Raw genomic sequence first — 143,507 nt, 5'->3', positions numbered from 1 at the left:
TCTGTGTGTGCATTTCACCTGCCTCCCCAGAGGAAGTCGGGAGCCACGTGAAGGGAGGAAAGGGCATCCTCTAGACCTGGGTGCCCGGCTGAGCACAAGGAGATGCGCACCTGGGTCCAGAGACGGGGCTTAGACCTCACTCTGCTCATGACTCACGCATGACACCGGCGGGTCATTACCCACTGTTGTGGTTGAAAGGCTGTGAGAGCACACGGCCCCTCCCTGCCCCGTAACTGTGACTCGGAGGATTAATGAGGGAACCGGTGCCAAGCTCGGTGAATGCAGTTTTGTTCCCCAGCTGGTTCCTCTGATGAGTCCACAGAGCTGATGGGAAATAGCAAAGGTCAAAGCTCTCTACGTGCAGATGAGGTCCTCCAGGGTGTGGTTCTGGGCTCCGTGTCTCTGTCACCCTCACCTGGGAGGTGAGGCCCTGAGGTCAGACTTAGAGAAGGGTGTGGGGGGACATTTTCCAGGCTCTGGTCACATGCCTGGGGTGTTTCACATGGCAAGTGAGCCAGAGGAATGGGTCTTGCTGGGCCTTTTGGAAACTTCCAGTGGCAGGAAGCACAGACTGAAGAGCACCTGTTAAAGTTGGAGCAAGCAGGGTGGAAGCTGTCTCTCCATGGTGCTGGCTTGGGGGGCTGGTCCCCCCCGTGTGTCACTTGTGTGTTTCGGTTCTGTGATCTCTCCTGGTGGAAGGACACTGGTGGCTGAAGCCAGAGCCCTGGAAGGACAGGAGGGAGAGAGGCAGGTGGTACCTGGCTGTGGCAGAGGGGGTGCAGTGCTGTAGTTCCTCTCGCTCAGGATCCGGAGCGTCCTCGGTGAAAGGCCTAGACGGGATTGAGTCAATTCCGCCACCAACCGAAGCAGGTGGCTTGCCATCCAGCTGTATGGGGATTGAGTCACCCGCCCCTGCCGTCACTGACCCTCAATACACCCTGAGAGGAATTCAGGGTAGAGATCAGGAATGAGGCGCTCTGGGCTCTGGGAAAACTGGCAGAACAAGCCTTCAGTTAGTTACAGATGTTTTCAGGAGAAAATTTTATGAACCCAAGTTCTCATGTCCTCCCATACTTGGAAAAGCACCAAGTTCGCTAACTAAGATGTCTGTTTCTCGTGAGGCGCAGTCGCCTTCTACTGAGATGTGTGTTTCATTGCTGGTATCCTTCTCCAAAATCACATATGTGCTGTCCCTGCTGCTCACTCCCCCAGAAGAATTTCTCAGAGCAACCTGAGAGGCTGTGTCCTGGGCTACAGTCCTCGTCAAGTCCCCGAATACAACTGACACTCACAGCTCTTATGTTGCGTGTTTTTATTTCTGTCCACAGTTCCCCCAAATAATGCAACCTGGGGTAGAGAAGATTCTTTCCAGCTTAATTTTCTCGGACAGGTAATAATCCACATGGGTTCAAAATAACATGGATACAATGGGGACTCTTGCTCCACACCATCCCGGTTCCCTGATTCCTCCCACTACACTCGCTGCTTTTAGTAGCTTCTCACGTACCTCTCCAGGATTCTGTAAATCCAAATGCGTATTTCCACTCTGCTTTCTCCCTTAACCGTACAGAAGTGAATGTATGGTACTTCCTGGTGTCGGTCAGGGGCTCCATAGGAAGCAAGTGGCAAAGTCAAGCTGGAGAGCTGAGGAAGGGTTGGTGACAAAGATGAGAAAGCTGTAGTCTTCTGGGGGTGGGGCAGCAATAGGAGCATGCCATTCGCCAGGGCTGGGGACCCCAGGGGACCCTGGGCCTGCGGGCGTCAAGCCCGAGACCGGAGATCTTTCTGTGCTATTCACTGAGATGGCATCTGGCACAGCTCGGTCCCACCTCCTCACCCTCCCAGTCAGCACTGCTAACAAACTTTTCCGCTGCCGGCTGCCCAGCACCCTGGAGGGTATTGCAAACACCCCATGTCACGTGGCTAGCTAGTGAGGTTGGCCAGCCGGCTGCGGTGGTCCTTCCCTTCAAAACCAAATGAGAATCTTCAGCTGTGAACCTCCCTGCCAGCAGTCCAGTGCTCCTAGGCGGTGGCCCCCAACCCTTCCCCAATTGTCAAGGAAGACAAGTTTTCCATGGACCGGGGAGGGGGTGGTGTGGGGATGATTCAAGTGTATTATATTTCCAGTGCAATTTATTTCTAATAAATAATTGAATGCAGCCACTGATCTGACAGGAGGTACCAGTCCACAGCCCAGAGGTTGGGGACCCCTGCTCCTGGGGATCCTTCCAAGGATTTCTGGGTACCTGTCACGTCGTCCTGGCCCTTGCCTGACCCCTCGGCTGGCACCCTCGCTCCTCACCTTCCCTCCTCACCTCGGGCTTTCAGGCCATTGCTTGCACACTTCATTGTCCTCACCCAGCACTGCTGCCCGAGTAGGGACAAGGCATCCCCCACCCACAGTCTGTCCTTGGGGTGCGGGGACAGCAGAGGGGTATGACAGACAGCACAGATCAAGAATCCATTTAATAACCAACAAGGACCTACTGCATAGCACAGCGAACTCTGCTCAACACTCTGTAATGAGCTAGATGGGACAAGAATTTGAGAAAAAGAAATGTGTACATGTATAACTGAATCACGTTGCTGTACAGCCGAAATTAACACAAGGTTGTTAATCAACTATACTCCAATATAAAATAAAGATTCTTTTTAATTTTTTTTTCTAATTTTATTTTATTTTTAAACTTTACATAATTGTATTAGTTTTGCCAAATATCAAAATGAATCCGCCACAGGTATACATGTGTTCCCCATCCCGAACCCTCCTCCCTCCTCCCTCCCCATACCATCCCTCTGGGCCATAAAAAATACCCATTTAAAATTTATCGACCTCACTTTACTGCTGGCAAAACTTACTGCCGACCCTGCCCCAGGGGCTCGGGTTGTTCCTGCTTGGCCATCTGTCTCCCTGGTCTCCGGCTCCTGCCTGTTCCTGGGCCTCCCTCCCATCCTCTCTCCATTCCCTCTGTCCCCTGAGACCCAGCTCCAGGTTACATTTGCCTGTCCTCATCCTAATGTGTTACTTTCCCTTCTCCTTTCTAACACGAAGCAGATTTTCCTTCCTATATGGAAAGGAAATCCAGAAAAGAGCTCCCGTTTGCTTCAAAGTCTCCTCCAGATCTGGGTCCTTGTTCTCTCAAACCAAAGGGCTGTTTTCTCTCTACTGACTCAGCGCCATCCAGTAGAAATAGAATATGAGCCCTAGATAAAATGTTACATTTTCTGGTAGCTACATTTAAGAAAAAAAAATGAAAAGAAACAAGTGAGATTAATTTCAATATCCTCTATTTAACCCAACATATCCAAAATATTATCAGTTCAGTGTTTATTTAATATAAAGTTATGAATGAGCTATTTTAATCCAGGTAAATAAAAAGGCATTTTAAACATTATTTATTTATAAGTTTTTGGCTGTGCTGGGGCTTGGCTGCTGCGCAGACTTTTCTCTAGCTGTGGCGCGCAGCGGCTTCTCTCCAGTTGTGTGCGTGGCTGCTCACTGCGGTGGCCTCTCTCGTTGCAGAGCATGGCCTCAGCAGTTGTGCACACAGGCTTAGTTGCTCCACGGCATGTGGGGTTCTCCTGGACCAGGGATGGAACACGCATCTCCTGCACTGGCAGGGGGACTCCTCACCAGTGAGCCACCAGGGAACCCCAGCAAGACATTTTTAACCCTGTGTGTGTGTGATACTTACAGTGCTTGTCAATGCAGACTAACCACTTTGCACACACTCAGTAACGCACGTGTGGCTGATGGTGACCACGCTGGGGAGACTAGTCCTCAAACACAGAAAGACCTATGATAACCTTTTAAAAAAAACAACCATATTTCAAATAACCAGAAAAGTCAGGGGCTTCGCTGGTGGCTCGGTGGTAAAGGATCCGCCTGCCATTGCAGGAGACACAGGTTCAATCCTTGATCTGGGAAGATTCCACATGCTGTGGAGCAACTAAACCCGTGTGCCATAAGTACTGAGCCTGTGCTCTAGAGCCTGGGAACTGCAACTACTGAACCCATGTGCCACAACCACTGAAGCCAGAGCGCCCTAGAGCCCGTGCCCCATAACAGAGAAGCCACCACGACGTCCACTGCAGTGAAGAGCAGCCCCTGCCGTCTGCAACTGGAGAAAAGACCACGTGGCAAGGAAGACCCAGCACAGTCATAAATAAATAAATACAATTATTTTTAAAATTTCATTATTAAAAGAAAAAGAAAAGCCAGAGTCTGAGAGAGGCACAAAAATAGAACAGACTCCAAGAAAAGAGAATACCCCAAACAGACGAAAACTCTAAGGAATTAAAATGAATAACCCAGAGAGAAGAAAATATCACACCCACTTAAAAATAAAACCTCTAGATGAAACTTTGGGCAAAGCAGAAATACAGATACAGCCATAGAGAACAAATATATGGATACCAAAGGGGGAGCGGGTGGGGGTGGGATGAATTGGGAGATTGGTATTGACATTTATACATTATTGATGCTATGTATAAAGTAGATAACTGAGGAGAACCTACTGAGAATAGCACAGGGAACTCTACTCAATCCTCTGTGATGACCTATATGGGAAGGAAATCCAGAAAAGAGGGGATATATGCATACATATGGGCTTCCCTGGTGGCTCAGCTGGTAAAGAATCCACCTGCAATGCAGGAGACCTGGGTTTGATCCCTGGGTCAGGAAGATCCCCTGGAGGAGGACATGGCAACCCACTCCAGTATACTTGCCTGGAGAATCCCCATGGACAGAGAAGCCTGGCGGGCTACAGTCCACGGGATCGCAAAGAGCCGAACACGACTGAGGGACTAAGCACACAGGCATGTGTGTAGCTGATTCACTTCATTGTACAGCAGAAACTAACATAACATTGTAAAGCAACTACATTCCAATAAAAAAATAAAACCTCTCTGAAAAAGATCCAATAAGAGTTCTTGAGAATTAAAACAATGACTGACAAAGTTTTAAAAACTCAAAAAATATGCTAAATAGATAACTAAGAACTAAACTAGTAAGCTAGAAGACCGAGCTAAAGGATTCTGCACAAACGTGTTAAAGAAAAAGAAACAGATGCCATTGCTTATTGCCCTGGCTTCTTTCTCCAGGAGGACCTCCACGCCTCTATGCAGCAATCTCAGGCTCTGGCTTTTCTGAAAAATCTGGAAATTCTTACATAGCTGTTAATAAAGTAGATGGGCTTCTGGGCTGAATGCTGTCGGTGGCTGGAGGAGCACGTGCTTAGCCCTGTGAGAATCCCATTCCTCTGGCAGAGAAGCAGTGGCTGATACAGGGGCTGGCCTCGGGTGACTGTGTGCAGGGAGCAGAAAGCGGACAGTGGAAAGGAACCACTCGCCGCTCTCCAGTCCACCTCTAGCTCATGCTTTCATGGTCATATTGCCTCTGTTCTAGAATTCTGCTGGGAGCATTCACTCTGCAAACAATTATTCATTTAACCATTACAGCTTTGTTTTCATTTCTTCACCAATCTGTTCTTATATTTCTCTTATGTTCCCTGGAAATTCCTTAATCTTCTGGACATTGATTCCCCCTCCTCCTGACTGCCCACAACCTCAAGCAATCTTTATTTCTGAATCTCTTCCGCCATTTCAGTGGGATTTAGGGAAGAAGTGGGGTACACACCAGTGTGTGCTTAGCCACATTGAATCTTAAGACACTTATTTTGCACTCAGAATTATTTCATGAGAATGGTTGTCAGAAGTGGGTTAGCTGGATCAAAGAGTAGGAACATTTTTTGAGGTTGTTGATATGTAGTTAAAACTGCTTGCTAGACTGAGAAGTAAAACAGAGAGAAAGGCACCACCTTTAGCAGAGAGAGAGCTAGGTTACAATCACAGTTCTTTCACTTGCCAGATATGTAACCTGAGTGAGACATGGAACTTCTCTGAACCTGTTTCCTCATCTGTAAAATGGGCATGATCATGGTACTGGCATTTAAGAATACTGTGAGGATGAATTACAAAAAACATCTTCACCAGAGTCCAGCCTATAAAAGGTGCTTGATAAATGCTGTTAGTCACCATTGTTTCAAATAAGTAGTCTGTTAAAAAACAAAAACAAAAACAAATAAGTAGTCTGTCAGCATCAAAGAACTGTGGGTTCAACTGGATGCTTAAAAACGCATTTCCTTGTTGGTCACTGGCATTTCACGCTCTCAGATAAATCACCTCCCAGCTTGGTACCTCCATCTCCAAAGAGAGAAGCCTCCTTCCTACCTGGCTCCCTGTGAAGGGGTCTGTGAAGATTCACTGCTGTTTATAAAGCCCCTACAGACGCTCCAGTGAAAATCCCAGTGCATCTGTGGGGTTGCTTTCATTGTCAGGATGGGTCCCAAGTCCTTGCCTCTAGCTCCAGACTGAAATCTCTATGAGACAATTCCTCCTCTGAGCGTGGTCAAGTGTAAGCTCCTGCAAAAGAAAATATCTGGTCCTTATTCTGGGCCAACTTCCAGAAATGTAATTTCTTCCTCAGCTGGGACGCTGGGTCCTATGACTCCTTTTCTATTTGACAACTTATTAATCAGAAATCCCCAGCAAACTTGCTCCAGGGAGGCAGGCTGAGCCCCGACCTTGGCCACACGCCAGTGCAGGTCAGGATTCCAGGAACCAAGTGTTTGCGCCCAGTCCAGATGGAGGGCTGGAGGCGGCTCTTGCGAGAAACCTCTGGAGTCACTGGCCCAGGGGGGCAATGGCCCGGGTCGGGGTTGTGGGGTGTCAGGAAGAAACCAGTTCAGTGGCAAAGAAAGAAGTGTGAACCTGTAGAACCAGGGCAGCCCCAGGGCAGAGGTCAGCCAGGGTCAGCACCCTGAGAGGTCATGGAGGCAGGAGTCTGGCAGATTGGAATTGAGGCCAATGGAGGGGCAGGGCAGGGGAGAGTTCATGTGAAGAAATAACAGGAAAGTTGTAGGGCAACCATGAAGCCTGCTGGGCTTTTTTTTTTTTTTTTTTGACTCAGTAAGCCGCAAACTAACAAGGCACAGGGTATGACTGTCCCAGACTTGACTGGGAGCTGATCTCTACACTAAGAGTCATCACTGTAAGAATCTCTTCCTTTCTCCCTCTTTCCTGGCCCCACGCACAGAAGGGCTGGTGGCCACCAAGCTGGAAAGGGCCTGGGTGGAGGCAGGTAGAGCCAGCAGGAAGGTCAAATAAATAGAGGGCAAGAAGGACCTAGGGTATGGGAGAGTCCCTCAAGGAGAAGGGTTCACTCACCAAAGGGGCCCTTCCTGCCCCATCCCCTGCTCCCACACAACTGGCCCTTCCCTCTGCTCCCCAAAGGGCGGTGTGCAGCCAACACAGGCTGCCCTGCCTCAGTACTAGGATGCCAATGATGATGGCTACATGTGGCCCTTGACTTCCTGCTGGTGAGACAGCAAAGCAGGGAAGGCACAGAAGGGCTGGAGTAGCGTGTTCAAGGTCAGACAGCAAGGTCAGGGGCAGCAGTGGGCTGGGGAGTGAAAAGCAAAACCAAGCGGCTTCCAGAACTTCTGCAGAGTGTAGGTTAGATGCCCCGAGAGGCTCCAGAAGGACTAAACAGGGAGGTTCCCAGAAGGCTCCCAGGGCACCCAGCGCTGCGGCCAGGGCAGCAAGTCCTCTTTAGTCCCTGCTGGACTGGAGAGCAGGAAAGATTATGAGTGAGTATGAAGTCGGGAGCAGCCCTTGGGAAATGAATTTGGGCTCCACCTCCCCAGTAAATCTCAAATTCTCCTCATATCTGGGGAGACTGTTGCTCAGTCGTTCAGTCATGTCCAACTTTCTGCAGCCCCATGGACTACAGCCCGCCGGGCTCCTCTGTCCATGGGATTTCCCAGGCAAGAATACTGGAGTGGGTTGCTTTGCCCTCCTCCAGGGGATCTTCCCCACCCAGGGACCAAACCCACATTTCTTATGTCTCCTGCATGGGCACACAGATTCTTTCCCACACGCGGTACCTGAGAAGTCTGGGTTGGAGAGATTAAGAGGGAAAAAAGGATGAGGTATTTTATTCTTAAATGCTGCCTGGACTGCCTTCTAGGTTAGAGCATCTCTCCCAGGTCCCTGCCCGATGATGCAGGGCGCGCCCCTCTTTCTCACTGACCTGCTGTCACGTCCAGGGTTTCCGGGGCTCCTCATGCAGCCTGTCCACCCTCCTGGGGGCTCACTCTTCTTAGATCTGAATCCTCACCGCAGGTACTTCTTTTGGAGAAATAGCTTGATCTCTTTCTGATTACAAGTGAAATATCTGCTAAATGCAAAAATAAATGAGGAAGAGCATGAACAAAAAAGTCTTTCAAATGATACATCTAGAGAATGAAGAGCTGTTTAGCCATTAAAAAAAGATGGGGGATTTTTGTTACATCTCAGTATGGACAAGATTCATAGTTACACGAGAAAATTAAGGTGCTGGACACAATGAGAGCACCCTCCATGCGTGTCAAATTCTCCCAAGGGATGCTCAGCCAACACGAGTTGCTCTCTAGGAGGGGAACTGGGTGGCTTGGAGGAGATTTTTCACTAGTCCTTAAGAGCTTTTGATTTTTATGTCATGTGATTGTATCACTTTTTCAAAGATTAAATGCAAATTTGAGAAAGAATAGCTTATTATGCAGTACTCAGTGAAAATTACTCTCTCAAAATATATCTTTCCAAATTTTATTTTCTGTACACACACACACACACACACATACTTCATTTATTTCTATAATACTGAGATTATGCTTGTTCTTTGGAAGAAAAGCTATGACCAATCTAGACAGCATATTAAAAAGCAGAGACATTATTTTGCCGACAAAGGTTCATCTAGTCACAGCTATGGTTTTTCCAGTAATCACATATGGATGTGAGAGTTGGACCATAAAGAAAGCAGAGTGCCAAAGAACTGATGCTTTTGAACTGTGGTGTTGGAGAAGACTCTTAAAGAGTCCCTTGGATTGCAAGGAGATCAAACCAGTCAATCTTGAAATCAGTCCTGAATATTCATTGGAAGGACTGATGCTGAAGCTGAAGCTCCAGTACTTTGGCCACCTGATGCGAACAGCTGACTTATTGGAAAAGACCCTGATGCTGGGAAAGATTGAAGGCGGGAGGAGAAGGGGATGACAGAGGACGAGATGGTTGGATGGCATCACCGACTCAATGGACATGAGTTTGAGCAAGCTCCGGGAGTTGGTGATGGACAGGGAGGCCTGGCATGCTGTATGCAGTCCATGGGGTCACAGAGTCGTACACAACTGAGTAACTGAACTGAACTGATAATGAATTATAATCTGCTTTACCCCTCACTTACTATAGTGTGGATAACCTTCTGTACTGGAGTATATAAAGCACACTGTTAATTTAAGTAGCTGTAGAGTTATTCTTTATATACTTTTACCATGTTTTTAACTAGTTCCCTGTAATTTTTAACAGTTTTATTGACTTTCACATACTCTAAAATTCGTCCACTTTAACTGTATCATTCAGTGGGTTTTAGTATATAGCCACAGAATTGGGCAAGCATCACTACAATCTAATATCAGAACATTTTCATAACCCCCAAAAGAAAGCCCATGTCCATCCTTCCTCTTCTCTGAACTCTAGGCAACCATTCATCTACTAGCTCCCTACATGGATTTGCCTGTTCTAGACATTTCTCATAAATGGGACCATATCAATGCAACAGATGGCCTTTTGTGTCTGGCTTCTTTTACTTACTAAACTGTTTTTCAAGTCACATCCCTGTTGCAATATCAATCAGTATTTTAGTTTTTTGTTGATGAATAATACTCCATTGTATGGATATTTCACATTTTGTTTGTCCATTCATCAGTTGATGGATATTTGTTTTTTTCCCCCCTCTTTTCAGGTCTTACGAGTAATATGGCTATGAGCACTCATGTGCAAGTTTTCATGTGAAATCGTTTTCAGTTCTCCTAGAAGGGGAATGACTGGCCAAAAAAGACAGCACATTTCACTTTCTGAAGAATTGCCAAGCTGCTGTCCAAAGGGAACCTTCCACTTTGCATTCTCACCTGCAAGATATGTGCATTTCAATTTCTCCATGTCTTCACCAACTCTTGCTATTTTCTGTGGCTTTGGTTATAGCCATTCCTAGTGGATGTGAAGTGCTATGCTATTATGATTGATTTTTCTCTAATGACTCATGACCACTAAGATGCTAAGCATCTTTTCATGTGCTTGATGGTCATTTGTATATCTTCTCTGGAGAAACGTCTACTCAGATCCTTTACTCAGTTTAAAATTAGATTGTCCTCTGATGACTGTGTTGTAAGAGTTCTTATATATTCGGGATTGTTGTTGTTGTTCATCATCAAATCATGTCCGACTCTTCATGACCCCATGGACTGCAGCACACCAGACTTCCCTGTCCCTCACTCTCTCCTGGAGTTTGCCCAAGTTCATGCCCATTGAATCGGTGATGCCATCCAATCATCTCATCCTCTGTCGAGCTCTACTCCTCCTGCCCTCAATTTTTCCCAGCATCAGGGTCTTTTTCAATGAGTTGGCTCTTTGCATCACGTGGCCAAAGTATTGGAGCTTCAGCTTCAGCACCAGTCCTTCCAACGAGTATTCAGGGTTGATTTCCTTTAAGATTGACAGGTTTGAGCTCCTTGCTTTCCAAGAGACTCAAAAGTCTTATCCAACAACACAATTCAAAAGCATCAATTTTTCAGCACTCAGCCTTCTTTATGGTCCAACTCTCATATCCATACATGACTACTAGAAAGACCATATCTTTGATTATATTCAGGATACAAGTCCCTTATCAGATATATGATCAGAAACTATTTTTTCCCATTCTGTGGATTGTCCTCCATTTTAGTAGTATCACTTGAAGCAAAAAAAAAAGTTTTTATATTAACAAAGTCTAACTGATCTACCTTCACTTTTATGAACTATGCTTTTTGAGTCATGTCTAAGAAACCATGTCTAAAAACTCACGTCTAAAATGCTTGGTTAAGAGATTGGTATAATTTACCAGTGAATCCATATGGGCCTGAATTTTTCTTCGAGCGAAGTTTTAAAATCACTAATTCAATCCCTCTACTTGTAAGTCTGTTCATAACGTCCATTTCTTCCTGAGTACGTCTTTATGGTTTGTGTCTAAGAATTTACTCACTTCATCTTTGCCATCTAACTTGATGGCATAGGATTATTCACATCAGTCCCTTAAAAACCCTTCTGTTTTGTGAGGTCGATAGTGAAGTCACACTCTGATTCCTGACTTGCTCTTCCTTTGTTCCTACTATAGTCCCTGGCCATTCCTCTCTCCCCACCCCTGCTGTAGGCCTCGACTGCTCAGAAGGTCCATCGATTGCCTTATAAACCAGTATAGCTAAGTGCCAGTGGAAAACTATCTTAGACCAGCTCAGAAATGCAAAACCAAAACGTCTTGGTGCAACCAAGATGCTGCACCTTCAGCTGGCTCTGCCCCTGGAGGAAGAGAGGACGCCCTGCTGCAGCCATCTCGCCTGTTGCAGAATCTGCCTGGTCAACAGGATGATGAGGGGAGAGCCTGTTGGCCTGAAGTCCTGTCCCAGACATTTCTGACTAGGCTACCAGAGAGCGCTCTGAGCCTGGGGCAACTCACCTTCCCCAGGCAAGCGTTCCCTGGTTTGGTCTTGAGAGTCAAGCTGCCTGGGCTGAAATCCCATCTTCATCTCCTTCTTCTCCTTCCATGTAACCTTGGGCAAACTACTCAGTCTCTCTGTTCCTGGTTTCCTCATTTGTAGAACAGAGATGATACTAGTACATAGCTCAGGCAGCTGCTGGAGTGGCTGTAGATGAGATGAAACATATAACACACAGCCAGCCCTTCCAACTGTCCCTGGAAGAGAGTAAGCCCTCAAACAATGTCTGCACTAAGAACAAGTCTGGGGCTTCCCTGATGGTACAGTGGTTGAGAATCCACCTGCCGATGCAGGAGACACAGGCTTGATCCCTGTTCTGAGACGATCCCACATGCCGCAGAGCAACTGAGCCCATGAGCAGCAACTACTAAAGCCCATGTGCCTGGAGCCCATGCTTCACAAGAGAAGTCACCTCAGTGAGAAGCTCGTGCACCGCAACTAGCAGGTAGCCCCCGTTTATCACAACTGGAGGAAGCCCACGTGCAGCAATGAAGACCCAGCACACTCATAAATAAATACACCTTAAAAAAACAAGTCCACCCCTTTTGAGTTCAGCCAGCGCTCCCAAGCCTGCCCTCTGCAGCTGTCATCTCTCCCAGCAGCAGGACTCTGCTGGGCTGCCATCCATGCCTCGCTCTGTGCCAGGCTGCCCACCACCCAGGGCAGAACGAGGAGATGGGCCAGTAGAATCTGAAAGTGCTGCCCCTGAACCGTGTTGAGGGAGAGATCTGACTGGCGTAAGGAAGATCTGGCTCCGAGGCCTCACTCTGCCACCTGCTCTACATGACACCTCCATGAAAACGAGTTTCTCAACCTCTGAATGTCGATCTGTTCATCTTTTAAATGGGAATAACAGTACCTTCCCCTGTGTCAGGGGAAGATTCAGCTGCCAATCCCTGAGACCTGATAAACAGACTGGCACATGTACTGAGGATTCATTTCAGATCATAAAAAGTTGTCCTCCTGCTGGTACCTTTTCTCCTCTACTGCAAAAGCTTTCTCTCCACCACATCAGCCTGTTTCAAATAAAGGGCACACCACAGTGTCATTAAATCTGGTCCTGATCATTGGTGGGAATGTAGACTGATACAACCACTATGGAGAAGAATATGGAGCTTCCTTTAAAAACTAGGACTAAAACTATCATGTGACCCAGAAATCCCACTACTGGGCATATACCCTGAGAAAAGTGTAATTGAAAAAGACACATACCCCAGTGTTCACTGCAGCACTATTTACAATACCTAGGACATGGGAGAAACCTAGCTGTCCATCGGGAGATGAATGGATAAGGAAGCTGTGGTACATATACACGATGGAATATTACTCAGCTATAAAAAGGAATGCATTTGAGTCAGTTTTAATCAGGTGGATGAACCTAGAGCCTATCATACAGAGTGAAGTAAGTCAGAAAGAGAAAGAGTATATTAATGCATATATATGGAATCTACAAAGATAGTACCGACGGGCCTATGTGTACAGCAGCAAAGGAGATACAGACATAAAGAACGGACTTTTAGACTCAGTGGGAGGAGAGGGTGGGATGATTTGAGAGGACAGCATTGAAACATATACATTACCATATGTAAAATACATAGCCAGTGGGAGTTTGATGTATGATGCAGGGCACTCAAAGCCGGTGCTGTGTGACAACCTAGAGGGATGGGTGGGGAGAGAGGTGGAAAGGGGGTTCCGGAGGGAAGGGACACACGTATGCCTATGGCCAACTCATACCAATGTATGCTAAAAGCAATCACAGTATTGTAAAGTAATCATCCTCCAATCAAGATATATATTTTTAAAAAGACGCACACACACACAAAAACAAACCTGATACTGTTTGAAGCCAAACAAGCAGAGGTGACTTGGATGTGATGTGACCAAGGTTCAGACTGCATCTTGTTTCACCCAGAGTGCCTCCTCTTTGGCTGACATTTGTGATCTTCATTCCCCTCGCATCCCTGGAGCTCAAGCTGCGAGCTACAATCAGAACAAGTCTAAGGTTTCCAGTAAACTCAGTCTGTGATTCTCCCACTTACGATGCCATTAGGGGCCGAGAGACCGAGCATGCTGTGAGGTGGTGCTGACGCCCCTCTTTCCCATCAATGGCCCTGGGACCAGGGAAGTGGAACAGGGGGGCAAGAGGACCAGTGGTCAAAGGAGAGCCACCTACGGCCCCATAGACAGGGCCCCACAAGGACCACCACTTTGCCTCCACAAAAAAACAGGCGTCTTCCTCAGTGTAGCCGTCTCCAGGAGGCAAAGCGGAATCTGGAGAGGGCCAGGGGCTGTGGCCCCACCACTCCTCTAAGCTGGGGCCGAACAGACTTGGCAGGAGATGCAGTGGGCATGGCTGGCAGCCCCAAGGGGCAAAGGGGCATTCTGTGCCATTTTCACGGAGTCACATTTCCAACTTGATTGAAAGTGAAATCTTTAATAATGTATAGATTTTCAGTGACTGAAGCCTGGCTCTTGCCAAATCCTAGCATAAAGCATGTTTTTACAGCTGGGATGATAAATCCCTGAAAGACGGCACTTACCATGGAAACGCTGACACAGCCTTTCATTCCCTTCACAGTGATTAAAATCCTCATTTCAATTTGTTTTTCTTTATTTTGAGCTGGCGTCATTTGCAAGCTCCAGGAATACACCTCTCTGTGGTAGAAAACGAAATGCTGCCCTCTGTCAGAAACGAGATGGAACTGTTCTTCGCTCACTATAGTGCAGCAAGTCTTGGCTTGGAGAATTAATGGAAATTCAGAGGAGCAGGACTTCGCACTAGTCATCTTAACCAGCAAAGAAATTTCTGCAGGACTTAACGTTGTTTCCTAGGTAGAGTGAGGCAGGGGAGGGAAGGCAGCTAATACAGCGTTTGTTATCAAACCAGAGGCCACTGTGAGCAACTGGAGAGTCAGCCTACTGGGGGCTTCTGGGAGCCAACGTAGACTGCGCACCTCAGTTATCCCCCTGGAGACGCAGGCGAGCTCCTCATGGGCTGCGGGCTGCTGTCCATCAATTCTTAAGTACTTCTGGCCTCTGCAGGGAGAGATGCAGTTCCTGGCAGCTGGAGGGCAGCCGCAGCTATGGTGAGGCCCCAGTGGATACGGGCAGCCTCCGATCTGACTGCTGCGCCCGCTCCCCTCTGCTCCTTTGATTGTCCTTTGGACTGCCCCATTTGCAGGGATATTTTATGCCCTTGGAATTCGCGAGATCTCGCGAGAACGTGGCCTAGAGGGAATGGGGCGTCTCCCCATGCTGCAGGCAGCCAGTGCTTTGGAAACGCGTTTTCCAGAATGCGTCCCACAGACAGTCAGTGGGCAGGGATACTCCTCACGAGAGGGGTTCAGAGATCCAACACTGTTGGTTACACTGCTGGGAACAGCCCTCTCTTCAGGATCAAACTACCCACCAGCGTCTTAAAGACTCTGAGAAGTATTACAGGCAAGAAATCCAATTAGCTTTGTTTAACTCGACGTTTTCCAAGTTACTTCATCACTAGACCTCTTCTTGGTGGAATGTCTATTGCCATTCTCTGGCACTTTAGGTTGTGCTACACATAAAATGCCTTTATGCGTCTTTTTTTCCTTTATCTTACTGAATTTTTTCAATGTTTTTGTTATACAAGCAGTACATGTTCATTGTAAAAAAAAAAAAAACTTGAAATATGCAAATGAGCAAAAAGGAGAAGGGAGGCACTGAGGCATAATCACTGTGGACTTCAGGGTTCTCCTCCGGTGGTGTTCCTTTGTGGAAAAGGGGTTTTGTTGTAGCAAGAGTCAGTCTGCATTTCCTGGACTACATTCAGTTCCATGACTCCTGATTCTAAGTAGCAGGTTTCATTAAAAAAAAAAAAAAAAAAAAGGCACATATTTCAGCCAAAACAACGGCCACAGAATCATTCTGAACGAGTTCCAAAACCTCCAGTGGAGGAAAATTCCTTTACCATATGTTGCACCTTTCATAGGGAATGGCAGGCTAAGAAAATCAACAAATTGGGAGGAAAAGGGAAAAAATGCTATACAGTGATTTCTCAGCTATGTAAAAATATTTATGATAATAAAGACCTTCATAAAATACACCCCAGAATTAGAAAGTTTATTTCTGGAATACGGACTCCAAGGTGACTTTTACTTTCTTTGCTGTTGTAAAAGCATAAGTTAAAGTATTTTTAAAAATACCCTCCCAGGCTTGCCTGGTGGCCAGTGGTAAAGAATCTGCCTGTCAATGCAGGAGACACAGGTTCCATCCCTGGTCCAGGAAGATCCCACATGCCGCAGAGCAACTGAGTCCCTGTGCCACAACTATTGAGCCTGTGCTCTAGAGCCCGGGAACCACAACTACAGAGCCCCTGTGCTCTAGAGCCTGTGCTCCGCAACAAGAGAAGCCACGGAAGTGAGAAGCCCGCACACTTCAAAGAAGAGGAGCCCTGGCTCACTGCAAGTAGAGAAAAATCTACACAGCAAAGAAGACCCAGCAAAGCCAAAAATAAATAAATACATAAATATTTTTTTTAAAAAAGTATCCTCCTTGCACACACAAGCCACTTTCAGTGAGGATTAAAGCAGAGTGGAGATGCTAAGTCTGGCACCTAGGAGGGGCAATTTCTTGGGGTGGGGGGCCCCGTGCGTCTCTCTCACCTGAGAAGTGGCAGGCTTGCTCCAGGTGGCATCGGGTCCTTTTCCTTCAGATGCAATGAGTCATGTTTATGAGTGATGCAGGATGAAGCAGAGACCTAGCTGGTTGCACTGACCTGCAGAGCAGCCCTGGGAGAGAAGTGCCTTTATTACCCCTTTTCACAAATGCTCCCTGAACATGTGAGCTCATTTCTACCCTAGAGCTTTGCACTGGCTGTTCCCTCAGCCTGGGATACTCATCCTTCAGATCTGAGCTCAGAGAGGGTCTGTGAGGAACCCAAGAGCACACAGCACAGGGCTTGAGCCAATGTCTGCCTGACTGCCAATCTCACAAGCCTAAACTGAGCTCCCAACATGTTTTCAGATGGTTACCATTGGGAAGAAAAAAATCCCTGCTCTAAGTTTGACACAGAAGGCTAGGTGCTATCTGATGCCATGGGGAGACACCTAGTGTCTAACTCCAGATCTCCTTTTTATTTCTTTTTCTTTTTTTTATTTCTAGGCAGCGCCCTGCAACATGCATGATCTTAGTTCCTGGACCAGGGATCGAACCCTCACTCCCTGCAATGAGTGTGCAGTCTTAACCACTGGACCACCAGGGAAGTTTCAGATCTCCTTTTTAAAAGAATGGTTTGTCTGGAAGGCTGAGGACAATTCTGACTCTTATCTTTCAGTGGCTGGAAGGCTGTTCTGGGGGTACAAGTTCCGTGTGCACACTCAGAAGCCACAGCCCCCCAGCTTACTGCCTGCCTCCTTTGCACTCTCAAAGCAAGAGCCAGCCAGTCCTCTAGGCTCTGCAGCCACACTGCACAGGCTGCTGGCCCGGAGGGAGTGCGCCAGGCACCGTCCCCCAGCGACAGCCATCCACCACCCAATGCTCACTGAGTGCCAACCAGGTGCCATGCTGGGTCTACAGCTGAGCCTGAAGCATAGCATTCTTCTGTCCCAGGAGACGGGACTAGAGAACATGTGCTCAGGGGAGGAAATGCCTTCATCTGCTGCATGCTCTTATGTCACCTCTCCATGGGTCCTCCCTAACCCCTGTCACTCTCAAACCCCTGTTTCTTTTTCTTCCTGGTGTGTACCACTCCCTGGGGTTATACTCTCCTCCTCTTTTCTTCAAGAGAGGTGGACATGTGAATCGTCTTGCTCCTCTTGATTCCCTGGCACCCCGAATACCACCTGGCAGAGATCAATGCTCTGTAAAGCCTGTTGATCGAATGTTTACCTGCTATCTCAACTGGATGCATGTGTATGTGAGCATCAGGAGGCCAGGTAGGGCCAGGCTGCACTCAGGCTCTGCGGGCATCACTAACCTCCCCCTTCACATCACCCACGTTCTGTTTGTGGACCTGTTCCTGGATCCCTGCTTTGTCTCGGCCTGGGAGACACACCTAACTACAGCCAATCTCTTATGGAGTCAACAATGTATAGTCACCGTTTTAAAGCTTCTTGTGTGAGTGCTCACTACCCATCTTGGGTGGATGATACCCAAGACCCCCACATTAGCATTTAAACACAGAAAGCTCTTCTTTTTTCCCTTTTACTCCCGCCAAATCCTGCCACCTTGGGGCTGCTGTTGCCCACAATTTAGAACTGCCACTTCAGAAGGAAGTATAGCCTTAACTGGCCTGATGCAGCTCTAACTCTTTGGTGTCAGAGGGAAGGTGGCCAGAGATTGCATTTCACCCTCAGCATTCCATAGACTATGAAGATTTCATTTTACCTCCAAGACAAGCCAGGCACAGCCTGAGGGTCAGAGACTTGCCCGTGAGGCCAGATTTCAAAGGAGAAAGGCAGGGTTGATGACTGAGAGTGGAGGAGACCTGTGGCCACTCAGAGAAGGAGAAGGACCTTGCAATCTCACCCTTTAGGATGTCAGCTTGGTTTCCTAAAAGATGTGGAGCTGAGCAGTGACATACCCTTCAGGAGCTTCTGTCCCATTCATTCTCCCTGTATCTCTTGACTCTAGAAGCATCTGAGGCTAGACTCTCGTCCTGAGAGGTAAGAAACCAGGTCTCTAGTTGTGCTCCCAGTCTTCTTCTGGGGCCTAGATTCCTTAGAATCCAGCGAATTGGGGATGGTAAACAGCTACAATAGTGATAGCCAAAATCACATGGCTGACTGTGGACAAGTCTCTGTAGTTAGACCCTAAGTGTGCCTTCTCAGGAGCAGCCCGTTTCCCAGATGTGCAAGTGAGGATGGGCCATGGAGATCATCTGTGACTGTAGACGAGGAAGCTCAAGTCCACTAACATGGCCTAAGTCTTACCCCATCCCCGTGGGCCTCAGTTTCTTTATCTGAACAAAATTAGCCCTTCAGGCTCTGATACTCTCCCACTAGAAGCCTGTCCCAGACAACTCATCCTCTGAAGAATAAGTCCTTTTGTTGTTCATTTGCTCAGTTGTGTCTGACTCTTTGTGACCCCATGGACAGTAGCACTCCAGGCTTCCCTGTCCTCTGGGAGGGACATCTCCCAGAGATGGAGACATCTCCCAGAGTTTGCTCAAACTCATGTCCACTGAGTCAGTGATGCCATCCAACCATCTCATCCTCTGTCATCTCCTCTTCCTGCCTTCAATCTTTCCCAGCATCATGGTCTTTTCCAGTGAGTCAGCTCTTCGCATCAGGTGGCCAAAGTATAGGAGCTTCAGCTTCAGCTTCAGCATCAGTCCTTCCAAGGAATATTCAGGGTTGATTGACTTTAGGATTGACTGGTTTGACCTCCTTGCAGTCCAAAGAATAAGCCTCGAGTTGCAGTGGTTGTAGTTCCGCGGGATGCCAGGAGAGGGCAGCAGGCAGTAAATGACGGTGCTGCCGGAATTCAGGTGAAGAAGAACCGTGACACAGACAAAGATTTCCAGAGGAAAAAGGGGTAGGGCTGTGGCCACCACAGCTCTGACTGCTTCATGCCACTATGTGAGCTGGCGCGCCTCCCAAACTGCTGTATTCTGACACCAGATGGTGCCCTATCCCTATGGGGTCCGAGGTCCTTGCCGTCTGTATGGTCACCTGGATTCCAGGGCTCTTCTTGCCTGTGTCAGTCTCGGAAGGCAGTGGGCCCCCTAGCTTCAAGGAGGGCGCCTCGGGGCTTGTCCTCAGCCGCCGACTCTGTGTCTCGTTTCTGGAAGCTGGAAGGGACTTCACAGATAAACCCTCAGAGCTCTGTGCTCCTCCCACACCTTGTGCTCTGAGGTTTCGACAAACAGACCCTGGGGTCAGTGTTATAAATATTAAAATCTTTGCCCGTATCCCTTGCCTGCACTTCCTAACAGGGCCAGGGTCCCGCTTATCTACAATCCGCTGCACATGCTGCCCTTTCTGCTCCGGGCTCCCTGCCTTCTGTTCCCTGTAACACACTGGGTCTTGGCTCTCTCCTCCACTGGACTGTGAGTGTCCTAAGAGCAGGGAGGCTGTCCTGCCCATCTTTTCAGCATCAGTGCCTCTGCCTGTGCCTGGCATGTGGTTTGAGGATGAATGGGTGAGCGGGCAGGCACTGCCTTGAGAACATGTGGTCCACAGAATCCCACTACATCCCTGTCACTTTCCAAGGCTGAGAGGCCCCTTCTCAGACTCAGCACAGCTCCTGGAATTCTCCTGTATACCTGGGCCCAGTGGCATATCCTGCTTTTTCAGTCTTTGCTACCAGCCATCACTCTGTCCCTTGGGGATTTGTGGAGTCTCCTTCTGTATCAATGATCAGTTCAGCCTCCTCTCATCACTTCTATAGGCAAGTTGGCATGAGAAGTAAGACAACAGGCTTAGGCAGGCATGGTTACTGGACCATTCATCTTTTATCTTGTTTCTTAGGCTTACCGTAAAAATGTGCCTCAAACTGGGTGGCTTAAAACAACAGAAATTCAAAGTTCTGGAAGCTAGAATTCCAAATTCAAAGTATCAGTAGGGTTAATCCCTTCTGAAGGCTCTGAGAGTGAGTCTGTGCCTCCCTCCCAGCTTCTGGCGGTTGCTGGCAATCCTTGGCTTGTGGACGCATCACTTCAGTCTCTGCCTCTATCTTCACTTAGACTTCTCCCCTCCAAGTCTGTGTATCTAAATCTCTCTCTCTCTGTTCTCTTATAATAACACTAGACTTTGGCCTACTTTTGTGGGCTGTGGGTCCAATGACCATTTAATATTCAGACCCCTCTGTGGTACAGTTTGGCCAGCTCCGTATATCTGGTGACATTGGCAGGGGCGGGCAGGGGGCGGGGGGTGCCCACTGATGCTGTCTGAGGGACTAGAGGAGCTATCTCGGGCTCAGCCACCTGCTGCCTCTGGTCAGGGAAGGGTTTCTCCAGCCTGCAGGGACAAAGATTGCTTTCTGGCTCATATGTCTGGTTGTTCCATTTTTAGTAACACTAAAATCAGTGGATTCAGGTGTTAGCAACACAATCTGTATCTTAGAAAGTTCCTTGCCAACGTTTCACCCAATGGTTTCAGCATCTGTTAATGATTGGTACCTAAGTACATCACTTTAACTAAGCGCATCCTTCCACCTGCATCCATTAGCTGGAATTCTCTAAAAAGAACTTTCATCAGCACTATTTAGTTACCCTGAGGAACAGTCCATGCAGGTGAGACAGGACAAATGCTTTGATTCTTCCCCTTTCTTTGTTGGGATCCAACATTTGAATGTTAGCAACATTCAAAGACTGACCAGTGAAGTTTTTTTCTTTTATGTATCATTATAAATTGATGGATTTTAATCCAGTCCACTGTAACTTCAGCCTATTGCATTGATTTCTTATTTAAGAGTGTTCCATTTTTAGCCAGTGGGAGACCTTCGAGTTGACCCCTGGATGCCTTTGATGTAATTCCATTGGTACCTGATGGCTTCTTCCTTTTCCAGCATAACCACATGCCCCAGGACATCTGGGACAGTTTCTGCCTCAGGTGTGGAATCAACCATTTCTCAAGGAGCCCGGAATCCTTAAAGTGAGAAATAGTATCTGGAAACAACAGTTCAGGCATGAAGGCCCATGGACAAGAGGAGCCTGGTGGGATACAGCCCATGGGGTCGCAAAGAGTCAGACAGGACTAAGCACACACATCAACCTTAACAGGAAACAAAGCTAGGGAAACACATGCCTTTTCTTCAAAAGAAACAAAAGAAATAATGAGCTCCTGATATTTTCTATTTAAATTTAAGATCACAATGCTTCTCCATTATTTCTTTGGGTGCATCTCTTTCCTGTTCCCCACACTCTGCTTTTTAGGTCTCCCTGATTTGGGTTGAACCAACTTAACACCCCATCTCAAGTGGGTTCAGATCGATCCCTTACTTCCCTCATCTTATGTTCCCATCCAGGCACCTTCTAGCTCTGAAATGTAACGACAAGTCTGATATTTCCCCCACTAAAGCTAACATGCAGAAATATGATGGACTTGAGGGGATGTGGTGAAAATCTCCCTACCCAGGACCAGCTTAAGGTCATCGAGCCACTGGACTCCATAATGCCAACCATTCCCTGCAAATACTCCCAGCCTGCCCAGGAAATCACTCCTGGCAGAAACACTTCCCCAGGGACATGAAAAGCAAAAGTAATTAAATGAGAAGGGTAGTTAAGGAATCACCAGAGATCCCATTTCTGATAGTCCCCTGAGACAAAGCTGAGTGTTTTTCCATTCTTTTTTTAAAATCTGATCCAGGTTAAATTATGTTCCATGGCAACTTGCATCAATGGCGTTGTCATGGTTACAGGTGAACCTGAAAGTGAGCTGTGACAGTGAGCCCGGGCTCTGGGCACTTGGAGCCCCGTGTCTTAAAGAGACATCCATTTGCCTTCTGGTCCAGGCTAGAAAAGTAATGAGAACGTGTGCCATTTCTCGGCAAGGCCTAGCCTGCAGACTGATGTGGGCCAGGGAAAGGTGGAACCACAGGTTCTGCAAATAAACATTCTCCTCCAGCAGCCTGAGTGGGGTCCCAGGACACCTCACACCAATTCCCCACACCTTCATCTGCTCACGCACCGGGAACAGGAGAATCATTGCGTGAGCAGCTCTCTGATGGAGAAGTCATGAGCCACTCCCGGGAATTTCCCTTAGATGAAAGGTAAGGAGCATCTCTCCCTTCATCTTTGGCAGTGCTATCTAACAGAAAGATAACACGAGCCACTAGTGTGGTCCACACACATCAGTTCACATTTTCTCGGAGTCACGTTTTTAAAATGTTACAAGAAACAGGTAAACTTAATTTCAATAATTTAAACTTAACCCACTGTATCCAAAAATACCATTTCAACATGTAACTAATATAGAAATTAATGCGATATTTTATACTGTTTTTTCATACTAAACCCTTGAATTCTGGTGTGTATTTCTCAATTCAGATGCTAAATTCTGATTGAAAATACTTGATCTACACTGAGATTTCATAAAATTTACAGTTGAAATGGTCAAGTCACATACTTGTTAACCCAAGCATACTTAAATTTTTCAATAAAAAATTGAGTATGTTTTACTACAGTGAGGTACCACCTCACATCAGTCATTAAAAAATCTGCAAAACAAATGCTAGAGAAGGCACGGAGAAAAGGGAGCCCTCCTATACTGTTCCTGGGGATGTAAACTGGTAACATCACTATGGAGAACAGTGCGGAGGTCCCTCAAAAAACTAAGAATAGAAATGCCATATGATCCAGCAATCCCACTCCTGGGCATATACCTAGACAAAACTATAATTCAAAGACACATACAACTCAGTGTTCATAGCAGCACTGTTCACAATAGCCAAGAAATGGAAGCGATGTAAACGTCCAGGTGAATGGATAAAGATGACGTGGTACGTATATACAACAGATTACTACTCAGTCATAAAAAAAGAAGGAAATATGCCATTTGCAGCAACCATGGATGGACCTAGAGATTATCAGACTAAGTGAAGTCAGTCAGAAAGACAGAGACAAATGCCACGTGATGTCACTTACACGTGGAACCTAAAATATGACACAAACGACCTTACCTACGAAACAGTTAACAGGCTCACAAACACAGACAACAGACTTGTGGCTGCTGAGGGGGAAGGGGGTAGGGGGAGGATGGATTGAGAATCTGGGATTTTCAGATGCAAACTGGTATATCAGGTTGGCCCAAAGTTCATTTGAGACTTTCCATAAGATGATACGGAAAACCCTGCAAACCAACATTTTGGCCAACACAGTATCTTGACTGGACAAGCAACAAGGTCCTGCTGAGGAGAACAGGCGACTATATTCAGAATCCTGTGATAAACCATGATGGAAAAGAATATGAAAAAGAATGTACCTACATGTACAAGTGAAGCGCTTTGCTGTACAGCAGAAACTAACACAGCATAGTAAACCAACTACACTCCAATACAATAATTTTTTAAAAGACAAATTATATTTTAAATCTTAAGCTTTTTTTTTTTCTTCAGTTCTACCAGTTTATTGCTACCAACCCATTTCCCTCCACCCTCCTCATGCATGCGTGCTCAGTCATGTAACACTGTGGACAGCAGCCTTCCAGGCTCCTCGGTCCATGGACTTTTCCAGGCAAGAATACTGGAGTGAGTCGCTCTTTCCTTCTCCATAAATCTTAAGTTTAAATGAACTAAAATGAAAGAAAATCTGAAGTCTTGCCACCTTGAAAGTGCTCAGCAGCCACACGTGGCTGGCGCTACCACATGGGACAGCAGGGATTCAAGATGGTGACTCAGCGTGGTCCTGAGGCCAGCAGCATCAGTGTCTCCAGGGAGGTTATTAGAAATGTGTCTGGGATCTGCCGCAGAGGCAGTGATGCAGAACCTGCACTCTCGCACAACCCCCAGATCAGTCTCAAAGCACATTAGTTTGGGAAGCTCTGTTAAAGGGATAAATTCAAAACTCTTGATTTGGTTTTCAAGACCCCTGCCTCCCTTTCTACTCTTATCTCCTCATCCCTCAAGCTCTACCCCCCAGCAAGCCCTACCCCACCAAGCCTTACCACCCATCAAGTCTTCAGAGGAAACAGTAGACACTGGTCCAACACCTTGATTACAGTCTTGTAAGACACCCTGAGTCAGAAGCAGCCAGCTAAGCTGTATCCAGATTCCTGACCCAATGAAACAGTGAGACAATGAATGGTTGTTGTTTGGAGCTGTTAAATTCAGGGTACCTTGATATGCAGATAATGAATACAGCAGGCAATATGAGGGCCCCTGTCTACTTCTCCAGCCCCATTACCCCCAACTTTTATCCTGTGCTCCAGCCTTAACAAGCTTTCCCATTTCCTAACAACCTCTTTGCTCTGACTCATTGGCAGGTTTCTACATTCTCTGTTCCTTCTGCCCGATACACCACCACCCCACCCCCAGCTGCCTTCATCAGTCCAATTCCTACTCATTCGTCAACACTCAGCTTAAATATCACTTCCTAAAAGAGTCGGCTGAGCCCGTCCCTGAGCTCCAGGGCTGGGTGAGGGCCATCGTGGTGCCCACCACACCCTGTGTTGTATTTGCTTATTCAAGTGTCTGTAAATAGACCCCAGTAGACAGTGACCTCCACCACAGCAGGGACCATGTCTGTCCAGCTCACCACTGCACCGAACGCTCTGAAGCAGGGACAGGGCCTGGCAAATAGAAAACAGTCAATAAATATTGGTTGAGTATTATTGAAAACTAGGAAAAAGAGACTAAGAAACTAAGAAGGACTGGATGACAGAGGGCGGGCTGGAGTCACTGGCCCCCAGGACAGTAATGAAAGTACAAGCAAGGAGACACAAGTTCAAAATGTCTCTGGGGTGGGGCTTAGGAGATAGGAGTTCACGGGTGTAGTTGTTAGAAAGGCAGTTGAAACTGTCCTCTGCGGTTCAGAGAGAAAAGGGAGTCTCTTTCCATGGGTCCCCAGAAGTGAGAGAGGATATAGCCTAGGCCTGGTGTGGAAGCAAGAAGCACTAGGAAGAAAAGGGGGAGATGCAAGGTCTGGGTGCTTAGTGTGATCAGATTGAGGGGAAGAAGGTTGTGGAGCTGAAGCTGTGCGCTGCTGTCCTTTGTTCTGAATACCTGCTTCCTGGGGTCCCATTCCTTTTCCTAACCCTGCAACACTGGAACCTCCTCCTGAATCTCTCCAGAGATTCTGAGCCACATGGAATGAAGACAGGGAGAGTGAAAGATATCTGGGGAGATCAAAAACTAGAGAAAACGAGAGAGATCCGTACAGATGCTGCTGAAGACGCAGATCCACTGAGATTGCTGGTGGGTGGGCGGGGGGATGGACTTCTATTTTCACAGAACTTTCAAATAATTAAGAAACACAGACTGCAAGCAGTCACTACTGAAAGTTGAAATGCTGAAGGAGAGCAAGATATTTGTGTACCCTGATCCGTAAATGCTGTGTGCACATCGATAAGCACAAACAATCCTGTACAGGCAGCAAAGCACCAGCTGGCGGGAGACGGGTGACTCATCGTTCTTGACGCTGAGCCATAGCAAAAGACGTCCAGATTTTCTTCAGCGCAGATTTTCTACCTTGATTGGATCTCGTGTGATTTTTATGTTGCTGCAGATCAAATCACATGGTAACTTAGCAGTCATAATTTGCATAATCGATTTCATATCGATTTTACCCCACCTTCCTGCAATCAGAGTTGTTTTTGTCTTCTAGGAAGTTGCCCCACTCTGCACAGCTCCTTCCCTCTCCCAGTCTTGCACAAAGTCCCAAACACTTAAGTCAGAGGAAAATCAATCTGCCTGGAAGGAAGTGAGAGATAGGGAGTCAGGAGGAAATTGATGAAAACACAGGAGGACAATAAGCCACCTTGTAACTGCTGCACTATTTTCTTGGTTATTAAAAAAAAAAATCATCATCTCCTTTAACAGGCCTGTGCTGCTCTGCAGAGAGCAGGCTAAAGGAAAGAAGGCATAGGAAAGGCCATGGACCTCAGGAAAAAGCCTCTGGACAAGCCATTTCTTTGTTCATCAACCATCTGTCACTGGTGATACCAGCTGAAAGAAACCCCAGAGAAACCAGAGTGGAAACCCGGCAGGGGCCCATCCATCTCTGTTTCATTTACCCAGATAACGAGCGTCTCATCCCTGGCAGCACACTGGAAACATCTGGAAACCTTGGGAGAGGGAAATGGTATCAGTGATCCCAGCCCAGAGCGGTCAAATCAGAATGTTTGAGGATAGGATCCAGGTACAGGTATTTTAAAATGTTGGACCAGTGGTTCTCAAACTTAAATGTGCATCAGAATCACCCAACAGATTTGTTTAAAAAAAAAAAAAAAAGATGAATGTTTAGCAGAGCCTCTGATTCAGTAGCTCTGGAATGGGGCCCAAGTTCCCAGCACTGCTAATGCTGCTGCTTGAGGACAACTCATTGAGAACCACACTCAGAAAGACACTTCCACTGTCCGGGACCTTTCCCCTCTGGCCTCGCCTTGCCCCTCACCTCCCCCTCTGTTTTTGTGGTTACACGCTCCTGATTCCTGGCTTCTCCCTGCATCTGATTGTAATATGACTTCCCCAGTTTAATCCATCCTGGACATGGTTTTATACTCACTCTTCTTTCTCTTCCGTTATCCCTGACCTCACTGGACCCCAGCCCAACTCAGGGATACTATTCTGTTATCAGCCCACATGACTGGAGTTGCTACTGTGGTTGCACAGATCCCACAATGGGAAGGAGGTTTCAGATGGGAATGGCCTTTAATTGGCTGGTCACATCCTATCTTGTCACGGTGTTATGACATTCCCATACCTTTCTGGTTACACTATTCTCGGGAGACAAAAGCACTTAGAAAACATGCAATCCATTTCTGGGGTCTTAATATGTCATTTACCAAAGCTTTATGACCCAAGTCCAGTTCTGTCTATCATGGACCTCAGTTTTATGACCCATAAAATAAAGGGACTGAACTAAAAGCATTGCTAAAGTCTCTTTAACATCCTTAATACAATTTCCCTATGATCTGAAAGAATGAGCAATTAGCTCACATTAATGGTATAATTAGACTAACCCTGATGGAATAAAATATATTAATCTTTAACAAAGTAAAAACATGCACCCATGGCAACAAAGAAAACCATGGGCTTATTAAAAATAGAAAATTACCATTTAAAAGTGTCAGCGTTCATCTCGAAGGCACTTAAAGGAAAGTGGCTTTGGCCAAGGCAGATGAATCAGCAATCTCACTTCAACCTACTTGTGATTCTCTCGAGAACTGCTGTCATTTCCCGAAAACACTTCTTATTACCAGGACAGTCGTGACCTTTAGCAAGTGACAAAAAACCAAGTTCCAAAACAAGGTGCACAGTATGACCTCACTCTGCATGCTGATGTACCCACACAGGGAAAACAGTCTGGAAGATGATACGGCAAAAGACTAACTGTGGTGCTCTTCAGATGGTGAAACTAAGGGTAATTTTAAATTGTTTTAGCTTATACTGGCTTTTACTTTTGCCCACAATGAAGACATCATTACTGCTTCAATAAAGGAAATTCAAAAGGTTTTCCAAAAAGCCTTTTATATCCAAACTGGTACTTCCTGAGTAGTATAAGCTTTGTGGAAAGAAGACTGTGCCCCAGGGGTCGTCATCAAGAGAACTCCAAGTGTCCTCAACAGAAGCAAGTTGCATTCCCAGGGGGCATTTGTCCAAGTCATTATTGCCTGCCCACTCCCCCATCCTCAGTGTCTGTCTTCAATGATTCCCCCCACACCCCCCCCCCAGAAAAACAATGGATGATTTCTGCATGTTTTCAAGCTTCAGCACATGTAGAAACTTTGATTAGATGAGAGAGCTTTTCCAGTCTTTAATTATTATGGAATCCATAAATCTTTTTAAAACACTTCTTTCCATAACTAAAGCAAGATGCACTATAAGGTAAATGTAAGACCTTGGAGAATATTAAAAAAAAAGTGGTATAACTTTTTGCAATGGTATATCTTTTTCCCTCTTTTTACTTTCTTCTGAGCAGCATATAATGAAACTTTATTTTCCTTAATCCAGTCTGATCATCTTTGTCTTTTAAAGGGGAATATAGTACATTCATATATACATATATGTCGACGGAAAAAAGATGCACCATGCGAGAGGTGGGATTAAGCTTTATGGGGGCAGCCTGAGGACTGCAGCCTGGGAGACAGCGCCTCAGACAGCTTTGAGAAACTGCTCCAAAGAGGTAGTAGGGGAAGGCCAATATATATGATTTCGGTGAAGGGGGAATTCAGTGCAATCAAGCACGTATTTTACAAAAGGTTTTCTGCTAGTCATGAGAAGCTGTCATCCTGAAGGGATTTAGTGCTTTTCTAGACATGAGGAGATGCAAGGATTGGGATCATGAAATCAGTTCCTGAAAAAATACCTAACTATCTAAGGACCTGTTCCACTGGTTTCCCTGGAGCACAAAGTGCCTCACTCTCCACCCTGAACTCCCCTCAGGGTGTGCTGAAGGTCAACAGCTGCAGAAACTGCAGAGGCAGAGGCAAATGCCCCTGGCAAGCGCCAATTTGTAGTTAACGTTTATATATCCTGCCCAGGGATCAAAGCCAGGTCTCCTGCATTGCAGGCAGATTCTTTACCATCAGAGGCACCAGGGAAGGCCATATCGGAGAAGGCAATGGCACCCCACTCCAGTACTCTTGTCTGGAAAATCCCATGGACAGAGGAGCCTGGTGGGCTGCAGTCCATGGGGTCGCTAAGAGTCCTACATGACTGAGCGACTTCACTTTCACTTTTCACTTTCCTGCATTGGAGAAGGAAATGGCAACTCACTGCAGTGTTCTTGCCTGGAGAATCCCAGGGACGGGGTAGCCTGGTGGGCTGCCGTCTATGGGGTCGCACAGAGTCGACACGACCGAAGAGACTTAGCAGCATATATATATATATATATATATGTAATTTTAAATTAACATTTAACTCAAATTTTTTTATTTCATTTAAAAATTTTTTATTTTTAAATGTTTAAAGATATCTTTTTTACTTCCATTAATTATTTTGAGAAGTCAACTATCATTCTTAATATTACTTCATTAAAGGGAATGTGTTTTTTTCCCCTTTGTCAGCTTTCAAGATCTTCTCATTATTTCTGCTTTACAGCAGTTTTACTATGATTTACCTATGCACGGTTTTATTTCAGGTTGCCTTACTTGGGCTTCATAGAGCTTCTTGATGCTTTTTATCTGAGTTGATACCTTTAATCAGTTTTGGAAAATACTTGGATGCTTTCTCTCCAAATATTGCTTCTGTGCTATTATGTCTTTTCTTCCAAATTTCCAATTTTATATATATATATATTGAACCTTTTGCTAAATCCCATATGTCTCTTAAATTCTTTCCGTATTTTTCTTCTATTTCCTTTCATCATATTTCTTCTGGGTCTTCTCTACTAACTTACTATTATTACTTCTCTCTTCAGATGTCTCTAATATGCTATTAAACTTACCCATTGAGCTCTTATTTTCCTTTATTATGTTTTTTTAGTACTAGAATCTCCACTGGACTCTTTTAAAAATACATTTAATTGATAAAATTCATTTTCTCATCTATTTTCTTAAACACAGTATTCACAGGAATTTTAAAGACCATGTTTGATAACAACATCTGAATCACCTCTGGATCTATTTTATCATTAATTTTATTGAAGAAGAGTTGATCTGCAATGTTATATTAATTTCTGCTGTACAACAAAGTGATTCAGTTATACATACGTATATATTCTTTTTTGTATAATTTTCCATTATGGTTTATCACAGGAGATTGAATACAGTTCCCTGTGCTATACAGTGGGACCTTGTTCTTGATCAATTCTCTATATAATAGTTTGCGTCTGCTAGTCCCAAACTCCCACTCCATTCCTGCCCAACCCCTCCACCACTGTGGCAACTACAAGTCTGTCCTCTGTGTCTGTCTGTAAGCCTGTTTTTGTTTCATAAATAAGTTCATTGTATGTTAGATTCTACTTGCAAGTGATATCATATAGTATTTATCTTTCTCTTTTTTAACTTGCTTCACTTAGCATGATAATCTCTGGGTCCATCCATGTTGCTACAAAGGGCATTATTTCATTCTTTTTCATGGCTGAGTAGTATTCCATTACACATGTACAACATCTTCGTTACCCATTCATCTGTTGATGGACATTTAGGTTTCCATGTCTTGGCTATCGTGAGTAGTGATGCTATGAACATAGGGGTCCATGTATCTTTTTGAATTATAGTTTTGTCTGGATATATGCCCAAGAATGGGACTGCTGGATAGTAGGCTTCAGTTACTCAGTCGTATCTGACTCTTTGCGACCTCATGGACTGCAGCACACCAGCTTTACCTGTCCTTCACCATCTCCCAGAGCTTGCCCAAACTCATGTCCATTGAGTCGGTGATGCCATCCAACAATCCTGTCCTCTGTCATCCCCTTCTGCTCCTGCCTTCAATCTTTCCCAGCATCAGGATCTTTTTTAATGAGTCAGCTCTTCACATCAGATGGCCAAAGTGCTGGAGCTTCAGCTTCAGCATCAGCCCTTCCAATGAATATTCAGGACTGATTTCCTTTAGGATGGACTGGTTGGATCTCCTTGCAGTCCAAGGAACTCTCAAGAGTCTTCTCCAACACCACACTTCAGAAGCATCAATTCTTCAGCACTCAGCCTTCTTTATGGTCCAGCTCTCACATTCATACATGAACACTGGAAAAACTATAGCTTTGACTAGATGGACCTTTGTCAGCAAAGTAATATCTCTGCTTTTTAATATAGTATAGGTTACACAGAAGAACAGTACAAAAAAAGATCTTCACAATCCAGTTAATCACAATGGTGTGATCACTCACCTAGAGCCAGACATCCTGGAATGTGAAGTCAAGTGGGCCTTAGGAAGCATCACTACAGACAAAGCTAGTGAAGGTGATGGAATTCTAACTGAGCTATTTCAAATCCTGAAAGATGATGCTGTGAAAGTGCTGCACTCAATATGTCAGCAAATTTGGAAAACTCAGCAGTGGCCACAAGACTGGAAAAGGTCAGTTTTCATCCCAATCCCAAAGAAAGGCAAGGCCAAAGAATGCTCAAACTACCGCACAATTGCACTCATCTCACATGCTAGTAAAGTAATGCTTAAAATTCTCCAAGCCAGGCTTCAGCAATATGTGAACTGTGAACTTCCTGATGTTCAAGCTGATTTTAGAAAAGGCAGAGGAACCAGAGATCAAATTGCCAACATCCACTGGATCATCGAAAAAGCAAGAGAGTTCCAGAAAAACATCTATTTCTGCTTTATTGACTATGCCAAAGCCTTTGACTGTGTGGATCACAATAAACTGTAGAAAATTCTGAAAGAGATGGGAATGCCAGACAAACTGACCTGCCTCTTGAAAAACCTGTATGCAGGTCAGGAAGCAACAGTTAGAAGTGGACATGGAATAACAGGCTGGTTCCAAATAGGAAAAGGAATATGTCAAGGCTGTATATTGTCACCCTGCTTATTTAACTTATATGCAGAGTACATCATGAGAAACGCTGGGCTGGAGGAAACACAAGCTGGAATCAAGATTGCCGGGAGAAATATCAATAACCTCAGATATGCAGATGACACCACCCTTATGGCAGAAAGTAAAGAGGAACTAAAGATCCTCTTGATGAAAGTGAAAGAGGAGAGTGAAAAAGTTGGCTTAAAGCTCAACATTCAGAAAACTAAGATCATGACATCTGGTCCCATCACTTCATGGCAAATAGATGGGGAAACAGTGGAAATAGTGAGAGAATTTATTTTTCTGGGCTCCAAAATCACTGCAGATGGTGATTGCAGCAATGAAATTAAAAGTTGCTTATTCCTTGGAAGGAAAGTTATGACCAACCTGACAGCATATTAAAAAGCAGAGACATTACTTTGTCAACAAAGGTCCGTCTAGTCAAGGCTATGGTTTTTCCAGTGGTCATGTACGGATGTGAAAGTTGGACTATGAAGAAAGCTGAGCGCCGAAGAGTTGATGCTTTTGAACTGTGGTGTTGGGGAAGACTCTTGAGAGTCCCTTGGACTGCAAGGAGATCCAACCAGTCCATCCTAAAGGAGATCAGTCCTGGGTGTTCATTGGAAGGTCTGATGTTGAAGCTGAAACTCCAATACTTTGGCCACCTGATGTGAAGAGCTGACTCATTGGAAAAGACTCTGATTCTGGGAAAGATTGAGGGCAGGAGGAGAAGGGAATGACAGAGAATGAGATTCGTGGATGGCATCACTGACTCAATGGACATGAGTTTGGGTGGGCTCTGGGAGTTGGTGTTGGACAGGGAGGCCTGGTGTGCTGCAGCTCATGGGGTCGCAAAGAGTTGAACACCACTGAGCAACTGAACTGAACTGATAGGTTGGTCATAGCTTTTCTTCCTAGGAGCAAGAAACTTTTAATTTCATGGCTGCAGTCACCGTCTGCAGTGATTTTGGAGCCCAAGAAAATAAAGTCTGTCACCATTTCCATGGTTTCCCCATCTATTTGCCATGAAGTGAAGGGACCAGATGCCATGATCTTCGTTTTCTGAATGTTGAGTTTTAAGCCATCTTTTTCACTCTTCTCTTTCACCTTCATCAAGAGGTTCCTCTTCACTTTCTGCCATGAGGATGGTGTCATCTGCGTATCTGAGGTCATTGATATTTCTCCCGGCAATCTTGATTCCAGCTTGTGCTTCATCTAGGCTGGCATTTAGCATGATGTATTCTGCATATAAGTTGAATAAGCAGGGTGACAATATCCAGCCGTGATGTACTCCTTTCCCAATTTGGAACCAGTCTGTTGTTCCATGTCTGGTTCAAATTGTTGCTTCTTTACCTGCATACAGGTTTTGCAGGAGGCAGACAAGGTGCTGGATCATATGACAATCTATTTCTAGCTTTTTGAGGCATCTCCATGGCATTTTCCATAGTGGCTGCATAACAGTCCCCCACTCATATTCCCACCAACAGTGTAGGAAGGTTTAGGGAAGCCTATTTTTTAAAACTGCATTTCACTTAGTCACTAATGAAGTTATCGTTCCAATTATTTTACTATTCATTTCTATTTTACTTTCTGTGAGTGGTCTTTTTCTCTTGAGATATCTGTTCTTCCCTTGTTAATTTGTTAAGGATCTTTGAATCTAATTAGTGTAATCAATCTTCTGTTGTTAGTTCTGTTGTAAATATTTTCTTCCAGCCTGTCATTTGTCTCTTGACTTTGTTTATGGAATTTCTTGCCAAGTGGTGAATTTTAATTTCCATGTAGTCAAATCTGTTCCTCTTTCCCTTTAAATCTTCTGAGTTGTATGCCTTCTTAAAACGGCCATCACTATTTCAAGATTATTAAAATAATCTATGTTTTCTTCTAGTATTTATACAGCATTTCATTTACATTTACTCTAAATCCATATAAAGTTTATATTTAAGAATGGGGTGAGGTGAGGGATCTAACTTAAGTTTCATTCTCCCCCCTCAAGTTTTATTCTCCCCTATTCTTTCTCACCTGATCTGAAAGCATACTCTTACTATATATTAATTTCCACATGTACAGAGGTTTATTTGCAAACTCTCTTCTCTTCCACTGATTTTATTTTGCTATTTGGTAGAGTAAAATACCTTCATCTTTTTATTCTACTTTAATTCCCTTCTTCGCTATTTTTGTGCGTTCCTTTAACATAATAGTGTCAATCTATAAAGCATGACTCCCGCCCCCCTGCAACAGTCCCCAAGAGTCCACTGGTGTTTTGACTGGGACTGTAATGAGTTTATAGACTACTTATGGTTTTGATTCATTTGCAGTATTATGTGCTCTCTTTCAGGGATATGGTTTATCAATACACTTGTTTTATAACTTCCAGTAACATTTGAAAGTTTTCCTCAACAAACAAGCTCATTTTAAAGATAATTTGTCTTCTTTTTGGTGATGGGCACTGATAGGGAGGGGAGACAGCAAGTCCACCCTGGATAGTGTTGCAAGGCATACACCATAGGTTCTAGAATTCTCATGTTCTAACCTAGAGACATAGGTGCTATAAACAGGGAATTAAGCAAAATGCTGGATGCTACAGATCTTTTAATTGTCTTAATTTTTTCTATTATTAAACTACAAGCTGTAGATTTCTTAGTTCTCACAGAACTCATTTTAAACCTACTTATATAAAAAAATAATTTTAGAATGTTTTGTACTGTTGCCAGACCCTCTTCTGTGATGGGTAATGCATTTGGTTGTTTGAGGTTTTGTTTTTCAAAATGTAGCACTTGACTTTTTGCCAAGTAAAAATAAATAAATATTCCAGTGCAAAAAAAAAATAAATAAAGATAATTTGTCATTTTTACTGCTACTGAGAATGAGTTCTTTTAACCGTTTTCTAGATAGATTTCTAGATGCATATATTGGAGTTTTTAAGTAGAAAATAACATCTTCAAATAATACCAATTTTATTCTTTTATTCCTCAAATGTGTATATGTTATATTATCTTCAATTATTTTTGTCATTTTACCATTTTGCTCAGGATCTCTAGAGAAGAGCTGAATAAGAGAAACAACAGCAAGCATCTCCATCTTTTTCCTAGCTTTAATGAGAGTATCTCTGGAGTTTCACCACTGACTATTGTCAGGGTTAAAGAAATGGTTTCTGAAATATGTCTTTCGTTAAGTTAGTTTCTTTTTTATTTTTAGCCTACTGAATTTTTCAAAAATCAGGAAAGGGGATTGAATTTTATTAAATGCCTTTTTAAGGTCTATAGAACATAGTTTTTCTCATCTATTTTCTAATGCTGAATCAGCTTTACATTTGAGAATAAATCTATGTGGCTGAAGTATATTAGGAAATGACAGGATTTAATTTGCTAATATTTTGTTTAGAATCTTTGCATATATATTTGTATATGATCTAAGGTTTCTTTTTTGTGTGAGTTTCATGGTTGTCTTGTTATTAAAGTTAAGCAGGCATCATGAAATAATTTTTTTTTCATCTTTTTGGGCTTCCCTGGTGGCTCAGTGGTAAACAGTCCACCTGCCAATGCAGGAGACATGAGTTCCACCCCTGATCCAGGAAGGTCTCACATGTTGAGGAGCAACTAAGCCCGTGCACCACAGCAATCACGCCTGTGCTCTAGAGCCTGGGAGCCGCAACTACTGAAGCCCGTGCGGCCTAGAGCCTGTGCTCCACAACAAGAGAAGTCCCCGCAACGAGAAGTCCTCGCACTCGACTAGAGAAAGTCCACACAGCAGTGAAGCTCCAACATAGCCAAAAATGAGTAATTAAATAAATTTTGTCCCCATCTTTTAATGTTCTGGAACAATCTACACAGGAATCATGTACTTCTCAAAGGTCTGAGAGCACTCTCCCATAAAACCATCTGGGACTTTGCCTTTCTCTAAATCTTTTATGACCTTTTTAAGGTGCTTCTAACCTACTGTGGTGGAGAAGGCAATGGCAACCCACTCCAGTACTCTTGACTAGAAAGTCCCATGGATGGAGGAGCCTGGTGGGCTGCAGTCCATGGGGTCGCTAAGAGTCAGACGTGACTGAGGGACTTCACTTTCACTTTTCACTTTCATGCACTGGAGAAGGAAATGGCAACCCACTCCAGTGTTCTTGCCTGGAAAATCCCAGGGACGGAGGAGCCTGGTGGGCTGCCGTCTATGGGGTCGCACAGAGTCAGACATGACTGAAGCGACTTAGCAGCAGCCTACTGTGGGAGAGGGGCAGTTGGGGGGCCCATAATCAACTTTCATGCCTGGCATGTTCAGCAGGCATGAGAATACAGAAGGATCCTGGGCAAGATTTAGGCCATTACAAGAGGAAGTGTGGCTTCAGATGGTTCAAATATTTTTCTTAAGATCACTAATCTCTTTGTCTTCCTTTGACTTCTTGAATTTCCTCCTTTTTCTCTGTTCTTTCCAAAGTTCAGTTCAGTTCAGTCGCTCAGTCATGTCTGACTCTTTGCGACCCCATGAACTGTAGCACGCCAGGTCTCCCTGTCCATCACCAACTCCTGGAGTCCACCCAAACCCATGTCCAACGAGTCGATGATGCCATCCAACCATCTCACCCTCTGCTGTCCCCTTCTCCTCCTTTCCCCAATCCCTCCCAGCATCAGGGTCTTTTCCAATGAGTCAGCTCTTCGCATCAGGTGGCCAAAGTTTTGGAGTTTCAGCCTCAACATCAGTCCTTCCAATGAACACCCAGGACTGATCTCCTCTAGGATGGACTGGTTGGATCTCCTTGCAGTCCAAGGGACTCTCAAAAGTCTTCTCCAACACCACAGTTCAAAAGCACCAATTCTTCGGCACTCAGCTTTCTTTATAGTCCAACTCTCACATCCATACATGACCACTGGAAAAACCATAGCCTTGAGTAGACAGACCTTCGTTGGCAAAGTAATGTCTCTGCTTTTTAATATGCTGTCTAGGTTGGTCATAATTTTCCTTCCAAGGAGTAAGTGTCTTTTAATTTCATGGCTGCAGTCACCATCTGCAGTGATTTTGGAGCCTAGAAAAATAAAGTCAGCCACTGTTTCCACTGTTTCCCCATCTATCTGCCATGAAGTGATGGGACCGGATGCCACGATCTTAGTTTTCTTAATGTTGAGCTTTAAGCCAACTTTTTCATTCTCCTCTTTCACTGTCATCAAGAGGCTCTTTAGATACCCTATCAAATGATGGTGTCCTTCCTGGACTCAAACATTTTCCACTTTAACAGCCCCTGTTCGGCCTTCTGCCTGAAGTGTCCCTTCACTCCCTCCTACCTGATGGACCTACACTCAGTCAGAGATCAGCCTGAGACAACTGTCAATCTAGAAAATGTTATGGACAGAGGAATATGGAGAACAGTTCATTGCCATGGCAGACTAAGGGCTCCCATGTTGGGTTAAGACTTATTCTGCCTTTGTGACTCAACCTGCCCTTTTCAAGAAAGAGAGTTAAGGGGACTTCCTGGTGGCCCAGGGGGTAAGACTCTACGCTCCCAATGCAGGGTGTCTGAGTTCAGTTCCTGGTCAGGGAACGAGGTCCCACATGCTGCAACCAAGTTCACAAGCTGCATCTAGAAGATCCTGCATGCCTCAAACAAGACACAGTGCAGCCAAATAAGGAAAGACGGAAGGAGAGAAAAGAACTAATACTGTCTCACTGCTGAGAGACAATGTATTAATACAGACAGACAGTGGCCAGACATCTATGACAACAGAACTCTAACCCACAACCTCAGCTGCCATCAGCTCAGGAACTCAGATGACAACACCTGTGGCAATCAGCCCAGAACAGTCAGGACTTGACTATAACTGCCAGCTTCACCATTTTTTGTCCCCATTTTCAACCGGTTCAACTAGAGAAAATCAAACACGCTCCCCTAATCAATTACATGGGATGCCCCTTTTCTAGTTAGCCCACCTCCAATTCCCCCAGCCCACAGCCTCCAATAGGGCATCCCTTAAGCCTCCCCTTGTTCCCACTAGAAAGCTTTCTCAGTCTGCCTTGGAGTGTCTGCTGAATGCAAATAATACTACTGAGTTCCTTGTTAGAGCAGGCTCTCTGAATAAACAGCCTCTATTTGGGTGATCTCATTTGGGTGGTCTTATTTTCACACTGCTTGCCTATGAGGCCTCAACAAAGTTTGAGGGTGATCTAGGTGAAGGGAGCTGGCCAGTGCTCTGCGAGAGGTAACTAACCTAGGCCCCAGAGCAGCTTTCCCTTATATTAAAACAGGTCTGGGTGGCTGCCTCAGAAAAGAGGGGAAATCTGCTCAGCGGGTGGGTGCATGGGCTGGCTGGTGTGTGTGTATGAAGAGCTTCTATGGACACCAAGCCAGAATCTTTCTCTCCATGAGCAGGGCCCCAAGTTTCCAGCAAGCACTTTTCAGTCCTTACGTGGACAGGTCCATTCAGCACAGATAGGGGGACACATGGCAGGTACCGTGTGGCCCCTCCCAGCCTGCCCAGTGCACCTCCACCATGGGACAGGGTCCAGCTCTCCCTCCTAGCCCACCCAGCGGAGACACTGCCTCAGGCCTCCCTTCAACGCTGGCCTCTTTTTCCCTGGGGTGTGGGTGTGTGTGGTGTTGGGGGGTGGTGGTAAGGGGGGTGTGGGTGTGTATGTGGCTCCAAGCCCAGCTCTGCCCAAGTCCACGGAACTCAGTGGAGCCCCAGCCCCACCTTGGCTGCCCTCAGCTGAGAACAGCTTCAATTTGGGGTACAGTCCTCTCTATGTGCTGGACCTTATGCCTCTGAAAATCTTTTTTTCTTACATATCCTTAAATTTTTTCAATTTTTTTTTTTTTTCCCAGAGGACTGAACTTGAAAGCAGCAGTTTGGGGTTCAGTCTGGGCTTGACCACATAATGGTTAGCACCTGACAAATGGTTCTAAGTACCAGCTACAATAACCAGGGCTTCCCTGGTGGCTCAGATGATAAAAATCTGCCTGCAATGCAGGAGGACCGGGTTCCATCCCTAAGTTGGGAAGATCTCCTGGAGAAGGGAATGGCAACCCACTCCAGTATTCTCACATGGAAAATCCCATGGAAAGAGCAGTCTGACAAGCTATAGTCTATAGGGTTGCAAAGTGGTGGACATGAGCAACTAATACAGATACACATAATAACCATGGGCATTTACCGAGAGAGGACTACGTGCTAGGTATTGTGAACACGTTTACATGGATCAAAGCATTTGACTTCACCACCATCAATGGTAAGTGTGATGACTCTCCATTCCACACACGAGGCACAGAGGGGTTAGGTGACTTGCCCAAGGTCACCCAGCTGGTAAGTGGAAGGGCCAGAACTGAAGCCCAGGTGGGAACTGTGTTATCAAGTCTTAAATCCAGGACTATCACTCAAAGGCACTCCCACTGCCCTCCCTGCCACTCTGACAGCTCCTCTTCTTCTGGTCCCTTTGGGTTCAGAGCTGATGACGAGGCAGGGCCAGTTCCTGGAGTGTGAGCAGCAAACTGACTCTGGCCAAGCACAGTCACATGCGTTTGGCTCCCTGCCTGCTGCTCTTTGCTTGTTAAAGTGCTCAGTGTGTGAACTGTGTCTTTTCTGCAAAACCTGAAACTTCATCTACGTTTTATCCTTTTCAGAAAACACTCTCAGCCTCAGTGCTTGCTGGGGCTCCTTGCCCCAGGCTTCCGCAGCCTTCACCTCTGGTATGAGAACGACATCCCAAGGGAAGCAACCAGCAGGGGATGGTGAATCAGGATGTTCCCATCAGCCTTGGAGAGGCTGCCAGGCCAGGAGCTGAGATGGGTCTGGAATATGGGGATTGCAGGGGTCTGCTTAGCTGCGGGTGAATCAGCCTTAAGGAAGAAGCTGGCTGAGGGGGCTCTGTAGAGACCATCACTGGCGGAACCGCAGACCTGATTCCATTCCTCAGCACGCCACTCCTTCAAGGCTAGTCCAAGGAAAATGATGGTGTTTCCAAGCAGGAGAGGAGGATGATTCACAACCTTCCAGAGAGAATCCCAACAATCCCCAAGCTCTGAAAACCAAAAGCCTTTTCAGTTTTGGTGCCAAAACCCACGTCCCACTCCGCGTGAATATACATCCATTCCAGTGCAGACATGCCAGTGTGTCTGGTTACTGGAATAGAATTTGGAGGGACTTCCCTGGTAGTCCAGTGGCACAGCCTGCACACTCCCAGTGCAGGGACCCAGGCTCTGTCCCTGTCGGGAACTAGATTCCACACACCGCGACTACGAGTTTGCATGCCACATGCCACAACTAAAGATCCCATATGCCACAGCTAAGACCCAGCACAGCCAAATAAATATTTTTTTAAAATTCAGATTTGGAATCACATCTGCTCTTCAGGGTTTGGGAATGGGACTCTGGACCTGTAATAATATATCAGACATCCAGTGTGATGCTAAAGGTTTACATAGATAATTTCCTGAATGCCTTACAACCACCCCAGTGTATGATCCTCACCCTACAGACTAAGAACTCTTCAGCCAGTGACTGGCATACTCACCTAACCCACAGCGTTGCCTCAGCGACTCCTGGTCAGCCTGCACAACTCTTGAAACCAAGCTACAGCCCGAGGCCCCACCTCCCCAGGCCCCTTTTCCTTCTTTCCCCCACAGGAGTCAGGTCTGCACCGCTGTCTCCCTGTGAAGAAAAAGCTAAAACTCCTTCTCCTTTCCTAAGGACAAATTTGACCTGGAGTTAATTTTCCAGCTCTCTTTCCCTGAAAGCTAGATAAAGGCTCAATGTCAGCGGTGACACTCAGCAAAACTGTGGATGGGTAAAAACCTCTGATCTGGACTGGAAGAACCCTGGATGAACTAACAAACTGTTCGGACACCACAGCGAGGCCTCCCTGAGTGCGATGGCTCCTATGACCAGGCATGTTCCTTGAGGGAAGCTGGGAACTTGCCTATTTGCTGTTTAGAAGATAATGGGCACGTCCCTGGTGGCTCAGTGGCTAAGACTCCACCTCCCAAAGCAGGGGGCCTGGGTTCCATCTCTGGTCAGGGAACTAGATCTCACATGCCACAACTAAGACCCAGAGCAGCCAAATAAAAAAATATGAGAAATACATCCCTCCAGAAAATATACATATATAAAAAAAGATAACGGTTCCTATGGGGTTCCTAAGCCAAAGCAGCCCCCACAACTACCGATGGGGGTGTCACCTCCTCGCCCCTGAGCAGTAACTTGGGGAAGAGAACGGCCCCTGAGCCGATGTGCGGACTCCTCCTATGGAAGAAGTCATGTGGTGCGGCCGTGCCAGCCTGCTGAGCATCCTAAGTGACTCCCACACCTGGGAGGGTGCATGGTCTGCTGTGTCTGAATGTCTAGTGAAACCTAACCAGACCCTGACAGACGCTGCTTTTCCTCCTCACAGCCCTCTCCTCACCTACTTCCAGGCTCTCACCCGCAACAGACGGAAGTGGGGCACCCATTCCGCATCAGGATGGAATGCAGCCAGACGGCCTGGCTTCCCGGGCCTCGATGCCGCCCCTCTGCCATGGCTCCTCAGCTGACAATCAGGATGAGAGGGCATCTGGGTACTGGCTGCTGGACCTTCTTCCCAACCACCAGTAAAACACTTGACCAAGATATTTATAATCATTTAATGAGTGTTCCAAACATACCCTTCCTGGGGCTACAGGTGAGTTTCATGACAGTGGAAGCTGATGTACATCCACACCCACCCAAGCAGCCACAGAATTGGCAGCAGTTTCCACAAACCCGATACCAACCAGAAAGACGTTGTGGGGAACAGGATGATCACTCAGCCAAAGAGGTTCTTTGGGATCCTTACTCTCCTCTTTCTCCTCCCCCCTCTGGCCTTCTCCAGGGTATGGATGTTCAGCATGGGAGAAGAGGGTGGCGAGGCCCCAGTGCACTTGTGCAAAGAGGCGCTCTGAGAACCCCACACCTCAGATGCAGTGAGATGACCCAGAGACAGGTCTGGTCAATAAATAAATAATTCCCAGAAGCCACCCTGGGGGGCTGGTGGGCCCAGAGTCTCCGAGGCAGAGGAGTCCCCACCCCAGGAGGCCTGGCCAGGCCGCTCGCTACGTGCTGCACACCAGCACGTCTGCAAAGGGTCCCAGCAGCGTCTTGTTGAAAATGCAGCGGATCCACACCAGATAGGTAGTGAAGGGTTTGATATTCTCCGTGAAGGTGTGGTTCTGCAGGGCCAGCATGTAAGGCACGTAGGTGTTCTCCCCCTGCTCCTGGAGCCACACCTCGTACTTCACCTCCCTCACCTTCAGGTACTTGAGGTTCCATGGGATCTGCCAGGAGACGGAGAGGCGGGCCTCGGAGGCGCCCTGCACCGACGCCTGGCACCGCGCCTCCCGCACCTTGCCAGGATACAGGCTGACCGTCCACTTCTGCTTCCTCGGCCCCAGATGGCCCTTCACCACACGCCGTATAGTTTGGATGAGCGATGGGATGTCCACCTTGGTGTCCTGGTAGATTCGGAAGAGCCACTCCGGGTTCCGGCAACAGAGGTGCCGGGGGACCTCCCGGCTTTGCAGGATCCGGGCCTGCTCGGCCCGGTCTAGGTGGGCGATGCCCCCCTGGTCCCAGGGCCGTTCGGGATGTGTGACCGTGTTCTCTGGCATCGTGTTCTGCCAGGCTATGTACTGGAGGTCCATGCCAGGCAGCGTGGCCAGAGTCTTATAAGGGGTGTAGTGGTCAGGGTTGACAGCATAGGGGAAGAGCTCCACCACGGCCGCCCCGCGGGGCAGGAACAGGGCCGTGACCAGCTGGGCCCCATGCATGCTGACCAGCATGGAGGCGTTGCTGACCAGCCGCACCACATCTGCAAAGGCGTGGTCTTCCAGGGACACCGTCACGGTCTTCATCTGGAACTCCTGGGCCAGGGCCAGCAGCAGCTCTGCCTCATTCAGGATGAGTCTGTTCTGGGTGCGGCTGAACACCAGGATGTACTCCTCGCCCAGGGGGCCCCCGGCCTGGCTCACGTTCAGCTTTTCCATCAGGAAATGCGCGAACTGTCGGATCTCATTGCCGGAGACCAGGATGTTGGCCTTTGGGCCCTGGGGCTGGACGAAGCCGTACTGGTACCAGGTGGTGACCTTGGAGAGGCCCACGAAAGCATGGGAGAAGCAGAGCAGCCGGCCCAGGGCCTTCAGCTGCGCCCTCAGGAGGGGCTGCTTGGGGCTGAGCAGCTTGTAGAGGTCGAAGTGGGCACCCTCTCCCCAGCCCTCCATGAAGAAGAGCCGGGCCTCGCGGGCCAGGCCGGGGAACTGCCGAAGAGTGTAGAAGAGAGGCAGCAGGTCGTCGTGGAAGACATGCATGAGGTTGTCGGGGTTGAAGCGGTTGGCGATGAGGGCCACGTCGGGCACAAACACGGGCTTGGGCATGAAGCGCAGGGCAGCGGCCGGCAGCTCCACGAAGTTGAAGTACTGGGTGTTGTGGTCCTCCACGGTGGACAGGTCGAGCAGGGCCGGCTGGAAGCGCCTCGAGCCCAGGCTGGGCAGCATCACGGAGGCGTTGCCATGGAAGAAGATGAACTCCTCCGCCTCGCTGGAGTAGCAGAGCCACTTGAAGCGGCAGAGGCGGTCGGTGTGCGTGCGTCCGGTGCACACCATGTGCGTGCCGCCCTCGGTCAGGATCTGCAGCGCCTTCGGGTAGTCGATCCGCAGGGCGGGGGCGGGGTCGGCGGCCCGGCGGCCGACGGCCAGCTCCTCCTCCAGGGAGGCCGCATGCTCACGCAGCCGCACGTGTTTCCAGAGCACGGCTGCCAGCACGGACACCAGCAGGGCGTTGAGCACGGCGGACAGGTGCATCCTAGCGCCGCCTGGGGCCCTAGAGAGACGACGGCCCCGGGGAAGCAGCTTGAGCCTGGCCGGCTTTACCCATCCCTGCGGGCTCCCGGAGGACCGGCAGAGGCCTGCGGAAGGAGAGAAGGAAAAGGAAAAGGTGTCTACATGGTGTGTCTCCAGTCACCCCAAGCACGCGCCCAGTGCCAGGCGCTGTGTGGCCTCCGCTGAGGCACTGGATGCTTGCACCCTTTTGCACACTTGAAGATCTGGTAGGCCAAATGTGCTTAGTCACTCAGTCATGTCTGACTCTTCGTGACCCCATCAACTACAGCCTGCTAGGCTCCTTTGTCCATGGGGATTCTGCAGGCAAGAATACTGGAGTGGGTTGCCATGCTCCTCCAGGGAATCTTCCCACCCCAGGGATGGAACCCAGGTCTCCCACATTGCAGGTGGATTCATTACCATCTGAGCCACCAGGGCAGCCCAAGAATATTGGGAGTGGGTAGCCTATCCCTTCTCCAGGGAATCTTCCAAACTCAGGAATTGAACTAGGGTCTCCTGCATTGCAGGCGGATACAGGAATCTGCCTGGTAGGCTAGACCCTTCTAAAATGTTCAACCACTTCCCTCCCCTGCTGCCTCCATGGGGGAGTACAGATCCCCGTGCCTGGCCTTTGGGCTTGGCCACATAACTTGCTTTGGCCAATGAGGTGTCAACAGACACCATATTCAGGGGCTTGAAAGGTGCTTGTGTGACTGTCTTTGCCTTCTGTATACCTAGGATGTTACTGTGAGAAGAATGTGATCAGCCGAACTTGCTGGTCCTGGAAGAGAGAGCTATGTGGGGAGCACAGCTGTCGCAGCCATGCCGGGTGTGGCTTGGCTGACCCCCAGATGTGAAAGTGAGCGAAGACTGTCAGAACCACCGGGCAAACCCACCCAAGCCCAGGCAACAGAGACATCTGAGCTGAACAGATGCTTCTTATCATATGTCACTGAAATTCTGGAGCTGTTTGTAATGAAACACTGCTGCAAAGAAAGCTAACTGCTGTGTTGTGAGAAGCCTCAAGGAAAATCCCCATTAGGGGCCCAACCTCCCTGGTACTGCCAGGGAAGGACTTCACCTCACCATGGGCACAAATGGGATGGGAGGTCTGTGACTGCGGGTCCCAGGCTGCACACCAGGACCCCCGTTATGCCCCATCTGGGACACATGCACAGGGATTTCCTATTTGGAAATCACGCCTGCTGATTTTTATGAAAAGATGGGTAGAAACTTGTCCCCTCACTGGTCCAGTAAGAGAACTGTGTCGGAGTCTCACCACTGACAAGGGTTCTGTATGCGGAGGCAACATCTCCAAAGGGTTAAACTTCCTGTCCCACATACTCTTGCCTACAGGGAGGCCTGGCTGGGCCATGGGCATTTGCTCCCATTTTCCCCCGCTACTGGGAAGGGTATCATACCTGCTCTGAGGCCCAGGACTGTTCAGACAGCCAAAGAATGGGACTGTTCAGTCCTCATGGAAACAGGATGGGTGACACGTGACACCAGCCATGGGTGAGAACAGGGCACCTGCTTAGCTGGCTTCCGACCGCGTCTTCAGTCAGCCCTGTTTATCGCCAGGGCAGGGCCTCTAAGAGCCCAGAAACCCTGCAGCTGAGAAATCTGCTTCAGCATCAGTGTTTCTCAGGCTTTTCAAAGCCATGTACCCACTAATAATAAAGAAAACCTCTTTCATGCCTCAAATGGATCCGTAAAGTGCAGCAAGCCCTTCCACCAAGAATCTCTCACACACAAGACTCTTCTATAATATCTGCTCCCCAAGACAACAGGTTTCATCAACTTCTACCTTAATTTTTTTTTTTTTTTTTTACTTTTTGGCCATGTCATGCAGCATGCAGCTCTATCTAACCTGTGCCTTCTGCAGTAGAAGTGTGGAATCGTTACCTTCTGGATTGCCAGGGAAGTTCAACTTCTTTTTCTGAAATTAGTATTTTATATCTGTATCTGGATATGTAAAATAATAATGTTGCATATACTTTTCCAAATATATGTGTCCCCATCTAGAAATCCCCCACCCAGCCTCACCAGCTAAGGACTACTTTGCTATTAGGTTGAACTATGTTAAGTTGCTGATTCTTGACAATTTCTGACCAGTGTCCCATGGCCCTGCCACTATCCTTACCACCACTGTGGTAAGGATATATATATATAGAGCGAGAGAGAGAGAGAGAGGGAGAAACAGAGAGAGAGAGGGAGAGATTTTACTACCAAGGCTTCTCGAGAGAGAAAACCTATGTATCCAGTGTAACATGACTGCAGCTGGAGTTCTGACATCTCTCTAGGAGGTAAGAGGAGAAACCAGGAGTCAGAAAGAAGCTAAGAGGACAGACAGACAACTCATCCTTGGGATGGGGAGAGGAAAAGGACTGAGGAAGTAAAGGCAAGGACAAGAAGAGTTTAAGAAGATAATGCAAAGGCAGGGAAGGCAAGGTATCTCACTGGGGGTTGGTGAGACCCCCCTGAGAACCTCAGCTCAGACCTGGGCCAGAGAACTGAAAAGAGAGTCATGACTGACTGACAGGTGGCAACTCCAGCAGGAAGGACAGCTGGGACGCACGCACCTTTCCATACACATGGGACTCCTGGCTCTGGCCAGGGGGGAGGGCGGCTGAGCGCAATGACACCGCAGCAGCAATGAGCACACTCAGCACTCGGATTTTGATTTCTAAACAGCATCCTTCACTACAAGGAACCAGGGCTCCTGGAGAAATAACTGCTTCCAGGGCCGGGAAAGGAAAATTACAAGATGAGCTTAGAATATCTTATAGTTCCAGAATGTAAGGAAGTTCTCAAAAAAATGATGGGAACATATCCAAAAGACACAGGATCCAAACTGAAGGAGCTCCCAATGTCTGAATCTGGGACAATTTGAGTAACAAAGTTAAAAAGCAATAGTAATGGATTATATAACCCATAGAATAAGATAAATACCCATGAGTCAACACTGATATGAATAGATAATTGAATAAATAGGGGAGAAGACCCAAATCTTACAGTAGAATGCCAATTAATAAATGTAGAAACAATAATGGAAACAGAACATCACCAGCTGGCAAACATCATAGCGATAACTGTTTCAGGCAAGATTCACTGATGGCTGCTAAAATTAGTGGGTGAAAGTATGGTGAGAAACAGGAAATCTGCACAGTCTCTAAGTATCTCCCTATGAGATACATATTAATTACAAAAGTAAAAATAGAAATTTTACAGCAGAGAAGCTTGGCAGACATCGTTTGAACCAATAATCACCATTAATGTCACCAATAATAACAATACTGACACCATGTACCCCTTAATATAATGTGCTGAGGAGGGTACCTCATTTCTGGAGCCTTCCTGCCCAAAATAACATAACTTCGACTTATATTTCTAAATGGGAAAAACTTGGCTCTAGTTCCAGTTCTGGCTCTGAAGATGGTCTGTTAATTTTAATCAATATTAAGTTAATTTTAGTTAACTTTTAATTTTAGTTAATATTAAGATTAGTTAATATTAGTTAACTGTTAAGATTAGTTAACAAAGAAAACATAAAACCCAAATTGAAAGATATTCTACAAAATACTTGATCAGGACCTCTGCAAGAGTTAAAAATCACAAAAGAGAGGGGAAGACTGAGGAGGTCCCAGATCGGACGAGAGTAAGGAGACACAACAGCTAAATGCCATGTGGGATCCTGGGCCAGAAAAAGGACATTAATAGGACAACTGGCAGAATTTGAGTAAGGTTCATGGGTTAGTATCAGAGCTGTGTTCATTTCCTAGTTTTGATAATTACACAGTGGCTGTGTAAGATGTTAACATCAGGGGAAGCTGAGTGAGGTGTTCTTTTGTAACTTTTCTGTAAGTCTCAAACTATTTCTTTTTTTTTTTTTTTCAAACTATTTCAAAATAAAAAGCTATTAAAAATTAGATAAGAAACAAGAGAAGTGAGCTGAAAGTCACTCAGTTGTGTCCAACTCTTTGTGACCCTGTGGACTATACAGTCCATGGGATTCTCCAGGCCAGAATACTGGAGTGGGTAGCCTTTCCCTTCTTCTGGGGGGTCTTCCCAACCCAGGGACTGAACCAAGTCTCCCGCATTGCAGGCTGATTCTTTATCAGTTGAGCCACAAGGGAAGCCCAAGAATACTAGAGGGGTTAGCCTATCCCTTCTCCAGCAGATCTTCCCAATCCAGGAATCAAACTGGGGTCTCCTGCGTTGCAGGTGGATTCTTTACCAATGGAGCTATCAGCATAGCCCACAAATAAGAGAGCATAAATATTTATATGTAAAACAACAAGTATGTGGTTTGTTCTAAAATACTCCAGCAAAAAAGGCATGGAGACAGGTGAGACACAGATACTGATAGTTAAAGATGATGATGGGGTCTCTTTTTGATTCTCTTTTGAGTTTGTCTGACATTTTGCATAGAAAAAGTTTAAAACGAAACCATAAAGAATAAAATAAAATCACTATTACAAAATGACAGAATACTGGAAAGTGGATGAGTAATAAATTAATACTCAAAAAATAAAGCTGTCTGGTGAGACGGGAGGCAGATGGGTGTAGCAGAAGCTGATGCGTGTTTTGCTCTGATCGCAGACAAGGACGGCTTCCAGCAGCACCTAAGCCAAAACAGACACGCCCAGGGAATATCAGAGAGCAAGACTCCCAGGAAATGAGGAAAGTAAGAGCACCTCCAAGCTGAGCAGGCAGCTTGGCCCCCAAGTACTCACAGCGTCTCTTGTGAGCATTCTGCTACCTGGCCCTCCCCTGTGGTGAAAGGCAGGCTTGGCAGCAGGTGGGGATGTGGGGAAGGGGCCACGGGCAGGAAGGAGGACCAGGGGGCTATGTGTGCCGCAGCCAATCCCAGTCAAGTCATTGAGGCTGGGGGCCTTGGGACAAAGCTTCTGGGAACCAGCAAACATGGGGCCTTGTGGGGCTAAAAGGCAGCCAGGCAGAGACCACCCTGGAGCTTGGGGAGTGGGAAGGACTGTTTCTCATCAGATGCTACGTCCTCCACCCACCCTCAGGCCCTGCCCACAATGGTACTGACCGAAGGCAGGACACATACAGACTGGCCTATGTGGACCTCTCGTGGACACGTCAGGCTCTCCGTGGGAGACCCTTTCAAGAGGGAAAACAGGAGGGAAGGTTTGCTGGGAATGGACAGGACATTTTCTGATAAGTAGTGCGGTGGATAAAGCATGGAGCCCTGAGGGTCAGACTGCCTAAGTTTTACCATTTTTCCAATCACAGGCCAGGGGGCTTGCACCAACACCTGATGGGGCCAGTCGCGTAAAGCCCCCAGTCCCGTCCTGCCCAGATGAGACGGCCCTGAGCCATACTCTCCACAGGCTCCCGGAGTTCCCTAACAGATGAAGTGGATTACAGAGTTGCCCGCAGTGGGAACTGGCCTTCTTCCCTGCCCTGTCTCTCTTCTCCCCTTCCCTGTTCATGTATGCTGCGATCAAGTGCAAATGATCTACTTGCACTTGAATCCATGTCTCAGGATCTGCTTCTGGGGAATGTTAATTAACAAAGAATACTATTGCATTTTGCCCCCGTGGAGACAGATGGAGGGCCGCCCTTGCATTTTTCCCTGCTGTGAAATAGCCGAAGCGTGGTAGTGAGAATGCCAACAAGAACTAGGGCAGTCACTGCTCATTATAAAGTCCTCCCAGTCTGTTCCCCAGGCTCCCCTGTGTCTGTCCACTCTCAGCTGCACAGCAGCAGCCTGCAAATGCCAGAACAGAAGGATCAGGCAAAACCCTCAGAAATGTTTTCAAAAGATAACAGATGGAGGCAAAGGGGACATTAACCAGATCCCTGATTCTAAAGAAGCCACGGTTCTCCCCAGTCCTGTCTTCTGGCTGAGGAGATACAGCTTTTCCAGATTATACAGGCTGCTGGAAGAGGAGGGCGGGGTCCCTGTGGCCTCCCCCATGGAGTCCTGTTACAGAGGCAAATAAAAGAGGCCTGAGTTGGCCTCCGAGACACCTTCTCTGACTGTGGGGGAGAGGGCTGACTACAGAGCTGAGTTGTTTGGAAATAAACTTGCATGGAAGAGACAGTCTTTCTTGGACTTTTAAGGTGTGCTGAAGAAGACTCTTGAGAGTCCCCTGGACTGCAAGGAGATCAAACCAGTCAATCCTAATGGAAATCAACCCTGAATACTCACTGGCATTTGAAGGGCTCAAGCTGCAGCTGCAATACTTTGGCCACCTGATGTGAACAGCCTACTTACTGGAAAAGACCTCATGCCGGGAAAAACTGAAGGCAAAAGGAGAAGAGAGTGGCAGAGCATGAGATAGCTGCATAGCATCACTGAGTCAATGGACATGAACTTGGGCAAACTCCAGAAGACAGTGAGGAACAGGGAGGCTTGAAGTGCTGCAGTCCATGGGGTTGCAAAGAGTTGCATGACTTAGCGACTGAACAACACAACAAATCCACAGCTTGGATGGTGATGTCTTCAGCATACCTGTCTAGGCTGGGGGTCCAGGAGGGAAAGAGCCTGTCACTTATGAGCAGACCACTCTTGTCTCAAGTTACCTGTCAAGTCACTCTGTCCCACAAAAAGCCTGGAGCACCGGACCCTCTCTGAGAAGAGGTGAGGGGCAAGGGGAGAAGGCAGGGGAGGACAGCGAAGACAGAACAAGGCCTCAAGGCTTACAGGGCCCTTGCCCAGAGCACTCATCTTCCAGCAAGGACGCAAGTGCTGAGAAGATCCCCAGAGGAAACCCCTCCTGAGGCCTGGAGGCAGGGCCGTGGTGGAAAGCTGTGCCCTTGAATCATTCATCACATAGGTCCTTAGACTCCTTCCTTCATTCACCTGATGACAGGCTCAGTTAGATGTGGGGACGTAACTACCTGTATGGCACAGTCCGAGCAGGCTGGACATTGGCCGCTGCGCTCCTCTCCGCAGGCAGCGCTGGTGGGGGGCCTCCTCTCCCTTGGGAATGCATTTAGGACCCAGCAGGTATGCGGCACAAAGAGCTTAGTGGCTCAGCCAGGACGAAGACTGATATGGAGTAAGAATGTTTTCAATGGTATATTTTTAGTGTTAGAATATTTTCACCAAAAATATATCAGGTTTGGTAGATGTAAGATGTTTATCTAATTTTTTTAATTTTGCTGACTAGTCAATCAATGCTGCTGCTAAGTCGCTTCAGTCGTGTCCGACTCTGTGCGACCCCATAGACGGCAGCCCACCAGGCTCTGCCGTCCCTGGGATTCTCCAGGCAAGAACACTGGAGTGGGTTGCCATTGCCTTCTCCATTGTGTGAAAGTGAAAAGTGAAAGTGAAGTCGCTCAGTTGCGTCCGACTCGTAGTGACCACATGGACTGCAGCCTACCAGGCTCCTCCATCCATGGGATTTTCTAGGCAAGAGTACTGGAGTGGCTTGCCATTGAAGAATGGATTCAAACTAAAAAAAAAGAAAAAAATACTTTTCAAAAGCAAGGGAGTAAAAAAGAAATGAGATTTAAAACATGCTTAAAATAGCCCTCTAGAAACTGAAGCAGACAGAAGAAACCACCAATTCACCCCCCAACCCCCAAACTGCTTCCCTCAGCTCCTGGACCAGAAATGGATTATCAGATTCTTACAGACAGTGGGATCCCACCTATTCCAGGAAGCACCGGAGGAAGGTGCTGATGCTGCCACCACACCTGCAAACACAGTAAGACCTGGGGGGTCCTGACTACGGGGGCACCCAGCCGAGGCTGCCCACCCAGCTCTGAGAGCCGACTCCACTCCCGGGGGCCCTGCCAGGCTCCAGACACAGGCACAGAAAAGCCGTTCACAAGGGCCCTAGCATCTGATAAGGAGTAAGAGCCCCAGGAATTCCAGGCCTCGAGCAGAGGGTGCAAATTCACATGCTTACTGAGGCCAAGAACCAATGGTCTCTGGGCAGTGTGCCCCAGAGACCAAACACCCAAAAGAAAGTTCAAGTTGACGAGGGCCTGGCAGTACAGTGCCCTGGCGGCACCTATTGGTATTAGTCTGCTCTGGCTGCCATAACCAAGTACTGCAGACATTTCTTTTCACACAGTTCTGGAGGCTGGAAGTCCCAGAACAAGGTGTCCACATGTCTGGTTTCTCCTAAGGCCTCTCTCTGGGGCTTGTAGATGGCTACCTTCTCACTGTGTCCTCAGGTGACCTCCTTGTGTGCACCGAGGGGAGAGAGGTCTCTGGTCTCTCTCCTTGTTACTGGGACACCAGTCCTATTAGATTAGAGCCCCAGCCTTATGACCAGGCTCCTCTGCCCACGGAATCCTTCAGGCAAGAACACTGGAATGGGTTCCCATTTCCTTCTCCAGGGGATCTTCCCGACCCAAGGATCAAACCTGGGTCACACACGTTGCAGGCGGATTCTTTACCATCTAACCTACCAGGGAAGCCCTTATGACCTTCAGTTCAGCTCAGTTCAGTCACTCAGTCGTGTCCGACTCTTTGAGACCCCATGAATCGCAGCATGCCAGGCCTCCCTGTCCATCACCAACTCCTGGAGTTCATTCAAACTCACGTCCATCGAGTCAGTGATGCCATCCAGCCATCTCATCCTCTGTCGTCCCCTTCTCCTCCTGCCCCCAATCCCTCCCAGCATCAGAATCTTTTCCAATGAGTCAACTCTTCGCATGAGGTGGCCAAAGTACTGGGGTTTCAGCTTTAGCATCATTCCCTCCAAAGAACACCCAGGGCTGATCTCCTTTAGAATGGACTGGTTGGATCTCCTTGCAGTCCAAGGGACTCTCAAGAGTCTTCTCCAACACCACAGTTCAAAAGCATCAATTCTTCGGTGCTCAGCTTTCTTCACAGTCCAACTCTCACATCTGTACATGACCACTGGAAAAACCATAGCCTTGACTAGACAGACCTTTGTTGGCAAAGTAATGTCTCTGCTTTTCAATATGCTAAGTGGTCATAACTTTCCTTCCAAGGAGTAAGCGTCTTTTAATTTCATGGCTGCAGTCACCATCTGCAGTGATTTTGGAGCCCAAAAAAATAAAGTCTAACACTGTTCCCCATCTATTTCCCATGAAGTTAACCTTAATTACCTCCTTAAAGGTCCTATCTCTAAATACAGTCATACTGGGGGCCAGGGCTTTGATTATGAATTTCCAAGGACACAATTCAGTCTGTAATACTACTTTTCTGGTTTTCCAGAGAAGCCAGAAATCCATTTAAAATGGGAAATGTCTTAGTCTGTAACTTCTGGCCACTATTCCACTTGAGTGAAGATGACAGGCAGGCCCAAGGACTGCGGCTGCTGGCCTTGTTGCTGGTGTAATGGCCCAAGGATGTGAGCTCTGGTCTTAAATGAAGCCCTCTGCTGCCGACCTGGCCAGCTCTACCGGGTTCCCAACTGCCAGGACCAGCTGGTCACTGGTCATGCCCCCAGTAGCAGGGCTGGGAGGCTAGGACTGCCAGCACCCACCAGACCCAGGCTCAGAAGACTGGCAGGGCCAGGCCAAGACAAGGGCTGGCGATAGTGTCTAAAGAAGGTTTTCTATTAATAGTACAACAATTTTACTTGAACAGGTTGTTCATACCCCCAACTGAAAAATCAGAGTTCTTGTTAATTATTGAAAAATATGCTTTTACCCTAAACGCAGCCTGAATCACTGGTGCTGAATGATGGAAGCTTCCTGTCCTGCACCAATGCGTCTCACGCGTCGCCAGTTAGCGGACAGCACACAAGCTCCAATAACTCAAACGCCCTCAGAATGATCTCTCCCTGCTCCTTCCCCCTCCTGGTTATGGTTACCAGAAGCAGAACATGGAACTGCTACTCCTCACGTCATGTTTACGTGGGGCCCAAACTTAGATCTCCATCAGTGCTCCTGACAAGCCTGAACAAACACTGATGGCCTCAGGGTTTCCCCCAGAAGCGTTTCCATTTTGGCCAAATGTTGGCAGCCTCTGAGTACTCCTTGTAAAACCTAATATTTAAGTGATCAGGCATCTTTAACATTTAGTTACAAGTTCACATGCTTAGACCAAAAACTTAACATGGATAATAACTCCTCAGTTTAGTACAAAGAGCAAAGAAAGGCGAAGATGCAGACGTTCGTCCTCTATCAACAGGTAAACACAGTGACCCTTCTTTCTTTTTAACAAAACCGGATGGGACTCCCAGGATGGACCGGTGGGGCTGTGGGTGGAGCAAGAGAATTCCAGTCTGTGTTACTCTGGCACGATGGGCAAAGGCAAGCTTTGCTGAGGACAGCCAAGACTCCAAGGCACTCAGCATAGGCGGGACAGCTGAACAGGTGGAGCTGAGTCCCGCCTACCACCAACACAGAAACCCTTGCTCGCACAACTTGCTGTGACACCATCTGGCTTTTGCTTCACACCCATGGGTCACTTGCAAGTTAGAGCCCCCTGTGTTGGCCCTTTCTGGCGTAACAGAAAAGCACTCCTAGGCACCAGTGTGGTCACAAACAGGGATGAAACAGGAAGAGAGAATCGAGTGAGTGGCTGCTGTGATGCTCAGAACACGCCTGCACGACTGATTGCATCAAGAGGGTCAGAAGGCCACTCACGACAAGAAGCATAAAACACTCGCCCAGAAGAAGGGAGAAGTGTGCGTGACAGGAAATGGTCCCAGTTCCACCCGAGGCTATCCACGGAAGCGACCTGTAAGTGTGGTGGTGTGGCGGGGGGATGGTTTGAGCAAGGTTTTGGAGGTGTTTTTGTGGTCATGGGGGTTAAGATGACTGCCCGTTAGGTGTCCACACGTCCCTGCTGGCAATGACTATGGCAAACCTCCGTCCACAGCAGACACCGCTGTGCCCAGGTCTCACATCTGCCCACCAAGCAAGCCATGAGGTCACCCAGCTATGGGCTCCTCTCCCATCCCAGGGCTGTGACATGCAGGCCCAAAGCCACATGCAGCTGAAAGGGCAGTGCATTACAGACAGGCACAGAGTGGGCAGCGTCAGGAGACGTGCGTTTCACCAGTGGAGCCCCCTGGGCTCAAGTGATCACCTGTGAGGCCCCTGCAGTGGGGGAGCCAGGCAGTGCCAAGGTCATAGCAGTCCCTGCCAAACGCTCGGGGAGCCTAGAGCCCAGCATGAGTGAGTGACAAGGAGGCGAGAGGCCTCAGCGAGGGTTTTCCTTTGGCCTCATCACCAAGATGTCACCCTCATCTCCTTCCTCCCATCATTACCACCACCACCACCACCATCATATCAGAGCCGACATCTACTGGCCAATCATGAGGTGCTGGGTTCTCCACTTCACGTGATGATCTTCATTTTACAGATGGTAGGACCGAAGCCCACTGAGACCTGCCCAAGGTCACGCAGGAAACAGCAATGAGACTAATGAAGGTGGGCTGGCTACAATGTCATCTCTGTTACCTGTTTTCCTTCTTTTTATCTGGAAATAATCCCAGACTTAGGAAAAAACAAAACAAAACTGTGTGTATAGTACAAAGAACTCTCCTACATCCTTAGCCTTACGACCAACTGCTAATCTGACACATTCATTGTACCATTTTCTCTTTTTCCGAACCTTTTAAAAATAAGCCAGAGACATCTTGCCCCTTTAGTCCCTACCACTTCATCATCTGTCTCCTAAGAATGAAAACATTCTCTCGTATCACACAAAATTGGGAATTAATATTGATATAATACCATTAGTAATTTGTGGTCTCCACTCTGTGGCCCAGAATCCAAGCCAAGGTGAAGCCTGGCGGCCAGGCAGCATGTCTCACTCGTCTCCCCTAATCTGGGCAGCCTCTCAGACTTTCAAGGCCTCAGCAGTTTTTAACAGAGTCAGATATTTTCTGGTGTATTCCTCAATTTGGGCTTGTTTGGTGTTTCTTCATGATTAGACTCTAAATATGCACCTCTAGCAGGAATCAGAGTCTATGTGCCTAATTGTTCATATGAAACTGCTCTATACAAGTACTTCTGGGAATCTCCCAGTGGGGCAGCCAAGATCAGGAAAGATCCAGAAACCCCACTCTGTGTAGGATGCAAGGAGTAGGGCCCTCTTCCTCGGGGAAAGGAAGCCCCTGGACCTTGGGCATTCTTCAAACACTGAGGGGCAGAGCAGCAAGAGTGAGGCTGCTCCGGGGGGGCTGCACCCCTCTCTAACAGAGTGGGCACACGCACGCTGCTGACACATGCAGCCCAGGCCCCGGGCTGAAGAATGGACACGGAGTTCCCGGCTGCCACTCTGCCCCTAGCATGGCTGCGAGGGCCAGCAGGGCCCTGAAGCAAGGCCTGCAGAAGGAAGTCATGGGGGGATTTCAGTGTGGGAGACAGGAAGAGGACTTCTCTAAGGCTTAGAGCTGTTCTAACACGGAGGAATCAGCGACTGTAGTGAGCCCCTGCCCTGCCAGGAAGTGGCCTGGAAAATCAAGGTCAACCTGTGAGGTGGACACAGGGTCCCCCACAGCAGTTTTAGCAGCACCTGGGATGTGAGAAATGCAGAATCTGGGGCCCCTCCAGACCTGCTAAACCAGCATCCCTGAGGGAACCCAGGAACCCGTGTTTTTAATAAAGCTTTCAGGTGACTCTAGTGTGAACTCAATTTCAGGAAGTCCTCTAAGATCTCCGTAACACTCCACAATTCTGCAGTTCCCCGCTTCTAAATACCCAGCAGGGCATTTCTGTCCAGCCCAGGGTAAACCACCAAGGACAGCCCTCCCCGTCACAAAGGCTAGTAAATCCTCTCCCCAGCCTCTGCGAAAATGATGTTCCTGGGGCAGCCTATGTTCCTGGGGCAGCCTGAAAGGCTGCCATATTCTAAGCAGCCGTATTCCACTTTGAGAAAAGTTTCCCCAGCTCACACCTTCCCACACAAGCCACATCCCTTATAATGCTGAGTGGCAAAACAAAACAAAACCAGCCCAGTTCTCTAGGCCACAGCTAAATGGATGAGAGAGTGGAGACTGGGCCTAAGGCAGCCACCGGTGGAGATGCCCGAGAAGTCAGATCAGCGGGTGGTGCTGGTATCAGATGCCCACACCTGCAGGCCTGCAGGGAGGTCGGTCGGTCTCCTGAGAAATGGACTCCTGAAGGGAGCAAGGCCGGACTGCTTCTCTGGCTCCTAACAGTGGCCACTGTCCCTCCTCTTGGAAGCTCTGCGACCCAGCCTAACCCTGATAACTCCTGAAGGCCCCCAGGATGTGCCTTGATCCTGCCACAAACCCCCACTACTGAAGGTGCCCAGGGTGTTCCTTGTCACTGGGTGTGTCTAAAACAACCGCACCCAAAGGTCTGTACTGGGAACAACAGTGATGGTGGCAGTACAGCAGACCTGGTCCCCAACCCCTCCCTGAAGCCTAGCCCAGGGCTGAGTACCCACTGCCCAGCCAGGAAAGGGCCCTCTGTTCTGCTTTTCAAAGTGGAGAAAAGAGACAACTCTTAGCATTAAGACTGTACTGATGAGACTTCCCATCTGCCTGCCAATGCAAGGGTCAGGGGTTTGATCCCTGGTCCAGGAAGATCCCACATGCCACGGAGCAACTACGCCCATGCACCTCAACAACTGAGGCTGTGCTCTAGGGCCTTTGAACTGCAAGTACTGAGCCCACGTGCCGCAGCTACTGAAGCCTCATGACAAGAGAAGACATCACGATTAGAAGCCACAACGAAGAGTAGCCCCTGCTCGCCACAATCAGAGGAAGCCTGCACAGAGCAATGAAGTCCTAGTGCAGACAAAAATAAAATTAATTAATTTTTTAAAAATTAAAAAAAAAAAAAGACTACTGATGGTAGTCACCAATGGCAGAGTGAAAGGTGTGGCTTCCTGACAGACCCTGGGTCCTGAGTATGCAGGTAAGGACCTGGGAAGCCAAACAACATGGAAAGACTGGGACTTCCCTGCTGGTCCAGTGGCTAAGGCTCTGCACTCCCAATGCAGAGGGCCCAAGTTCAATCCCTGGTCAGGGAACTAGATCCCACAAGCCTAACTCCTAAAACTAAGGAGTTTGCACACTGCAAAGAAGACCTGCTACAGCCAAATAAATAAATAAAACATGGAAGGACTGACAGCTGTTCGACATGTCAGGAAGAGGATACTGGCCTCTGGACAGGGGGGAGAGGTTAATGCTGCCACCATCTTACCTCATTGCACCTACTATGTGCCAGTCACTGTCCTAAGCCCGTTCTCTGCCCACTTCCACTTAAGCCTCAATGCACAAGCCCTCTAATGCAAGTACTCGTGTTATCTCTGTTTTCTTTTAATATGAAAAACTAGAGCTTAGTGGGGTTAAGTACTTTCCTCTAGGTCCTGCAGCTCAAGCAGAAGCACCAGAATTCAAGCCTGTGCCTGACTCCGGGGTTCGCAGTAATTCAGACTCACAGGCACAGTCGGTGATGGAAAAGCAGGAAAGACCTCAGAGCTGTGAGTTCTCCTCATGCAAGGAAGGGCAGAGCAGCTGTGGACAGCTCTGGAAACAAAGACCCATAGGCCCTCAACTGTAACTTAGCAACCCAAGGCTTCTTGTGTGTAACCATTCCCCACCCTTCCAGGCAAGCAGCTCAGGGAGCTGTGCTCATTCTCTCACCCAGAGGGAGGTGTGGGGCGCACAGTGGGGTGACAATTACCCCACCCACACTGGTGCTGTGCTGACAGGGTTAACCCACATGTTTAGAATGACAAAACCAACATTTTTTAGAGCTATAAGAGGCCTTAGAAATTATTTGCTCCAACTCTTTATATTATAAAAGGTCTTGGGGGCAGTGGGAGCTCTCACAGGCGGCTGAGAGAAAGGAGGGGGCTGGCATGCCTCAAACCCACAGCTCGCAGGCGAACCCCCTCCCCAGAGCAGAGGTCAGGCCCAGAAGAAGCACATGCCTCCAGGACTCTTCGCAGCTTCCAGACAAGATCACTTCTTCTCCAAACCAGGCCTCCAGGGCTCATCCAGATTACGCCCTTCCCTGGCCCTGTGGCCCATGATGAGAGCCTCTAGGGCCCACAGGGCCTTCGGCTGCCTCTTGCTAACGCTTCACCCTCCAGCCTTGGTCAACCTCAGACACGGAGAGGAAGCACCCTCAGCCAGGCTGCAGGCTCCTGCCTCTTCTCCAAGCAGCCGAGGCTACCTGCTGTAACACTGGAGGCTGCCCCAGGTCACAGGCAGGCTTCCAGAAGCGTGAAGACCCCAACCAGCAGGGGAGGGGAAGTAAAGGGCTCCAGTTCTGGAGTGAGATGCCAGGATGTGAGCTCTGCTCCTGACACTCAGCAGCTGCATCATCGTACACCAATTCTTCTTTTAAATTTTTTCACCACATGAAAAGGTGTACATAATTAACATACACAACACGCTAAGGGTGGTGATAAGTAGATACCCAGGAAATCATCACCATAATTTATGCCATAACCTATGCATCACCTCCGAAAGTTTCCTCTGTCCCTTTATTTACTCATTTTTGTGATAAGAACACTTAACGTAAGCTCTGCCCTCAAAGCAAAATCTGAAACATATAGTAGAGTATTGTGAACTGTAGGCTTACAGCTGTATGCTGGGCAGCAGGGCTCTCAGAACTCGGCCATCTTGTCTATCTGAAACTTTACACCCTTTCACTGATACCATCTCATTTTCCCTCCCTACAATCCCTGGCAACCACCATTCCACACTCTGCTTCTATGCGTCTGACTATTCTACATTCATCCTTTAAGTGGTATCATGTAGCTATTTGTCCTTCTGTGTCTGCCTGGGCCAATTCTTAAACCCTGCAAGCCTCCACTTTCTAACAAACAATTATACTGAATTCACAGGGTGGTTTTGTGAATCCAAAGAGAACTCAGGCAAAGCACAGTGCCTAACAATTATTTTTATATAATTATTATTAACCATAATAATGCCATAACTTCCATTCACTGGCACTGACTCCAGGCCAGGAACACCGCTAAGTGCCTGACAAGAATTATCTCATTTGTTCCCTATTACAAATCTGTAACAGGTGTTAACCAATCTCATTCCACATTTGAGGATGTATGCTCAGAATTATTCAGGGAACTGTCCAGTGTCCCACAGCTATCAAGTGGTGAGACTGGGATTCAAACCCAAGTTTGGTTTCAAAGCCTAAGATGACATTTTTGGGCTCTGCCTTTCATGTTCGTGATTTTATCCAATTAAAAAATCTACTAGGTGATAGATGGGCCTGGGGAAGCATATCCACTGACAACCCATTGAGAATAACAAGGATATTCGGGGACTGGAACATTTGATAATTTAATTTTCTGGTTAGCTCAGTATTCACTAGAAGCCTATGTTATTGCTAAGTATTTTCTAAAGCAAGGCTCAGAGCAAGAACTTGCCAACCAGAAGGTCAGTTTGAAAAATGCTCTGACACCTGCCACATGGAGGCCACCAGGACACACACACAGCTGCAGTGCGGGGGAACTGCACTTGCAGTCGCCAGCACCCCAACCTCCTTTGCTGAGGATCCCCATTCTGCTTCTCCTCACCCTCCCAGGGCCCAAGACTCAGGATCTGATGCTCTGCCCATCTCTGGGGAAGAGAGGACTCCCCTGTGCTCCTTCCTGGCTCCGCTGGCAAGTGGGACTCAGATTTCTCATTGTAATGTGCAAGGATGAGTTGGAGAAAAGATCTCCAAGACCCATGAGAGTCAGAGTGGGCAGCTAATTCCAGTGATACAGACCTCGGTTCCAATCTCACCTCTTACATTTTCTGTTTGTTAGCGACCACAAATGCTAATATTTGCTGCACGGTCACTGGGCACCAGACACTGGGCTTCCAACTTGTACAGCATTATTTTATTTAATCCTCACAGCAACCCCGTCTTGCACAGAAATAAGAGGTTCAGAGAGGATAAGTGACTTGCTCAAGGGCTCACACTTAGTCAGTGAGAGCCAAGACTTGAATGCCCTGTACATGTAGCAGAACATATTTGGTAAAGGAACCCTATTCTATCTGTGCTCTGAGCCACCAAATCCTATGAGATAGTTCACCCGATAACCATTCCCATGCCATTCTCGATTCCCCCAGAAGTAGGTTCTGAGACTTGGTTGGCATAAAGAAAGCCAACCCTAGCTGCCCACCACCTGGCAGGACTCTGGCCTGAGGGTCCTTGACCTTAGCAGAGGATATTCATCAGGAGACAGGCTCCTACACACATGTTGGGGACAGAAGCCCACTGTGTCCCTACTTCTGAGGCTATCCCAGCATTGTCAAGCAGGCGATGCCAGGCTGTCATCACCAGACACACAGTGGGCACCGTACTGAGCCCCCAAGGAGCCCAGGGGTCACTTACGGGCTGTTCCGGTACTGCCTTCACAGGGAGCTTGGGAGGGCCAGGCCCCCTCCGTGCTTCTCGCCTGGCTCCCCGCCAGCCGTGCCTCATGCGCACCATCTCCCAAGCAGAAGGGCGTGGGAACCGGCTGCTGGTGCCAGCCTGGAGCTAAGGTCTGTAGCTGACACGCCGGGGCCCGCGGTACCTGGACTTCGAGGGTCCACCTCCCCTCACCCTCGCCATCTCCCGCGCCTCCTTCGGCCCCAACACACATCACTCCTCCCAGCTGCAAATCCCCCTCCGCTCCTCTCCAGCGGGGAGGTCGCAGGACCGCTCCTTCAATTCCAAACCCAGCCGTGTCGCGGAACTCTTGCCCTCCGCGAGCGCGCGCACTTCACCTGCACCCTACAGCCCGCGCTCCACGGGGCTGAAGCTTCCAGGCCGGCCCTCCGCGGAGATGGCTTTGGCCGAACCCGTGCCGCCGCTGCCCCAGCCGCCTGCTCGGAGCTGTGGAGGCCCAGGAAGGGAGCGCAGGCTCCTCCGCGCAGTCTGGTCCGTCACAGCCGCTCGCCTCGCAGGTGCCCTACGTGCGCCTGCCCAGCTGGCGAGCCCCTCGCGTCAGCTGTGCACGTGCGCAGGCTCGCCGGTTCCACCGCCTCAGCCGGTGGCCAGACCTCTTCCTAAGCTCGCGGAATTCTGGGAATTGCAGTTTGCGTCCGATGGTTGCCGGCTCCTTCGACCCGGGGGATCCTGGGAGTTGTAGTTTGCCCCTGAAGAAGTGACGTTGCGCTTCGTGTTTTTCGGTGGTAAGTCGTGCCCGACTGTTTGTGACCCCATGGACCGTCCATGCTCCTCTGTCCATGAGGTTCTCCAGGCAAGAATACCAGAGTGGGCTGCCATTTCCTTCTCCAGGTCGCTTGGTGTTAAGTTTATACAATTATGGGAGGCCCGATAATAAACTTAAATGCAAGTTTAAACCTACAAGCAATTGTCATTTATCAAATCAAAATACTACTTTCACATGCCTTTAAAAAATATATAATACTGGGGGTGGGGGTGGGGCGCGGTTCTCAGGTGTTCAGTTCAGTTCAGTCGCACAGTCGTGTCCGACTCTTTGTGACCCCACGGACTTCCCTGTCCATCACCAACTCCCGGAGCCTGCTCAAACTCATGTCCATCCAGTCGGTGATGCCAGCCAACCATCTCATCCTCTGTTCTCCCCTTCTCCTCCTGTCTTCAGTCTTTCCCAGCATTAGTTAAAGAACCCGCCTGCCAATTCAGGAGACATAAGAGACGTAGATTCGATCCCTGGGTCAGGAAAATCCCCTGGAGAAGGGCATGGCAACCCATTTCAGTGTTCTTGCCTGGAGAATCCCATGGACAGAGGAGCCTGGCGGCCTATAGTCCATGGAGTCGCAAAGATTTGGACACAGCATGCACACACACTGCAGGGGTCTTAAAAAAGCACCATTCCTCTGCTCCAATCCCCCACCCCTACTCTCTCCCATCCCACAGACCTGCTCCTTAAGGACAACCATTCCCCACTTTGATGGCTGCTGCATATGACGTTTACCGATGACTGGCTGAGGTAGTGATTAAACAAACCTTCACATGTGATAAAATGACATAAACTATACACAACTTTATACCAATGTCAAAACCTGGTTTGGATAGTGTACTATAATTATGTAAAATGTAGCCATTGGGGGGATGAATCTGTAAATATTTCAAAATTGAACAGTGCAAGGGTTAATAGTCAGCCACCTGTTGCTCTGGCTAAGCCATGAGAAAATCACCATGGGAAAAGAATAAAAGCAAAATATAGCAATACAGCATAACCCAAATAAAAGTACATCGGGTTGATCAGTTGGGGTTGTCATGCCCTGCTAAGCTAAGGAAAAATATAGTGTGTATCTTGGAACACCGGGTCAGCGCAAGTTCAGAACACTGCTTGTGCACACACTAAGATGTTTTCCCAAGGCACATGCGGGTCTATGACCTTCAGCTAGGTGATAGCCCTTGTACAAGAAAATAACAAAGATAGTTTACAGTAACCAATAAAATGGGAGACACGACTGGGGACACAGGAGGCCGACTTCATCATAACACAATAGACACTTTCTGCTTGCCAAGACACTAAATAAAAGTGATGTGGCTCTGAGGAACAGGGCTCTTGACCCAAGAGGTCTTGAGTTCCCCGGTCCCATCTTTAAAACTTTAATTCTGTCTCTAGTTTCTTTTTCTCAAACTGCATCAACCAGTTTCAATCCCTACCTGAAGTGCTGGCTGCAGCAAAAAAAGTTTTTTAAAAAGAAACAAAAAACAAACCACGGACATTACTTAGGTCCTCAGCTGTGCAGGACAGATTAAAAAACATCATGGACCATTTAAGAAATCATTAAAAGACAGTTTCAAAATAATATTCACTTAATGCTTGGAAGATATTTCATATTCAGTTCAGTCCCTCAGTCGTGTCCGACTCTTTGCAACCCCATGAACTGCAGCACGCCAGGCCTCCCTGTCCATCACCAACTCCCAAAGCCTACCCAAACTCATGTCCATTGAGTCAGTAATGCCATCCAACCATCTCATCCTCTGTCGTCCCCTTCTCCTCCCACCCTCAATCTTTCCCAGCATCAGGGTCTTTTCAAATGAGTCAGCTCATCACATCAGGGGGCCAAAGTATTGGAGTTTCAGCTTCAACATCAGTCCTTCCAATGAACACACAGGACTGATCACCTTTAGGATGGACTGGTTGGACCTCCTTGCAGTCCAAGGGACTCTCGTCTTCCCCAACACCACAGTTCAAAAGCATCAATTCTTCAGCGCTCAGCTTTCTTTATAGTCCAGCTCTTACATCCATACATGACTACTGGAAAAACCATAGCCTTGACTAGACGGACCTTTGTTGACAAAGTAATGTCTCTGCCTTTTAATATGCTGTCTAGGTTGGTCATAACTTTCCTTCCAAGAAGTAAGCATCTTTTAATTTCATGGCTGCAGTCACCATCTGCAGTGATTTTGGAGCTCCCCAAAATAAAGTCTCTCACTGTTTCCACTGTTTCCCCATCTGTTTGCCATGAAGTGATGGGACCGGATGCCATGATCTTAGTTTTCTGAACGTTGAGCTTTAAGCCAACTTTTTTTTTTTCCTCTTTCACTTTCATCAAGAGACCTTGATGAAGTTCTTCTTCACTTTCTGCCATAAGGGTGGTGTCATCTGCATATCTGAGGTTATTGATATTTCTCCCAGCAGTCTTGATTCCAGCTTGTGGGTCCTCCAGCCCAGCATTTCTCATGATGTACTCTGGATACAAGTTAAATAAGCAGGGTGACAACATACAGCCTTGATGTACTCCTTTTCCTATTTGGAACCAGTCTGTTGTTCCATGTCTAGTTCTAACTGTTGCTTCTTGACCTGCATACAGGTTTCTCAAGAGGCAGGTCAGGTGGTCTGGTATTCCCATCTCTTTCAGAATATTCCACAGTTTATTGTGATCCACACAGTCAAAGGCTTTGGCATAGTCAATAAAGCAGAAATAGATGTTTTTCTGGAACTCTCTTGCTTTTTCCATGATCCAGCGGATGTTGGCAATTTGATCTCTGGTTCCTCTGCCTATTCTAAAACCAGCTTGAACATCTGGAAGTTCACGGTTCACGTATTGCTGAAGCCTGGCTTGGAGAATTTTGAGCATTACTTTGCTAGCGTGTGAGATGAGTACAATTGTGCCGTAGTTTGAGCATTCTTTGGCAATGCCTTTCTTAGGGATCGGAATGAAAACTATTATATTGTATTTAATTTTTAAAAGTACCAAAACAGTCAAAGTGACCTCTTTTTAAAAAGAGTATATTGTGCAAAACAGTCCAGAAGGATATCAGCCCATGACCTGTGTGGTGAGACTAAAGGTAATTTTTATTTTCATCTTGTTCATTATATATATATATACACACACACACACACACACACACACACTCCTGGAATGAACATGTAGTTTAAAGTTTACATTGTTTTTAGTTTTTAAAAAGCTCATAGGTTGAATTTATGGTTCTCAACAAGAAAGCCAGGGATGGTCTGCTGATGGAAGGAGGCACCAAGCAGCCCGGGCAAGCAGCCCATTACTGAAGATGGAGAGGGACTGGGTTCTGTCCAAGGCAGAGTTTTCTGGATAAGATCACAAAGGACATGGCCTGTGGGTCTCCTAGGACCAAGTTTGCAGACAAGGATGATGTTTCATTTTACGAGCCAGCCATGTTTTTAAAACTAGTCTGGTGTGGAGCACCAAAAAAAAAGTGCTTTGTTTACTGGTTGTTTGTTGTTGTTTAGTCATTAAGTCATGTCCGACTCTTTGTGACACCATGGACTGTAGCCTGCCAGGCTTCCCTGTTCATGAGATTTTCCAGCAAGAATACTGGAGTGGGTTGCTATTTCCTTCTCCAGGGGATCTTCCCAACCCAGGGATTGAACGCACATCTCCTGTATTGGCAGGCGGATTCTTAACCACTGAGTCAATATCCTCCTATTTTAGTTGTCTAATACTGCATAAAAAATCTCCCCAAAATGCACTGGCTTAAAGCAACAATAATCATTTATTGTATCTCATAGTTTTTTGAGTCTAGAATCTAGAAGTGACTTTGCTGATTGGTTCTGCCTCAGGGTCTCTCATAAAGTTGCAATCGGATGTTGGCTGAGACTGCAGTCAGCTGAAAGCTGTGTGAGACTGGAGGATCTGCTTCCAAAAGGGCTGGTTCATATGGCTGGAAAGTTTTTCTTCTGCACGAGCCTCTTGAGTGACCCTGTGGCGAGGCGGTTCTCCAGAGCAACTAGTATAAGAGACTGAGGCAGAGGCTGAGAAGAGACCGAGACAGAGAACGCCTCTCATGACCTGGTCTCAGAGCCCTCAACGTGCTGTCCCATCTGCGTGTATTGGTCACGTAGGTTGATGCTGATTCAACGTGGAAAGAGACCAGGGAGGGTTGTGGATACTGAGCAACAAGGTTGCTTTAAGACCTTCCTGGAGACTGGCTACTATATAACAAGAGGTACCATCTGTTCAGTACCTAGTCTGTGCTTGGCTTTAGATGGAAATGATCTCATTTAATCCTCACCACAACCCTATGCAGTAGATTATGTATGTCCCCAATTTATAGATGGGAAAGGCTGAGAGTCATTAAACACTTTGCCTAGGGCCATGCTCCACCCAGGGCCAGCTGGAGACAGGGGATGAAGCCAGTTAGTATGACTCCATTCAGGCCTCTCCACGCCCTCTCGGGCCTGGAAACCTCGACAACACTTTCCCCATCTCCCTCCTCACCGCCAAGTCATGTAAATTCCTGCCATGTTTATCCTCCCCCTCATTCCCTTGCAACTTTCCATCTACTGTCCTAATTCAGGATGATCCCCTAAAATAAAAGTTTGTTTTCTCTAATGCGTTTGTTAAATTAAGAGAGAAACTCTAGCAACCTCTATACTTCTACTGTGCATGCGTGCTCAGTCACTTTAGTTGTATCAGACTCTTCGAGATCTTAAACTGTAGCCCATCGGGCTCCTCTGTCCATGGGATTCTCCAGGCAAGAATACTGGAATGTGTTGCCATGTCCTTCTACTGTACTCAGTTTTAAACCCATGCATCTGCGGTATTACAATCTTTAAAAAGAATCTGCAGGCTCAGACCAAATGGTGAAACAGGAAGCCAAATAATCTCAATGGAATCTGTGCCCAGATCAGAAAACGAGACCAGGGCAGGCCCGGGAGAGCTGGATTAAGAGGAGAGGCGGAGAATGAGAGCCCTTCTACTCAGTCGTTAGTCCCGGGCTGATTTCTCTGGCTAAGGCCATAGAGTAAGGTTTTTGAGGGCTTGAAAAATATGCTTTTAGAAATTTAATCATTACTTTTCAGAAAACAGAATTGTTGTAAACCTTCTCCGGTGTATGTTTTTAATTCAAGGTTATATCTGCCCAGTTCACTGATGACATGTTACATCGTTTTGTTAATATTTGGGCTCACCAAGCCTGTTTGCTGAGGGGACATTCCACTTCTCCTCCCACAGAGAGCACTCCCCGCAGATAAGCAGGGGGTATAATCAATGGACATGAACTTGGGCAAACTCTGGGAGATGGTGAGGGACAGGGAAGCCTGGCATGCTGCAGTCCATGGGGTTGTGAAGCGTCGGACACGACTTGGCGACTGAACAACAACAAATAATCAGGGCTTTTGTGAGTCTCCCCTGCTGTATACTGACTTGTAGAGATAATTAAATGCTCCCGAGGGAAAAAGATAACTATAAAAAACACAGTTCAGTTGAGTTTAGTCGCTCAGTCGTGTCTGACTCTTTGTGACCCCGTGGACTGCAGCATGCCAGGCTTCCCTGTCCCTCACCAATTCCTGGAGCCTACTCAAACTCATGTCCATTGAGTCAATGATGCCATTCAACCATCTCATTCTGTCACCCCCTTCTCCTCCTACCTTCAATCTTTCCCAGCATCAGGGTCTTTTCTAATGAGTCGGTTCTTCGCATCAGGTGGCCAAAGTATTGGAGTATCAGCTTCAACATCAGTCCTTCCAAGGAATATTCAGGAATGATTTCCTTTAGGATGGACTGGTTGGATCTCATTGCAGTCCAGGGGACTCTCAAGAGTCTTCCTCCAACACCACAGTTCAAAAGCATCAATTCTATGGCATTCAGCTTTCTTATATTCCAGCTCTCACATCCATACATGACTACTGGAAAAACAATAGCCTTGACTAGATGGACCCTTGTTGACAAAGTAATGTTTCTGCTTTTTAATATGCTGTCTAGGTTGGAAAAGGAAATGGCAATCCACTCCAGTACTCTTGCCTGGAAAATCCCACGGACGGAGAAGCCTGCAGGCTACAGTCCATGGGGTCTCAAAGAGTCGGACACGACTGAGCAATTTCACTTCACTTCACTAGGCTGGTCATAGCTTTTCTTCCAGGAGCAAGCGTCTTTTAATTTCATGGCTGCAGTCACCACCTGCAGTGATTTTGGAGCCCAAAAAATAGTCTCTTACTGTTTCCATTGTTTCCCCATCTATTTGCCATGAAGTGATGGGACTGGATGCCATGATCTTTGTTTTCTGAATGTTAAGTTTTAAGCCAACTTTTTCACTCTCCTCTTTCACTTTCATCAAGAGGCTCTTTGGTTCTTCTTCACTTTCTGCCATAAGGGTGGTGTCATCTGCATATCTGAGGTTATTGATATTTCTTCCAGCAATCTTGACTCCAGCTTGTACTTCATCCAGCCCAGCATTTCGCATGATTTAGTCTGCATATAAGTTAAATAAGCAGGGTGACAATATACAGCCTTGACGCACTCCTTTTCATGTTTGGAACCAGTCTGTTGTTCCATGTCTGGTTCTAACTGTTGCTTCTTGACCAGCATACAGATTTCTCAGGAGGCAGGTCAGGTGGTCTGGTATTCCTATCTCTTGAAGAATTTTCCACAGTTTATTGTGATCTACACGGTCAAAGGCTTTGGCATAGTCAATAAGGCAAAAGTAGATGTTTTTTCTGGAGTTCTTGCTTTTTTGATGACCCAGCGGATACTAGCAATTTGATCTCTGGTTCCTCTGCCTTTTCTAAATCCAGCTTGAACATCTGGAAGTTCACGGTTCACATACTGTTGAAGCCTGGCTTGGAGAATTTTGAGCATTGCTTTGCTAGCGTGTGAGATGAGTGCAATTGTGCGGTAGTTTGAACATTCTTTGGCATTGCCTTTCTTAGGGATTGGAATGAAAACTGACCTTTTCCAGTCCTGTGGCCACTGCTGAGTTTTCAAAATTTGTTGGCATATTGAGTGCATACTTTCACAGCATCATCTTTCAGGATTTGAAATAGCTCAGCTGGAATTCCATCACCTCGACTAGCTTTATTCGTAGTGATGCTTCCTAAGGCCCACTTGACTTCACATTCCAAGATATCTAGCTCTAGGTGAGTGATCCCACCATTGTGCTTATGTAGGTCATGAAGATCTTTTTTGTATAGTTCTTCTGTGTATTCTAGTACCTTCCTGAAACTGAAGCTCAAATGATTGCCTTTAATAAACTTTCAGTTTTGGAAGAAGATGTAAAATTTGCCAAATTCAGCATCATCCCATTCTTTCATCTTCTCTCCCCCAACACTGCCCTTTTCCTTTTGCTCCTGCCAGTGACTGTTACCTAAATTATCCTGCCCATCCAGGCTTCCAGAAGATTTTACTCTGAATGTGAGAGAGAAGCAAGGCACAGCAAATGCCTGTGCATAGAAAAAACAGTGCTTTCAGTACACATACCTGGGAAATGCCTAACTGAGCAAACTAGTCTCCCCACACCCTATACAATCATCCTAGGTCACCTGCTTGTCTTTCTCTGGTGTCTCATTTACTCAAATAGCTGCAGTCACCCCAGTGCTAGTGGTAAAGAACCCGCCTGGCAATGCAGGAGACAAGAGATGCAGGTTCGATCCTTGGGTTGGGAAGATCCCCTGGAGGAGGGCATAGCAACCCATTCCAGTATTCTTACCTGGAGAATCCCATGGACAGAGGAGCCTATGGGCTACAACGTATAGGGTGGTTTTCCCAGGTAGCACAGTGGTAATGACACTGCCAATGTAGGAGACACGAGAGGCATGGTTTTGATCCCTGGGTCTGGAAGATCCCCTGGAGTCAGAAATGGCAACCCGCTCCAGTATTCTTGCCTGGAGAATTCCATGGACAGAGGAGCCTGGCGTGCTACAGTGCACGGGGCCACAAAAAGTCAGACACGACTGAGCGGGCCTGTGCACACACACACACACACACCTTGAATATGGCTGCTCCTGAGATCTCCAACCCAGTGATTTACTTCACTTTTTCCTGCCTGATGCCCTGAATTACTTGAAGGATAATTTTGCTGGAAACTACAGAGTTAAAAATAGGGACCAGTGGCAAAGTGAAATAAATCAGACATAGAAAGACAAATACTATATAACCTCACTTATATGTAAAATCCAGGACTCCCTCCCCTCCCCCCCCAAAAAAAAACAAAAACAGTAAGTTCCTAGACACAGAGAACAGACTGATGGCTGCCAGAGCCTGGGGCATGGAAGGTGGGTGAAATGGGTGAATGGAGTCAAAAGATACAAACCTCCAGTTATAAAATAAGTCATGAGGCTGTAATGTGCAGCATGGTGACTACAGTTAATAATACTGTACTGCATATTTGAAATTTGCTAAGACAGTAGATCTTAAAAGTTCTCATCAAAAGAAAAAAATTCTGTAACTATGCATAGTGAGGCATATTAACTAGACTTATTGTGGTCATTTCACAATATATACAAATACTGAATCATTATGCTGTACACATGAAACTAATATAACTTTGTATGTCAATTATGCTTCAATAAAAAATTAGTTAAATGCCAAAAATAGGGTAGGATGTAATATCTAGTAGATGACTTACCATCTGTGGTATGAGGGAAGAGGTACTATCGTACACTACAGATGAGAATATAAATCAATGTGAATAAGTTAGGGACTACATTGGGCTATTAGCAGCAGAGGGCAGCCTATACATACACACAGTCGCTAAGTTGGGTCTGACTCTTGCGGCCCCATGAACTGTATCCCACCAGGCTCCTCTGTCCATGGGATTCTCCAGGCAAGAATACTGGAGTGGGTTGCCATTTCCTTCTCCAGGGGATCTTCCTGATCCAGGGATTGAACCCAGGTCTCCTGCATTGCAGGCAGATTCTTTACCTCTTTACTGACTGAGCTACAAGGGAAGGCTGGTGTAGTTTAAAACAATTAAGACTTTGTTTGCTGAAGTCTGAGAAACAGCCCAGAGCTGTTTGAAAGCTCTAACAGGGCTTTCAAGGACCCAGACTCATTTGGCCTTCTTGATTCCCCATCCTTAGTACATGTTGCCTATCCTCAAGGTCATAAGAAGGCTGCTGCAGCTCCTACCATCACAACAGAGATCCATATAGGAAGAGGAAAAAGAACAGGAAGCAAAAAAAGACTTTCCTGGAAGTCTCATTCAAAACTTCCACTTACATCTCATTGGCCACTCCATCAGCATGGAAGACCCCCAAATGTAATGTTTTTATTATTAAGGGAGTTAGAGTGAATGGATATTGGGTAGATTATTTGCAGTCCCTGCCATGAGATGCAGCCTTTTTGGAGGACAATTCACAAACAGCTATCAAAATTTAAAAATTTAAATACACTTACCTTGACTCACAAATCCCCCTGCTAGAAATTTATACTGTAGATGTGTTCTCATATATGTGCAACTGCTTACACACCACAAGTTGTTTCTTCCAGCAGGAAAGAATTCAGGGACATGCATTTTCACTAAGTTTAATGTCTCAGTGAACGTCAGGCTCTGACCCATAAGTTTAGCAAGTTCTCTTTCCAAGGAGGAGGTGGGTAGAGACAGGGAGCAGGAGAGTAGGTCAGGGCGGGGGTGGTGGTGGTGGTGGTGTCCATATCTTAGCCAAAGCAGTGAAGTGGATAGGAATCTGCCTTCCAGTGCAAAGTACATGGGTTCGATTCCTGATCTGGGAAGATTTTATATGCTGCAGAGCAACTAAGCCCATGAGCCACAACAACTGAGCCCAGGTGCTGCAGTTACTGAAACCCAAGTGCCTAGAGCCCATGCTCTGCAACAAGAGAAGCCACTGCAATGAGAAGCCTGTGCACCCCAACTCAAGAGTAACCCCTGATTCCGCAACTAGAGAAATTCTGCGCACGGCAATGAAGACCCACCCAGCACAGCCAAAACTAAATAAAATAAATATATATATTTTTTTAATTGGAAGTGTTCCTCTTTCATTTTTCTTCCTGTGGTCCATTTCACTTCTCCTGGAGTGTCTTTCTGTGAAAATGACTAACTTCACTTACCACTGACTCTATCTAGGGCAACCTCTGGATGAGCCAGCCCTTCATGGGACTCCAGAGTTGTCTGTCGTCCTTGACTTGGTTTCTGCTGTGTACCTCCATCTGCTTCACCAATTTTTGATCCACTGTCCAGAGGCAGTATGACTGAAGAATGCATTACATACAGGTGAAGCCTCAGAAATTCAGCAAGACGGATAACGGCTCTGCCTTGCAAGGATGCCCCGGGTGAGCTCACTTGCTTAGTTACCCAATGAGACTATTTTTTTTCTTTTCAGACTACCTAAACAATCCATGGCATACCACATACAAATTCTAGCCAGAGAATATCTGCTGACGAGGACAGTACTTGATTGGCAGAGGTCCAGCTACAGGCAAGTTGAGTTTCACCCAGACGCTACGTGGAACAGCCCTGCTCACAGATGGGAGTCTCCCACTGAAGCTCAGGGGAGCTCTGGGTCTCTGCTTCTACAGGGGGAAGATCAGACTTCAACAGTTCCCTTCCTTCAGCAAATACTCTGTGCAATACGTCATTTGGGGTATGTATCAGCGTTCAGGGTGGATCTTCAGTGTGTGTTTTCAGACTATATAACCTCAGAGAAGGCATCTGGGCCAAGTTCCATTCATCAAAGACAAGGCTGAAGGCTTGCTGGCTTTGCTTCCTTTAATTTTGGAAAAACCCTTCTAGCCTGACTAAATCTACCTGATTCATAGCCAAGCGGGAAGGGGACAATCATCTGAAAGACATTCTAAAGAATTCTGGAGGAAAATGTCTGTCTGTCCTGCTCTCATCAGACCGCTATCACCCACTCTCTAGTTCACAGGAGAAACTGCCAGTCCTGGGCCTGATTTGAGGTGGGAGAGTGGAGGCCAGACCCTTGAACTTACTGTGTTCCGTACTTTGTTCTTCTGTCAAGAACTTGATCCTGGCTTGTGAAAGAAACATTTTGCAAGAGCAGGAAGAGTACCAAGGCTGATGTCAGCAACATGACCTGAAGGGCAGGTGATCTGTCTCACTGGCATGTGAAGGGTCATCACGCTCAGAGAAGGGAGATCGTTCCTGAAGATGAGGGAGGAGAATTCTTGAAACAAATCAAAGACAGCTTGTTGGAGCAGAAAAGCCATTCCATTCCTGGGGCAGGGAAGGAAATCCAATACAGCCTGCTCGTTTCCCACTCCTGCCTGTAGGGTTTGCACAGAGAGCTCCCTCCTTTATTCCTTCTCCAACGTCAGACTTCTGAAGCCCAGGGAACACACTGGATGCTGCATAGATGATTTGGATCATCCCCACCTACAGGAATCTGTCACTCCCCTATGACCTTCATTTGCTGTATCATTCTCTTAAGTCGGGTTCCTCCAAAATAAGAATTTGAGGGAAAGCAGTTTGAGAGACAATACTAGGAAGCTCTAGCCAAGGGCTGGGGAAGTGATACAGGGAGGTAACAAAGATAATATGGGGGAATTATTAATCACACCACCGCTGTGGGAATCAGTGGTTGGGTCCCACTGGCAAGCTCTGGAGACTGAGGAGAATCTGCCTCCCAGTCATCTTGTGTGAGAGGGGTGCGAATGGAGGCTTTTACTCTTCATCTCCTGTCCGTTTTGCAGGAACTGCTTCTAGGAGTCTCAGAACCTTCTTCTGCACCACATCTGTGGAGAAGGATCTCAGATGGAGAATCCCAGGCACTTTTCTCAAGAAGCTTTCACTGTACCAGGGCTGGGGTGGAGGGGTGAGGGGCTGTGGACAGCCTCCACTGTGCTTTTCCTTCGTTATTCATTCGCTCATCACCCTGTATGGAGCCCTGTGCCAGATCCTGGAGCTGCAGTGGAGAACAAGGCAGACACTATCTGCCATCCCCTGGAGCTTAAAGTCCAGCGGAGAAGTCCAATGCTGATTAAATAAGCACGCAAAGATGTAAAAAAAAATCAGTGAAAAGGAAGGTAGAATAAAAGAACTGAGAGCTCTGGGAAAGGACGGCAGGAAAACATATTCTGGTTGGAGATGTCATGGAGGACTTCTTTGAGGAGGATGTGAGAGTTATCTAACTAGAGATGGCAGAGATATGGGAAAAGAATTTCAGGCAGAAGAAATAGCATATGCAAAGGCCCTGAGGCACCAGAGACCATAGTAATAAAGCTAGAGGTCAAAGAGCAACAGGAGGAGTTGGAGGTACCTAAAGCTGAAGAGGGGAGCATGAAACATACCATGCAGTGCTGTGTCAGCTGTGCTCAAGCCAGAGCTGTGCTCTATTCTGGAGCAGTGGGAGCCACTGAAGATTGTTAAGCTAGGAAGTGACGTAATCAGACTTTAAAATTTAAGAGAGAGTTTTTTTTTTTAAAAAAAGAAAAGATAGCTGTTGGGCAGAGAGTGTGTCAGAGTGAGAAGAGTGGGAGAAGTCATGAAGTCAAGAGCTGATGTTAGGATTTCTGCTCCAGTCCAGAGTAACAGGGACTGGATTTATCCTCTAGCCTGAAATAGTTATAAAATTGGACAAAGCATATGAAACAGTGGTTTTGAAAACATCAGGCATGCTTAATGATGCACAGTGAGAATAAAATAAGCAGAGTTTACAATTTCCCCATCTTACTGCAAGGAGAGTTTCTAGCCCACAGGGCCAAAGAAAAGAAAACGAGGCTGAGTTCTGAGTTGAAAGAGCTGAAAGTCTTGGTAGTCAGAGTAGCCGGAGTTCAAAGGGCAGAGTACTGGAGAACAGAGATCTCAAACAAAGTTCCAGCCATAATGATGCCACGTGCAACATCACAGATGGACCTAGAGATGCCCATGCTAAGTGAAGTCAGACAAAGACAAGTCCATCACTTATATGTGGAACCTAAAAAAGAAAAAGACACAAATGAACTTATTGACAAAACAGGAATAGCTTCACAGAGAAAGCAAACTCCTGCTTACCAAAGGGGAATGGGGGAGAGGGATAAACTGGGAATTGGGGATTAATGGATACACACTGCTGCTGCTGCTGCTGCTAAGGCGCTTCAGTCGTGTCCAACTCTGTGCGACCCCATAGACAGCAGTCCACTATGTAAAATAAACAAGGATCATCTGTATAGGCATTCAATATCTTGTAAAAACCTGTAAAGGAACTATCTGAAAATGAAAAAATATATATGCATATATCACTTTGCTATATTCCTGAATCACTGTAAATCAATTATCAGATCAGATCAGTCGCTCAGTCGTGTCCGACTCTTTGCGACCCCATGAATTGCAGCACGCCAGGCCTCCTTGTCCATCACCAACTCCCGGAGTTCACTCAGACTCACGTCCATCAAGTCAGTGATGCCATGCAGCCATCTCATCCTCTGTCGTCCCCTTCTAAAAAATAATAAAATATACCGTATTGGTGTTTTTCTTTCTGGCTTACTTCACTCTGTATAATCAGCTCCAGTTTCATCCACCTCATTAGAACTGATTCAAATGTATTCTTTTTAATGGCTGAGTAATACTCCATTGTGTATATGTACCACAGCTTTCTTATTCATTCATCTGCTGATGGACATCTAGGTTGCTTCCATGTCCTGGCTATTATAAACAGTGCTGCGACAGTACACTAATGCATGTATATGGAATTTAGAAAGATGGTAATGATAACCCTGTATGCGAGACAGCAAAAGAGACACAGATGTATAGAACAGTCTTTTGGACTCTGTGGGAAAGGGAGAGGGTGGGATGATTTGGGAGAATGGCACTGAAACATGTATAGTATCATATGTATAGTATCATATATGAAACGAATCACCAGTCCAGGTTTGATGCAGGATACAGGATGCTTGGGGCTGGAGCACTGGGATGACCCAGAGGGATGGTCCAGGGAGGGAGGTGGTAGGCGGGTTCAGGATGGGGAACACATGTACACCCATGGCGGATTCATGTTGATGTATGGCAAAACCAATACAATATTGTAAATTAATTAGCGTCCAATTAAATAAATTTAAATTTTTAAAAATCACAAATAAAAATTAAAATAATAATAATAATAAAATAAAGGGGAAAAAAAAGAAAGTTCCAGAGCTCAGGAGAGGGTTCCCCCCCCCTAAATTTTTGGTTGAATATTGATCAGTGTATGTATATGAGGAAACTCCCAAAGGCCAAAGAAAGAACCACCTAAAGGGATTGGAGGGAAGAGTGCCCAGAGCTCTCATGGGGCTGAAAGATTTCAAACCTCCCTCCGAATAATTAGTACAACAAGAGAAGATACAATCACTGACAAGTAAAAGACTTGAATGTGTAAGTAAAAATGTAGAAGATTAATCAGTAAAGATGTAGAAGACAACCAATTTGATCTAACTGATATGTAAATAATACCCCCAAATAGTAGAATATTCATTTTTTCAAATGCACACAGACCATTTATCAAGTCAGACAATATTTTGGTGCATAAAATAAGTTAATAAACTTAAAAGGATTCACGTTAAAAGTAGGTTCTCTCACCAAAGTGAAATTAAATTGGAAACCAATGACGGAAACATACTGGGAAAATTCCCCAATTTTTGAAAACTAAATAACACATTTATAATTAATTCATGGATCAAAAAGTAAATTAGAAAATGTGAATGAATGAAAACAATAACCCAACATTCTAAATTTCTGAGATGCCACTAACAGTAAAGAGCAATTTATAGCACTAAAGGCCTAGGCGTTTTAAAAAAAGTTTTCAGATTGATGACTTCAGTGTCTACCTTGAAAAACTTAAAGAAAAAAAAAAAGTACAAATTAAACCAAGAGTAAGCAGATTAGAAGGAAATTATAGATCAGAAGAGCAGTAGAAATAGGAATAGAAAACAGAAAAACAAGAGAGAAAAACCAGTGAAAATATGAATAAAATTGATAAGCCTTTAGCAAAACTGAGCAGTATAAAAACAAAAATGAAAAGATTACCAATACTATGAGAGAGGTGACATCATACAGATTTCACAAATATTAAAAGACTGATAAGCAAAAGTTGGGACTTCCTGGCAGTGCAGCGGCTAAGACTCCACACCCCCAGCACAGGAGGCCTGGGTGCAATCTCCGGTCAGGGAATTAGACCCCACATGCCACAACTAACGATCCCACGTGGCACAGCTGAAAATTTCTCGCTTGCCACAGTGAGCTAAGACCGGGCACAACCAAATAAATATAGTCTTAAAATAAGGGAGAGTTATGAATAACTTAATGTCAATAAGTTAAAAACCATAAAAACTTGAAAGATAAAAAAGTATCAAAATTCTAGAAGAACAACTTGGAAAACCCTATAAAATATGAGAGAAATATTAATAATTGGACCTAATCAAAACAAAAAAACTTTTACTCTTCAAAAGTCACTGTTAAGAACATGAAAAAGCAAGCCACAGATTGAGAGAAAATATTTGAAAACATACATTTGACAATGGACTTGTATTTAGAATATATGTATGCATGCTCAGTTGCTTAGTCATGTCCAACTCTTTGTGACCCCATGGACTGAAGTTCCTCAGGCTTCTCTGTCCATGGGATTCTCCAGGCAAGAATACTGGAGTAGATGGGCATTTCCTCCTCCAGGGGATGTTCCCAACCCAGGGATTGAACGCACATCTCCATCTCCTGCATTGGCAAGAGGATTCTTTACCGCTGTGCTACCTGGGAAGCCTTTTTAAACATAAAACATGATACCATAAAACTCCTAAAAAGACCATTGGCAAAATATTCTCTGACATAAATCATACCAATGTTTTCTTAAGTCAGTCTCCCAGGCCAATAGAAATAAAAATAAACAAATGCAACCTAATCAAACTTATAAGTTTTTGTACACCAAAGAAAACCATAAAAAAAATGAAAAACCTATGAACCGGGAGAAAATATTTGCAAATGATGCAACTGACAATGGCTTAGTTTCCAAATATATACCAATAGCTAATATACCTCAACAATAACAAAAATAACCCAATCAAGAAATGGCAGAAGACCTTAAAGAACTTTTCTCCAAAGAAAACATATAGATGGCCAAGAGGCAAATTAAAAGATGCTCAACATTACTAATTATTAAAGAAAGAAATGCAAATCAAATAAATCTACAGTGATATATCACCCACACCAGTCAGAACAGCCATCATTAAAAAGTCTACAAATAACATGCTGGAGAGGGTGGGGAGAAACGGTAAACCTCCTACACTTGTTGGTGGGAATGTAAATTGGAACAGCCACTATGGAAAACAGCATGGGGCTTCAAAAACTAAAAAGAGTTGCCATATGATCCAGCAATCCCACTCCAGGGATTCAGATAAAACTATAATCTCAAAAGATACATGCACCCTAGTGTTCATAGAAGCATGATTACAATAGGCAAGAGATGGAAAAAATCTAAGTGCCTATCATTAGGTGATTGGTTTAAGAAGATGTGATAAATAAATGCAATGGAATATTATTCAGACATAAAAAAAGAATGAAATATTTCCATTTGCAGCTACAAATGGACCTAGACAATATTATACTTAGTGAAGTAAGCCAGAGAAGGAAAGATAAATATTATTTCCCTTATATGTGGAATCTAAAAAATAATACACAAAAGAATCTACATACAAAACAGAAACAGATATCGTAAACATAGCAGACACAGTAAATAAACTTACAGATATAGTAAACAAACTTACGGTTACCAAAGGGGAAAGGAGATGGGGAGGGATAAACTTGGGATTAACAGATACAAACCTTTATACATAAAACATGTAAACAACAAGGATTTACTGTATAACACAGGGAATAATATTCAGTATCTTATAATAACCTATAATGGGAAAGAAGCTGAAGAAAAAAATACATATAACTGAATGACTTTGTTGTATACCTGAAATCAACACAATATTGAAGGGTAGTAAATCAACTACCCTTCAGTAAAAAATAAAAATTAAAAATAGCTTTCCCTATCAGATGAATAAAAACAATAAGTCTGAGAATATCAAGTGATGATGAGGTGTAATGAAACAATTAGTCCCCTACCCTCTGGTTAGGAATGTAGACTGTCACCACCATTTTGAAAGGAATTTGGCAGTTTCTCTGAAAATAAAGAATGCCCATTAGCCCATTTCTGCTAACCACTCAGGAAATATAGACGGCAGAAATACCTGCACATCATGCAAAGATGTTCGTGGCAGCATTGTCCAGAATTGGTGAAAAGTTAGAGCCATCTAAATGTTCGCCATGATGAGAACAGCTAAATGAAATATAACATGCCCCTGCATGGGAGTTCCTTGAGGTCATAAGAACGAACCGGGTCAACTAGACCGCAAGTGCAGAACATAGTGTTCCGCTGCAAGTTCGTTAAGGAAGTGCCAAAGTAACGTCCCTCCGGACGCTCCCACTTTTTATCTTGTACGCTTCTATTATTTATGAATTTATTTTTAGTGAGCATGTATTACTTTTGCAATTCTTAAAACATAAATGAACAAAAATTGAACAGCTATAAGGCTATAGAGACAAAAGGCTCAGGGTTCCATTTCTAGGAGCTGAGTTCACCTTCAGCCAGAGCGGTTCTGGGCAGGTCCACATACCAGGCATACATACCCACACACCTACCCACACACACACACACACACACACACACACAGAGTTGTCCAGCTCTGCGTGTGCACGTGCAGTGCATGACTTCACAGTATCTGGAGCAGTTCAATAGAACATTCTTGTGTATTTATTGGTGCAAGAGAATAAGCAGCCAGCTGAGCTGGCAGCAAGGAACGTGATGAGATTGAAAACCCAACACCCACGACCTCCTCCACCAGCCCAAGCATGCGACACATCCCACGGCGTCCATGGTGCCTTCCTGGTTTCTGACTTTTCCCTTTTGTCTTCGAGACATTTTCAACACAAGAAATTGTGGCCTTGAGGATGGGCGCTTATCCCCTCAGGTCGTGTAGTGAGTGACTCGCCTGCAGTGAGGCGAGAGTCCCGCCAGGACGGGGAGGGGGGGTGGGCGGGGCTTACGAGTCCCTCCAGGACGTGGGGTGGGGCCCGAAAGGCCGCGGGTTGGATGGGCGGGGCTTAGGGGCCTTCATCCGGGAAGACTGTCAGGTTGTGCGTCCGGATGTGGTGCAGCAGGACCTGTGCTCGCTGCTCCAAGGTCTGGAGGACTTGCTGCAGGCCCTGTCGCCCACCTTGGCTCTCCCAGAATACTGGGTCCATCTGTAGCGACTTGAGCAGCATATTCTGTAGACACCCTGATTCCAGAACCTTCATGACTGGCTCAGGAAACCTGGAGGAAGGTCCCCCAGCCCCGGAAAGAAAAGAAGGGCAAAAGCCAGCTTAGAGAGTTTCCATGAACTTGCACAGCTGAGGACCCACAAAGTCCCGGGGACCACCTGCTGACTAGTTGTCCGGGGACCCTTCCACCCACTCTGCTGTGACAGCAGACACGGGATGAAGCTTTCGATGGGTCCCAGCCCCCCAAGAGGGCGAATCCACTCTGCTGGCCTGAGCAAAGTGAGGAGAAGCCCTGGGAAGGCCGAGGTGCGGCAGGACTGAGCAGGGAAGGTGGCTACCCGGCCAGCTCCCTGCCAGGCAAGGGAGCCTACCCACTCCCCAGCAGGGCAACTTGTGCTGTGCTCTGGATACCGGGGAGCGGGCAGCCCATCCGGGACTTCAGGGGCCCACTGACTGTTAGCTTTCCCAGGAGTCCCCACATCCTCCTGAGGCTCATCAAACAGCTTCCATCTGTTGGACAGTGGACTTCTTGGGAGCCATGGTTCAAGGCCGCCGGGTCTATGACAGGGCCCCTCAGCTCATCCCTGAACCTCTGCCCAGGCCCTTCGATGCTCACCCATCGATGCCCTCGAGGAGCCGGAAGTTCAGCTTGTGCTCCGGATGCTGAAGGTGGCCAGCATTATCGATGTAGACCAGACGAGTGGGGTCACTGCTCCGGACCTCGGGGAAGAAGATGGACAGGGACGGAAGATGGACATGGTGCCCCAGGGCTCTGTCAGGGTGCAGCGGCTCAGGGGCCCCTAAGCTGTCAGTCACACAATGCACCCTGCTCCTCACCCAGTCTGTTCCCCCACCACACAGAGCAGTGAGCTCTTTCCACCTGGTGCTGTTTGAGGGCGGCCGGGCACCATCTCTGGTGAACCCGCCCAGCAACCCTGGGGCAAACAGCCACCGATACCAGCCCCATTTTACAGAAACAGAGGCAAAAAAAGTTAGGTAATTTGCACAAGGTCACACAGCTGGTAAATAGCTGGTTGACTCAAACCTGGACGCGTAGCCCCAGGTGGCAGCACCATCGGTGAAACCACAAAGTGGAGGCATTGATTCCTGTTCTGGCGACTGAAGGGGTAAGGAGCCTGAGGCCGGGCGGCCTGATGCTCGGTCCCGGGCACCATCTCCTGGGATGGCTATGCTCCATGGCCAAGGGGAGGTGGCGAGGACACCAGCCTCACTGGGGGAGACAGAGCAGCCCTTCCCCAAAGGGGAAGTACCAAAGGGTGGTACTTTGCCCCTCCTGCAGTAGCAGTGGCTCTTCTGCCCCACCAGCCCCTCGCTGATGGTCTCAGCACACGGCTTCCCACCCTGGGTTCTAGTTTTCACTGGAAGCATTGTTTCCCAACAGCCCCAGCCTGTGAGCCAATAGGGTCCACGACAGATCCCTGTGACTGCTACCAACCAGACATGCAGCCTTGGAAGGCTCCTCCCCCGCTCCAGGTCACAATTTCCACGTTTATTGGCACAATGAGGATGCCCTACTAGATACACACATACCACACTCAGCTGCCAGGACCCGAGGGCGTCCCTGGAGTCTTTAGGAGACAGAGGGGTTGGTGACACTGGCTGCAGCCCATCCCCTCCTCAACTACATACGCCAAGCTTCATTTTTGTCCCTTCTATATATTAAGGCTTCCTGGAAACATTCAAAGGGTTCTGCTGCCGAAAAGAACGGGATTGTGACACCCAGAGTCATGTGACCTCTGACCCTCGCCACCAGCGTCTGCTGATGGACAGACAGGAAGACCCGAGTCTGGGGTGACCCAGGGACTTACCAGAATGTGGACCAGCCGCAGCTCCCCGGGGTTCCGGCATTTCTCTCGGAGTCTCTCTTCCACACAGGGGTCCGAGGGCTCGGGCTCGAAGCCGCAGCAGTAGCGATCCAGGCGGTCATGCACCTGTGGGGGCACCATCCTCTGAGGGGGAGTCTACCATGTCCAGCACTCGGGCCTCTTGAGCCCTGGGGCCACCCTCAGGGATCTCGGCCCTGGTTAACTCAGCTGCTGGCCCCCAGCTGTGATGGGCTTCTGCTTGCTCCTCTGGCCAGCTCACCCTGCACCGGGATGGCTTACTCACACTGCATGGATTTCCACCCAACATGTGGCAGATGGGATCTTAGTTCCCTGACTAGGGATCGAACCCAGGCCCCCTGGAATGGAAGTCCTGCTGCTGTTTAACCTATACTACTGGCCCTGAGTTCCAGCCTGGGGCCTCCCAGTGCAGACTATCTGTCTACCTGGGGAGACTCACACATGACCACTTTTTCTTGAAGCAGCAAATGCTACCGTAGGGATTCCTCCTTTTTAGGGGATAAAAAGATTTTAATGACCGTCCAGGCAGCTCCTGACTCTCAAACAGCACTTCCACCCTGCAGGAGGCCTGGATCAGAGTCAGGAAGGAGAGCATTCCTTTTCCTGACTCATCTTACACTGGATGCCTAAAGTGGGAACAATGACACAGAGCCTTTCCCTCAGAGATGGTCGTGAGAGATGGTCTCTGTCCCTGGTTCTTGGCACAGAGCTCATAAAACCCCTGCAGTTGGCTCTGTGATATGAGTACGTTTTGATATTCATAATAAACCCTCCAACCACATCAGAGTTTAATAAGATGATTCATGGGGCCCTGAGATAACTTCAGGCTGATTGTTAGATGGACAAAGAATATAGAGAGTGGGAGCTTTCCACCTGACCCTCCAACCTCAGGGAAGAGGAGGGGAGCTGGAAACTGGGTTATAGAAACTTTTGAACTATATTCTAGGGAGAACACATCCACACATCAGGAGGGTGATGCACCCCAACTCCACATACAGGGTCATGGACTTGGGACCTTTTCAGACTTCACCGCACATACCTCTTCTCCTGGCTGTTGACTGACATCCTTTATAATAAACCAGGCCACTGAAGCAGTGTTTTCCTGAGTCCTGTGAGCCATTGTAGCAAATTATTGAACCCGGGGGATGGGACAGTCATGAGAACCCCAGATTTTTAGCCAGTTGGCCAGAAGTATGGGGGGCTCAGGACTCGTGACTGGCATCTGAATCAGGAGTCCTGTGGAGCTGAGCCCTTAGCTTGTGGAATCTGACATTGACTCCAGGGGGATAGAGTCACCCAGTTGGGGTTGGAGAGTTGGTGGGCTCAGAAGGCATCACTCAGAGGACCAGCAACATCACTGCATCTCTGTCTCATCCAATTCTCACTGCAGCCTTGCAAGGGAGACATTATTGCCCCAATAACACATGGGGACATGGACCCCAGACCTCCCCAAGGTCATACACGAGGAAGTAGTCCAGCTGGGGTTTGAACCCAGGTCTGCCTGGCTGGAGCCCAGCGCTCTCTGATGTCCTCCACTGCCTCCCTGAAGGTCAGGGAGAGGGAGCCACTTAGAGGTCAAGTGAGGTCCCCATCATTACACTCATTGAGGCTGGAGAGGAGTTTTCAAAACAGTGAAGGAAGAAAAAAAGGAACCGGAAGTCTCAGAGCCCACAGTCCTCCTGAGGGGGCAGCAGGCAGGCACCGGAGCTGTTTGGATGGTCCTTATTCATCTGCAGTTGCCTCTCAGCCAACCCAAGCCGCAGCCCTGGTCCAGCTTCAGCCGGTACCACCGTCCTGTCTCCCTCTGCCAACCTCTCTCCACATGTGGCAGAGGGGCGGGGGCAGGGAACACACAGACGACAGCCCCCAGGATGCAGCATGCATCAAAGCCAGGCCAGCCACCTCGCAGTCCACTTAGCTCAGCGCCAGCCAATGAAAGGTCTCACTCCATTTCCATATCCCTGTGGAGGTAACTCTTGTGTGTTCTGAAAAAATACAAAATTGATTTCCTTCTATACAATCCAGAAAATAACTATAGCTCTATTCACCAATCAACCTCATGAAACCAGACGTCCAGAAATGAGACAGTGTTGAACAGTCCCAGCTACTGTCCCCAAACATTATTTTCCCTGTTTCACAACAATTCAGTGTGGAGAAGACCCACCACGGGCCTAGACCATTGCCCCGACAGGCTGAGGGCCTTTCTGTAAGGCTGCATTATGGAGTGTTCCCAGGGGCAGTGTACCAAGCACATCACTGACACCGCTGAAAAGGCATGTTTAGCCTGGAGGACCGGCCTGGCCTGGCCATGATACAAACAGCCAGAGCCCTGTCCGTGCAACGAGCCCGTTAAACAAGCCCCTGAGGTGGACAGTCACTGCTTTAGCCTCCTGGACTTTGAATAACAACAGCCACAAGTAACAGAAAATTCTGGTTGGAAGTGACTTTAACCACAGGGGAAATTAAGATCTGCAGCAGGAAGCCTCAAGAGCCTTGCAATAGGACAGGCTTGGGGGGCACCTTTAAGCAGCTCCTATTGTCATGATAAGGACTCAGGTTTCTTTCTGCTCTTCAGTTTACCCCACAATGTTAAGGACATCCCTGTGTTGTCTCAGAAAACCTGTGGGTATGTTTTTCCTTGTGAATGTGATAAGTCGCTTCAGTTGTGTCCGACTCTTTGCAGCCCCATGGACTGTAGTAGTCCACCAGGCTTCTCTGTCCATGGGATTCTCCAGGCGAGAATACTGGAGTGGGTTGCCATGCCCCCTCCGGGGGATCGTCCCGGCCCAGGGATTGAACCCGTGTCTCTTATGCCTCCTGCACTGGCAGGCAGGTACTTTACCACTAGCGCCACCCGGGAAGTCCCCATGTTTTTCCCTGTTCATGTCCATAATGAAGGAGACAGAGAGAGAAAGAGAGACAGGAATGAGGGGAGGGGGGAGAGAGAAGCCCTCCCCCAACAACCATGGAATAGCAGTCCTTCCTTTCAGTCTGATTGGACCAAATCTGGACACAGGCTCATCCCTTGTCCAGAGGCCACCACGGGAAGATGCTGATGTCTTGACCTCTGAGCCCAGGAATGGGGAGAAAGGGAATCACACCAGGGCCCTGTGCAGAAGAAACAAGAGCGCTCCACTGGGTCCCCCAGAGCCCCCGTGTCTTCACTAGCTCCTACAAGCGTTGGCAGGACGGGGCTGAGGACAGAACCCTGTGGCACGCCCCCAGAGACCTCCCGACCTTCCCCCAGTTTTTATGTCCACCCGAAGATAGTAACACGCCCCTATATTTCTCCATGTTGTCCTCGCACTTGGCAAGGGTGGGGTCCTCACACGTTCCTATGCAGGCCTGTCCTCGGCAGGAGCCCTCCAAGGCTGCCCGCACAGAGGTTTAGAGCAGAGATCAGCAAGCTATTCCCACAAAGGGCCAGATAGTAACTACTTTAGGCTTTGCAGCCCATACGGTCTCTGTCACAACTACCCGACTCTGCCTGTGTTGTGCATATTGTACATATTCTAGATAATATGAAAACAAATGGCCATGGCCATGTTCCCCCCCCCAAAAAAAACTGTATTAACATACACTGAAATCTGAATTTCATAGAATTTTTAGATGTAATGAAATATCTTTTGATCTTTTCAACCATTTGAAAATGCTAAAACCATTCTTAGCTCATGGACTGTACAGAAAAAAAAAGAGAGAGGGGAATTTGGCCTGCAATCTGGGCCATGTCTGTGACCCTGGTTTGGAGCCCAAAGGATCTAGGGGTGAATCGTGGCTCCACTATGTCCTAACTCTATGACCCGAGGAAGTTATTTAACCTGATAGTCCCTCAGGGCCTCTCTGGGGACCACACGAGGTGAGGGGGGTGGTTGTCATGGAGAGACCTGGAAGGCACAGGCCTAAAGGCCTGGAGGAATCTCAGGGATTCCTCCCTCTGAAAGCCCTGGCCATAGCCCTGTGAAGCAGTCTAAAATAAAGCCGTGTCATGACGGTCTAGCCCCTCTCCTCTACGTGTGGGCAAGGCCTGGTTTCTGGAGCCCAGACAGATCTGTGAGACGGATACCACCTGCTGAGTCATCTCTGGTTGGGAGAGTAAATGCCAGGATGGTTCTAGCAGGACTGAAATCCAGCGACTGCTCCAATCTCACGTCATGTCTGATGGCACAGCCAGCCAAACCCCCTTCCTCAGGCCAAATGCTCCCTGACCCTGTTGGCAGGCCATTCTATGCGGATTTTAACCGGATGCGGTGCTTGTTTCCAGAAGAAGCTACAAGGACTGTCGGGCCATGTGACAGGGGCGGCGCTGGTGCCCCCAGATGTACACCCATTTGAATGTTGAACAGGGAGGGGCTGGCCGGGCCCAGGTGCCAGTGTGAGTAATCTGCCATGCTGTCTGGGAACTTTTTTCCACTGAAGAGCAATTCAGTTCAAACAGTTGAAACAGCAGCAGCCAAACAGGACCGGGCTTAGGTTTCATTCCCACATCCTAAGGCATCAGGATTTCTTCTTCCCCCTTTTTGACAAAATGAGCAGTTACCAAGAAAAAAACAATAATCTTTTGCAGTTTGGGCCTTCTAGCAGTGTGTGTGCTCAAGAAGTTTGTGTTTAATTTAATTTAACAGTTGTGAAGCCCTTACTCTGTGCTGAATCAGGCTCTGAGTGCTTTGCCTATCATAGCTCATTTAACCCTCCCAGCAGCCAGGAGGCAGGTACAGTCCATATCTCCATTTCAAAGACGAGGTAACTGAGTGACAGAGGCTGGAAAACATGCCTAGGGTCCCACAGAGCGAAAGCGGCGATGCCTAGACTCAGACCCGGGTAGTCTGGCTCTGACCACTGAGTTGGTGGCAGGCACATACATCGTGACACTAGAGGTCACAAGTGCCTTGATACCAAGAAGATGTGGTCCAACCGGATCCCCAGCTCCTAGCACTTTTCAGTACAACAGGACTCGGTTGAGGTTTTCGGAGTACAAGAATGAATGAATGAAGCGTATGGCTGGCTGACACCCGGAAGGATGGTGGGGAGACCTTCACACGAGGACTGACCACTGAAAGCCTGCCCCTCACGTGAGCCTGACAGGGGGAGGCCCGCCTCTGGGGCCCCCAAACAGAACATCTAGTGGGACAAGACACTGCAGTCTGCCAAGAGGGACACCAGGCTGAGCTGTGAGGTGAGGACGTCTGGGAGGCACCCAGCACAGGGCACAAGGGGTGACCCAAGTCCTCTCACCCACCCACCAGGCTCCTGGGCCAAGACTTCAGCCAGTGCCAGATCTGAGTCTGGTGGATTCCAGAAGAACCGCCTGCTGCCCCTGCTGGCCCGGGCCCCCTGTGCAGGACCCTCCCCCACCTGGGGACAGTCACGAGCCCAGGGTCTTCTGGATTGAAAGGGTGGCTCTTGGCTGGGTCAGCTTGCTGCCAGACAGCCCCAAGGTGGCAGCATCTCTGTCCAAAGAGGGCAGCAGGCTGGCCCCGCACTGAACAGTTGTCTGTTAGAGAATTCGTGAGGCTTTGGGGAGGTGAGGGTGTGAAGAGGAGTGGGTTACTTCACACTGACTCTTACCATCCTCTGATGACTCTCTCTGCAGTGCTTCCCTTGTGTCCTGACAGAGGGTAACCTCCCCGGAGGCCCTGGGCAGGGGGACCTCTGGATGCCTCATCTGCCCCAAGCCGGAGGCCAGAGGTCACAGCAGCGGCTCTGGATGTGGGTGAATATACCAGCTGGTGAGCTTTGAGGAGATGGTCTGAGAATTATTATTTAAAAAGACAGGCGTGAGTGCTAAGTTGCTTCAGTCGTGCCCGACTCTTTGTGACCCCTATTGACTGCAGCCCACCAGGTTCCTCCGTCCATGGGATGCTCCAGGTGAGAATACTGGAGTGGGTAGCCATTCCCTCCTCCAGGGGATCTTCCCGACTGAGGGATCGAACCCACCTCTCTTACATCTACTTGCATTGACAGGGGGGTTCTTTACCACGAGTGCCACCTGGGAAGCCCCGCTAAAAGGACTAAATCACTCTAAATTTTAAACATCAACACAAAATCCAGCATCTGGGAAATGATGTATCCACCACAGCAAAGTACAGTTCCAACCAAGAAAGCTACAATGAGTCACCATGGGAATACCTTTCTCAGAAATCAGTCCCCACATCAATACATTAGACAGAGGATGTGTGTAATCTGTGACCTCCTCCACTGATACTCAAAAGGCATCTGATGTAATTTTTACATCCATTCCTGACAAGAAAAACTCTTAAAAAGGCAAGAATCGCAAATAGTTCTTCAGCCAAAACTCAGCATGATATTTAATGGTGAAACACTAGAAACTGTCCCAAATCCGTAGAGACAAGTCATGTCCAGTGTCCTATTACTATTTACCATTGCTCTGGAGGCACCATGGTTGTAGTGAGGTTAAGAAAAATGAAAAACAAGGCAATGAGAACACAAAATGCATTCGTTACAGAAGAAATGACCATATACTTGGAAAACCCAGGGCAACTGTGAGAAGCATTATGAAGTGAATGAGTAACCAGTAATCAAAATATGATACGAAAACAATATCCTTCACACAGACCAGGAGCTACGGGCCAGAATGTGTTGAGACAGGCTGAGACCTGGGACCCTTTTCCAGAGAGCTTGCGCTTGCACCTGGACAAATGCCTCCCCAAAGAACCGAATCCAAAGAAACTATAAGGGACTCAGGGAGTCCCAGGTGACCCAGGGGCTAAGACTCCATGCTCCCAATGCAGGGGGTCCAGTTTCAATCCCTCGTCAGGGAACTAGATTCCACATGCCGCAACTAAGACCCGCCTCAGCCAAATAAATAATTTTTTTTTAAGGAACTACAAAGCATTAAAACTAACTGCTCACAGGCCCAATGGGGCAGATTATGAACAACGAGACACAAAAAGGTCACAAACCAACGGCCACTTCTGGGGAGCTGGGAGCAAAAGCAGGGTTACTGCTGTGATCCCTGCTCACAGCACCATGGAGGGGATGGGCAGGGCAGATAAGCTACATCTTCACCCTCACTCCCTTTAAGGGACCGGCTCGCCCTGCCTTGGGAAGAGAGCCAGGGCAACAATTTCTTGTTTTCACTCCTGTGTGCTACAGCTCGAGCCCCAGTAAAGCCGTGCCTGAACTTCTCAGCCGACTTCTTATCAATTTCTGTTGATCCAAGAGTCCAGAAACCTTGGTTAGTAACAATATAATAGAAGGAAAAGAGGCCCTTTTCAATGGTCACAAGATGAAATATCAGTATCATCCCAACCTGAACGTGAAGATCCAGCTCAGGAAAACATAAAGATGCTTCTGAGGAACAGAAATAAAAGGAAAGACACAGCCTGTTCTTGGCCTAGAATGACCCTATATCTTAGGATGTAAATTCTCTCTATATTAGTCCACACAGATTTCATTTGATTCCAATGAAGTCCCGAGAGGACTTGGGAAGGCAAAGGAAGTAACAAGCTGACTGAGAAGAGTATTCAGGAGTATTGGGAAAAATCTTTAAAAAGAGCAAGGAGACCAAGCACTCCCAGTTATTAACATAAAATATAAAGTGTGATAATTAAAACAGTGTGATTCTGGCACATAAATAGACAGACCCTTTACTGGAACAGAAGAGTCCACAAATAGACTTGCGTACATATGGAAATTGGCTATATGGAAAAGACAGCATTTCAAATTGGGGGAAAGAAGGATTATTCAACAAATGGTGCTGGGACATTTGGGTTGCCATCTGAAAAAAAAAATCATTATTTTGCACCTGATCTCTTACTCCAAAATAACTTCCAGATGGATCAAAAATATATAAAAACACATGAGAGGATTTTTTAAAAATAACCCTGAAATGAGGATGGTCCTTAAAAACATAATACACTATCCTAGAAGTCATGAAAAATAGCTTGATAAGTTTAACAGCATAGAACAATTTTTTAAAATTTCTGCACAGCAGAAAGACTAGAAACAAAGTTTGATGACATTTGAGCCTGAGAGAAATACCAGAACGCAATGAAAACAAAAGACTGATTTTCTTAATCTATAAAAAAGCTCTTAAAGTCCTTAAGAAAAAGACCAACAATCCAACAGAAAATGGGGCAAAGAATATGAACAGTTAAAAAAAAACAGATTTTTAAGAAATCTAAGCAGAGGCTAAGGCAGGAGGAGAAGGGGACCGAAGAGGACGAAATGGTTGGATGGCATCACCGACTCAATGGACGTGAGTTTGAGCAAGCTCCGGGAGATGGTGAAGGACAGGGAAGCCTGGCGTGCTGAAGTCCAAGGGGTCGCAAAGAGTCGGACACAAGTGAGCGACTGAACAACAAAAAAGCAGAGGCAGGACGAGGGCGAGGCAGAAAAGTGCTGTCGGCTGTCAGGATGTGCAGAGCAGGCTCACCTGCGATGTGCACTCCTGAAGGCGTTTGCACTGGAGGCCCCTCCCTTGCCACATGAACTCATCTTCTATGGCCGCATAACAAATGACCACCAACTTAGTGGCTTAACATAACACACTTATTAACTCACAGTTCCTGTGGGTCGGGAGTCCATCCCTTTTTGCCGGGTACTCTACCCAGGGTCTCAGGCTGAACTCAAGGTGCTCCATCTCTTTCGTCACTCAGGCTCCTCTCCTGTGCTTAGTCAGGCTGCTGGCAGAAACCATTCCTTGTGGTTTTAAGGAGATCTCAGGGTCCTTCCAGAGGCCTCCCTGACCCACAGCAGCTCACAGCCTGGCTGTTTACTCCTCGAGGCCAGCAAGAAAATCCTCTGATACTTCATCTTTGAAAGACTCTCCTGGCTGGTTCAGGCCAAAGGGAGAGTCTTCCTTCTGATTAACTCCAGATTAACTGATGAGTACCTCAATGATATTGTAATAACTTTGTATGGCGACAGACTGAAACTAGACTTATCTTGGTGATCATTTCATAACATATAGAAATACCGAGTCATTAGGTTGTGCGCCTGGAACTAACAGAGCACTGTAGGTTGATCATGCTTGCTTGCACGCGTGCTCAGTTGTGTCTAACTCTTTTTGACCACGTGGACTGGAGCCCGCCAGGCTGCTCTGTCCACGGGATTTTCCAAGCAAGAATACTGGAGCGGGTTGCCATCTCCTACTCCAGGGGATATTTCAATCAAAAAACAAATAAACAAAAATACCCAAAGATAACTGATTGGTAACTTAATCACTGAAATAAGATTCCATCATATTTACAGGTCTCATTCATTCTCAAGGGCAGGCGTTTACACTAAGGGGGTGGGTATCTTGTGGACCATCTCTGAATTCTGCCGATCATACTCGTCCTAATCGAGGCCCTGCTCTTAAGTATATGTAACGATGCTTCATGTCACCCTTAAACACCCCTGTCCGGGTGGGCTGCTTCACCCTCCGTGGCTGGCCGCACCATCTGTGCAAGAGGAAGGAGCTCTGCACCCGTCTCTTGGGTCTGCTGTGGGACTTGAAGGAGCTCATGTACAGGCACCCCATAAAGGTGCTACGATTATATTTCAGGTCTCCGGCTGGAAGCTTGAGAGGTCGACAGTGGTCATGGATCTGGGCTCCTCTCTAACAACACCCGATGTTCAGGAAGGCCAAGCCACAGAAGAATGACGTGAACTATAGATTTGCACTCAAAACAAGGAACAAACACAGGATCACAAATGACTGAACCCGGCCCCCCGGGAAGGAAATGGGCCAGCCTCATCCAGAAGAGACCCGGAAGAAATGTCTTTTCCAGAGTCAGCTGAGTCAGCAAAGAGGGCAAAAGCATGCCCTCTGTGGCCAAACTGCGGCGGATCTGATCCCAGCTCCAACGCTTAAGGCCACAGGTTACTGTGGGCAAGTTCCTAAGCCCTTCTAAACCTCAGTTTCCTCATCTGTGGAATGGAGTTAAAAAATACTGTCCACTCCCAGGGCTGTCACACATCAACACATGTGAAGTGCTGACACAGCGCCTGACGCAGAGGACGACAGGCGACGCTATATGCCATCATCTGTTCTGGAAGAACGAGTTAATCACGTGCCCGTTCACGGGCTGGACGAACGATTGTCACATAGTTTTCCACCTCTATATCTCTGGGACCTGAAAAGAAAAGGAGAAGCCTTTGGGATTCTTTTCAGTCTAGAGGAAGGAGTGGTATTTGAGCAAGCAGAACACAGCAGCACCTAAATAGGAACTCATACAGAGAGCCTGGATTCCTTCATTCATTTGCTCATCCTTTCACCCACTCGTTCAAAAGGTGCTTCTCCAGGATCTAACCAAGAGCTTGGCCCTGTGCTAGGCGCTGCGGATGTGAACAAAACAGAGAGACAGAAGTGAACAAATAAAATAGAACTTACTGTGTTGGGGAGTCAGAAAGAATATAGACAGGATAGCATGAAATAGAAAGAGGATAACAACAGAATGTGGAGGTCGGGAGAGTGGAGGCCTAGGGAGGAGGATGAGAGGCTTGTCTGAGGCCCTGCACCTGAAGAAACTAACCAAGACCACATGCCAAGAGGCGGGGCTGAAGACAGCAGACACGGATGGATCTGTGGGTCCCTGAAGCTCCTGATATCGAGGGCATTGAGATGCTTTGCCTTATTGTAATGGAGAAGGGACACAGTCTGACTTATTGTGCTCTCTGCCTGAGCAGTTGCATGTGAACTTCTGAGGTCTCCCTCTAACTTCCAGTTGCTATAGGCTCTGCCCGGGGGCTTTCTCCAAATGCCATGGAATTAACACCTCCAGGAGCAGCCCTCAACCAAAGACCAAGGGGAGATGTGGCTATCAATACCTCGTGTCCCTCACCTCTTGGTGGGCTACCATTGCTCAGAGTTTTCCTGTGGCTCAAGCCCCAGTCACCCATGGCAGTGACCTGTTTGAGGACATGCCCTCTGCTGGCCGCCTCCTAGCCGTCTCACTTTCATCTTCCCTACGAGTGTTTCCTGGGGTCCCCTCCCAGAGGAACTACTGCACTGGACCCTGGTCTCAGGGTCTGCCTGGGGGAACGGAAACCAAGACATCATTCCAGCTTCTGTAAGGAGACCTGGTTGGAGGGGACAAAAGTGGAGACATTAGGGAGACGTTAGGGAAGAAGAGTCCAGGTAAGAAAAGATGGTGGCCCGCACCAGGATGGCGGCACCTGAGGCTTTCTGGGGTCTGAATTTTCCGGCACGTGAAGGCCCCGCATCAGCGGAAGCAGCAGGATGACTTCCACGAGCAAACACCACCCTCTCACTGTCTTGAGTTCTCTACAGCTGCTCACCCCGTGCAGCCAAGCACATGCCCTCCAAGATGAAACAGGGTGTGAGAAAAAAGAAGCCTCTCTAGAAGGAAAAGATACAGATGTGCGCATTCCTGTCCCCACCCCCCCAACACACGTCCTTCCCACCCTCTGGCCTCTGGGCAGATGGCCCTCTTGAGTCCAGGCACGACTGCCCTCAGGTTGTTCCTGGCTTCTGCTCAGTAGGGACCTGGGTTCCTGGGCTGGGAAATCCACAGCCCCTCCTCACTCCAGCCTGCCCATGGTTTCTAGGAAGGCAGCACCCGCCAGCCAGGGGTGTTTGACTTGCCTGGTGTTCGGCAAACCCAGGAAGAGGTGGCACGAGGCCAGCTGAGTGGCGTCTGACCACACGCCCACCTGTGTGTGCTCTGGCGGCTGAACTGTCCACCGCCATGGCTGGGCTTGGCAGCTGAGGAAGGGCTTCACACCACAACCTCCAAAGACAGACAGAGGGGCTCTGTGTGGGCAGAAAGTGGCTGCGTGCACATCAGCTGGGTGGGGGTCACAAGGAGGGGCCTCAGGGCTCAAAGTCCCAGATGTCCCGACAAGCACCCCCTTTTCCTGCCCTCACCCATGGCCAGCTGAAGAGGACTATGTGAGAAGGAGGGTGAGCTCTGGAGCTAGACCATCCAGGCTGTGTCTCAGCTCCACCGGCTATGAACTTAGCCAAGTTGCTTAACCTCTTGAGACCTCAACTGTCCAACTTCAAAACAGGGAGAAGCCCAGTATCTCTCTAGCAAGGCTACCATGAGGACTGGAGGAGTTAATTCCTATAAAGTGTTGGGGGCAGTGCTTCTGTATTACTGAGCTTGGGCCATCGCCAGGCACTGTATTAAGTATATTACGTGAATGATCCTGCATGCAGAAACCACACAGGGTCAGTGGTGTCATCTGATGGAGGCCAGGCTCCCCCAGAGACAGACCTCAGCCAAGAACTCAGAGCGAAAGCAGTTGATCCGTGAGCTAATTCAAAAACACAAGCAAGGATCGGGGAAGGCAGACAGGGAGGGCCGGCAACGAACTCTGTGGGTAACCGTGGCTCAATCCTGGTAGGGGACTCTGAGAGACACGTGGAACATGCCCCACAGAGCCACCCCGGCCAGGGAACCAGGGCTTTTACAGACTGCCTCCCATCAGTCATAGGACGGCTGTTCCTGGAGGGAGAGTGGCCGGCTCTTCCAGTTTGCCCAAGACTGTAGTCTGTGGTCTGGGAAATGCCTCCCTCCCAGGCTAGAGGACAGGTCACGCTGTCTGGAGAGCACTAATCCCTAGCCCTCAGCCTGTCACACACAGGCAGAGCAGGCTCGGGGCCCAGAGCAAGCCTGCATACAGGAGCTGGTGATTAAGAGCTACCATGCGCTCAAGGGCAGAAGGCAGGGACATCCGGTCCCATTTAGAGAGAAGTGAAGTTCAAAGACGCCGGCTAGTCTGCTCAGGGTCACACAGTGGGACATGGCCAGTGGGCAGGGGATTCAAAACCAGATCTGTCTGGTGCCAAAGCCCGTGCCAACCACCAGGCCCCATGCTCCTCCCTCCACAAAGCAGCCACGAGACACAGACTCGAGGAGCTGGAAGTATTGCTGGAGGCCAGCTGGTCCAGTGACAGGAGACAAATACCCACAAGCAGACAGATAACATCCAAGGGTTTGGGGTTGGGTGTGGCTCAGTGGTAAAGAATCTGCCTGCAATGCAGGAGACACAGCATAGAAACCTGGGTTCTAGAACATGGGTTCAATCCCTGGGTCTGGAAGATGCCCTGGAGGAGGTAATGACAACCCACTCCAGTATTCTTGCCTGGGAAATCCCATGGACAGAGTCTGGCAGTCTACAACAGACCGTGGGCTCAAAAAGTAAGACACGACTTAGTGACTGAGAATGCACACAATCACATCAGACAACAGGAGGTGTGGTCTTTGGCAGAAAGGGGAGCATGGCAACCTTTAAAGGGGCAGCAGCTACTCAGCTCAGGCTCATTTCTGCTGCATGGAAACAGAGGCCCCATGTTATTAAACCATTCAGTGTTTCAAAGGAAGTGGGATTTTCATGAGAAATCTCAAAGTATTAAATGTGGTCTGAGAATCTTCTAAAATACATTTCCAACCAAACTTGTATGAACAACACAGGGAGCATCAGTCCCTGGCTACCAGTTATGACGTTGAACTTGACCCATGGCTCATCCAGTCACCCCAGCAGGTAAATTAAGGGCTAGTATTGATCCCTTCCCTCGACAGAGGTCCCTACAGGGATGGGGCTGCCTTTGTATGCATACATATCCACCCACTGTGTGCTTGAATTGTTTTTTGTCTTTCTTTCTTTCTGGCCGCATTCCCCCACTTGTGTCTCCACAGTTGACATCCAGCTCATAGGTCCTGGAGCAGCCACATCAGTTGTTAACAGGCCACTTAGTAAATATCTGATGTCTGCAGTCCCCCTGGTAAGCCCTGTACCCTAACTGCCCAACCCCTTCCCTGCTGCTGCTACTAAGTCGCTTCAGTCGTGTCCGACTCTGTGCGACCCCATAGACAGCAGCCCACCAGGCTCCCCCATCCCTGGGATTCTCTAGGCAAGAACACTGGAGTGGATTTCCATTTCCTTCTCCAATGCATGAAAGTGAAAAGTGAAAGTGAAGTCACGCAGTCGTGTACGACTCTTCGCGACAGCTTACCAGGCTCCTCCGTCCATGGGATTTTCCAGGCAAGAGTACTGGAGTGGGGTGCCATTGCCTTCTCCGAACCCCTTCCCTAGGATACCCAAAAACTCCAGGGTTAATTTCTGGCACAGCAGGGACCTCAGCTGGCCCTGTGGTTTCCTTCTCTCTCCAGGGTCCAAGCGGGACCAGCATCATCCCTTTATTTCTCCCCTCTCTCATTCTCTCTCTCCTCCACCTCAACTCTCTTTTTTGAATTATGCAACCAACTTGAAGCCTTCTTGATTCAAGGATAAATGTTTAACTACCAGCTCTCCGGGAATAAGGAGGAGTCCTGATTTGAAGAATTCCCTGATTCCCAAGGTATAAATACTCCTGCCTGCATGCGTGCTATGTCGCTTCAGTCGTGTCTGACTCTATGAGACCCTATGGACTACAGCCCACCAGGCTCCTCTGTCCATGGGATTCTCCAGGAGAGAATAGTGGAATGGGTTGCCGGCCTTCCTCCAGGGATCTTCCCAGCTCAGGGACTGACCTTGTGTCTCTTATGACTCCTGCATGGGCAAGTAGGTTCTTTACCAACAGCACCCCCTGGGAAGCCCCATAAATATTCCTACCCTGGCCTGTTTCAAGCTAGCAACAGGCACGAATGTGCAGTCAGCAAGAGACATGACATGCATGCAGTAGCTCAGAACTATACACTATTTACTAGGTAGATGCAAAAAACCTCAAGACCTCAGATAACAGTAAAATGTAAAATAATTGTGAAGTAATGAGATCAGAGTATTGATTACCTTTGTTTCTAATATAACTTATTATATGGTTAGTTTACATAATTTCAATTTTAATAATGCCTGTGTTTCACAACTGGCTCATAAAATTCCTGAAATTCAAGAATGAGCCCAAACGAACTGGTTTTCAGCACACCAATGGATGAATGAACACAAGGCAGAAAAATAACAAAAAAAGGGTGCTGGGTGATCAAAAGACAAGGACTAAAATAAAAAGTTAATTGTTAAAAAAAAGAATGGTAAAAAAGCAAACAAACAAACGAAAGCAAAAGACAAGGGTTAGGGGGAGTCACCATCCACCCTCAAGCAGGCCATTCCAATGTCTCAGTTCACCTAGAGTCCTCGCCTCCGCGGCGCCCCGCCCCGCCCCTCCAGGCCCCGCCTACCTGCAGCAGGAAGTCAAAGAGGGCCAGGCGTGCCCACTCGGCGTGGTGGATGCCCAGGCATGGGGCATGGCTGGGTCGGCCACAGCCACGTGCCAGCAGGGCCTGGTACTGCAGCCAGCCCAAAGCCAGAGAGTTCTGGTCGTCCTCCGGGTCACCCAGGTGCTGCACGTCGGGTGCCCACCAGATGACGGGCCGGGCGCCGCCGTCCGTGTAGCGGTAGGGCAGCAGCGGACTGTGGAAGCGCCTGGCCACCGCGGGCAGGCTCCGGCGCAGCCCCAGCACGCGGTCTACGTGGAAGGACAGGACCTCGGACAGGTCCCCGGGCCTCTTGATCAAGCCACAGAGGCCCTGGGAGCAGAGCTGACTGAGCCCAGGAGCTGCATCTTGAAGGGCCCCCTCGCTGGAGAAACCGACTAGCAGCACCTGCCCGTGGCCGGGTACCCGGGCTTTGCCTGCCACCTCCCCCTGGGCCAGAAGCTGGAGGGCCTGCACATCCTGCTCTGTGAGCCATGGGGGGACCTGCTCGCTGGTCCTGAAGCCACTCGACAGCCCAGGGGTCTCAGTGTCACACCAGACAGACCCTTGCAGCTCCCTAACAGAACCAGGCCACCAGTGAGCCCCTTTGGTTGGGGGAGGACCCCCCACTTGTTGGCCACCAGTCCAGGCTCTGTTCCCCACTCCTGGCAGACCCCCGCCTTCTGGAGGAGGCTGGAGGGTCAGTCCAGCAGTAGCTCTCCGAGTCTGTAAGGCTGACATGTCATGCCCTGCGAGGGGGCCACCTGGGGTGCTTGTCTCACTGAGTGCCTCCGGGAGGGCACCACGGTGCCAGGGTGGGTCCAGGTCTTTGGCTCCTGGACCCCTGATCGCCTCCCCCTGCAGGAGCACAAGACGCCGGGTACTGAGTCTCAGGTCTTCTGGAGGTGCCAAAGTAATGTCGTTCCCGATCCTCCCTGCATGGCTGCTCTCCTTCCCTGGGGACCGTCTGCCGCTGTCCATGTGCCCTCTGTGGCCTTGCTCCTCAGCACACACCAGGATGGAGCTCCTGGGCAAGGTCCAGCTTCTCCTCAACCTTCTTGCCCGCTGCCTCCAGCTGGAGCTCAGAGCCTGCCGACTCTGGGGGACAGGGACATCAGCAACCCCCTGGGGCTCCATGGGGCCAGGGTCTGGGCCAGCAGCTGGGTGCTGTGTGGGCAAGCGAGTGACAGTCACCACAGACAGAGTCGTTAAAAGGCAGAATGCCATCGCCAACCGCCTCTTGCCACGCAGCTTTCTCCACAGCCAAGATGCCTGGGGGATGGGGGTAGGAAAAAAAAAGCTTAGAACCTTGAAAACATCAGCCCTGACCCACAAAATAACGGGACAGTGAATGAATGAACATCTTGGGTGAACAAGGAGGGAAAAGAATGAAGCCTGGGTGGGGGGGTGGGGGGTGGGCATGACACCCAGCGGCTCCTCAAGAGAGGAGCCGGCAGCCATGCTCCTGCTTCAGCACTCAGCCTGCTGTCGCCCAGGACAGGCCTGCAGGGACACCAGGCTTCTCCCCTCTGAGTAAACTGCTGTTATGACTCAGATCTCCAAACATGCTAAGAGCCTTTCGCCATCTGTTCCCCACGCTGAGTGCTGGCCCCTTCTTCTCGTCTCCCCATTATCCCCCTCTGTGGACCTGCAGTGTCTCCCACAAACATGCCCTTCCCTTTCCGGGGCACACAGCCACCCGGCCACAGATGGCCTTGCCTGGCCTCCCTGGCAGCCAAGTGTGACCCTGGGACTAAGTCCTTGCCCAGGGCCTGAAGCAGTCACTTTTATTAGCCCCATCTGTTCAAAAGGAGGTTGGCTGCCTCAGCTCGCCTCTCTGGGCCCACGTGTGGCCGAGTCAGCTCCGGACGGTTGGCAAAGGACATATCCTGGGGCAGTAGTTTTTCAACACGTGGTCTCGGGACCAGCAGCGTCAGTACCACCTGGAAACTTGTTTTCCAGGTGATTCCGATTCGTGGGCACCAAGGGGCCACAAGAAGGAAGGAGCTTGGGAGCTTGCATGAGCCCATGGGCGCAGAACTGGCAAGGGTTGTTCAAGCCACTGTGCTTTGGGGCCCCTGCAACTGTGAGCCTGGAGCACCACCTCCATCCACACACATTCCAGCAGTCCAGGCACCCTGACCCTGGACCAGAGCTGGTGGGGCCACCCAGGACCCTGACCTACACGAGGCCAAATAGCCCCTCGGCCCCTACCCTTCCCCCGGGAACCAGAGCCTGTGACAGGTCAGCGAGGTTGGCTTTTTTCTGCTCATGAACTTGACGTCAGGGGCACATGGCAGACCAGCTACCGATGACAGCAGTGACCATAGTCTACTGAGAACGAGTCTGCGGGGAGAGAGAACAAACAGCCCCAAACCAGACACCAGATGGGAGGGAGCCCCTGCCCAGTGACCAGAAGTTTCTGGTTCCGGTTCCAAGCCTGGCCCAGCTCTGTGTTCTTCTCTCACTGGGTGGATTTAGCCCAGTTCCAGTACTTGAGATGCCGTACATGTTTAGTCTTTGTTCTGCCATGGTATTTCATGGTATGTTTTCTGTATTTATAATTTTTGAAGTCTTTCACTATGCTTTCAGTTACCTTTACTTTTTTCATGGTGCATATTTCTTATCACATTTAGGAAATTTTTATTTGAATTCTAATAATTGGACCCTTCATGACTATATACCCTTAAATGTCCAGTTCTTTAAACACCAGCTCTTAAATCCTAGTAAGAACAATCATAAAATTAGCATATTTCCTCTTCCCCATCCCCTACCATTCGATCGTTATTCAATTTTAATCATTGTGCTGTGTGCTCAGTCACTCAGTCATGCCTGATTCTTTGCGACCCCATGGACTGTAGCCCGCCAGGCTCCTCTGTGCATGGGATTCTCCAGGCAAGAATACTGGAGTGCATTACCATGCCCTCCTCCAGGGGATCTTCCCAACGCAGGGATTGAACCCAGGTCTCCAGCATTGCAGGCAGATTTTTTACTGTCTGAGCCACCAGGGAAACCCCTTAATCATTGGTATTATCTTTTTAAATGTTTACATTTGTATAATTAAAAATGCTTACATTTCTACTATATTTTGTCAGCTTTAAATGACAGTCTTTGGCCCCCAGTTATTACTCATGAATAGCATGTTTATTCTTTCTCCCACCTTTTCCTTCATTCACCTTCCAAAGTTTTATATTTGTGTCATTTCTGTATTGTTAGGATATAAATCATGCCCCTTCTACTCTATTACTCCAATATTCATATTTGTTTGGTCTTAGTTCTTCAGTTAGGTATATTCTTTGCTTACTCCTGTCCCCTTTGCCCTAGTTTTTCATTATTTCTTGGTTGATTGAAGTTTAAAAACTCCATAATTTTCTCAAGAAGTACTCATGGGAACAACAATTTCTGGGTTCTTGCATGTTCAAAACTATTTTTCTATCGTATTCGTACCTGAAAGAAAGTTTGGCGAGATATAAAATACTGCTCACAATTACCTTCTTGGAATAGCTTATAGGTCCTGCTCTACAGTTTTCTAACTTCAGATGATGCTGTGGAGAAACCTCAGATTAGACTGGCTCCCTGCCTAGGAGCCCTAAGAATTCTTTCTTGTTCTTCCTTTTCCCCCCATTGTTTCCCCATCTTTACCGAGGTATAACTGACAAAACCACAACAACTGTTTTTATATTTAAATTATTGACCATGACGATTTGATACATGCATAGCCTGTGACATGTTCACCATAGTTGTTAGTTAACACATCCATTCCTTCACACAGACCTTTTCCTGTGTGTAGTAAGAACGCTTAAGATCTACTGTTTTTGCAAATTTCAAGTAAACGATACCATATTACTAAGTACAGTCACCATGCTGTACATTAGATCCTCAGAACTTATTTTACAGCTGAAAGTCTTTTTTTTTTTTTTTTTTAAGATTCTACATACAAGTGATACTACACAGGATTTGTCTTTCTCTGTCTGGACTATCTCACTTAGCTTAATGTCCTCCAGGTTTATCCATGTTTGTTGCAAATGGCAGGATTTCCTTCTTTCTTTAGTGGCTGAATAATATTGCGTCGTATGCACGTGTGCGTTTTCTGGATCCATTCACCCACTAAGAGAGAGATACGAATGTTATTTCCACGTCTTGGCGATTGTGAATAATGCTGCAGTGAACACGGTGGTGCTGGTGTCTCTTCCAGACATGATTTCTTTTCCTTCAGATATATCCTCAGTAGGCCTCCTCCAATTCTGGAGATCTCCCCTATTTGGGGCTCCAGGGGCCTCCTCTCTGTGGAAGATGCTTTTGTGCCCTATGTTATGTTCCCCTGGACCCCTGGCTGACGCCAGCTGCCCTCACAGTGGACAGTCCCCCTGCACATTGCCAGCTTCCCACCTCAAGCCCCAGAATCATTCCCTGCTTTCTTGCCCACTATCAGGGAGGCACAGAAGAAATTAACACCTTTAGGGACAACCCTCAACCAACAGGAGACAAAAGTCAGGGGGTAGGGCTTCCCTGGTGGCTCAGTGATAAAGAATCCACCTGCCACTGCAGGAGACTGGTTCAGTCCCTGGTCCAGGAACATCCCACATGCCGTGGAGCAGCTAAGCCCACGTACCACAGCTATTAAGCCTGGGCTCTAGAGCCAGGGAACCACAATTACTGAAGCCCGTGCACCCTAGAGCCTGTGCTCCTCAACGAGAGAAGCCACCACAACGAGAAGCCCACGCACCGCAGCTAGAGAAAGCCCGTGCAGCAACAAAGAGCCAGCACGGCCAAAGATAAATAGAGTTTTTAATGCTATAAAAAAAAGTCAGTGGATAAACGCCCAGCCTCCATCCTCCAGAGGGACAATTGTGAGTGGCATTCTGTACGTTGCCACAGGATATGCCCCGAGGGACTGAGCCTCTATTCTATAAAACAGATGGTCCTTGTCTCCCTCCAAGATGCCTTTCTTTAGCGGATGATCCTTTTGAAGTGAGAGTCTAAACTGTTGTCCTTATTTATTATATATGTTTTAATATGGCTTTTATTACTACTTAACACACGTATGTGTGACACACTTCCCAGGTGGCCCAGTGGTAAAGAATCCACCTGCCAATGCAGGAGCTGCAGGAGAGGTGGGTTAGATCCCTGGGTTGGGAAGATTCCCTGGAGGAGGAAATGGCAACCCAACTCCAGTATTCTGGCCTGGAAATTTCCATGGACAGCAGAGCCTGGGGGTCGCAAAAGATTTGGACACGACTGAAGCGACTGAACACACACATGTAATACATGCATAGAGAAGCACTGTGAAAAACTCAAATAATGCAGCTGGTCCTCCGTAACCATGGGCTCCACACCCCCAGATTCAACCAACTGCAGGTACCATTACTGATGTTAACTTTTCAGTTGAATATGAGTTATTCTCTCCTCTAATCCTTAAAACAACATAGGGAAATGGGAATGACTCAGTTCCTATTTTACGAAGGAGAAAACTGGAAAGTCCAGAGTGCTCACTTGCCCAGAATCACAGGCCGGCCAGAACAACAGCATTTTTAATTAAAAGTAGAGGTGGCCATGGACAAAGAAGTCTGTTTGGGTTTCTTTTTCTCCCTTCTGAAAAGAAAAAAATAGGTTTTCAAGTTGGATTCATAGCCTAGATTCTCAAAGTTCTGGATGCCACTAGGGAAACGTCTTTTAAAAATGTTTCAAGAAGACAGGCTGTTTTGATCCTTCTCTCGGCCTCACTTGGCCTTGGACAACCTGGGGAAAGCTGGCAATTGTGCAGTTGTGCAGAGAGAAAGGTTCAAAATGACCATGAGCAGATGTCCCTGAAGGGCCACCCAAGTAAAGCTTTGGGGAAAAAAAAATACCTGCTTTGATCAAACTGTAAAAACATCCTCTGAGGAGAAATATTCAGCTGAATAAGAGCACATCAGAGAAAGGAGTAAAGGGAATGATGCCTCATGTCCTAGAAAGTTAGCTGCTGGATCCTAACCACCCCCACTGCTGCACGCGTGCCAGTGGAACCTGCCCCCCCACCATCTAATACATGATGGGAGACGCGCTCACGATGCTGGCGGCAGGAGGGAAAGAAGATGGTTCTACAGTTGCTCTGCGTCTCCTCCCTGCTCAAATCCCACCTCCCACCCTTTCACCAAGACTCCCCCTTGATTCCTCAGAGAAGATGCCCTCTTCCCCAGCAGCGCCACCCACTCACAGTTGCAGAGTAAGAGGGGTGGAGAAAGAGGGGAGCCAGAAAAGCTTTGGGGAAGACACACGCGAGTTCTAGATCAGCTTGTGGCCCTTCTGGGCTGTGTTACAATGGGTAAGATACACAACCGCTCTGCCCTATTTCCTCCGTTATAAAATGGGGGAGAATGAGATAATCCCTCCTTACAAAGACTGACGTGAGGAAAATAAATGAGTCAAAATATAGAAAGGACCCAATACATGGTTTGGTACATTTACATGGTGGGATCAGGGTTTCTGTCCCCGCTTTCTGAACTCCCTCTGTTTTTCAGGGATCTGAAAAATACCCAGCACCACTCCTTCCTGGAGTTTGGCATATTGTAATGGGGACATTTGGGGGCACAGCTCAAGGTAGAGACAGAAAGAGAAACTCTTTCATCATAAAGCCACAAGTGTAAGCTAGGAGAAGGCCACCTGGGCAGTAAGAAAGGTCTCGCCCTGCAGAGGCTCCATCCGGAGATAACCCAGGGTGGGACAGGAAGGAATCACTTGGCTTTAAAGCGTGTGGGGAGCTGAGGAGAGAAAGGGTGGGAGCTAGGAAGGACACATGCATGAAGGCTAAAAGCAAACAACAGAGATTTGGGGTTCCCTTACAACTGTAAGGGGGCTCCTCATCCTGCCACGGCTTCTCTGAAGGTAGGACATGCCTCCCCACTGTCTGACCCTGGTCGTGTGACTTGCTTCTGCCAAAGGAATGCAAGTGGACAAAACACAGGCCGCGTCCTACCGGTGGCTTTACCTGTGCTTGTGTGGCACTAGCCACCTTGCAGACTCGTGCGCCACTGTGACAGGAACGTGTCCCAGGCGAGGCACCGAGTAGACCTGAACCCAGTGCCCGGCCTGGCCCCTGCCCAGCCACATTCACCGGGCCCAGTGAACCCACAGCCCTGGAACCAAGATAAGGCTGTACGCTGTTGGGAACCATCGCGACTGTGGGCTGTTTGCTATGCAGCATGATCACAGCAAACCCTAACTCATTCAGATCCTTGGGTGACTTCTTTGGGGCTCAGTGTGTGCCCTTGGTCAGAAAGCAGCAAAGTGGTTTAGTAACCAAGCACGGCGCCCTCCCCTTGACTAGTAAGGGCACAGCGGTGTCACTACAGAGGCATGGCTGGCTCTGACGACTTGACGGTGCAGCCTGGTCACAGACACGTCCCATGACCAGTCTCCCCCCATGACATGGCCTGGAGGACCCCTTCAGTCAAATGAAAACAGGAGAGGCCTTTTGGGAAGAACTTTTGGGGAAAATTCCAACATATGCTGGTAGCCTTTGCACAGACACAGTGTGAGAAACCAGAAACATTTGGGGAAAAGGACTCGATTACAGTTTGTACTGAAACCACCAGCGGGAGACTCTTTCTCATTTCTAAAGAGCCACAGGGAAAGAAATGCCCTTCTACTTTGGGAAAACTCATCAGGACTTGGCCTCACTTTGGGGCCCTACTTATCCCGTTCCCAGACCACCTCCCAGAATGTCCTGCTGTGAACCCTGACAGCCCAGGGCTGGGAACTGGCTGGCAGGGATGGAGGCAGAGCCATCTTTTCTCAACTCCCAGAGGTCAAAAAAAGATGACACTCTCCGACATAAATCACAGCAGGATCCTCTATGACCCTCCTCCCAGAATATTGGAAATAAAAGCAAAAATAAACAAATGGGATCTAATTAAAATTAAAAGCTTCTGCACAACAAAAGAAACTATAAGCAAGGTGAAAAGACAGCCTTCAGAATGGGAGAAAATAATAGCAAATGAAGCAACTGACAAACAACTAATCTCAAAAATACACAAGCAACTCCTGCAGCTCAGTTCCAGAAAAATAAAAGACTGAATCAAAAAATGGGCCAAAGAACTAAATAGACATTTCTCCAAAGAAACGACATACAGATGGCTAACAAACACATGAAAAGATGCTCAACATCACTCATTATCAGAGAAATGCAAATCAAAACCACAATGAGGTACCATTTCACACCAGTCAGAATGGCTGCGATTCAAACGTCTACAAGCAATAAATGCTGGAGAGGGTGTGGAGAAAAGGGAACCCTCTTACACTGTTGGTGGGAATGCAAACTAGTACAGCCATTATGGAGAACAGTGTGGAGATTCCTTAAAAAACTGGAAATAGAACTGCCTTATGATCCAGCAATCCCACTGCTGGGCATACACACTGAGGAAACCAGAAGGGAAAGAGACACGTGTACCCCAGTGTTCATCGCAGCACTGTTTATAATAGCCAGGACATGGAAGCAACCTAGAGGCCTATCAGCAGATGAATGGATAAGAAAGCTGTGGTACATATACACAATGGAGTATTACTCAGCCATTAAAAAGAATACATTTGAATCAGTTCTAATGAGGTGGATGAAACTGGAGCCGATTATACAGAGTGAAGTAAGCAGGAAAGAAAAACACCAATACAGTATACTAACGTATATATATGGAATTTAGAAAGATGGTAATGACAACCCTGTATGCGAGACAGCAAAAGAGACACAAATGTATAGACAGTCTTTTGGACTCTGTGGGAGAGGGAGGAGGGGGATGATTTGGGAGAATGACATTGAAACGTATAATACCATATAAGAAACGAATCGCCAGTCCAGGTTCGATGCAGGATACAGGATGCTTGGGGCTGGTGCACTGGGATGACCCAGAGAGATGGTATGGGGAGGGAAGTGGGAGCGGGGTTCAGGATGGGGAACACGTGTACACCTGTGGCAGATTCATGTTGATGTATGGCAAAACCAATACAACATTGTAAAGTAAAAAAAAAAAAAGAAGATGACAAAAACCCGACCTACGCTGAACAGCCGTGGCGGATGGCATAACATGCAGGGCAGAGGCAGTGGAGAGAATATAGAGACCGCGTGGTCCTCTCCCCCTCACAGCAGACAGAATCGCAAAGCACTTGTACAGTGCTTCTCGGTGGAGGTGTCCTGGTGGGAGAAGGGGTGGAGAGAAGCCACATGATGTACGTGTATGTGGGGAGGGGACGGATAAAAATCAAAGTTGGCTCTAGTTTAGTCTCCACCAAAGGAGTGACAGCCCCCTCTGTCGTGTCCGCCGACTTCTCCCCTCTCCGACACAACCCCCCTGGCTGATCGCTGGTTCACCACGACTCAGACTCTGGCTGAGACTGGCAGAGATTTTGCAATGTGGAATTTCTGTTTCATTTTTTTAAAGATCAGCCAAATGATTTTCATAACAAAACCATGGCCAGGGTGAGAGGGAATACATAAGCATATTTTCAGAGGACTGGATTAAAACCACATGTTGATGCTGTGAGTATCACTGCGGGCTGGACCTGCTCAAATTCTGCTTCCCTTGGCTGAACTCAGAATCTAACCCCAGGAAGGGAGAGCTGGGCGGGCACAAGACTCTGGGGGCAAAGGCGACAGGCAGGGCTCACTGGACCCTCCAGGCACACAGCGCCCCTCTCCCAGGGGATCCCTGGGCCGTGGAGGCTGGAAGCATTTGTTCCACTGTGGGCAGAACCCCAGGCTGCCTAGCTCCTAAGCCACCACCCTGCCAGGGCCCTGGCTCAGCTCCTTTGCAAGCTGTGATTTTCCTCCACATCAGCAACTTCAAGATAAGAAAGGACTTCTGCCCCTGTAATTTCTGGCCCGGCCAGTCTCCAGGAGAGGGAAAACCCAAAGGAATGATAACTAACATTTATTCAGTGTTCACTATGAGCCTGGGACTATTTGGAGAACTTGACTTCTATTAACTCATTTAATCTGTATGCCAGTCTTATGAGGTAGGTATGAGGATTACTATCCCATTTTACAGTGAGGAAAACAAGGCACAGAGAATTGAGGGGACCCAGCGCTCACAGACAGCAGCACCATGAGGTGAACCCAAACTGACTGGCTCCAGAGCCAGTGACCTAGTAGCCGGCTCACCCTGGAAGGGAGCTGCCATCCACAGCCCCTGCCCCAGCCCTGATTCCAGAGGACCGCACAGGGCCCCAGGGGCAGGCCCTGCTCTCAAAGGCTTAGCTCTTTGGGACTGGTCAGCTCAAGTGTAAAACGAGGCCTGAGTGAGGTCAATGCTAGGTGGCAGCCTTTTTGCACTGGTTAAATTGAGGGAAAATAAACTGCTATATTTATTTTTCTTTCAAAATGAAAATAACTTTGTTGTGTCTCATGTGCTACTTTAATAAACAGAAGAATATCAGTTAGAAAATGCCAGCATTTGACCCACTCCAATCTGGGCGTATTTGAGAGGTAATATCAGAAGCAGGTTTCTAATAATCTGTTATCCTCAGATTAGGTCTAGGGCTTGATCTCAGAGCCACACAGGTGGTTCCCCTGCTCCTTCCAAAAGAAGATGGTGCCAGAGTGCCTTTTAGCTCAAGCATTCTGAAGACTGTAGCCAGAAATTGAACATATCTGACTTGAGAAGTGAATAAACAACAGCCACTTACCAAGCATAGACCACGTACCAGGCACACTCAGAATCTCACAAAGTATGTACTAACAGGATGAATTTGAAACTACAGAAATTAAGATTTACAGACTTCCTGACTTCAGACTATACTACAAAGCTACAGTAATCAAAACCGTATGATACCAGCACAAAAACAGAAATACAGATCTATGGAACCGGATAAAAATCCCAGAAATAAACCCACACATCTGTGGTCAATTAATCTATGACAAAGGAGGCAAGAATATGTAATGGAGAAAAGACAGTTTCTTCAATAAGTGGTGTTGGGAAAATGGGACAGTTACATGTAAAAGGATGAAATTAGAACATTCTCTAACACCATACACAAAAATGAACTCAAAATCGATTAAAGACCTAAACGTAAGACCAGACACTATAAAACTCTTAGAGGAAAACACAGACCAGACACTCTTTGACACAAATTGTAGCAATATCTTTTTTGAGTCCATCTCCTAGACTAATGGAAACAAAAACAAAAATAAAGAAATGGGACCTAATTAAGCTTAAAAGCTTTGCATAGCAAAGGAAACCATAAATAAAATGAAAAGATAACCTACAGAATGGGAGAAAAAAATTCACATATGACACAACTGATAAGGGATTAATCTTCAAAATATACAAAGATCTCCTACAGCTCAATATCAAAAAAAAAAAAAAAAATGAGCACAACATCTAAACAGACATTTCTCCAAAGAAGTCATGTGCTGTGCTAAGCCGCTTCAGTTGTGTCCGACTCTAAGTGATGCTATGGACTGTAGCCTTCCAGGCTCCTGTGTCCATGGAATCCTCCAGGCAAGAATACTGGAGTGGGTTGCTGTGCTCTCCTCCAGGAAAGAAGATATACAGATGGCTAAAAATTACATGAAAAGATGCTCAACACTGCTTATTAGTATTAGAGAAATGCAAATCAAAACTGTAATGAGGTTCACCTCACACTGATCAGAATGGCCAGTTACCTACAGCTGCCTGCCTGGAAACCAACACGATATTAGAGCACCGTGAAGCAGAGGATGCAGGGAGAGCCAGGTGCTGTCGGGCTCTTCTGAGACCCTCAGGGCGCCAGTGTTGGGCGTCAAGGCACCTAGGGCACGAGGCAGGCAACCTCCTCCAAAGGCACTGTGTAGGGCTGAGGTATGGAAAAGTGCTGCTCCCTAGACAAAATCTGCTGCATCACAACCTTAGCCTTTTACTCTGACCACCCCTATAGGCCAGGCACTGGGCCAGGAAACAGGGATGTGAACGTGAGGAAGGCTTGGCTCTGTCCTTAAGCAACTCACTGTCTCACTGTGCAAATAATACAATTATTTGCCCTGAACGAGTTTTGGCCACCCCAAATTCTTCCACAGAACTGGCCTTGCCTAAGTCTGGGGCATCTATCTCCCTAAGCTTGAAGGGGTGCATCAGAGTACGGAAAGCCAATGAGCAGCTGGCTGTCACTCCCCAAGGACTCCACCACATCACTCATCTCACACTTGTTTAGTGCTTTTCTCTACATGGCGAGAAGAATGCTGTTTCCAGACATTCTCACAACCCTGGAAAGGAAGGAGGAATTCTCACCATGCCCATTTTACAGATGAAGAAATTGAGGTTCAGAAAGACTTAGTCATTTGCACCAGATGGCACACCAACTCATAAAAGAGTTGGGATTCCAACCCTTTCGGAATCCCAAGCGCTTTCCCAGCACACAGGAGCCAGGCCTGGGAATATGGGAACACAGGACGGAAGGATCAGCTAAGGCCCTCAGTGCTTATCCAAAAGCATTCCTGATGCTCCCAGATGACATGGGGAAGCCAGTTCCAGGAAAAGGCTTTAGAAGACCAGAGGAATTTCTGGATCTGTCTCTTCATTATATGAGCTGGGAATCTGATCCCAGGTGAGACACAGGAGATGATGGGCTTCCTTCTCCCTCAGTGCTGCTGCTACTGCTGCTAAGTCACTTCAGTCGTGTCCGACTCTGTGCGACCCCATAGACAGCAGCCCACCAGGCTCCCCCGTCCCTTGGATTCTCCATTCAATAACACTGGAGTGGGTTGCCATTTCCTTCTCCAATGCATGAAAGTGAAAAGTGAAAGTGAAGTCGCTCAGTCGTATCCGACCCTCAGCAACCCCGTGCACTGCAGCCTTCCAGGTTCCTCCATCCATGGGATTTTCCAGGCAAGAGTACTGGAGTGGGGTGCCATTGCCTTCTCCACTCCCTCGGTGACTATTAGCAAAGAAAGGCAGAGTCCTGAAGGACTGGAGGAGCTGGACTCTCTTGGTCCAAACACCGGCTCCACCACTAATGAGTGTGTTACATAAAGTCAGTTTCCTCACCTGAAAAATGGGTATGACAATGGTATTGACCCCAAAGAGCTGTGGTGAATTTTAATAAAGTGCTAAAAACACGGCATTGCATGTATTTTGATAGCAATTACTCAGCACTATTATTAACCCCAGGATTATTAAATCCCCGCAGCACTTTGCGTCTCCAGCACCTTCTTTAGGTTACTATCCTTTACCTCACTTGCTCCGTCTGTGCACAGCGGTAATGGTTGGGTCATAGCACTCTGAAGACTGGTAACTCACAGCTGGTTGAGAGGAAGGAGCGTGACGAGGTCTCGGGAACTGATGCCTCCTTGGAGCCACCACTTGCTTAAGTGGCCAAAGAGCAGTCTCCGGCTCCAGTTCTGCGGGCCCAGTGTGACTTCTGCACATCGGCCGTGGAGCCCTGGAGACAGTTAAACACTACTGGAGAGATGCTTGCCATGAGGAGAGGAGGGCTCAGCCATAAAATGTCTTGAAGACTAGTCCTCGGGAGGCCTACAACAAAGCTGCCCTTGGAATCAGGCTTCTCAGCTAAAGAATCTGCTTGTAATTCAAGAGACACGGGTTTGACTCTGGGTCAGGAAGATCCCCTGGAGGAGGGCATGGCAACCCACTCCAGTATTCTTGCCTGGGAAATCCCATGGACAGAGGAGCCTCGTGGGCTACAGCTCCATGGGGTCATAAAAGAGTCATACATGCCTTAGCAACTAAACAACAATAAACCCTTGGCCTCTGAAATAGAAAAATTCAATCTTTAATTTTGCCTTTAGCAAGTTTATCAGATGGGCAGTCTGTGGGTTGAATAAAAAATAAAGGGACCTTGCCATGGTGGGTGGAATGGGGGTGTCATGGGACATTTCCCGATGACCACGGGGCAGAGAGTCCATCCCAGCAGGTGGCCTGGGGCTCAAGAGGATGAGGGAGGAGCTGGGCAGCCAAGCCTGCAGCAGGGATGGAACCGTCTTGGAGGCACAGAGGCCTTCCCTCCAGGAAGCTCCCTGACGTCGTCTGTAGCCAACATGATGGAGCACCTCCTGTGCTGGGTCCATGCCAGCTGTTGACCATGACAGCTCGTTTACTCCCAGCAACCTCCTTGTAGGGAAGGCATCACTGTTCATGCCAGGCATCGAGGAAACTGAGCCCCAGGGAGTTCGGGTCACGTCCTCACAGCTTCATAGCTAAGTGGCAGAGGTGGGATTCAAACCTGGGTCCAGCTGACCACATCAGTGTATGAACCAGACTTCTGTCCCTGCTACTATAGAAGCCTCAGAGAACAAGAGTTGTTTCCATCTTCACAACCATTCTCCAAGCAAGAAAGTAAACCTGGAAAGTTGGCCTCTTCCTGCCCAAGAGAGAATAAAAAGCCTCTGCTTTCAAAAGCCAAGGCTTTCAGAGGTAGGTTAAGCTGGGCTTTCTGTCTGATGTTGGGTAACTGAGGTGGGGGCTGGCTTGGAGTCAAACAATTCAATTTAGAAAAGTAAAGCTGTTGTTCATCTAAACCTGGTGGATGAAACACCAATTCCTCTCCACCCTTCTGAAACCTCACAAAAAACAACAGTAAAAAGCTCTTATCTTCAAGGGACAAACTGATAAGGATAAAGAGAACTGGACAGGAGGCACTGATTAGGTAAAATTCAGGAAGTTAGAAAACAGGTGAGTGAGTGGCAAAGGCCTTACCCAAGTAGCCAAGGAAGTGGCTGAAAGCAGGACTCCTACTGTGGTGAACTCAATTGCTTGCAATTCCCTCCCCGCCCAGACACAGACACTCATTTGCATTTGGATGGCTGCAGACATTAAAAGCCGGAGAAGGCGAGGGCACCCCACTCCAGTACTCTTGCCTGGAAAATCCCATGGATGGAGGAGCCTGGTGGGCTGCAGTCCATGGGGTCACTCAGAGTCCGACAGGACTGAGCGACTTCACTTCCACTTTTCACCTTCATGCACTGGAGAAGGAAATGGCAACCCACTCCAGTATTCCTGCCTGGAGAATCCCAGGGACAGGAGAGCCTGGTGGGCTGCCGTCTACGGGGTCGCACAGAGTCCAGCACGACTGAAGTGACTTAGCAGCAGCAGCAGCAGACATTAAAAGCGGAAGCTTCCACAGCAAGGGTTACTTGAGGCTCTCTAAGCCCAATAGGTACATCCTGACAGCCTAACCTCAGATGCTCTGTCGCTCACGGGCCCCTCCCCCAGGCCCCATGACTAGCAGGTGTGTGGTACCCAGGAGTACACAGCCTGGAAATACAGGGCAAACTCAGGTTGAGTGGAGCCAATTTTGATCGCTAGGAGACTGAATCCAGTGCATAAATTCAAGCGATCCTGAATTCAGTTGTGCAGCATCTTGGTAGGTCTATAAGATCCTGCATCAGCTGCACTTAGCAGCACTTGGGCTTCCCTAGTGGCTCAAACGGTAGAGTCTGCCTGCAATGCAGGAGACCTGGGCTGAATCCTTGGGTCGGAAAGATCCCCTGGAGAAGGAAATGGCAACCCACTCCAGTACTCTGGCTTGGAGAAGTCCCTGGACAGAGGAGCCTGGTGGTAACAGTCCATGGGCTTGCAAAGAATCGGACACAACTGAGCAACTTTCACTTCACTAGCAGCAGCCAGCTTAATCAGTAATGGATCCTCATAACATTCCTCCCTGCTTTGCTTCGTGTTCACTGAGACGGCACTCGTCCCCAGTGAAACAGCAGCACAAAAGCCTTCTGCCTCAGGCTCAGCTACTGGGAAACCAGGAGAAGACAAACCAAGACACATCCTTGTGAAATTTCAGAACACTGGGGGAAATACCCTACAAGTTCCCAGAGCAAAAGGAAAAAAACCAAAACAGGTTTTCTACAAGTAATCAAAAGTAATCAACAAATCCGAATGGCTCTGGTCTCAGTACTGCAGTATTGGAACACAATTGAGCAAATCCTTCAAAATCTGACAGAAAATTGTTTCTGGCTTAGAAATTTATATTATGGTTTAGAATTTTATACCCAGTCATACTCATTGGAAAAGATCCTGATGCTGGGAACAGTTGAAAGCCAAAGGAGAAGAGGGTGGCAGAGGATAAGATGTTTGGATAGCATCACCAACTTAGTGGACAGGAACTTGGGCAAACTCCCGGAGATCGTGAGGGACAGGAAGGCCTCGAGTGCTGCAGTCCATGGGGTTGCAAAGAGTCTGACACAACTGAGCGACTGAACAACAACAACCACACAGTCACATTATCCATCAATTGTGAGGGTGAAATAAAAGCAGTTTTAGACATGCAGTGTTCCTTAATGGTTTACTCCTCAGCAACTGTTCACTTGGATCAACGTGGCTGTCAACACAGACAAAGTCACGCATAAAAACCGAAGTGCAATGGGGGTCTGACTGACGAGGGAGTTAGATTCTGATGGAGCAAATTAGGCAAAAATGAAGTCTACATCAACATTTCCTTTGAAAATTCCTTAAGAAAGAAATTTACACACATCCATTTTTCTCCACCCTTAGAACAGAGGCTGAGTCTTTAGTCTCCAGCAAATAAAACCAAAAAGTTGGGAAATTCCCATAGCACACTCAGCCTCTGAGACCATTGGTCTTGAGAATCACCTGGACCATCTCACAAGGGATTCTAGGAGAAGACAGTCTGAGCACAGACCCACCTAGCTCCATTCGCATTTGGAAGAACTAGCGATAATTAACCTGCAGAAGGCAATGGCACCCCACTGCAGTACTCTTGCCTGGAAAACCCCATGGACGGAGGAGCCTGGTGGGCTGCAGTCCATGGGGGTCGCTAAGAGTCGGACACGACTGAGTGACTTCACTTTCACTTTTCACTTTCATGCATTGGAGAAGGAAATGACAATCCACTGCAGTGTTCTTGCCTGGAGAATCCCATGGACAGAGGAGCCTGGTGGGCTGTAGTCCATGGGGTCGCACAGAGTTGCACATGACTGAAGTGACTTAGCAGCAGCAGCAGCAGCAGCGATAATTAACCAGATTTCTAATCAGCAGAGTTTCCACCTTGTGTGTGTGTCCATGCACTCAGGCGTGTCTGACTCTGTGCGACCTCATGGACTGCAGCCCGCCAGGCTCCTCTGTCCATGGGGTTCTCCAGGCAAGAACACTGCTAGTGGGTTGCCATTTCCTCCTCCAGGGGATCTTCCTGACCTAGGGATTGAACCTGCGTCTCTTACATCTCCTGCATTGGCATTTGGGTTCTTTACCACTAGCGCCACCTGGGAAGCCCAGTTTCTGGTAATCAGAAGAATCCAAAAAGGAGAGGAGGGTGTGATGTGTGACCTTGAAAAAGGTCAGGGAGCTGCCTCAAGGGCAGCTGGGGGCCTTGAGGGGACATAGCCTCAGGTGGGAGAAGGGTGTCTGAGGAGAGGAGGCAGCCTGCAGGACAAGACAAGGAAGTGAGCTGACAGTCTAGCTGACGGGAGGCCTCCATAGCCCGCAGATTCCGTCTCCAAAGCAAGCATGGCTGCCCTCTCACTGGTCACGTAAATTTTAAAGAGTAACATCGCCCCAGACGCCCCCAGTGCCAGCCCTCTCGTTACAACCCCAGGGCCCCACCTGTCCCCACCTTTACGGTTACCTATGTCACCTCCCTAACTCCTCACTGAAACTCCTGGCAAAATCAGGTGTTTCTGGAAGTCAGGAGCCATGGCCCCCGACCCCACATTGAATCCCAGCTCTCCTCTTTGGAAGGGATTAAGTCAACTGGTGCCTCCCCCATCTGCAGCTTCGTGTTCATGAACAAAGAAGCAAACACCGCAGCCCCTTCCGCACACTTGCTAACAGCTGTGTGAGCTGCTCAGCACAGACTCCTGTTTCCTAACATCCGTCTCCTCTTCCTCGGCTCTGACTGGCCAAGCCCTTTTCAGGCTGGATGTGACCACATGCTGTTTGCATTGAGCGCCACCCAAAATGGTCCCTTATTCTGGACCACAGATCACCAGGTTCCACCAAGAGAAGCAGCCAGAAGGGCTACGTGCCTCTCTGCATCCTGACGTGGAACTTCAGACGGTGCCTGCGCCAGGCAGGCAGGCTTTCTGGGCGAGCCCCCAGTGCCAGAGCCCTGTTAGAGTTCTGCTGCGGCAAAGATGTGGTGCTGGGTGTTCCCAACACTGGGGCACCTGGGAAGTGTATCTGATGGACATACCGGGCGAGGGGCAGGGGTGGGGAATGGGGAATGGGAAGAGGAGCCAAGGAGAGGGCGTTCCTAGGCAGGGAAGTGTGGATCAACTCCATCTCTCTCACGGGACAGGCGTCCGCTGGGTCTCTCACCAATGTATGATGGCACCTCGGGGTCTGAAAGAATGTGATTTCCCCCGTGTGCAAGGAGGCATAAATTTTAGTTAGGGAGCTATGTCCAGGGCAAGACTTTAAAAGGCAAAACTAGCAAGGAGGAGGAATTAGTCTTCGACGGACTTATGCCCCCATTCTACCTCCGATACATCTAAAATGAGATTGTCTGTAACCTCAGCCATTTGTTGGATGGTTATACAGTTCATCTCTTGGAACCAGCACTCTCAAATAAGGAATGTAGGAAGGATAGTGCTTCAGTTCAGTTCAGTTCAGTTGCTCAGTCGTGTCCGACTCTTTGCGACCCCATGAATCACAGCACGCCAGGCCTCCCTGTCCATCACCAACTCCCGGAGTTCACTCAGACCCACGTCCATCGAGTCAGTGATGCCATCCAGCCATCTCATCCTCTGTCGTCCCCTTCTCCTCCTGCACCCAATCCCTCCCAGCATCAGAGTCTTTTCCAATGAATCAACTCTTTGCATGAGGCGGCCAAAGTACTGGAGTTTCAGCTTTAGCATCATTCCTTCCAAAGAACACCCAGGGCTGATCTCCTTCAGAATGGACTGGTTGGATCTCCTTGCAGTCCAAGGGACTCTCAAGAGTCTTCTCCAACACCACAGTTCAAAAGCATTAATTCTTTGGCGCTCAGCTTTCTTCACAGTCCAACTCTCACATCCATACATGACCACAGGAAAAACCATAGCCTTGACTACATGAACCTTTGTTGGCCAAGTAATGTCTCTGCTTTTGAATATGCTGTCTAGGTTGGTCATAACTTTCCTTCCAAGGAGCAAGCGTCTTTTAATTTCATGGCTGCAGTCACCATCTACAGTGATTTTGGAGCCCCAAAAAATAAAGTCTGACACTGTTTCCACTGTTTCCCCATCTATTTCCCATGAAGTGATGGGACCAGATGCCATGATCTTCGTTTTCTGAATGTTGAGTTTTAAGCCAACCTTTTCACTCTCCTCTTTCACCTTCATCAAGAGGCTTTTTAGTTCCTCTTCACTTTCTGCCTTAAGGGTGGTGTCATCTGCATATCTGAGGTTATTGATATTTCTCCGGGCAATCTTGATTCCAGCTTGTGCTTCTTCCAGCCCAGCGTTTCTCTTGATGTACTCTGCATAGTGTTTACAAAGTATTAATTCTTGCTTGCATTCCGCTCTCTCCCCGTCCCTCCCGCTCCCCACTGCAAGACCCTGAACTGTACTCTTATTCCTCTATCTGAGAATGATACAGAAGAATGTTACCAAAAAATGTCACAAAAGGATGCAAAAAGTTAAACCTTCCAACTTCTGACACGTGAAACAGAATGGAAATACAGGAACTTGTAGATGAGGCTACTGTCTCTGGGCCCAGAGCAAGGCAGCAGCTCACCAGGCTCACCCACCACCAGCCCCTGGGTGACACACAGCTTCAGAGCCAGGCTGCAAGGATGTTGATCCCAGCTCCACTGCATCCTGGCTGTGTGAACTCAGGCCTCCACTTCCACATCTGTCCCATGGCTATGAATGGCACCCCTCTCAGAGGGTGGACCATTCATTACGGCATTGGGCAGATATTCCTGAGCCAAGCCCTGCTCCAGGCAGGAGTGAAACATGAAGAGCAATGGTGACGTTCTGGTGGGAAAAGAAAGTGACTTATTTAAAAAAATAACATCACTCCTAAGTACTCCTAAGTACTGTGAGAGTTGTATGAGCTATTGTGGGAAAACATGCAAAATAGAAGCTGAAATATAATTACGTTTACTCATAACTGATCATGGGGCTTCTCAGGTGGCCCTGGTGGTAAAGAACCTGCCTGCTAATGCAGGAGACATAAGAGACGTGGTTTCGATCCCTGGGTCGGGAAGATCCCCTGGACAAGGGCATGGCAATTCACTCCAGCATTCTTGCCTGGAGAATCCCACGGATCCTGACAGGCTTCTCTGTCCATGGGGTCGCAAAGAGTCAGACACGACTGGAGCACTGGCACACACGCATAACTGATGATGCTTTCCAGCGGGACCCACGGGGTTACCTCCACGGCAGGGTTCTTAGCACCTGCGTTGAGAACACATGCCTGCCTGACCTGCTCCCAAGGGGCTAAACGACATGTCCTTTATCCCTCCCTCCCTGCTGCTGGTTGCTCTGCTCCAATCTCTACGTTGATTGTATGTTGGGGCTTTTCCAGCCCCACCGGCCGCCCCAGGAGCCTTCTCCACACCCATGACTGAATTACCATTTTGTTCCAGCTCACAAGAGCACTAGTGTGGAAACACCGCAGACCAGATGGAATTTTCGAGACCCTATCATTTGTCGGAAATTTTCTCTGGCTGCCTTGGTATTAACGGCCATACAGTTTTGCTCTCAGGCCTGGCAGTGGGAATTGAGGCTGAAAAAACGAAAGCAAGTTTCTCCCTGGGCCATTCTGTTCCAGCCTTCCAGAGATTTCTGCTCTCTGGCTGCTCAGAGGCCAGGGACACGGCCCCAGAGAAGAGAGGGAGAGGGGGGCAGGCCTGTGTCCTACATACACACTTCCCCCCAATTCCAACCAAGCTCGTGGCAACAGGGGGCCTGAGCCAACTAGGGCCACTGAGGGGAAAATCAACTTGACTCTGCCTTAAATCCATCCCAGTCACAGCAGGTCGTATGGACTTCTCCAGAATCAGGCCTGAAGGAGAGTTCGTAAACCGGGATCCTTGGGCTGAATCTGGCCTGCAGATGTGTTTAGTTTGGCCTAAGAGGTTTTAAATAAATTTGAGCCAATGTTTAAAAAACCAGGATATTTCCTATAAAAATCTAGATTTCCAGCCTCCTACGAAAAGGGAGAAGTTTGAGCCACAACCTGGGCCCACGTTCTCATACGGCTGGAGCGGAGGATGGCTCCCTCTCTCAGTGACACGCTCTCTGCCGTCCACCGCAGGCTCCACCATGCCCTGACGTGTCTCCCACGAGAAGGAAAACAGTTGCCTTTGGAGTCTCACTTGCTTTGCTGTTTTTCCAAGAATACAAACACCTTCCTGAGTACAACCAGAGAAAACAAAACATAGATGGGCACTGTCTTCGTTACGCCCAGCCCACTTCTTTCACTTAAGCCACCAGCTGGGCGCCATCGGCACTTCCGTTTATACTTCCTGGGCCAGATCGGCACTGTCCAATGTGAGAGCCATGAACCACCGGTGGCTATTTACATTTAAACTCATTCAAATTTAACATTTCCATTCCTGGGTTGCACTCACCCCATTTCAAGTACTCAGCAGTCGCCTGGGAGTGGTGGCCACCGAGGTGGACGGCGCAGAGTAGGACATGTCCATCTTCTCAGAAAGTCCTATTGGACTCGGCTCTGGGGACACTTGCTGAGTTCTATGCCTGGGCCGCCCTGGGCGCTCTGGGGAGCTGCCGCCTTGCAGAGCTTCACTACCGAAACAGGGAGAAAGCCATCACCTGGGACAAGAGATGAGGGGAAGCACCCCTCAGTGTCACGGGGACCCTCTCAGAGCTAGAGAAGAGGAGCAGGTCTGTTTTCATGATAAAAGAGAACGCTCTGCTAGCCCTCATGTTTCTAGTCCTAGGCAGTCTCCTCAGAAGCTTCCAGAAAGGGGGACTCCTTCAGCCCCTCATGGAGATGCTGCTCTGATGTCTGCTGCAAGCTCTGGAGGTGTCCCAAGCAAAGCACAGAGTCAAGATGGGCCTCCAAGCTGGCGCTCCCTGGCAGGACTTCTCCCCCCAGCACTGGCCTTCCCCACCCCCAGCCCCAGCTCCGACACAGCCTGCCGCCTGTATGTCCTGTTCCCATCGCCTCACAGCCATCTTCACCCTCTCCCGGAATCCATTCTCGCCCATGTCCAGGGCTCTCACCCTCCCCACCCCACCTGAGTCTAAACAAGACACTCCTGGGACCCACACCCTCGGGTGACACGCTACACAAGAAACTCATTTCCAAGAATATTTACTTATAACAGAAAATTTCCACAGATGCTACCAAAATAAAACAGCTACGTACCAAGTGTGAGAATTTTCAGGTTGATCGAATGGAAAGAGACTCAGATTTGTGGTTGTAGTTGTTGCTCAGTTGCTAAGTCATGTCTGACTCTTTGCAACCCCATGGACTGCAGCACGCCAGGCTTCCCTGTCCTTCAGTATCTCCCAGAGTTTGCTCAAACTTAAAGTCCATTGTAGGACCCACCTTAAAGTCCTTCATACATTTGAACTGTATGTCTTGGCAATTAGAGCATTGCTGATCTCTAAGTTACTCTATTTGCTGCTACTGCTAAGTCGCTTCAGTCGTGTTCAACTCTGTGCGACCCCATAGACGACAGCCCACCAGGCTCCCCCGTCCCTGGGATTCTCCAGGCAAGAACACTGAAGTGGGGTGCCATTGCCTTCTCTGAAGTTACTCTATTTACTACTCTCTAAACTGGATCCAATGAGACCAGCCTTAACACTTGAAGGATTGAAGATTCAACACGATAATGGATAAGAGAGCTACAAAGCCCAAGACAAACATTTGCTGTTATCAGTTCTAAGGCAAATGATCTCACAGCCAGCACAGAGCCCAGCACTCACTAGAAGTTGCTGAAGTTATTTTTTAATGACCTTGGAGTAGAAGCTGAGGAAAGACATTTTTTAGACAAAGGGGCTTCTTGGCATATTTGAAGATCAGATCACACAGACAACCATCTATACAGAAGCAGAGTTTCCAAATCCTTTTAGCACCAAAGATTAGTGCTACTTAAGCCATGTGGTGAAGCCATGGCTTTCTCAGGATGCTTTTCTTTAACGTACAAATAAAAAGCAGAGAGTTACAAAGGCAATCAATTATACGAAATATAGTCATCAAAATATTCCCAAAAACAAATCTGTGATATAATAATACATGTGCTTCTTCATTAACGCATTAAATGATGAGATCTATCAACTCATCTAATAACAAATGCAGTTTCAAAGTAGTGAAGAGTGAAGACTATATTTCAGAGAATCTGCTTCCAACTCATGATGTAAAATCTCTGTGATTCCTCTTGGTGACTAAGTCACAGGTCTTGTTAATGCTACGGTGGTTAGCGCCTACATTCATTCTTGAAGAAATGCTGAATTTCAGTTAGAGACCAGTGAAAATAAAGACGGAACTTTTCATTATCCGAGTTTAGAGCTCTTTTGAATTCTAGGCATGGACACGTCAAGACTCCTTGAACTGGTACCACTGGATTCTGCCTTTCTCCAGTTCACCATCACAGGGAGAGACCCACGTGGCTGATACAAAGGCAGGCCCTTTATAGTACCTGTTCCCTGGTGGGAACTAGGGAACAGGGATACCCCCCAACACCCGCTCCCTGGATGCACTGAAGGCTCCTGCTAACAGTCCTAGTGGCCCAGGCCTTCAAGCATCTCCAGCCCTATCTGTTGTCCAGGGACAAGGTAATACTCACAGCTCCCACTAACTGAGCACTTACTCTGTGCTGATGACTATTGTATGAGGTGATGTATGCTCATGATAGCATTAACACACAATCCCACAAGGAGATGGTGTTCTCTTAGGGGAAACTGAGGCTGAGAGGTTAAAGGATCACTGACTTGCCCCAGGTGGTAAGCAGGCTTTGAATTCAGTTGTTCCAGTTAGAACTCCCCTCTGAACCCTTCATGCTTTCGTACCAGGCACTGGTACAGGCCCTGTGACAATGACAGTCTAAGCCCAGGGGATGGATGAGTGTGAACAAGGAATGCGTGAGTGTGAGCAGGAGCCTTTCCTGACACCCAGAGAAGCGACGGAACAGGGTGGCATTGCCCGGACGTCCCTACCCCCTCCCCAAAGGGAAATGAGGGGATTTTAACTAGAGTTTCAGGAGACTGTTCTGAAAGGAAGGAATACAATAACATCTTTGTAGCTGCAGGAAGATCTCTGGGGCAGCAGGGACCGTGGGGAGAGCAGGGGGCGGGGGTGAGACAGAGCTGGACGAGCTGGCTTGTGCGGGGCCTGCAGACTGTGGCCGGGTGTGCTGCCCAGGAGGCCACCACTGCCGGCGGCCAGCCCCCGAGCCGGGATCCGGGTCCCCCCGCAGGTACACACTGAGCTTCTGTGTGAACAGACAACAGAGCCGCTCTGTCCTGGAGAAAGAGGCCTGTGTGTCCCGCCCACCCTCCTCCCTGCACGGGGATGGACATCCGAATGGCCCATTCACGGGCCATCCCAGCCTCCCGCCCTCAAACGGGCTGCAGCCTCCACCTCCATGGGGCCCAGACATCCCGGGAAGTGCGACGCACGGCGCTCAGCCCACCTCGGACAGCGCGAGTCCATCACTCCCTCCCACCCACCTCCTTTCCACCTGGCTGGAAACCCATCATCACGTGGCCCCCAGGGCTGAGGTCCCTCCATTTTCTTTGGAGGAAAGCATGAAGGGGGTTGTGAGTCCTGTAACTTTTGAAATTTTGACCCTCTAGGGTTACAGGTTTGACTGCAGGTGGGTCTTCCTTTTCCACTTTAGATAAGAGGCCCCAAGCATCTAAAGGTTCTCAAGCTGTGTTTTAAACCATGGCCAGAACAAAGAAGGAAGGCATGGCCTCTGCCTTTAGTCTACAGTCCAGGCGGGAACATGACCACAGACAACGTTCCCCACTAAGTAACTAGCTGGGCTGTATTAACAGATGTTCCTGCGGGAGGTGTAAGTCGCCGGCATGTGTACATGAAGGAACCTTGGCATGGAGGAGTGCACGCGTATGCATCCTCTCCTTTCAGGACACATGGAGACTGAGACAGAAGAGACGGAGTGTCTTGAGAATTCTGCTAGTACACTGGAAGGCCCCTAAAAGCACTGCTACAAAACCAGTCTGGACAGAAGCAAGGCAGCTGCTGGACAAGCCAAGCTTGTTCTGCTGATAAAGTTCCCCCGGCAGGAGCACCGGGCAGACGTGGGACACGGGAAGCGCAGAGAGGCGGCGGCGTCAGCCCTCGGCTGCCAGGCCAGGGGGAAGCGTCACCGCTCTGCCGCAGGGCAGCACGCTGCTGAAACCCAGCTTGGAGCCCCGTGCCCAGCACAGCCCGGCCCCGTGTCCCCCGGCTGGCATGCTCAGACTTGGAGGGGCATCTGTGGGCTCCTGCGGGTCCGCAGGGGTGAAAGAGCCTCCCTGGGGCCGTCCCTTTTGTCTTTGAACCCCACTCTCCTCATGTGGCATCCATAAACCTCCTTAACGGCTCTTAACGCTGATCTTTTTTTCTCTCCTTTTGTCCTAACCTCTTAGCTGTCTTTGGCCAGTTCTTTGACTGATGGCATTTCTGGAAAAATCCCTCCATTGGCTCCTGAACATGGAACCATGAACCTGCTGCCCAAGCCAAGATGGAAGGATGTGATTTTTCCACATGGTTCTGGAAGAGGTTGTTTGCTCACTGCAAGCAAACGCCCTTGAAAGCCAAACAAAAACTGCCCGCAAGTAAACAGCATGGGACTCAGCCCCTTCCTGCGGCCACTTAGCAGAAACCCAAGCCCGAGCCCGAGCCCGTGGCAGGCGGGGCAGCTGGGCCAAGAGCGATGGAGTAGCCACCGCCCTGCCCACCCCCCAGCAGGACCTGGGGGCCACAAGGAAGGGGACCCCGGTGGCTGTACTAGCCAAGAGGGTGCCAGGGCGTTGCAGGCAAGGTGGCTGGCGTGGCATGAGTAACACTGTACTCGTTTTTATTGAAATTATCTCTCCTAGTTTTATGATTATAACGGCAAAACCAATTCAGAGGATTAAGGGAGAAATGTCAAACACTTCACCGTTACTCTAAGAATATACCATAGTGATCTATTTTATAGAACTGAAACCATTAGAATCATTTTTAAGTAAGTTACTTCTATATCATGTTGCTCCTAAGGGCGGCAAGTTATAGGACCCAGTGTTCTTTTGTCTTAATGTGCCTGTTCACTTGGCTGCAGAGCCATGTGGGACCTAGTTCCCTGACCAGGACTTAAACCCAGGCCCCTTGCATTGGGAGCTCGGAGTCTTAGCCCCGGACCACCAGGGAAGTCCCAGGACCCCATTGTTGTCAATCAGTCGCTAAGTCGTGTCCAGCTCTTTTTGTGACCCCATGGACTGCAGTACACCAGGCTTCCCTGTCCTCCACTCTCTCTCAGAGTATGCTCAAATTCACGTCCGTAGAGTCAGTGATGCTACCTCATCATCTCATCCTCTGCCGCCCCCCTCTCCTCTCCTTTTGCCTTCAATCTTTCCCAGCATCAGGGTCTTTTCCAATGAGTCAGCTCTTCATATCAGGTGGCCAAAAGACCCCATAAGATAAGGGGTCTTATCTTTATGACGAAGAAAGAGGAGCAAGGCACAGAAGCCTCTGTACGCAGATGCCCAAGCAAGAAACGGAAGTCACTCTTTACTTGCCCTCAGGTTGCCAAGGGCTGGAGGTTCTCCTGCCCAAATATCCCCCACACTTGCTCCCTCCAGCCACGCCTCCCTCTGGTCCACCAGGGTCAGGGGTCACGACTGTTCCCAGACACTGCCCCTCCACCCGCCCCCTGCAGCCTCCCCTCCCTGGGAAAGTGCTCTCTAAAATGCAAATACAATCCCACCTCTCCAAGCTCAAAAGCCTTCCTGTTGCCCCCTCTCTTCTCAGGATGATAGCACAAATCCCACCTCTGGCTGGGGGGACCACTCGTGCCCCCTTTCCAGGCTCTGCCTCCAGCCCCATTTCCAGAAGGTTCCCCCCAACATCCTCCCGGCCAGCTTGGACAGCTCACTTTTGCCTTTCAGTTCAGTTCAGTCGCTCAGTCATGTCCGACTCTTTGCAACCCCATGAATCGCAGCACGCCAGGCCTCCCTGTCCATCTCCAACTCCCGGAGTTCACTCAAACTCACGTCCTTCGAGTCAGTGATGCCATCCAGCCATCTCATCCTCTGTCGTCCCCTTCTCCTCTTGCCCCAAATCCCTCCCAGCATCAGGGTCTTTTCCAATGAGTCAACTCTTCGCAAGAGGTGGCCAAAGTATTGGAGTTTCAGCTTTAGCTCAGTCCTTCCAGTGAACACCCAGGACTGATCTCCTTTAGAATGGACTGGTTGGATCTCCCTGCAGTCCAAGGGACTCTCACTCTTGCCTTTAGGGCTTTGCGTATGCTGTTCCTTCTGCTAGACTGCTTTTTCCTTTTCTTGTTGTTATATTAACTTTTTAACTATTTTTAAAATTATTTTTTCAGTAAAATTAAAACTTCTGTATCCAGTTCTATGAGTCTTAGTGTGTGGATAGGACCACCACCCACCACAATCAGGACACAACAGTTCCATCACTGCAAAATCCTCCCTCGAGAATCCCACAGCCACGGGGAGTGACAGTCAGGCCCTGGCCCTGGAGACCCGAGTTCTTTCAGAACCACTCAAGGCCTGGAGGCCAGCGGAGGCCCCTGCTGCTTCCCCATCCTCCGCATCCTCCCCTCCTGGCCTCTCACTCCAACCTGCCTTCACCCCACAGTTCACCAGCTGCCACCTTACAGCCCCTTCTGGTGCCTCCCAGCAAGCACTTGTGGAGCCCCCAGGCCACTTCCAAGGCTATGCGCACATGGTGTGTGGGGCGTACAGGGAGGCAGCCTGGGGGTCACCCACAGACCTGGCTCCATCCTCACCTTGGGCCAGGCGGCCCATCAGACACGAGCCCGTGTAGGAGGCACATCCAGACGACACAGGGATTGCACCCCGAGCGCCCCAGGTGGAAACACTTTAGCAGTCATATCAGAAAACGAAACCAAGCAAAGACAGCCCCGGTGGCTCAGGCACCCAGGCCTCAAGGAAACGGAATGCACTCTGCTTCGACATCAGCACCTTGGGAGGGAGGGAGGGCTAGCCCCCTAGGCCTCTTCTAGGGGACCGTCAGCATCTTTGGGGAGGAACTGGGGCACATTTCTCCCCCTCCCCCTGACACTAAGAAGGATGTCATGTCTCATGAGGCCTACCCCACCTCTACGCTATCCCTTCCAACCCACTGCTTTTGGACCAACTCCTGCTTGGTCTGGTTGGGGCCAGAGGATTGTTTAAAGCCTCTGTTTCCCGGGCCAGCCCTGCAGAGCCTGGCTTCTGTATGTAGCAGAAGCTGCTCTGTGAGCTGTGTGCCCACAGGAGAGGGTATCGAATTCCCCGCAGGCTCCAAGGGCTGGACGTCCTGATTCCCAGTTCTGATTCCAAAACTGGTTTAACTGCTTCTCCAGCTGAGCCTGAGAACCTGAAGGCTTCACCCAGACCTCCTGCAGGGTCATCTGCCAGGGCGCCCGGACCTCAGACCTCGGGGGCTGCAGCTGAATGGGGCTGCCTGCTCACCCAGCCAACACCCAGCAAGGAGGCCCAGGGCACACAGACAGGGCAGGCATCTCCCAGGGACTGGGTATTGGTGAGAAGAGAGATCTAAAAGGAGCAAGAAAACTGTCGCAGGTCAGACTCTGTCTCCACTTGTCCCATACTTAGAGTCCCGAGAGCACCTCCTATCCAATAGTTGGCATTAGATAAAATACATCAATGACTTCCTTACTGTTTTAGGCCCTGACAAAAAGAAAATCTATTTCTGTGGGCTCCTTATACCCATTCTTATAGCACCTTTGGGGTACCACGGGGTTTCACCTCTGAGAGTCCTTTGGTCCTCATAGCAGCCCCTAGGTATAAGCCCATTTTATAGATGAGGGAGGTTCAAAGCATCGGAGTACTTACTCAAAGCCACACAGTAGCCTACTCTGGCACAAACCTCATTCTGATTTCAAACCACGTGCCTCCCACCCCCACCCCCACCCCCACCCCGCCACTCCAAGCTGCACCAGAGGCCCCAAGGATATGACGAACGAGGAGACCTGGAGACCTGGAGAAGGTCACACCCCTTCTCCAGCCTTAGCCCCTTCACCTACAGATTCCCTTCCAGGTCTTAACCTCTAGGGACAGGAGCTCTTGGTTCTTCCAAGGAGAACTGAGCCATGTGTGGGCTCCCCTGGGATGCCCTTCTCCCCATGGCTGCCTGATGATATGCTCATAGTAGAGGAAAGACAGACAAGAGGAAAGTCCTCCCACACCCACACTCCAGGTCCTCAAGGGCGGCTGCAGTAAAATCCTTGATGAAGAGTCTGAATCAATTTGATCTTGTGCGACTGCTTGATTCCCATTTCCATGGATGATCAGAAGCGAGCCCCAGGCCATCGAAAACAACCCCAAAGTGGAAATGACCTGAAGTCCGCAAGCAAGGAGATGATTATCAGAACTATGGTATTGAGAATTCCCTGGCGGTCTAGTGGTTAAGAACCTACCTGGCAATGCAGAGGGCACAGGTTGTATCCCTGGTCGAGGAACTATGATCCCACGTGTCACAGAGCAATTTGGCCCATGTGCTGTGCTTAGTCCCTCAGTCATGTCCGACTCTTTGCGCCCCATGGCCTGTAACCCACCAGGCTCCTCTGTCCATGGGGATTCTTCAGGCAAGAATACTGGAGTGGGTGGCCGTGCCCTCCTCCAGGGGATCTTCCAGACCTAGGGATTGAACCCAGGTTTCCTGCATTGCAGGCAGATTCTTTACCATCTGAGCCACCAGGGAAGCCCAAGAATACTGGAGTGGGTAGCGTATCCCTTCTCCAGGGGAACTTCCTGACACAGGGATCGAACTCAAGTCTCCCTCACTGCAGGTGGATTCTTTAACGTCTGAGCCCATACACCGCAACTACTGAGCTCATGCACCCTGGAGCCCACTCACTGCAACAAAAGATCCCACATGTTGCAACTAAGACTTGACACAGCCAAATAAAGAAATAAATATTACAAAAATAATAACCACGGCACTGAGCATTGAAAGTAGGGTGATGAAGACCTTTTTAGAGATGTACACATCGCAAAAACACATTTTTTGGATAGAAACTGGGGTAAGACAGATTGCAGAACTGCATGTTCTGTATACAAGTCTTAAAATAATACTCAAAAAGAATAGAGGATACACCAAAATGAGAACCATAGTTACCTGTAGAAGTTGGCGGTGACTGTTATACAGAATGTATTGTATTTCACATATGTTGTTATCATATATATTTTTTATCCCCAAGGATCAAAAAGAAAAAAAAATTTTAAGTTTGCAGTAATTACCTCCTATCAATATTTTTCATCCAAGCTCAAAGTCTTCAGCATACATCAAGTCTGCCACCATCACTGTAAGGAAAGTGCCAAGGTGGCGAGTATCACACTCTTAGCTTTAGAAATAGACACACAGAGCCCTGGCTGAGACTCATAGCCCCTTCATGATGATCAAAAACGCCCTCACAGGCCCCACAGTTCAGTGTTCACTTCTGAAAAAAGGACATTCAAGGATTCCAGACATTTAGTTTATATTTCTAACACAGCCTTCCTATTTTATGTACCTTGGGGAATCAGTAATAGGATAGTGCTCAAAAATTACTGAATATACAAACAAGTTGGGGAAATTCACATTTCAGCTTTAATGAATTAAAAGAAGTTTCTCTGTGGGAGGATCCTCCAAGAGGGGCATATAACATATATCGTTTTCTAGCTGAAGTTCACTGAAGCCTTCTGTTTTAGGACTGTCTCTAGGAGTAGCACTTCCCTGGTGGCTCAGGTGGTAAAGAATCTGCCTGTAATGCGGGAAACCCAGGTTCAATTCCTGGGTCAGGAAGATCCCCTGGAGGAAGGCATGGCCACTCACTCCAGTGTTCTTGCCTGGAGAATCCCATGGACAGAGAAGCCTGGAGGGCTATAGTCCATGGGGTCCCAAAAGAGTCGGACACGACTGAAGCGAGTTAGCATGTACGAGCAGCAGTTCTACAGATGCAGGAACATCTAGGTAAGCGAAGTTCCTCTTCCCTTCAGTCCTCCAGCCCTGTGGTTCTCAGTTGTGGGTGCACAGTGGGACCATTCAGGGAGGCTTCATTTTATTTTATTTTATTTTTTTCAGGTTATCTGCCTCCAAAATCTTTTTTTTTATTATTTTATTTAATTTTTAAACTTTACATATTTGTATTAGTTTTGCCAAGTATCAAAATGAATCCACCACGGGTATACATGTGTTCCCCATCCTGAACCCTCCTCCCTCCTCCCTCCCCATACCATCCCTCTGGGTCGTCCCAGTGCACTAGCCCCAAGCGTCCAGTATCGTGCATCGAACCTGGACTGGCATCTCGTTTCATACATGATATTTTACAAGTTTCAATGCCATTCTCCCAAATCTTCCCACCCTCTCCCTCTCCCACAGAGTCCATAAGACTGTTCTATACATCACTGTCTCTTTTGCTGTCTCGTTCACAGGGTTATTGTTACTATCTTTCTAAATTCCATATATATGCGTTAGTATACTGTATTGGTGTTTTTCCTTCTGGCTTACTTCACTCTGTATAATAGGCTCCAGTTTCATCCACCTCATTAGAACTGATTCAAATGTATTCTTTTTAATGGCTGAGTAATACTCCATTGTGTATATGTACCACAGCTTTCTTATCCATTCATCTGCTGATGGGCATCTAGGTTGCTTCCATGTCCTGGCTATTATAAACAGTGCTGTGATGAACATTGGGGTACACGTGTCTCTTTCCCTTCTGGTTTCCTCAGTGTGTATGCCTAGCAGTGGGATTGCTGGATCATAAGGCAGTTCTATTTCCAGTTTTTTAAGGAATCTCCACACTGTTCTCCATAATGGCTGTACTAGTTTGCATTCCCACCAACAGTGTAAGAGGGTTCCCTTTTCTCCACACCCTCTCCAGCATTTATTATTTGTAGACTTTTGTATCGCAGCCATTCTGACTGGTGTGAAATGGTACCTCATAGTGGTTTTGATTTGCATTTCTCTGATAATGAGTGATGTTGAGCATCTTTTCATGTGTTTGTTATCCATCTGTATGTCTTCTTTGGAGAAATGTCTATTTAGTTCTTTGGCCCATTTTTTGATTGGGTCATTTATTTTTCTGGAGTTGAGCTGTAGGAGTTGCTTGTATATTTTTGAGATTAGTTGTTTGTCAGTTGCTTCATTTGCTATTATTTTCTCCCATTCTGAAGGCTGTCTTTTCACCTTGCTAATAGTTTCCTTTGATGTGCAGAAGCTTTTAAGGTTAATTAGGTCCCATTTGTTTATTTTTGCTTTTCTTTCCAATATTCTGGGAGGTGGATCATAGAGGATCCTGCTGTGATGTATGTCAGAGAGTGTTTTGCCTATGTTCTTCTCTAGGAGTTTTATAGTTTCTGGTCTTACGTTTAGATCTTTAATCCATTTTGAGTTTATTTTTGTGTATGGTGTTAGAAAGTATTCTAGTTTCATTCTTTTACAAGTGGTTGACCAGATTTCCCAGCACCACTTGTTAAAGAGATTGTCTTTAATCCATTGTATATTCTTGCCTCCTTTGTCAAAGATAAGGTGTCCATATGTGCGTGGACTCTTCCAGAAAATTGCAGAGGAAGGTAAACTTCCAAACTCATTCTATGAGGCCACCATCACCCTAATACCAAAACCTGACAAAGATCCCACAAAAAAAGAAAACTACAGGCCAATATCACTAATGAACATAGATGCAAAAATCCTTAACAAAATTCTAGCAATCAGAATCCAACAACACATTAAAAAGATCATACACCATGACCAAGTGGGCTTATCCCAGGGATGCAAGGATTCTTCAATATCCGCAAATCAATCAATGTAATACACCACATTAACAAATTGAAAAATAAAAACCATATGATTATCTCAATAGATGCAGAGAAAGCCTTTGACAAAATTCAACACCCATTTATGATAAAAACTCTTCAGAAAGCAGGAATAGAAGGAACATACCTCAACATAATAAAAGCTATATATGACAAACCCACAGCAAACATTATCCTCAATGGTGAAAAATTGAAAGCATTTCCTCTAAAGTCAGGAACAAGACAGGGGTGCCCACTTTCACCATTACTATTCAACATAGTTTTGGAAGTTTTGGCCACAGCAATCAGAGCAGAAAAAGAAATAAAGGGAATCCAAATTGGAAAAAAAGAAGTAAAACTCTCACTATTTGCAGATGACATGATCCTCTACATAGAAAACCCTAAAGACTCCACCAGAAAATTACTAGAACTAATCAATGACTATAGTAAAGTTGCAGGATATAAAATCAACACACAGAAATCCCTTGCATTCCTATACACTAATAATGAGAAAACAGAAAGAGAAATTAAGGAAACAATTCCATTCACCATTGCAACGGAAAGAATAAAATACTTAGGAATATATCTACCTAAAGAAACTAAAGACCTATATACAGAAAACTATAAAACACTGGTGAAAGAAATCAAAGAGGACACTAATAGATGGAGAAATATACCATGTTCATGGATTGGAAGAATCAATATAGTGAAAATGAGTATACTACCCAAAGCAATTTATAGATTCAATGCAATCCCTATCAAGCTACCAACAGTATTCTTCACAGAGCTAGAACAAATAATTTCACAATTTGTATGGAAATACAAAATACCTCGAATAGCCAAAGCGATCCTGAGAAAGAAGAATGGAACTGGAGGAATCAACCTACCTGACTTCAGGCTCTACTACAAAGCCACAGTTATCAAGACAGTATGGTACTGGCACAAAGACAGAAATATAGATCAATGGAACAAAATAGAAAGCCCAGAGATAAATCCATGCACATATAGGAGGCTTCATTTTAAAACATCCTTTGGTCTGCGCCCCACCTTGGATTTGGTCTTGTAGGGTTAGGGCTGAGTCAGGAGTACATGAAGGTCAGGGCTGAGAACCACGTCTCCCCCACACCTTTAAGCCACCCATGCTAACAGGAGGTCCACACCAGGGCTGGGGTCCAGCCTCAGAATTATTCAGGCATCAACCATTTTGGAAGCTAAATGGCACCTCAAAGGGCATCCAGTTCAATCTCTCACTTTACAGAGGAGGAAACTGAAGCCCCCAAAGGACTCAAGCCCTGCCCCCTCCTTTACTGACTCCTGCCAATGCCAGGTTGCTCTCAAGGCCCCCCCAGGCCTCTGGACCACAGGACCCTTCAGTTGGAGGGAGAAGCAAAGGAAACCTTCAGATTTCCAAGGCCATTCTGTTACCACAGGCTGACCATTAGGCTCCTCTCTGGCAAGTGGACCCCAATACAGACAAATCCCAATTCAAGTTCTGGTCCCAACATGCCCCAGAACTGAGGGTGAGAAACCAGGAGCCCGCTGGCTCACAGGAACAGGAAGCCTACCCTGGCTGTGGAGCAATCATACCATCGGGGTGCCCAGAGGCTGCCGGAGCAGAAGCCAAGTATCTTCTCCCTCCTCACAGCCTCCACCGCAGGAAGCCCCAGAGGCTCTGCCATGGACAGAAGACTGCTGTCCACAGCAGTACCAGCCCTGAGTGGGTGGCCTTGGCCCCTGCTCTCTTCTGTAAACACTCTGGCCCCTGAACATGGAATTCTGTGGTAAAAAAAAAAAAAAGAAATCTCCACACTTTTCACATCCTGTACCTCTGATCACTCACTCCCCTTTTCCAACCTTAAGACACCATTATTAATTTCTCTTTTAGAGTTTTGAGGGGGAGTGGAAATCTCTGAGGATTGGGGAGAAGGTGTTATGCAAGGTAAAGTGAAATACACAGACACACTCACACACCGCCTCCCAGGCCTGTTCCCTGAGCTCCCAGCTCATGGTGACCAGCCCTCTACCCTTGGTCCTGTCACTGCCAGGACACTGGGGCCCACGGGGAGCTATTCTCCCAGAGACCATCCATCCTGAAGAGGAGTTTCTAAGGGCCTTCTAACTCCAGGCCCCAGCTAAGCTCCTTGAGAAGTATCTCCACTGAGCTCCAAACTGCCCTCTGTGAGTATACCGTGGGAAAGCTGTGCGTGGAAGCAGACAGGAGAGCCCCTCCGGGTTCCCTCGGAGTTCAAACTCATCCTCGTAGCTGACACCCCCAGGGAAGGACAGCGAACTGAAGGAGGGGTAGGGTGGGGCTGCAGGTGGCTTCTGTGTGTGTGTTCAGTCTCTTTAGTCGTGTCCCACTCTTTGCGACCTCATGGACTGTAGCCTGCCAGGTTCCTCTGTCCATGGGATTTCCCAGGCAAGAATACTGGAGAGGGTTACTATGCCTTCCTCCAGGGGATCTTCCCAAGCCAAGGATCGAACCCACGTCTCCTTCATCTCTTGCATTGCAGGCAGATTCTTTATCGCTGAGCCACCGAAGAGAACCTGCAGGTAGCTTCTAACGTGGAAGCAGAGCTGAGCAGCCAGTGCTGAGGGAAGCCCCTTTTCTGGGGCTGCACCTGTGCTTTAGCTAAGCTGCCTGAATCATATTCTTTAGGGTCTTGTTAATGTCTGTGAGCTTTATCAATGGAAGGGCTGCTGTTCATGAGGTCCTTGACTTCATGAATGATGCCCTCCAGGGCACCCACATCTGTTCTATGGTCCTGGGAGGTGGAGCTGGGTGGGGCTCTAGGAGACAAGCATCAGAACTCTACCAGGGCCAATTTAATCGTATGATAGTAAGTGCAAGGCACTACTTCTTAAAACATGACTCACACAGTAAGAAGCTAACAGAAAATTCACATGCATCTTTCAGAGGAGTAAAGTGATTTCAAAGGCGTCTCACCCCTCAGAGGCTGCCTCGGGTGCCCCAGGGAATCCTCTCCCCGCGCTGCCCTGGGGACTGGATGGAGAGAGCGCGCCTCTGCCAGAAGCTTACGGTGCAGCCAGGATGTGCAGGTCCAAAAGGAAAGCCGCCCGATCACCGTCTTCCCCGCCAAGGGAAGCAGAAAAGCCGATCGCCCCTTCCTAAGTCCCCGCCCTCCTGCAACTTTCAGGGAACAATTCAGGCCCCAGGAAGCCGCGCCGGCTCCGTGAGCCAGGAGAGGGTGCAATGCCCGCGGCCACCTGTCTGGGTGCCCACCTTCCCACCCGCCCGGCCGCGCGTCCACGCCCGCGATTCCTACCATGTCCCCCGCGGTGGCTGGAGCGGCTCCGGGGCGCACTCAGCCCGCTCGTCAGCTCATCCCACCGGCCCGGCCCGCCCCTGGCCCCGTGGATCTCGGGGCTGCTCTGGACGCGGGTTCGGGACCGAGGGGCCACAGCTCGCTAGCGGCCAACTCTGGGGCGGGCGTGCGCGGCGGGATGCTCTGCGGTTAGGCTTGGTACAGGAGGTCTGGGCCAATGCACACGCGGGATCTGCGATTCTGCGGGACCCTTCCTGCAGCCTCGAGCCCTCCCGGATCGGCTACGGACGTCCGCAGAGTTTGCGAAGTCCGTGCCTCGCTGTCCGGCCCAGCCTCCCCACTTCCCCGAAAGCGCGGGAGGCGGGGCGCCTTTCACAATAAAAGCCCTGCCTGGGGCTCGGGCCGCCGCTGCCGCCTGGAGCGGGAGCCCAGGTGCTAGAAAGGACCCGGCCGCGGCCGGCCGCCGGTGATGGGAGAGGGGCGAGGGGCCCTGCGCCAGGCCAGGCTCAGGGCATCGCCTCGATCTCGCCTCCAAGGGGTGCGGTGCCCAGTGAGCCCAAGGCAACCTGGTGGGGGGCTGGGGGGGTTCCTGCGCAGGGTCGCCCAAACTATAGCCCCAGCAAAGCCTCAGAAAGACAACTTTAACTGGCATCTCTTAGCCATGTTTGGGCCCGGTCCCCATGGCTGATTTGGAAGGAAACGCTGAAGGAGCATTCCTTGAGTACCTCAGGTCATTAAGGAACAGTTTTTCTCCTCCAGAACTAACCATTGCTTAAGTCGCTGCAGCAAGCCACTGACACCCACCTCTCCGCGAGAGGTGTACACCGTGCCTTGTGTCCCTTGAACCATCCATGGCCGGCTGCGGCGCAGCCCAGTGCTCCCTACTGAGGAGACTGGGCCTGGAACCCTCAGCCCTGGAGTTGGGGGCTGGCCCCTCTGTTCACGGCTGAGTGACCTTCTACCTGTGTCTGGACCTCTTTGAGTCCAGTGTTCCTAAGCAACCCAACGCTTGTATCTCAGGATTCTTCGCAGCCTGCAGGCACGAAGGTGGAAGGTGGGGAAGGAGTCAGCAGTAGGACTCAGAGAATCTGGGAACCAGGCTAAAATATTACTCTCCAAGACAAGCTGGTAAGAGTCATCATTAGATTGACAGAAACTGGGGTCTCCCCAGGAGTTCCCCGCTACACAACGCTTTGAGGTTGTCACTGACGACACTGCTTCTTAAGAGGGTCTCCTTAAATTGGGGGTGTGTGGTGGGGATACGACAGATGGAAAGGAATGTATTTCTTTCAGTCCTTATGTTCCAGATGTTTTCCAGAGGTTATTTTATTTCACCATCACAAGCAATCCTAACAGAGAGAATTTATTACCACCTTTTTTGAAATAAGGAAACTGAGGATTAAGCAGTTGAAGTCACTTTCCTGAGGCCAGACAGTCAGTTAGCAGTTTAGCAAACCAAAGCCTATTTGCGAGAGCTCTCGAGAAAGATGAAGAAATGGATAAGCCAGTAAGGATGCTGGATGCGGGGCTGAAAACCACAGTCTGTGTCTAGGGAGGATGGGGAGAACTGACAATCTGAGTGCTGGCTGAGGAATGTGGGGGAAGAGGGAGTGGGGCAGACAGTATAAATTTTCTTGTGTTTTGTCCAGATGTTTGAGGGGATGATGTGGTCTTTTGAGTCTCCTTTCCTAAGTGTAACCCATGTGAGATGTACATTCTTTGTCCTGACTTTTTACACAAACATATATGTAACTAAATGTAACTAAACAAATGTAACTAAAACAAAATTGTATAAATCATTATTACATGTGGTGCACGCCAATATTTTCTATTCTATTCCACCTTAATTATTTTTAATGGTGGTCTCTCATCACTAAACGGTTTCCCAGGTACCTCCGTGGCGAAGAATCCACCTGCCAGTGTACAAGACACAGGTTCGAAGCCTGGGTCAGGAAGATCCCCTGGAGGAGGAAGTGGCAACCCACTTCAGAATTCTTGCTGGGAAAATCTCATGAACAGAGGAGCCTGGTGGGCTATAGTCCATGGGGGTCGCAAAGACTTGGACACAACTGACCATACAAACACACACAGTGATCACTATATACCCCCAATGTCCACTAATGAGTACAGTTTGAAAAGCACTGTACTTGGGAGTAGAACAGACACTTCTTTAATGCTGTCAAAGAGTTTGGTGGTTCTTTTACAGAGTGTATCTATAACATCAGATCAGATCAGTCACTCAGTCGTGTCCGACTCTTTGCGACCCCATGAATCGCAGCACGCCAGGCCTCTCTGTCCATCACCAACTCCTGGAGTTCACTCAGACTCACGTCCATTGAGTCAGTGATGCCATTCAGCCATCTCATCCCCTGTCGTCCCCTTCTCCTCCTGCCCCCAATCCCTCCAGCATCAGAGTCTTTTCCAATGAGTCAACTCTTCACATGAGGTGGCCAAAGTACTGGAGTTTCAGCTTTAGCATCATTCCTTCCAAAGAAATCCCAGAGCTGATCTCCTTCAGAATGGACTGGTTGGATCTCCTTGCAGTCCAAGGGACTCTCAAGAGTCTTCCCCAACACCACAGTTCAAAAGCATCAATTCTTCAGTGCTCAGCTTTTTTCACAGTCCAACTCTCACATCCATACATGACCACAGGAAAAACCATAGCCTTGACTAGACGAACCTTTGTTGGCAAAATAATGTCTCTGCTTTTGAATATGCTATCTAGGTTGGTCATAACTTTCCTTCCAAGGAGTAAGTGTCTTTTAATTTCATGGCTGCAGTCACCATCTGCAGTGATTTTGGAGCCCAGAAAAATAAAGTCTGACACTGCTTCCACTGTTTCCCCATCTATTTCCCATGAAGTGATGGGACCAGATGCCATGATCTTTGTTTTCTGAATGTTGAGCTTTAAGCCAATTTTTTCACTCTCCACTTTCACTTTCATCAAGAGGCTTTTGAGTTCCTCTTCACTTTCTGCCATAAGGGTGGTGTCATCTGCATATCTGAGGTTATTGATATTTCTCCTGGCAATCTTGATTCCACCTTGTGTTTCTTCCAATAATATATATATTATTATATCTATAATATAGAAAAGGAATTTTAGAGGCTCACACTGATCGGAACGGCCATCATTAAAAAGTCTACAAATCACAAATGCTGGAGAGAGTGTGGAGACAAGGGAACCTTCCTACATGTTTGGTGTGGATGTAACTCAGTGCAGCCACTATGGGAAGCAGGATGGAGGTTCCTCAGAAAACTCAAAACAGAATTACCATATGATCCAGCAAGCCCTCTCCTGGGCATATACCCGGACAAATTTAATATACCCGGACAAACTATAATTTAAAAAGATACACGCATCCCTATGATCATAGCAGCACTGTTCACAATAGCCAAGACATGGAAGAAATCTAAGTGTCCATCAACACATGAATGGATAAAGAAGATTCAGCACATATATACAATGGAATGCTACTCAGCCATAAAAAAGAATGAAATAATGCCATTTGCAGCAATGAGGATGCAACTAGAGATGATCATACTAAAAAAGTAAGTCAGAGAGAGACAAACACCATACGATATCACATATACACAGAATCTAAAATCTAAAATATGGCACAAATGAACCTAGCGACGAAGCAGAAACGGACTCACAGACACGGAGATCAAACTTGCAGTTAAGGCAGGGCCGGGGGCGGCGTGCCGGGAGTTTGGACTTGGTAGGTGCGAACCGTTACATGTAGAGTGGATGCACAGCAAGGTCCTGCTGTTCAGCACAGGGAACTACATCCAGTCTCCCCGGATAAACCATAATGGAAAAACAATGTGTATACGGCTGTAACTGATCACTTTGCTGTTCACCACAGATTGGTACAACATTGCAAATCAACTGTACCTCAATTAAAAAAAAAAAAAATCCTTTAGCCTTCTTTCTCAGTGATGTCTGAGTCATACCGGCATTGGTAGGATAATCATTCTTGTTTTTATTATCTGAACTCTTAGAAAACATGATATTCACAATGTCAAAAATTAAACCAGCACTATCTCAATTCAGATGGGGAAACAGTGGAAATAGTGTCAGACTTTATTTTTGGGGGGCTCCAAAATCACTGCAGATGGTGACTGCAGCCATGAAATTAAAAGACGCTTACTCTTTGGAAGGAAAGTTATGACCAACCTAGATAGCATATTCAAAAGCAGAGACATTACTTGGCCAACAAAGGTCTGTCTAGTCAAGGCTATGGTTTTTCCTGTGGTCATGTATGGATGTGAGAGTTGGACTGTGAAGAAGGCTGAGTGCCGAAGAACTGATGCTTTGGAACTGTGGTGTTGGAGAAGACTTTTGAGAGTCCCTTGGACTGCAAGGAGATCCAACCAGTCCATTCTGAAGGAGATCAGCCCTGGGATTTCTTTGGAAGGAATGATGCTAAAGCTGAAACTCCAGTACTTTGGCCACCTCATGTGAAGAGTTGACTCATTGGAAAAGACTCTGATGCTGGGAGGGATTGAGGGCAGGAGGAGAAGGGAACGACAGAGGATGAGATGGCTGGATGGCATTACCGACTCAACGGACGTGAGTTTGAGTGAACTCCAGGAGTTGGTGATGGACAGGGAGGCCTGGCGTGCTGCGATTCATGGGGTCGCAAAGAGTCGGACACGACTGAGCAACTGAACTGAACTGAACTGATCTCAATACAAATTCGAATAGTTAATCCACAAGCAAAATGAAAAATAGACTGTTACTGCTCAAGGTTGCAACTCACTTAAGGTGGACCCACAATGAAGTCTCCATTTTTGTGAACCGTAAATCATGGCTGCCAACATCAGTGGTAAGGGGGAAAAAGTAATGAACAGCAACTACAGAAGACAGGTAATCTATGCTAGATCCATTTGACACTAAAAACATTGTTGCTTTTAGCCCCTATTTTTCAGGTAGCCTTACATTCTCCCCCAAACTTCTACAGTCATTACTAAAAACTGGAACTTTTTGTGTCTAGAGGAGGGGTTCCCTGGGATGCTAAACTGCCAGTGCTAAAGCTGAGACAGTATTGAGCAAACCTAGGAGGTAGTCACCTTTCGCCTAAAGGAAGCTCAGAGTCTGTACCAGGTATGTCAACTTCCAGAATGGATGAGTTCAGCTAGTAATCAGCTACACTTACTGAGCACCCACATGATGAGGTATATAGTCCAAGGTCTTTTCATGTGCATCCAATTTTTAAAAAAACATTTACAATAGTCCCACAAGGAGCAGTTACAGTCTCCATTTTACAGATGGAAAAACTGAGACTGAAAATCCAGGCTCCACCACTCATGGACTTGAGGAAAGCTGGGAAATGGATTTTTGTCCTTGCCTTGGCTGGAGCGAAACCATATTTGAGTAAACTAAGGGTCAGACACACTGGCAAAGAGGAGAGAATTGGGTAAGTCTAAGGGAAAGACAATGAATTATCAAGGGCTGAGTTAGGGCCCGCCAGTCCCAGGGTCCTTCAGTCCCTCCAGGTGGCTCCTTTAGTTTCTGGAACATTAGGACTTTGTTTTATTCAAAGTTGCATCCCTTATGTGGTCATTCTTCAACTTCGTTTCTAATGGCAGGTCAGAGAAAATTTAGACTCAAGGCATATGACCAGGGAATTAACTCATTATTAAAATGTTTAAATGTGTTTCTGACCCTGTATTCCAAAATCGTTGTCTGAAATTACTGCTCCAGAAAGCAGTAACTATGGGCAAGCTATTTAACAGTTGCATTACTTGTAAGATGCCTTCCCTCTCTATTCTGTGGTCTCCATGAGAACCAAGGAGAAGTAATTTACATAAGACATACTCTCTAAGTGTATACTACTTGAGTTGTCAAGGACCGTACTTAGTTTACTACCATGGATAAAAGAACTGTGTCAACACTGAATTCTTTTCTGAAATTCTATCACTAGTTCTCACTTGTAAAACAGTCACAGCTCAGCCAAGTAGGCCGTATCATATGTAAAGGCTGATTTCCTGGCCCAGCCCAAGGAGTTAAAGATAATCAGCATCTCATTTGCCTACTTATTTACCTGTTCTCCAGGTGTAGGCAACAACGTAAATATTGGCTATTTCAGATTTATTATTTCCTCATCACCATAGTTGGGGAAGGAAAGGGCAACCTATTACAGTATTCTTGCCTGGAGAATTCCATGGGCAGAGGAGCCTGGTGGGCTGCCGTCGGAGTCGGACACAACTGAAGCGAGTTAGCAGCAGCAGCAGCATCACCACAGACCTGAGTAATACTATCATAAAGAACACAACTTCATCACTGATGTTTGATGGCTCAGAGCTCTCCAGCCCCTTTCCCCGCTCCTCTCCTATTGCCCCACACCTGGACACGTCTGCAAGAAACACCGCTAGCTCACTCCCTTGGGGCCGGGGGAGGGCCAAACCACGCCAGCTCCTGCAAGGTGCAGGACTTCCGACACAGAAAGAGTATCTGAATGGCCAATGAGGATATGAAAATGGTACTCACCATCATTAGTCAATAGAAAAATATAAACTAAAACCACAATATGTGGCATCTATACTAACACCAGAATGGCTAATATCAGAAACCACGGAGGAGGAGACTGTAGACCCTCATACACTGCACGAAGGAGGACACATCATTATAAGGACTCTGTGAGGCTTTTGGCAGCTATCTGTTAAAGACCAAATATGCCTAACCTATGATGCAACAATTCCACTCGTAGATTAATTAATTAATTAATGCAAAATTATATAAACCTATCTATCTATCTACAGATATTCAAGAGATATCCATGAATTTGAAAGTGAAAGTTGCTCAGTTCTGTCTGACTCTTTGCGACCCCATGGACTGAATTCTCCAGGCCAGAATACTGGAGTGGGTAGCCGTTCCCTTCTCCAGGGGACCTTCCCAACACGGGGATTGAACCCAGGTCTCCCGCATTGTGGGCATATTCTTCACCAGCTAAACCACATGGGAAGCCCAAGAATACAGGAGTGGGTAGCCTATCCCTTCTCCAGCAGACCTTCCCGACCAAGGAATCGAACCAGGGTCTCCTGCATTGCCGGCGGATTCTTTACCAACTGAGCTATCAATAGGTCAGTCAAAAGATACAGATAAAAGAATATTCATAGTAGCTTTATTTATAAAAGCCCCAAATCTGAAACCACCCAAATATCCATCAACCAGTGGTACATCCAATCAATGGAATGAACAGGAATCAGCAACTTTAAAAAATAATATCCAGTTCTTTATTACTTCAATTTATTTTTTATTTCTTGGTCATGCCAGACAGTATGCGGGATCTTAGTTTCCTGACCAAGGATTGAACCCACACCCCTGCAGTGGAAGCACAGAGCCTTAACCACTGGACAGTCAGGGGACTCCCAGTACTCAGCAACGTTCAAAAGCCTCTGCAGACTTCCCTGGTGGTCCAGTGGTGAAGACTCCACACTTGAAATGCAGGAAGCCTGGGCTGGATCTCTGGGTGGAGAAGTTTCACATGCTGTGTAGGCAGCCAAAAAAAAGAAAAGAAAGCCTCTGCTAAACGTGACAACATGGATACATCTCACTGACAAAATGTGGTAAAAGCATCTGAACATAAAGAGCAGATGCTGAATTATTTTGTTTGTAATCTACGCCAACCTGCAGTAATGGCTAGCCCTCGCGAGGCACTGGTCTGGTAGGAGACACGAGGGAGCCCTCTGAGCCGTCAGGTCTGGGCAGGAGGCATAATGCTAATGTTTGCTTCCCCGGGAGGCCGCCTTGCTCTGCTCAGGCCTGCTCCTTCTTACACAGCAGGAGCAATACACTGCAGTATACTGCAACCATAAAAGTAGCTCTCTTTCATCAATTATAAGTTGCTGTCACCTCTTTATTTATTAAACATACTTTTAGGAATCTTGTCTCCCTAAGGGCACGGGCACATTCTTACAAATCACATGAAGAAAGAGAATCTGCAGCTCTGGAGACAGTCAGATCCAGGTTTAAAACTGAATTTCAACACTTCGGTCTGAATGATCTTAGACCAATAACGTACCATCCAGCCTCAATTTCCTCACCTATAAAATGGGGATATAATGCCTACCTCGTGAAGTTTACTAGAACAGTTTTAAAAACACACAATGAACGTAAGGAACTCAATACCTAATGGGCGCTCATCAAATGGCAGCAGCTGTCTTCTCTTCCAGCTGCACCAAGGCCTCACTCACAGAGCCCTTGGAAGAGCTTCAGTGATTCTCCTACCTTGTTTCTGAAACCAAGAAGCAGTCCAGAGGACAAACGTGGGGCAGCATCCCATCAGCAGGCTTCCGAATGCCGCCTGCCTCTTCTGGAGGTCATGAGACAATGTTTAGCTGATCATATTTATGACCTGGGGAAGGGGGAAAAAAAATTCTAACCAAATAAACATATCAAACATGAAAAAAAAGACCTGAGGATGAATTCCAATGAAGTATAGCCATGGGTAACTTGATTGCCCTTGCCAGTCATGTACAGCAATCCCCTCAATGGAAGAAAAACGACGAAATGCACTGAACTTTGGAGCTGGCGGTAGAATTTCACAGAGATCATCTAGGCTGGTACCAAAATCGTGAGTATGACAGAAAGGTTTTAAATAATGAGGATGTGAACAAGTAAATAGCACCATTCCGTATGGAAGCTGTTCTGGGCTTTGATTCAGCCTGGAGATTCTCCTAGTTACTGCATGATGTCCTGGCAGCAAAAGGGTGGAGAACAAGACACACTAAGGAAAAGAGGCAAAGTTGGGCCACAATCTAGAAAGAAAACGATTCAAGGCTCTGAGATCGCTGTGTCTCTAGGGTCTACAAACTCCATGACAAGCATGAATGCAGAAACCTCTTCTCACAGGCATTTTAAACACCCTAACCTGAAGAACACCCGAAACACTGTACAATGAAACAGGAACACATAATCACAAAGCGGGAGAGGGAAATCAAAGGAAAAACGTGAGGAAACGGGGCCTCACTTTTCTTCTGGAGGTGGGAAATTTGTCATAGCAACCACAAAGAACCGCATGGAGGCTCCTTAAAATCATAAAACCGGAGCAAACAGTATATCTGGTAATGCCATTCCTGGTAAGGTATCTGGAGAAAATACTAATTCCAGGACACATGCACCCCAGGTTCGGTGCATCACCACTGACACAGGGCAGGACATGGACGCCACCAAAACGACCTTGGGAAATGGAACAGATACGGGAATTTCAGTCCATAGGCACAATGAACTACCACTTAGTCATAAAAAAGAAAACTGAAGATGAACGCCATGCTGGACTCTAGCAACATGGGTGGAACTTCATGTGATCACACCAACAAAATGAACACACACAAATGGAGACGAACAGGAACTGACGTCACTTACACAGATACACGGAAACTGTCACATAGAAACTCAGTTACACCCTGAGGGAGAGAGTCCCAGAACAAAGAAAACCTGTATTTAAAAAGGGGAAATGTAAAAGGAAGGGATAAACCAGGTGCTTTGGAGTTACACATCAACACTTGTTCACATTAATTCAAAGTTTTGCTGGCCACTCTGGAATAGTCCAGTGGAATAAGAAACAGAAAAATAATTCACATTTCCAAATGCCAAATGAATGAAGGAACTATTCACCTTAAACCAAAGCAATGATCAAAATACCTAGATGCCAGGAAAAAATAAGATTAAATGAAAAAAGGAAAGAAAGAAAAATGACTATTATCTCTGCCGGAGGCCTCCGGGTTCTGGGCTGGTGTCACATTTCTGGAGCCTGAGCCCTCCGGACCCTGCGGAGGCTGGGGGAGCTAAAGAGGATGGGCAGGCAAGTGGGAACCGAGGACCAGCAGGGTCTCTTCCCCTCCGACTGAGAAGCCAACCTGCAAATCCAGGCGGGCCAAACTATAGCAAACCCATGCCAGGCGCACCCAACACCTGGGGACCCCCTGGGCTGCAAGAGCTCTTAAACAGTCCCCGCTCCACATGTCCTGAGAGTGGGGCTTCCACCTCCCACGGACATCCTTAGAGTCGCCCCGCCTAGAAGCGGCAGCATCCTCAGCACAGCAGCTGCAGCGGTTGGGCTATGTCTTCCCTGGTGAAGGGGACGGGCAGAGAGGCCAGGAGATACAAGGTCTTGGGCTTTGGGCTGGCACACTGCACTCGAATTAAAACCCACAAACAGGCCTTTCACTAAGGCTCTTGGTTGCCTGAGCAAGCCAAGGTGGGCAGGCAACGTGCTGCCGCCTTGTGGACATTTGTGGGGACTGCAACCAGGGCTGATGGGCACTGCACGTTCCCAAGCGTTTTTTCAGATCAGTTCAGACGCTCAGTCGTGTCCGACTCTCTGCGACCCCATGAATTGCAGCACGCCAGGCCTCCCTGTCCATCACCAATTCCCAGACTTCACTCAGACTCACGTCCATCCAGTCAGTGATGCCATCCAGCCATCTCATCCTCCGTCGTCCCCTTCTCCTCCTGCCCCCAATCCCTCCCCAGCATCAGTCTTTCCAATGAGTCAACTCTTCACATGAGGTGGCCAAAGTACTGGAGTTTCAGCTTCAGCATCATTCCTTCCAAAGAAATCCCAGGGCTGATCTCCTTCAGAATGGACTGGTTGGATCTCCTTGCAGTCCAAGGCACTCTCAAGAGTCTTCTCCAACACCACAATTCAAAAGCATCCATTCTTC

At 47.9% G+C, this 143,507-nt stretch overlaps 2 protein-coding genes and 3 long non-coding RNA genes across 10 annotated transcripts; 1 reads left to right on the top strand and 4 right to left on the bottom strand.

The window, feature by feature from the left end:
- Positions 1–5,415: 5,415 nt before the first annotated feature.
- On the bottom strand, positions 5,416–14,798 carry LOC147348111 (uncharacterized). 2 transcript variants are annotated; one of them, XR_015151010.1, is made up of 4 exons: positions 14,165–14,798; positions 13,455–13,604; positions 8,093–8,239; positions 5,416–6,423 (listed from the first exon to the last, which is right to left on the bottom strand). It is a non-coding gene; the product is annotated as an uncharacterized LOC147348111 (long non-coding RNA). The 2 variants fall into 2 exon arrangements; XR_015151009.1 differs by having other exon boundaries at positions 8,093–8,236; positions 14,165–14,555.
- Positions 14,799–21,961: 7,163 nt separating this feature from the next.
- Positions 21,962–26,443, top strand: LOC147348110 (uncharacterized). Its single transcript, XR_015151008.1, has 3 exons — positions 21,962–22,310; positions 23,655–23,786; positions 26,076–26,443. It is a non-coding gene; the product is annotated as an uncharacterized LOC147348110 (long non-coding RNA).
- Positions 26,444–41,243: 14,800 nt separating this feature from the next.
- On the bottom strand, positions 41,244–61,594 carry POMGNT2 (protein O-linked mannose N-acetylglucosaminyltransferase 2 (beta 1,4-)). 4 transcript variants are annotated; one of them, XM_086366222.1, is made up of 3 exons: positions 61,084–61,236; positions 49,647–49,738; positions 41,244–43,551 (listed from the first exon to the last, which is right to left on the bottom strand). In XM_086366222.1, exon 3 carries the CDS (start codon positions 43,445–43,447, stop codon positions 41,705–41,707), a length of 1,743 nt encoding a protein of 580 aa, XP_086222348.1. In that variant the 5' UTR covers positions 43,448–43,551; positions 49,647–49,738; positions 61,084–61,236; the 3' UTR covers positions 41,244–41,704. The 4 variants fall into 4 exon arrangements, with proteins under 4 accessions (XP_086222348.1, XP_086222347.1, XP_086222346.1 ...); XM_086366221.1 differs by lacking the exon at positions 49,647–49,738 and having other exon boundaries at positions 61,084–61,594; XM_086366220.1 differs by lacking the exons at positions 49,647–49,738; positions 61,084–61,236 and adding an exon at positions 60,707–61,053.
- Positions 61,595–79,191: 17,597 nt separating this feature from the next.
- On the bottom strand, positions 79,192–133,157 carry GASK1A (golgi associated kinase 1A). Of its 2 annotated transcripts, XM_086366224.1 has the most exons (5): positions 132,837–133,157; positions 96,675–97,961; positions 81,553–81,675; positions 80,340–80,443; positions 79,192–79,775 (listed from the first exon to the last, which is right to left on the bottom strand). In XM_086366224.1, the coding sequence occupies exons 1-5, from the start codon at positions 132,837–132,839 to the stop codon at positions 79,565–79,567; spliced, it is 1,728 nt and encodes a 575-aa protein (XP_086222350.1). In that variant the 5' UTR covers positions 132,840–133,157; the 3' UTR covers positions 79,192–79,564. The 2 variants fall into 2 exon arrangements, with proteins under 2 accessions (XP_086222350.1, XP_086222351.1); XM_086366225.1 differs by lacking the exons at positions 79,192–79,775; positions 80,340–80,443; positions 81,553–81,675 and adding an exon at positions 90,790–91,667.
- A 6,895-nt stretch (positions 133,158–140,052) lies between these two features.
- LOC147348107 (uncharacterized) lies at positions 140,053–141,199 on the bottom strand. Its single transcript, XR_015151007.1, has 2 exons — positions 141,070–141,199; positions 140,053–140,329 (listed from the first exon to the last, which is right to left on the bottom strand). It is a non-coding gene; the product is annotated as an uncharacterized LOC147348107 (long non-coding RNA).
- Between the last annotated feature and the right edge of the window lie 2,308 nt (positions 141,200–143,507).

Source organism: Bos grunniens, chromosome 22, assembly GCF_055505025.1.
Source record: "Bos grunniens cultivar Pamir isolate PY7600 chromosome 22, Bosgru_T2T1.0, whole genome shotgun sequence".
Taxonomy (NCBI): domain Eukaryota; kingdom Metazoa; phylum Chordata; class Mammalia; order Artiodactyla; family Bovidae; genus Bos; species Bos grunniens.
This window is presented reverse-complemented; position numbering and strand designations above follow the sequence as displayed.

Bases quoted from the DNA above. Each gene is read 5' to 3' on its own strand.
- GASK1A (XM_086366224.1), bottom strand. The intron at 81,676-96,674 runs GTAGGCGGGGCC...GTGCCCCCACAG, and splicing joins TCTTTGACTTCCTGCTGCAG to GTGCATGACCGCCTGGATCG. The intron at 80,444-81,552 runs GTAAGTCCCTGG...TTCTTCCCCGAG, and splicing joins TGCGGCTGGTCCACATTCTG to GTCCGGAGCAGTGACCCCAC.
- POMGNT2 (XM_086366220.1), bottom strand. From the start codon at position 60,959: ATGTGTGTTGGGGCCGAAGGAGGCGCGGGAGATGGCGAGGGTGAGGGG. The intron at 43,552-60,706 runs GTAAGTGACCCC...CTCCTTCCGCAG, and splicing joins AGGCAGTACCGGAACAGCCC to GCCTCTGCCGGTCCTCCGGG.